The 141,680-nt window shown below is 49.7% G+C and overlaps 2 protein-coding genes and 5 long non-coding RNA genes across 7 annotated transcripts; 5 read left to right on the top strand and 2 right to left on the bottom strand.

Moving 5' to 3' along the window:
• Positions 1 to 2,660: 2,660 nt before the first annotated feature.
• Positions 2,661 to 3,663, bottom strand: LOC136019980 (uncharacterized). The gene is made up of 2 exons (XR_010615142.1): positions 3,605 to 3,663; positions 2,661 to 3,357 (listed from the first exon to the last, which is right to left on the bottom strand). It is a non-coding gene; the product is annotated as an uncharacterized LOC136019980 (long non-coding RNA).
• Positions 3,664 to 3,784: 121 nt separating this feature from the next.
• LOC136019902 (uncharacterized) lies at positions 3,785 to 7,665 on the top strand. The gene is made up of 2 exons (XR_010615110.1): positions 3,785 to 3,978; positions 6,102 to 7,665. It is a non-coding gene; the product is annotated as an uncharacterized LOC136019902 (long non-coding RNA).
• Positions 7,666 to 20,371: 12,706 nt separating this feature from the next.
• LOC136020087 (S-adenosyl-L-methionine-dependent tRNA 4-demethylwyosine synthase TYW1-like) lies at positions 20,372 to 33,693 on the top strand. The gene is given in 9 exon segments (XM_065690814.1): positions 20,372 to 20,485; positions 27,004 to 27,105; positions 27,895 to 27,964; positions 27,967 to 28,073; positions 29,242 to 29,523; positions 30,447 to 30,569; positions 31,347 to 31,461; positions 33,398 to 33,453; positions 33,688 to 33,693. Coding segments are annotated over 9 exon segments (975 nt in total).
• Positions 33,694 to 85,049: 51,356 nt separating this feature from the next.
• Positions 85,050 to 86,052, top strand: LOC136019984 (uncharacterized). Its single transcript, XR_010615143.1, has 2 exons — positions 85,050 to 85,108; positions 85,356 to 86,052. It is a non-coding gene; the product is annotated as an uncharacterized LOC136019984 (long non-coding RNA).
• Positions 86,053 to 104,977: 18,925 nt separating this feature from the next.
• LOC136019890 (uncharacterized) lies at positions 104,978 to 115,279 on the top strand. Its single transcript, XR_010615106.1, has 2 exons — positions 104,978 to 105,053; positions 112,962 to 115,279. It is a non-coding gene; the product is annotated as an uncharacterized LOC136019890 (long non-coding RNA).
• LOC136019963 (uncharacterized) lies at positions 110,275 to 111,277 on the bottom strand. Its single transcript, XR_010615135.1, has 2 exons — positions 111,219 to 111,277; positions 110,275 to 110,971 (listed from the first exon to the last, which is right to left on the bottom strand). It is a non-coding gene; the product is annotated as an uncharacterized LOC136019963 (long non-coding RNA).
• Positions 115,280 to 127,985: 12,706 nt separating the features above from the next.
• Positions 127,986 to 141,307, top strand: LOC136020086 (S-adenosyl-L-methionine-dependent tRNA 4-demethylwyosine synthase TYW1-like). Its single transcript, XM_065690813.1, is given in 9 exon segments — positions 127,986 to 128,099; positions 134,618 to 134,719; positions 135,509 to 135,578; positions 135,581 to 135,687; positions 136,856 to 137,137; positions 138,061 to 138,183; positions 138,961 to 139,075; positions 141,012 to 141,067; positions 141,302 to 141,307. Coding segments are annotated over 9 exon segments (975 nt in total).
• The last annotated feature ends 373 nt before the right edge of the window (positions 141,308 to 141,680 follow it).

The following is a 141,680-nucleotide window of genomic DNA, read 5'->3' as shown; positions in this document are numbered from 1 at the left end:
CAGCATCTCTAAGGAGTTTCGTGGGCTTCACAGCAGTGTTTGGTCTCTTCTCACAAAGGAACAAGTGACAGGACATGAGGAAACAGCTTCAGTTTGCACCAGGGCAGGTTTAGACTGGAGATGAGGAGCAGTTTGTTCACTGAAGGGGTTGTCAAGCGTGGAACAGGCTGCCCAGGGCAGTGGTGGAGTCACCATCCCTGCAGGGGTTGAACAGATGTGTAGACGTGGCGCTTGGGGACGGGGTTTAGCGGTGGCCTCGGCAGCGCCGGGTTAATGTTGGACTCGATGATCTCAAAGGTCCATGTCTGTGACGTGGTGGCTGATTCCTGCAGCTGCCAGGAGCCGGGGTTGCATTTTGGTGGCTGCAGATCTGGCACTTCCAAGTTGGAATCTTTGTGCAGTGCTGAAGCTGCTGGTGACTTGAGGCCAGGAACCTCGTGAGCCTTTGCTGAAGGGGCACGTCCCCACCTCAGACCGTGTTCTGTTAGGAAACTGTTTCCAGGCTTTTCCCCCAGAGCTGCCTCTGGTTTAGTTTGTTCCTGCCCGGCGAGTTGTTGTCTGAGAGCATGGAATAGCTGATTTTATTGTTAGTGTTAGAAAAAGGGGCGAATTTTTTACGATAACTATATAAATAGTAGAAATGATTATATTTGAACAATTTATAAATCAATAGTGTGGCTTTGGAAATACTGTAATTTTGCAGTATTGTTTGTAGTTTCGTACCATAGTTATTCAGTAGCCAATGTTAACAATGGTAGGCTTGGTGGCAAGAGCCAACATAACCATATATGGTGAAGGGTATATGGGTGGATTTAAGAAAGTATTGTGAAAGTCTGTCGAAGCAGAAATTATGGACACACCAAGGGTAGTCAAGTGAGAATAAGAGAATGCTGGCGTCCACACAATGGTTGGTGTATATGCAAAGAGCAGAAAGGTGCTGCACATGTATTAGTTAATGATGTAATCCGTGTTGCATGTGTATTAGTGACCAAATTTTTAGTGTATAAATTGCGAACACGATGTGACGAGGTCGAAGCCAGATTTGGGCGAGTGCCCCTGGTTTCCCAGCGCTGCAATAAAGCACCTCATATAACCATTCCGGTGGTTATGTATTTATTCTTATGCTAACATTAGTGCCAACTTCGAGAGCTCTGCAATCTTCAGCCCTGGAGTGGAGAAGCAGGTTGGGCAGCCATAGCTGCAGTGTTGAGAGAGCATGGCGGAAAATCACAAGTCTTCGATAAGCAAAGCTCGCCGAGTCTGTGTCTCCCCAGTGGTGCCACATTTCTGTGCATTTGAGACCAAAGTGCTGTTAAATCCTGCTGGGTTGAGAGCTGCCCTCCAGGAATGGATAACCAGGACAGGGTGCTCTGTGTGGCTTCACATCTTAATGCTTGGAAGGTTTTGCCCTTGCATTGAGGAGCTGTTACAGATCTCCCTCTGAGAAATGGTCCCATGATCTCCAGGCTAAGATTTAACCCTGGCTGGATTCTCTTCCGTGCTGGTGGTGTCCTTCAGAAGCAGCAGAGATCCCCCTCATCCTCCTCCTCAGTGTTTTGATGCTCTTCTAGAACTGACCTAATGCCTGGATTCCTCCACTCCCTGTGCCTCTACCCAGGGTCACTTTTCTCTCTGTCCCATAGCTCTGTAGTTCTGCCCAGGAATGGGGTATTCAAAGTGGGGAGGCCAGAGAGAGGCCGAAACCTGCAGCAGATGAGGCTTTGGCAGCACGTTGTGGTCCCTTCTGGAATTGCTTTGTTGTGGTCCCTTCTGGAATTGCTTTGCCTGATAAATCCTGGGTGCTCATTGGTTTCCCAGGACTGTTTTCTGCTGGGAGTCACAAAGCAGGAGACGCCCTGTGTCTGCTGCTGCTGCAGCTGCTGCATTGGATGGGCTGAGGTTGGTTAGAAATCTCCCCGAGCCCCTGACGGTTCCTTGCTGTCCGTGAGTGATGGGCAGGAGCTGGGGGCAGGCAGGGCTCACGTGCAGCTCCAGCCTCCCTCCCGGTCCTCTCCTGCCCTTATCCCAGAAACGGGGGGAGGCCAACAAGAGAGAAGAGGCTGAAAATGGGCCTCCCAGCCCTCTTCGGCCTTTCCTTTGATCCCACCCACTTCTCCCCTCCTCAGTGCATGAGCTCTCTCTCACCTCTTGTGTCCATCAGTGATGACTGTGGGGATGCGTCCAGCTTTCCCAGAGTGCTGCCAGTGCCTGGCATGGGGATGTGGGGCTGGGCAGCAGCAGCAACTCCTGCGTGTGTGTCCCTGTGTGTGTGTCACCAGTGTCACCAGTTCTGTCCCGTCTCTCCCAGCAGCTCAGGCTATGGTGCTCTGGCTGTGTGGCAGCTCCAGCCCGGCCTTGCTGTGGCTGCCCGGTGACACCAGGCCCGTCCTCGCTGCTGCCACTCGCTGCCACCACACGGTGCCGGAGTCCCTCAAGTGTGCCTGGCAGTTACACCGCGGCCAGCTCGGTATGTGCTGGCTCCTGTGTCCCTGCTCCCAGCCAGTCCTGACCCTGGTCCCTGGAAGTGATTTCAGTTACCTGTGTTCTTCTGAAATGGTTTCCCCAGGACCTCTTTGGTCTGGTCTGGCGTCTGTCTGCTGAGGCCAGTTAGATGTTGGTACTTGGGTTGATACGCGGATTGACTCCACAACTCGTTAAAGTTGTAAAGTAGGTATGCTTTATTCAGCGCTGAGGTGCATGGGGATCGTTCCTCCAAAGCATGCACACCCAGGGTCGTTTTTCCTTTACATTTATTCCCTTAAGGCATACATATGCATTAGATTACTGATACGCCTATACGTATTTAGTATGTGTCCCCGCTTCGTATTATAATGAGCTAGAAGGTCCTTTGCGCCTGCGCAGTGCCCCCTCTGGTCATGGGCAGGGGTCTCAAGATGAAGTAAATGAGTCTTCCTCCTGTGGGCAGGGATCCTCAAGATGAAGTAAACGAGTCTTCCTCTTCTTAAACTTTTCACCTTTTAATCTTCGCGCATGGCTTTAGGGTTTAGTCGGTACCTCATCCATAAATCATCAGCTTCTCCCCCTTATCAATAGACCCAGACATTCGCATTTCCTTGTCAATAGTTGCTTATCAGTAGAATCAGGCCTCTGTCTCCTCCCCTTATCAGTAGTTTGTGCCTTGTTCTGTTTAGTAAGCATGATAGGTGTTTACAACAGACAATACTTTTGTTTAAGCAAGGAATTCTTCTAACTCTCTTATACAATCCCCTGTATTGTTCCCATGTACATTTATTAACCCTGTATCACTGCAGGACGCAGTGGGCGTCTTGTACAAAAGGTTTTGCATTTTATCGGTGTATACGCACAAGAAGCAGAGGGCATCTCGTGGTTGGGGTCCTGCAAGAAAGATTTTGGTTTTACCCATATGCAATCTGTCGTGGTTTAAACCGATCCACACAGCTCATCCACTCGCCCCTCCCCCCCCGACCCTCCCCACTCCCGGTGGGATAGGGAGGAGAATCAGGAGAATGTAACTCCCACGGGTTGAGATAAGAACAGCCCAGCAACCAAGGTACAACACAAATCACTACTGCTACCACCAATGATAATATTGATAAGAGAAAATAACAAGAGAATACGATACCACCGCCGAACGAGTTCGACCCCCCCGAAGAGAGAGAGTGCCCTTCCGGGTAACTCCCAGTTACCTCCCTGGGCATGACGTGCTGTGGTACGGAATACCTCTTTGGCTAGTTTGGGTCAGGTGTCCTGTCTCTGCTTCCTCCCGGCCTCCCCTCGTCCCCAGCACAGCATGAGACTCACAAAGTCCTTGGCCAGAATAAACATTACTTAACAACAGTTAAAACCAATCGGTGTTATCAGCTGTCTGCCCAGGCTGGAAGTCAAAACACAGAGCTTGAACCAGTTACTAAGAAGGAGCAAAACGGCTCCTGGTAAACCCAGGACACAATCGCAAGAAGCAGAGGGCATCTTGTGGTTGAGGTCCTGCAAGACGAGGTGGGCGTCTTGTAGAAAAGGTTTTGGATTTTACTGGTATTTGACTTACGTTGTGGCTTGTTATAGTTATGATTTTGGTCTTGTGATTTTGGTATTGGTGACAGACTGTTATAAATGTATTATTAATTGTTATCTCTGTTTCAAGTGTTGTAACTGTGGAGTGTCTATTTTGTGGCTCATTATAGTGATGATTTTGGTCTTGTGATTTTGGTATCGGTGGCAGGTTGTTATAACTGTTGTTAGTTTGATACAATTTTAGTCTCTGTCTCAAGTGTTGTAACTGTGTGGAGTGTGTCTGTGGGATCCCGTGTGTGTGTGTGTGTGTGTGAGAACGTGAGATTGATAATGGGAAATCAGCAGAGGGGAGAGATCTTGAAAAAGAGTCCTTTAGGGTGCATTTTGGCACGTTTGAAAGAACTGGGAGGGTTTCCTGGGGGCTCGGTAAATGAGAAAAGGTTGATAAAAATATTGTAACGGATGGTGGCCTTTGTATAGTTTGGAAGATCAGGAAAAATATCCTAAAAATGGAACTTGGAATTATGATACATTGTTGCAATTAATGTTGTTTTGAGGTGGCAAGGAAAATGGGATAAGTAATGTATGCAGATATGTTTTTCACTTTAAGAAACGACCCCAAGTGACAGACGGAATGTGAAATTAATATACCTCTGCCAGATCCCTTAATTTTGGCTTTGGAAAAGGGCAGGGAAAAACTGAAAGCTAAGCTGGAGAGATGTTGTTCAGATTGTGATACTGGGGAAAGATGCTAAGGAAAACCAAGAGGGCAAGGAGGGGAGCTCGGGCAGTTCCTGTGTTTGAGCGTGGGATGAGTGCTGGGGAGGCAGAGGTGGAGGGATGTCGGGCGGAGGTGGGGGAGTGGGTTCGTCTCCTATGAGACCAGATCTGTGTGTGCTGTGGGGAGTTTGGACGTTGGAAGAGAGATTGCCCTGGGGGGAGTGCCATGGGGTGGCTCCGGTGGCTGAATTGGAACTAGACTGATGGGGACCTGGGGAATCTACCCTAGCAGATCCACCTGTTAAATTAAAACTAGGGACTAGAGGAAATAAAGTGGAATTTTAGTGGATACAGGAGCAACTTATGCGGCATTAAATCAGAGGGAAAAGAATTTGTTACAGATTTGGGAGCTACTGGTCACCAAGAAAAAGAGGAAAAAAAAAAAAAAGGAGGCGTTCTTTCTGAAACCCTTAAACTACAAATTGGGAAAACAAATGGGAAAGCATAAATTTTATGCATGCTAAATTCTCCGAAATGTTTAGGATGAGACGCAACATTTAAAGAAGGCAAAATGGAATTAAGAGTTAAAAATGATCAATTAAATGCAGTTTTGAGTTTCTCTTTAATTCAACAGAAAAGCAAACAGGAGGACCTCCCTGAAATAGAAGAAATCCTTAATCAGGTATATCTGGGAGTATGGGCGTGTGAAGTTCCAGGTAAGGCAAAAAATGCTTTGCCTGTTGAAGTAGGAATAAAAAGGGTGGTGGGGGCTGCCCAATTAGAATAAAACAATATCCCCCTAAAATTGCAGGGAAAGGGAATTAAAAATCATTGATAAATTTTAAAATATAAATTATTAATTGAATGTGAATTGGAATATAATACTCCTGTCTTGCCGGTAAAGAAATAAAGTTGCAGATTGGTTCAAGATCTCAGAGCAATCGACAAATTTGTAGAGGATATTAATTCAGTAATAGCTAATCCGTATACCTTATTGACTAAATTGAATAATAATCAGAAATGGTTTGCCGTCTTGGATTTAAAGGACTCTTTGTTTACCATTGGCCAAAGAAAACCAGAATTTATTTGCTTTTGAATGGGAAAATCCTGACACAGTAAGGAAAACCCGATTAACTTGGACAGTATTACCTCAAAGGTTTAAAAACAGTCCAGCGAGTTTTCAAAATCAGCACTGGCACTAGAATCATGGAAACCACCCACTCAGACGGGGACTCTGTTACAAGATGTGGATGACCTATTAATTGCCATAGAAACAAAGGAAGAACGTGTCCAGTGAATGGTGGGATTATTGAGTTTTCTGGGACTGAGTGGTTATTGGGTATCCAGACAAAAGGCCCAACTAATCCAAACCTGAGTTTCCTACCTAGGATATGAAATAACAGGAGAACAGAGAGAACTTGGAACTGCTCGAAAAGAAGCCATTTGTCAAACTCCACGACCATCGACCACCAAGTTGCTCCGGACATTCCTGGTAATGACTGGACGATGCAGGCTTTGGATGCATGATTCTAGTGTTCTGGTAAGACCCCTATGTGAACTGTTAAAAGAAACCCCTCTCTCTTTGGAATGGACTGTTTCAGCAGAGGAGGGCTTTAGAAATTTAAAAGACAAAGCTAATGAGAACTGCAGCTCTGTGTCTGGATGTGACTGAATCCTTTTGGCTATATTCCTATGAAGAGCAGTGAATAGCTTTGGTGGTCCTTACTCAGAAACCCAGGACCCTATAAGAGGGCAGTGGTGTATTTTTCAAAACAGCTGGATGAAGCGAGCAAAGGATGGCCTGGATGCCTAAGGGCTGTGGCAGCAGTTGTCATGAATACTGAAGAGGCTCACAAATTTACCTTGGGACAAAAGGTTACTGTGCTAGTGTCCCATGTTGTATCAGCAGTCCTGGAACAGAAAGAAGCCCACCGGTTATCTCCGTCATGTTTTTTTAAAATACCAGGCCACCCTTGTGGAACACAATGATATAGAAATCGTGGTCACTAATGTTGTCAATCCAGCATCCTTTTGCAGGAACAACCAACAGGAACTATTAACACACAACTGCTTGGCCACTATAGAGACTGTGTATTCAAGCTGACCTGATTTGAAAGAAACCTCTGGAACATACTGAACGAGAGCCCTGGAACTGGCTAAAGACAAAAGGATAAATATTTGGACTGATTCTAAATATGCATTTGGCATGGTCCGTGCGCATGGTGCCACCTGGAAAGAACGAGGACTTTTGAACACGAAACAGATTAAACATGCTACAGAAATTCTACGACTACTGGAAGCTGTTCAGCTACCTGAGGAAGGAGCTATTATGTGTTGAGAGAAGGAGGCACAAAAGCACAATGTAATCAGTTCTAAGTAAGGTTAAGTTTGATGGCTTTGTAATGGAAAATAACTGCGGTGCTTGAAGGTAGCCGACATAGTTTCAGGACCTTAGGACCTTAGTACAAAAAGTGTATGGAAAGCAGAATAGAAAAACCTTACCTGGGGATGGGGAGTATCTGGGACTAGCAGATGCCCAGGATGGGAGCAGTTAAACTAACTGATAAGTAGGAGGACAGGCTGATTGTTATGTTTGTGGTGTTAATGAACCCATTAAGCTGGTGTAAACATCTACTGGGCAGTATCACAAGTCTAGCAGATGTCCAGGATGGGAGCAGTTAAACTAACTGATAAGTAGAAGGACGGGATGATTGCTATGTCTGTGATGTTAATTAAGCTGGTGCTTCAAAGACTGCCAGGAGTTATGAGGATTGTTGGGAGAAGTAAAGGACCCTTAAAAACCACCATCACAGTTTTTGTATGCTTGTGGGAAACTTTTCAGAAAATGATGTAATTCATGTGCAGCCTCATATATAAGGATGGCCTGTATAGCAATACGGGGACTATCCCCCGTATCTCCCGGCGCCGCAATAAAGAATACCTGCTTGTCAACTTGAAACTCTGTTGGTGAGTTTGTTCCTGGAGTTTTCTCCGAACCAAGGCAAAGGTACCATTGTTATCTTTGATTGCTGGCTGTTTCCAGGCTGAAAGTAAAAGGAAGGGACTTCACTCTTTCCAGTTTGTCCTTCCCCAAAACTGGGTGTTTTTTGAGACCTCCAGCTTTCCCTGAGCAGGGAAAATCCTATGGAGCCATAGAGGTGTCCAGGGGTTGTTCTGCCCACCCTGAGCTGCAAGTCTGCATCATGAGAGAGAAAGATAGCTGGTGCTGGCTCCCAGCTCCTTCCTGGGCCCTGCAGAGGTTTGTGACCAGCAGCTTCCACCCTTGTGACCGTGCCCTGGGCCAGGAGAAGCAGGCACTTCCCACGGGGATGGCCACTTGCTGCATCCCACTCCTCCCCAGTACGTCCCGGAGGGTCCGAGCACAGGGCTGGGGACCAAAGGGTGCTGAGAAGAGGGTGTTCAAAGAGGCCTCTCTGCAGCACCCATGCCCTGGAGCTTGGGGGCTATTCCTGGGTGCGTGAAAGGAGGCATGGGACTCCTTTGGGAGGCATGGGACTTCCTGCTGGGAAGAGTTCTCTTGTGCTGTGCGTTCATGAAAGCAAGCACCTCACTGGCTGTTTGCCTTTAGGTATTAGAGAAGTGAGTGGTTTCCCTGGGCTGGAGGAAAGATGGATTGATTTTGGCCACGCAAAGCTCTTCCCTGAGAACACGTCCCTGCTGCTGCTCACAGACAGCGTCACCTTCAGGTGCAAACCCAGACAGGACACATCACCCAGCCAAGTGCAGGCGATGTGAGTGGAGGCAGCAGTAATTGGGCTGACGGCGATGGCCCTGGCCATGCTCATGGGCGGGAAGGATGGAGTGAGAGCTGGGACGTGTTGCGTTCCCCTGTAGGTGATGGGCTCTGCTATGAAGGTTGGTGGTTCACGGTGTCATGGGCATTGCTTATAGAGTTGCATTTTACCATTTGCGCACTTTTAATCCCTGTGTTTTTACTCTTGGTGCTTTGCAAATCCTTATCACAGTTCTCTTAGGGCTTCTCAAGCCCTGCTGGAGCTGGAGGAATGCTTAAATCCTTCATCTCCTACTTCCTAATGAGCCTTGTCCTGCCTTTGCTGCCGGTGCTCAAGGTCCCCACCTCAGAGCCGGGGGGAGGCTTCCCCTGCTGATGATGGGTGATGCTGCTTTAGCAGTGCTGAGCCCTGGTGCTCTCACCTCCTGCCCTGGCATCACTCGGGGCTCTGAAATAGGCTCATAGAAGGGTCACAGACACTCCCTCTCTTCCCCAGGTCCCACCACCAGCAGTTGTAGCAGCCCGTGAGCTGAGGCAGGAAGAAAAGCTGGCCCCAAAACGAACCCCCGTGCTGCACCGGGGCCCGAGGAAGAGTTGTCGGCTTCCTCCCTGGCTGAGCTGACAGCCCTGGCACCGTTCAGAGGCGTGGTGGCCATCAGCCTGAGCTTCAGTTCCTGCCGGGAGCAGCCCAGCAGAGGGGTGATGCTGGTGGGGCTCCTTGGCTGGGTGACAGCGCCAGCTCGATGGTGACCCCAAGACTGCCATTCCCATGACATGTGCCCTTGGGGACCTGCCTTGGCTTCAGTCCTAGCAGGGTCATGGTGGCAGCGGCTGCTCCATCGGCTGGTAGATGAAGAGCAGGAGCGGGGTTTGCTTTTGCCTTTCCACTTCCTGTCAGAGCACAAGGACTGAGAGCTCCTTCGCGTGTAGGTGGCCAGAGGGGCAAACCTGGCTGTGAAATGGTGCGGTGCAGTACAGTGCCAGGGGACAGATAACACTGAGAGTGTTGAGTGGTGAGAGCTCGTCTCTCAGCCCTCTCTGGGGCACTGCCGTGGTTGACAGCCAGCTCCCTGCAAGCCCTGGAGAGGCAGACCCCTTTGCTGCCAGAGCTTGGGTCCCCTATAAAGCATTGAACCACAGGGTGATTTGTGTCGGAAGGGACCGTAAAGCCCACCCAGTTGTAACCCCTGGCACGGGCAGGGACCCCTTCTACTGGAGCAGCTTGCTCCAAGGCCCTGTGTCCTACCTGGCCTTGAGCAACAGCCACAGCTTCTCTGGGCACCCTGTGCCTGCGCCTCAGCACCCTCACAGGGAAGAGCTTCTGCCTAAGAGCTCATCTCAGTCTCCCCTCTGGCAGGTTAAAGCCATTCCCCTTGTCCTGTCCCTACAGCCCCTTGTCCAAAGCCCCTCTCCAGATTTCTTGCAGAATAATACAAGAAATTTCTTGCAGGCTTCCTACAGCAGAAGCACAGCACAATGCAATGCTGCTGCAATGATTTTCTGGAGAACTTTTAGCTCGAAGACCAGCATCAAGATGCTGCCATGTATCTAGGCTGTAAAAGTGCAATTTCATGGACTCTGAAATGCGCCCTCTAAGTGTGGCCATGACTGTTCTGCTGCAGTTCCCTTAAACCTCCAGCTGCAGAGAGGACCCTGGGGGGTTTCCACTTCAAAACAAGGCAACAAGATGTGTGTCTCCATAGCTTCCACCAGGGATGTCTTCAGACCCTTCACCCCTGAGGGTGCCTGTTTCAGGTAACAAAGTCATTTGTTCCCAGGGGAAGATTTCACTCAAACTTAGAGAAGTAGTTACAGAAATCCCCATCTTAAAGGCAAAATCTATGTCACCCCCTGGTGAAAGTGCCATAGAAGCAGCCCTGGTGTCCCGTGCTGGCAGGCAGGAAGGTGCAGACCCGCAGTGTGGCTGCCGAAGAATAACACTCTCTCTTTTCCCAGGTGCAGCTCAGCAGCAGAAGGGGAGAGTCAGTGACCAGCAGGAGGTACAGGGGGAAACGTGGCAGCTCGTGGGCACAGGCAGCTGGGACATGCCCACTGCTGGCTTGAGGAAGATGCACTAAGCTCGAAAAACTGGGTGCTGGGTATAAAAGCAGGAAGTTGATCCATTTTTGTAAGCGAAGGCTGCGAAGGCTGCAAAGTGCCTGCACTTTTCCGGCTGCACACATACTTCCCCTCCACCTCCCTCCTAGTCAGAGCCAAAGGCAGCCTGACCCTGCAGGGCTGTGCAGCCCTGGGACAGTTTGGGGCAGCAGCAGCAGCAGCAAAGAGGCTACAGAGAACCGTGCAGATAGTCACAGAATCCCAGCCTGGTTTGGGTTGGAAGGGACCTGAGAGCTCCTCCAGTTCCAGCCCCTTCCATGGGCAGGAACACCTTCCACTGGAGCAGCTTGCTCCAAGCCCCTGTGTCCAACCTGGTCTTGAACACTGCCAGGCATGGGGCAGCCACAGCTTCTCTGGGTACCCTGTGCCAGCGCCTCAGCACCCTCACAGGGAAGAACTTGTGCCTCAGAGCTCATCCCCCCCTGCTTCCTGGTCTCATGAATTCGTGTGAAGCACTCCCTCAGGGCTGGGTGTACCTGATGGGCTGAGCCAGTTTTGCATCCATGGGGTGCTGGGACCAATGTTCCCCCGCCACTATGGTGGGTAAAGCCATCTGGGCTTTACGCAGCTGCTGCCTCTGCCAGCTCTTTGTTGCGTGCAGACGGTCAGCAGCTCGGCACCCCTCCTGATCCCAAAATGACCTCTGGAGAAGTCCCACCTTTGGTGTTTTCTTTGGCCTTCTCTAGGCCTTGCATGTGGAGGAGTCTCGCGTGGAAAGCGCGGAGGTGGAGGATGTGATGAGCATTTACGTCTAAACTGGAGGCAGCATTGACCAGCCGCAGCTGAGGGTGACACCAGATGTCATGTATGCACCCATCAAGGCATCCTGATCCACCAGGACCAGGCACTGGACCTCCCACCTCCTGCCGTGACTGTGGAAGCTGCCTCGAGCAGGAGCCTTGCAGAACGTCGTTGTGCCTCCAAGCAGAGAAGATGTCTTTGTTGCTGATGCTTCATCCCCAGGGCTCCCCCTCCAGCAGCTATGCATGCTGAGCCTTGGCTGGAAAGGATTTGGAGCATCAGGAATGCATTAGTTTGCCTGGAAAGTTCCTCTTGAATTGGAAGGACGAGCTGGTTTCAGCTTCTCCTTGAGACTTCCTGTGAATACAGAGTCACCCGAAGGAAAAGAAAGATGCTGAAGGCAAATCAGTGGGAGCTTGCTGCCAGACTCCCCTCAGTTACAGGGTAACAGAGAGCATTACATGGATTTTAATCATGAGTCCCATGTTCACTACCCCAAGTCTTGTCATTAAAAGAATATATGAAGTTCCTTTGTCCTGAGAAGTTGTCTGTACGTTTGCAAGTGTGTGAGTAATTGCTGAGTAATGCAGTTTGCTTGAGCCCACAATCCCAGGGCAACAGTTCCTCTGTTCTGAAATGTCCCCACTGTAGCACAAGGGGAAGGGGCTTTCTGTGCAGTGCTGTTCCTGGCACAAAATGCCACTTGCTCAGAAGGGTGGGATGCACGTGTGGAAGGCAGCTGAGCCATGTCATTCCAGTTTAAAGGGCCGTGTCTCCCTCAGCAGCACCAGGCATCTTTAAAAATGCAGGGAGGGCACACATGGAGTTTTGTTTCCCTCTGGCTTTCAGGGAAAGCCAGGCACCCTGTACCCTGCATGCTATGGAGGGGTGAGAGCCTTGGGCATCTTCTGACCACAGCTGCTCTTGGCACATGCTGTGATGGAGAGGGGTGATGGGCACAGGTTACTCCTGGGGAGATCCCAACTGGACACAAGAAGAACATGTTTCACCATGAGAACTATCAGCCACTGAATCATCTCCCCAGGGAAGTGGTGAAATTCCCAGGGGAATTGGACCCTGTTGAGATCCTGCTGGACAGGGTGCTGGGCCAACTTGTGCTCCTGGTAGCAGAGTTGGTAGCATCATGCTCTCGGAATGCTGCACTTGGGGCTGTAGTTCAGCCTGGGGAGGAGCAGCTCTCACGCATCTGAGGCCGGGAAGCGCCCTCAGGGAGCCGCAGGGCTGCAGCCGGGCTCTCACCTCACTGTGCACGGAGCAGGGAGGAACCTGCAGGACTTAATCTGGATGGAAGAGGTGAGAGGAGCTGAGGCTGGCCCCATGTGCTCCATAGTGCTCTCTGGTCCCTCCTGCTTCCACCTTCTCTCCCTCACTTCTCTGCTCTGCCCCGCCCCCCACCCCGGGCTCCCACCACAGAAGATGTCACCTTCACCTACACTGTGCCCCCCACCTCTCTGTTTAACCCATCCTGCAGCCATACCAGCTGCCTCTGCTCTGTCACTTCCTTCTCTGAGCAGCTCCTTGCAGAGCTTGCCCCCCACCGGCCCTTCTTTGCTCTTTGGAGCTCTTAAAAGTCGGTGTGGCTTTCCCTGTGGCTGCAAATGGCTCAGTACTGCTGGGCCCTCTCTGGCTGCCCTTCAGAGCAGTCTCTCTCTCTGGATAAGTGTAGCTTTGTATCTGAGACCTCAAGTGTCACCCTGGTTCTCTTCATGGCCTTGCTGCTTGTCATTGTTTATTCCTCCACATTTTCATCCATCCCAGGTGGCTGAACATCATCCTTTGAAGCTAGTGCTGAATGGGGGGGAGACCCGGTGACAAAGGACGTGGTCAAGGCACCCAATGCCTTCACGTCGGATTTTACCAGCAAGACTGGCCTTCAGAGAGCACCCACAGCATGGAGAGCTCCCTCAGTGGGATGGGCTCAGGTCGGGATCAGCACAGGACATGCCAGTTGACCCTGAGGGGATGTGCCCCTTTGTGCTGAGGGAGCTGAGAGCACCATGAGACTGCTCCTGGAAACCTCTGAAAAGAGGTAGGAGACACTCAGGGGCTGCAGCAGTGTGGGAGGCGGAAGAGAGAAGGGCTCATGCTCCTCAGCTTCACGTCTGCTGATGGTCACCTGCTCCTCTCACCTCTCCCCAACCACAAGAAGCCGCTGGCCCCAAGCAGCAGGTGAGCAAACACTTCCTGGCAGCTGCTGTGAGCAGGATGGTGCTGCTTTATCTGTTGTTTGGGCTCTCCCGGCCCCTCAGAAGGTGCAGCACAAGAGCCAGAAAAGCTTTTAATATACTTGTGAGAGGAGTTAACCACGAGCAGGAACCTGCACTGGTCTGGCTTGTAGCTCTTCTGAGGTTAAGAGAGAACAATGGTTTTAAAGTTTCCTTCCAGCAATCTGGAAGGATTAACATGACCGGAGTGGCCTGACAGATACAACTGCTCCTTGGAGCAGTTAAAGAGGGGGACATGGGTGATGGCGACATGGTGGGTGGGCAGCACTCATCTACGCCAGCTCCTCCTGCCTGCAAGCAAGTGAACTATGAGCCTGTGTCGTGGTTTAAGTGCAGTCAGTAACTCAGACCCACACAGCCTGCTCGCTCAATGACACCTGCAACTGTTCAGGACGTGGAGGCTCCCTTGGATGCAGAGCCTGGGGCAGAGCCCAGCACAGCCCCTCTCATCCCAGCAGCAGGTGAGGCTGGAGAAGACATGGTGTCTCCCACGTCTATAGAAGAGCAGAAAGAGGCCATGACAGTAGACGTCTCTCCGGCTGCTGAGGAAGAGCAGCGCCGGTACCAGCTTCCTCTGTCTTTGTTGAGCAGGAGGCAGAAATGGAGGCAGAAGCAGAGGCAGAGAGAGGCAGGCCTTTGCCCTGCTCAGCCCCACAGCAGCGGAGCTGGTTCTTCAGGAAACAGCCAGGCGCCCACTACAGGAGAGTCATTGAGGTGCTGCAGTGGGGCCAGAGAAGGGCAATGGGGCTGGTGAAGGGTCTGGAGCACATATGTGATGAGGAATGGCTGAACGACCTGGGGGCATTTAGTCTGGAGAAGAGAAGGTTTAGGGGGAACCTTCTTGCCCTCTGCAGCTACCTGACAGTACCTCAGTCCAGAGGAGCAGCCTCCCTCAGGAGGCAGCAATTCCCCTGGAAGCCCCCGGCAGTTCAGCCGTGGAAGATGCCCATGGGTAAAGAGGGGAAAGCCCATTGCCAGCCTGCTGAGGGCAGGCCAAGCGAGCAGAGAAGGCGAGAGGTGAGGGCCGGGGCAGGAGGGAGAGGCCAGTGGTGGGAAGGGGCTGCTCGGAGCTGCCTCGGTGACAAGGCCAGGCTTGCCCACACTGCTTGGGCCGCTGTGCCAAGGCAGCCGCCTCCATCACACACCTTTTCCTCCTCCTCCTGCATGCAGGTGACCCACAGGCAGCCCAGAGAAGTGCCTCAGGGCAGCCCGAGCCAGGCGTCATCCCACCATGGGATCACGCTCCAACGGCTGCGCTACCCAGAGAGGATTCAGGCTGTCGACATCCGCCAGAGCGCAGGTAGGCAGCCCCAGGGAGACGGGGCCAAATGTCTTCCCGACCCCAGGAAATGCTGACGGGCAGGCGGGAATTGCAGGAGGGAGCAAGCTGAACCCCCGTGCCGTGCCCCCCGCAGGATGCCCGGGCATGCGGGGTTGCTGTGGGAAGTGCCCATGGACTGCGGGTGGCCAGCCCTCTCCCCAGCCGGCTCTGGGAGCAGGAGGCAGCCGCCTGCGGGACTGAGCCCAGCCCTGCGGTTGGCAGGGGAGCCCAACAGCCTGAGCTCGGCCAGCTGGGACGTGGGCACAACGGACACCGTCACACAGCCTCTCTCCTCGGCTTCTTTTGCAGATGGGCAGCCTGGAGCGCCGAGTGGTGCTGCCCAGCACCAGCGGGTCGAAACAGGAGCAGACCCTCCGTCTGCCACCGCTGGTGACAATGGCACCCCGGCCACCGCCTCGCTCAGCGAGAGCAGTCAGCAGCTGCTGCAGGCTGCCACCTGTAACACCAGCAGCCTCTGAAGCTTCCGGCAGCGTGAGCGACTCGGCCATTGCCACTTCAAGCAGCAACCCACAGCAGCTTCTAACAGCTTCTGCCCAGCTGCGCCGCGTCCCCAGTTACGGCAGCAGAGATACATGGCTGGAGACCTGTCAGCCTGCTCTACGCAGGTCCACAGGCTCTGCTCCCACAACAAAGAACTCTGGGAGCACGAGCACAGTGCTGCGCAAGCACACCACTGGGAGCCAGGGACCCTGCCAGCAGTCAACAGCCGCAGGGACACAAATGAGAAGAGACATGTTCCTGGCAGCCAACAGCAGCAAGGCCCCAGCCACTCAGCCCACACTGAGGAGCACTGGGCAAGCGGCACAGCCCCTGCCAGCAATGTGGGCAGCGGGCAGCAAGGGCAGCCTCAACAGCAGCGTGCTGTGGCGGCACCAGAAGGTGTTTCCCCAGCATCTGCCCACGCTGCCCCACATCAAGACTTCAGAGCAGCCAAAGAGGAGCTGCCTTCCTGCCGCAGAGGAGGAGAGACAGTGTGTTGAGGACATCGAGAACATACTGTCCCGAGTAAAAGTCCTAAAATTACGAAACATCTGGGTCAACCCCCTCGTCCCAGAACTCTACCAAGACCCGCGAGTGGATATCCAGCCTAGATCCAGCAGCCAAAGCAGCGTAGGCATGGGTGAAGAAGGAGAGGCAACCGGAGACCTGCAGAGCGTGTCTCCTGCCCCAGCCATTCCCATGCACAGCGAACCAGCACCTGCTACCCTGGCTGGAGCTGCTGAGGAAGAGCGGCACCGCGCACCTGTCGCTGCCGTGTCAGAAGTGGAGGAGGAAGCACCGGTACCAGCTTCCCCTACGTTTGTCGAGCAGGAGGCAGAAATGGAGGCAGAAGCAGAGGCACAGAGGAATGCCTTTGCCCTGCTCAGCCCCACTGCGGCGGAGCTGGTTCTTCAGGAAACAGCCAGGTCCGTCGTCAGTGATGTCCTGCACAAGGCTTTGGCTGCGTTCCAGGCCACATCCATTGCCCAAAGCCATGTGGATGTGTCCATGGCAGCAATGACAGCTACAGCTGTTCCGGGTGTGGAGTCTCCTTTGGATGCAGAGCATCAGGCAGAACCCAGCACAGCCCCTCTCATCCCAGCCGCAGACAAGGCTGGAGAAGACATGGTGCCTCCCATGTCTATGGAAGAGCAGGAAGAGGTCATGACAATAGAGGTCGCCCTGGCTGCTGAGGAAGAGCAGCGCCACCCACCTCTTGCTGCCATGGAACAAGAGGAGGAGGAAGCACCGGTACCAGCTTCCCCCGGCTTTGTCAAGCAGGAGGCAGAAATGGAGGCAGAAGCAGAGGCACAGAGGAATGCCTTTGCCCTGCTCAGCCCCACTGCGGCGGAGCTGGTTCTTCAGGAAACAGCCAGGTGCGTCGTCAGTGATGTCTTGCAGAAGGCTTTGGCTGCTTTTCAGGCCACATCCGTTGCCCAAAGCCATGTGGATGTGTCCATGGCGGCAATGACACCTGCAACTGTTCAGGGCATGGAGCCTCCCTTGGATGCAGAACTTCGGGCAGAGCCCAGCACCGCCCCTCTCATCCCAGCAGCAGGCGAGGCTGGAGAAGACATGGTGTCTACCACGTCTATAGAAGTGCAGGAAAAGCCCTTGACAGTAGACATCTCCCTGGCTGCTGAGGAAGAGCAGCGCCGTACACCTCTTGCTGCCACGGAACAAGAGGAAGTGGAAGCACCGCTACCAGCTTCCCCTGGCTTTGTCGAGCAGGAAGCAGAAGCAGAGGCACAGAGGAATGCCTTTGCCCTGCTCAGCCCCACTGCGGCGGAGCTGGTTTTTCAGGAAACAGCCAGGTGCCTCGTGAGTGATGCCCTGCACAAGGCTTTGGCTGTGATCCAGGAAAGAGACAGGCAGCCCCAGGAGCAGCAGGACATTGATGAAAGCCGTGTGGGTGTGTGGAACGGAGCAAGGAGGCCTGCAGTAGATGAGGACACTGAGACTCCTGTACGACCTGCTCAGAGGCGACTCACACTTATTGAGAGAGTTGTGCAGGTCTCCTTCAGGCACAAAGTGAGGAGAGCACCTGGAAAGCATCAGGGAGAGGCCAGCACAGCTGTTGCCTCCCCACCATTACACAAGGATGAACCGGCAGCGTCTCCTGCAGCCGTTCAGGACACCAAGGCTGAGCCAGGTATGCCTCTGAGTCAAGCGGCACCGAGACAAGGGCGGCACCAGCGTGTGCACGATTTCGGCTGTGCCCTGTCTTCCCCTCCCTGGGCGAGGGCTGAAAGCCGTTCGTGGAAAGCCCCCGAGGGAGAACCTCGGTGGCGGGTGCCAGCAGGAGCTTGTGCGGCGCCCGCCCAACCCCGTGCCTACAGCTCTCCTTTCCCCACAGGCATCGCCACCCTCCCAGATGCTGGAGCATCCCAACAGCGACGACCAACCCGCTTCAGAAGGGCGCTGAAAGCTCTGCGCAGGGCTTTCCGCTTCTCCTGTGTCAGCTCAAAAGTGGAGGAGTAGTGCCCCACTGCCAGCTCCAGACCCGAGGGAGCTGCGCCGAGGACATCGTGCTATAGCCTGTGTTTGCTGCGGACACTTTCTCAGGCCAATAAATCATATCCCTTTGTCCCCAGTGCTTGCCTCTGCCTTCTCCAGCTTTTCTCTTGTTTCAGTAGCACAGAAGCCTGCAGAGCGACCTCTTTCCTTGCAGAACTTCTCAGCTGCTGACCTTGCATGCCTGCTGGCTCTTGTGCAAGCACTGGAGCAATGCAGTGAGAAGCTGGCAGTGTTTCCGGAAGCAGACCTGTAAATGGGCAGCAGATGGGTGACCCCGCTCAATCCCTCACTTCCCCATCCTAGAGCTTCCAACCAACCGAGCACAGGGGGTCTCGCAGCTGCCCCGAGCCGTGGCCTTGTGTCCCCGCGATTGCAGCAGAAGAAGGACAGGGAGGTGGCCCTGAGGCTGCAGATGTACTTGTGCAGGAATGCGCGCACAGCTCTTGGTTTGTGTTTGAGGTTGGGAAACCGCCTCGTACTCCTGGCCGCCCTGTGCGCAGCTGGCATGCGAAGCTCCACAGTGCAACTGGAGCAAGCGAAGAACAGCTTTATCTTGCTGGAAACCAGCTCTAAAGACTGTGTCTGGGAAGCTGCAGTGTAGCCTAACCCCTCGCATGGCCTTCGCTTCCCTCCTTGACCTCATGTGCCCAGCTATTTCCCCACTCGGGGCCTGTGCCCATGAAGGCAGAGACAGAATGCCTCAACAGGAGGTCCCAGAAGTCAGGTAGGGAAGTCATGGGGAGGGGCCTGGAGCAGCTTCTCTTGACTGACTGCTGTGTCAGTCGGTCCAGGAACCAGGCGAGAAAAGCTTCCACAAGTGCAGGAACCGGGGCCAATAAACAGGGACATGTGTGAGCCTCTGGGGCCCTCTCTCCACACCAAACACCCGCATTGGCAGACCACTGATCTCTCAATTTCTCTGCCTCCCCGACAACCTCGCATGGCCTTCGCTTCCCTCCTTGACCTCATGTGCCCAGCTATTTCCTCACTCGGGGTCTGCGGAAGATAAACGGATAGCACGCTGAATAATGTAATCAGAATCTGATGTTTATTCACTTTAGAGCACTGCCTTTTATAGCTTCCATTCTTGGTCACGCGCTTAAGCTTTACAATGATTGGTTTCTACACATAATGCAAAAACAGCTGATTGGTTCCTTCTTCAGCATCCAGGAATTGTTTCCCTCCTGCAGAACTTCCACGTACGTGGCCATAATTTTGCCCTGAAGTAACCTGTGAACTAGGCCGTTAATCCTTACTACGAACTCTAACCAATGGCAAGAGTCCTGGATCGCTAACATGCCCATTGTTTGTTAAAAAGCTCTCAACAAATCCCCCTTCTTTATTTTGAGTGATCCAGACCCCTTTAGTCATTTGCGATACTACAGACATTAAGCAATGCCATACTATACTACTAATAATAACAAAGACTATAATGCTTAATAATATCATAATGCCTGATTTAAACACATTAGCAAACCATCCAGTAATACCTAAACTTCGGAGGCAACCACCCAAGCCATGATTGATTGTTAATTTTTTCATGTTATCTTTTAATTGGGATGTTGATGAATTGAACTAGAATGATCAGATAGATTCATACAACACATTCCTTCAAAATCTTCACAACCATGGCCCTTTGCTAAAAGCAAAAAATCAATGGCTGCATGATTTTGTAAAACTGCATGCCTAACACTGCCTAAATCTTCTAATAATTCTGATAAGACATTAGATGTGATATTAATCTGCTTTGCAGTCCAGCAAGCTAAATAAAAATGGACATAAAAACTCTTCTGACTTCACCTAACATATTAACATTATCATCACAGTTTGGTCCTAGTTGTTCTACTGATCTTCTTTTTCGTTGCTCGGTTTTACTTTTATAAAATGATATCATATCCCTCTTGCTGGGAACAAACATCATCAGCTTCCCTATATAACACGGCCCTCCATGAACATTTTTTAGTACCCCTTGCCAAGCTCTATGTCCACAGATTAAAAAAAAAAAATCCTTTAGGAAATTGTTTTGATGAATTATCATTCCAAATAGAAAGTTTACTACCTAGGGTCTCAGCACCTATTGCTCCATTGCAAAATGCATTTTTTCTATAATTTTTATAGTCATAATTACTCAACATATTGGTCCATTGTGTCCAAATATATTTCTTATAAAAATTTAGCTCTGTAGATGCCAATCCTCCAAAATAAAAACATGACCCATTGCCTGCTAAGGATCCCCAGAGATCTAACTCCTGAGCGTCCCAAGGCATTGTGGCGTTTAAGGTGTTAATGATCATTGTTCCAGCCATCCCTGTTTGATTCACTTCCCCAAAACAGCAAGCTGGTTTGTTTTCTGGAACAGTACAATCATAAATTCTATGACATGTCTGATTAATGAAAGAGCTATTTAAAACCATCCTGTTATTTATCCAATTGGTCCAGTCTGCCAGGCGCAGGTAAGGGATGCCGACTAAACAAGTAGGAAAAGGGTCCCCAGGAGTGGCCATGGAGAGACAGACGGATGACTGGTTCGTTTGGTTTGCCCAGTTGATCCACATGTTCTCTTGTGGTTCTATGGTATGTAATGCTTGACCTATAGTCATAGCCATCATCCACCAACTTATAATTGAGGCTATTCTGAGGTTCCCTCAATCGGTGATTTCCAAGGTTTTACTCATAGCGCTGGAATCCAACGAGGGCCTTCTCCTGTAATCAAACACATATAGCCACGACCAGTCATACAAACCTCAACTGGCCCCTTCCATTCTCCCATTTTGAGATCTTTGCATTGAACAAAAATCTTTTCCTTTTTTGTTAACCCTGATTTTAAGGCACTACCACGAATTCCCACGGGAGGTTCTTCCCTTTCTCCGGCCAGGCATAAATAATTTAACACATATAATGCTTTTGCCAAGCGTTCGCTAGGTCCTACACTGCTCTCCCCCATTTTTTGTTTAAGTAACAGGTTTTTAAGGGGTTGGTGAGCCCGCTCAACAATTGCTTGTCCAGCAGGTGAATTGGGGAGTCCGGTGAGATGTTTCACTCCCCAAAGTGAGCAAAAGCGGTGAAACCTAGAAGAAGTATAGGCTGGAGCATTGTCTGTTTTAAGTGATAGGGGTACACCTAAGACGGCAAAAAAGGCATGAAGGTGTTTCACGACATGGTGAGAAGTTTCTCCAGTTTGAGCGGTAGCCCGAATTGCCATGGAAAAGGTGTTGTCCGAGACATGAAGGTATTTTTGGAATCCAAATTCTGGAACATGAGTGACATCCGTTTGCCAAAGTTGTAGTGGTAAAATGCCTCGAGGATTTACTCCAATACAAAGGCCAAAGCCTGTTTGTTGACATGCAGGACAAGAGTTTACAATTCCTTCGGCATCAGTTCGAGTGAGAGAAAATTGGCGTGCCAAGACTTTAGCACTCTGGTAAAAAAAGTCATGCGAAAGACGAGCTTGTTCAAAATTATTTACCAGAGGTCCTGTCCAAGCAGGAGTTACAAGTTGATCTGCATGGTTGTTACCGATAGACAAGCCCGCTATGCCTTGATGACTGCGGATATGAGTAATAAAATATGGTTGTTGCCGCGAATTTAGGCTTTGTAAAAGGTGGATTAATAAAGTATACAATTTAGTGTTAGACACTTCCTTTATCATTGATCGTTCAATACGTTTAACAACACCTACGGCATATAGAGGGTCTGAAACTATATTAAGTGGAGTTTGACACCAGTTTTGCAGGGCCCATAGCACCACAGTCAGCTCAAGGGTTTGTAACGAATCATCCCTCGATCCTTCTAGAATTTTTTCATGCCAAACATTAGACTGTTGCCAAGTTATGGCAGCCTTTTTTGATTTTTTCCCTGCATCCGTAAAGACTGTAGGTCCTTTAACAGGAGTTTCAGAGTTATAAGGTCTAGATTCAATCTGCTGATTGTGAAAGATAGTGACTAACTTGTGTGCCAGATATTTGTTGGAAATTATGCCAGGAAATCCTGCTAGAGCTGTTTGCAGTTCTAATGAGACCTGCATCAACCATTCCAAGTGTTCTTGTACAACTGGTATAAAAATTGTGCTTGGTTCATTTCCAGAAAGCTCTACAATTCTGTTACGGCCTTTAATAATTAATTGAGAGAATAATTCCACTCTGGTTGTAATAGTTTTCCTGGGTCGAATGGACAAAAATACCCATTCCAAAATTTTTAATGGATTTTGATGATCTGTTATCCATTGTATGATTAATGCAAAAGGATGCCTTTGCTGTTGTCCTGAATTGGTAATCATAAGCATGAGTGGGTGGTGTGAAATTACTCGACTAGCATGATTATCTGTGATCTTTTGAATTATTTTACAGAGGCCGATTTCTTGTTCTTTTCCTAAGTGACGCGTGTTATCTGCCTGGGTGGATGTTCCTAAGAGCTGGATCAAAGGGGTTAAATCATCATTAGTGATTCCACAGATGGTTCTCACCCATTCAATATCCCCAACTAGTTTCTGTACGTCATTAAGGTTGTGAATTTTCATTGTTAAAGTCAATTTTTGTGGTTTGACAGTGCTACCTGTAATAATCCAACCCAGGTAGCGCCATGGGGAGTCTGTTTGAATTTTTTCTGGGGCAATTTGTAGTCCTCTAGATTCCAGTATGTTGCTTAGTTCTGTCAGAATTTTTTTCTTATCCATCTGATGTCCAGCTATTAGGATATCGCACATAGAGTGATAAATTAACAAGTTCTCATAAGGTTTTCTCAATGGTTCTAGTGCCCAGGCGACAAATATCTGACACATTGTCAGTGAATATTTCATGCCTTGTGGTAAGACCACCCAGTGGTATCTTTTTGCCGGCTCTGCTTTGTTTACAGAGGGAACTGTGAAGGCAAAACTTTCTGCATCTGTTGGATGCAAGGGAATCGTGAAAAAGCAATCCTTCAAATCAATTATTAATAGGTCCCATTGCTCTGGCAACATTACAGGGGAGGTTAACCCAGGTTGAAGGGTTCTCATATCATTCATAGCTTCATTGATAGCTCGCAAATCATGCAATAGTCGCCCTTTTCCACTTTTCTTAGGAATGGTGAAAATGGGCATATTCCATGGACTGGTAGAGGGTACTATATGGCCTGCATCCAATTGTTCCTGAACTAATTCTTGAATTGGCTGCAGCCGATCTTGTTTTAGCGGCCACTGATTGATCCAAATTAGTTTATCACTTTTCCACAAAATTTTTAACACTGGCTGCCCTGAATCAATGGCCGCTCCTAAAAAGGTTGTGTAATAATTTTGGCACTCATTTGACTAAGTACATCTCTGCCAATAAGGGCAACTGGTACGTGTTAACACGTATGGGCGGGTGACGTCCGCAACGATGCCACCAGCATTGCCCTTGCTCCTTGCTTTTCCACCTTAAATTCCCAGTCACAGAGTATCAGCCCCAGAGTCCCAGCCCCACAGTCTCAGCCCCAGAGTCTCAGCCCCTGTCTCTGCTCAGAGTATGAACCCTGGAGTATAAGCCACAGAGCCTGAGCCACAGAGTCTCAGCTACAGTGTCAGCCCCAATGTCAGAATCCCATAGTCTTGGTCACACTCTCAGCTCCAAAGTCCGAGCCACAGACTTTCAGCCACAGTCTCAGCCACAGAGTTTCAGCCACAGCCTCAGCCATAGTATTAGCCACACAGACTGAGTCTCAGAGTCTCAGCCCGTGTGTCAGACACAGAATCTCAGCCCCAGAGTATAAATTACAGTCTCAGTCACAGAGTCTAAGCCACAGAGTCTAAGCCACAGAGTCTGAGTCTCAAAGTCTCAGCCCCAGGATCTCAGACATACAGTCTCAGCCCCAGTCTCAACCGTAGTCACAGCCCCACACTCTTAGCCCCACAGTCTCAGCCCAACAGTCTCAGTCACAGTCTCAGACTATCAGCTCCAGTGTCTGAGGCCCAGTCTCAGCCACAGAGTCTCAGCCACAGAGTCGCAGCCCCAGAATCTCAGCCATAGAGTCTCAGCTATAGAGTCTGTGTCTGAGACCCTCAGCCAGAGTAGCAACTCCAAAATTTGAGCATCAGTCTGAGCCCCAGAGTCTCAGTCCCAGAGTCTCAGCCCCAGAGTCTCAGCCCCAGAGTCCCAGCCCCACAGTCTATGTCTGAGTCTCATCCAGAGAATCAGGTCCAAAACCTGAGCACCATAGTCTCAGCCCCATTCTCAGCCCCAAAGTCTCAGCCTCACGGTCTGCGTCTGAGAGTCTCATCCAGAGAATAAGATCCAAAACCTGAGCACCAGAGTCTCAGCCCCAGTCTCAGTCCCAGAGTCTCAGCCACAGAGTCTCAGGTCCACAATCTCCGCCACAGTCTGTGTCTGAGTGTCTCACCCAGAGTATCAGCTCCAAACTCTGAGCACCAGTCTCAGCCCCAGAGTCTTAGCCCCACAGTATTAGCCCCAGTCTCAGCCCCACAGTCTCAGTTACAGAGTCTGTCCCTGAGAGTATCAGCTCCAAAGTCTGAGGCCCAGGGTCTCCGCCACTGTCAGAGCCACAGAACCTCAGTCCCACAACCTCAGCCCCACAGTCTCAGTCACAGAGTCTGAGCCTGAGAGTACCTTGTGGTTTAAACTCCATCAGCCATAGAGTCCCACTCGCTCACTCCCCCCCTCCCTTTCTTCCCTCCCACGCTCCCGGAAGGATGGGGAGGAGAATCAAAAGAATGTAACTCCCACGGTGTTGTGGTTTAAACTGATCCACACAGCTCACTCACTCCCCCATTTTTTTTCTCCCTCTTTCTTTCTAAACCCAGCCCCCACCCCCCACCAGCCCCCCTGGAGGGATGGGGAGGAGAATTGAGAGAATGTAACTCCCACGGGTTGAGGTAAGAACAGCCCAGTAACTAAGGTATAACATAAATTACTACTGCTGCCACTAATGATAATATTGATAAGAGAAAATAATAAGAGAAGAGAATACAATACCACCGCCGAACGAGTTCGACCCCCCCGAAGAGAGCCCGTGCCCTTCCGGGTAACTCCCAGTTACCTCCCTGGGCATGTCGTGCTGTGGTACGAAATACCTCTTTGACTAGCTTGGGTCAGGTGTCCTATCTCTGCTTCCTCTCAGCCTTCCCTCGTCCCTGGCAGAGCATGAGACTCACAAAGACCTTAGCCAGAATAAACATTACTTAGCAACAATTAAAAACAGCCAGTGTTATCAGCTCTGTTCCCAGGCTGGATCAAAACACAGAGCTTGCACCAGCTACTAAGGAGAAAAATGGTTACTGGTGAACCCAGGACACACAGGCTGAGATAAGAACAGTCCAGTAACTAAGGTATAACACAAACCACTACTGCTACCACCAATAATAATAATGCTAAGGGAAATAACAACGGAAGAGAAAACAATACCACCTGCTGATACCCCGCCTTACCGAGCAGTGAACTATCCCTTCTGGTTAACTGCAGTTTACATCCTGGGCATGACGTGCTGGGTTATGGAATACCTCTTTGGCTAGTTTGGGTCAGGTGTCCTGTCCCTGTTTCCTCTCAGCTTCCACTCCTACCTGGCAGAGCATGAGACTCACAAAGTCCTTGGTCAGACTAAGCATTTGAGCAGTAACTAAGAACACTGGTGTTACCAGCGCTGTTGATACGTGGATAGACTCTACAACTCATTAAAGTTGCAAAGTAAGTATGCTTTATTCAGTGCTGAGGCACATGGGGGATCATTCCTCCAAAGGCATGCCCGCCGCAACCTCATTTCTCCCCTTATTTATTCTCTAAAATTACACATATTCATTATGTTACACAACACGCCTATACATATTCATGTCCTATCCCTGCTTCGTATTATAATGAGCTAAAATGTCCTTTACGCCTGCGCAGTAACTCCTGGTGGTCGTGGGCAAGGGTCTCAAGATGAAGTAAATAAGTCTTCCTCGGCTTAAACTTTTTACCTCTAATAGTTGTGCATGTTCCCTGGTGACTTGGTCATTGTCCAAACCACAAAGCTGGTTTTAGCCGGTTTCAGGGCCCAGAAAGCAGGAGCCAGCTTACTGTTCCTTACTCTTATCTGTAGCCTTGTCTCCCATCCTGTTCTAGCATAACATAATGAGCATGAAAAAGGCTTGTTGAGTATGAGCAAGCAATAATATTGTTAAGCAAGCGGCTTAACCCTAACCCCCCCTGTACATTGGTTAATTCTTCGCATCAGTCTCCCCTTTTCTTTAAAATTAGTAAATTCTTTTACTTATCATACAAGTTCTTCTTTTGACCAACTCCTGCGAAAGGTATCTTCAGTGCTTTACCATACGTTTGATAGAGGTCAAAATCATTATGCGCTGTAACATCCTCCAATTCCAAACAAATAATCCAATAGACAACACAAAGCTAATACTAATACTAGAAGAACAACAATGGGGTGATATAATGTATTTAGAATGCCAGTTGCAGTGGGTGACCATCCAAAAAGAACGTCCCACCAGTAGTGACTTGCATCTTGTCTTATCCTTAGCAAGATTATGCTTACTTCTTCCGTGTCATGATGAACGGTAATCAAAGTTTTATTTTCATTTTCCTGGACTCCTTTTAAAATGTTAATTAGGTTTTGATGTTTTATCAGTTGCCTTAATGTAAGGTCCATCCCGATGGGTATAGGTGATAATTTGTGGTACATTTTATAATTAGAATTTATCAACTGGTGGGATACAACTTGTGCTAAATACGTGAAGTCACATCTAATAATCATAGAATCATAGAATCATAGAATAGTTAGGGTTGGAAAGGACCTCAAGATCATCGAGTTCCAACCCCACTGCCATTGGCAGGGACACCTCACACTAAACCATCCCACACAAGGCTTCATCCGACCTGGCCTTGAACACCGCCAGGGATGGAGCACTCCCAACCTCCCTGGGCAACCCATTCCAGTGTCTCACCACCCTCACAGGAAAGAATTTCCTCCTTATATCCAATCTAAACTTCCCCTGTTTAAGTTTGAACCCGTTACCCCTTGTCCTGTCACTACAGTCCCTGACAAAGTCTTGTCTCTGGGCACAGCAGGGCTTGTTTGACCTTTCAGGTACCTGGGTTGTAGCACTTGGTCACTTCCTATGTTTCTTTTTTCAGAGATTTGCCAGAGCTCTTGCTGAGGCGGTTATTTCCCTTAATGTGCCATTGGAAGTCATTAGCATGAGAGACTATGATCCAGACGATTGTTTATTAGGGGAGGTAGGTATGTTGTAAATGGGAATAATAAATCCAAGCTTTTCCGGGTGTTGTGAAGGCTGTTGTCTTGTATTTCTCTACAGTTCTCCTGGAAATCCCCAAAGCTTTGTGTTGAAATTTGCTTTCCTTCCATGGAAGCAAGTGCAGTCCATCAGTCCTTGGCAACAAATAGCTAAATGCTGAACGTGCTGAGGAAAGGCTCGTGTAAGACATATGATGCTGAGTGTGGCTTTGTAGAAGCCAGTTCTGTAACTCAGCTGTGAGTAATGGACAGTATCTGCACAAGGGCCCCTGTACTGTCTATGACAGTGTCCACCTGGGAAGGGTTCAAAACTGGAGTAAGTAGGTGGTGATCCTTCTGCAACTTTTAGACTTAAAAATTTCTTGTGAGCAGTATTTCTGCTGGGGAATCCTTGATGGGTTTTTCTTCTGTCAATATTGATAGTTGCTTTTTTAATCTATGGGAGACGTTATTGCTGCCAAGAGTCTGTTCTGGAAGGTGTTGATTTGGGGTGGGGAAGGCAGGTGTCCCATTCTGTTTTACCACTCCATTAAACAAGGGAAAGAGAGCTTGTTCTCTTTTGATTGATTTAAAATGGCTTTACAGGGAGGATGGCCATCCATCACTGTTGGGATTATCACCTGCAGCATCCCACACCAAAAACTATTCAGCCAGTCAGCAAAAATCTCATCTTTTGACTTCTTTCAGGTGCCTGCATGTTCCAACTCTCTTCCTGAAGTGTTCATTAAAATGGAGTTATCTTTTCTCTTGTGTTCTGTTTCATTTCTTAGACAACCAGCAGGAACATCTGTGTGTTCTTGGTGGCTACATACACAGATGGGCAGCCAACCGAGAGTGCAACAGAGAAGAGGCTGCGAATGAGTTTCGCTTTGGGAAAGCCTATCTGAAGGGCCTGAGATATGCTGTGTTTGGCTTGGGAAACTCTGGAATGATCAACATACACAACACAGTATCTCCTGTGCACCTTTCTTTGATTTCTGCTCCTCTGGAAGGCTGAGCTATCTTAAATGCTACATACCTGCCTGTTACTGGTAGTTTGCGTGAGAATTGGCCCAGAAAGCCAATGGCATCCTGGGCTGCATCCAAAAGAGCGTGGCCAGCAGGTTGAGGGAGGCGGGTCTCTTCCTCTACTCTGTTTTGGTGAGACCACCCACTCTGTTGCATCAAGTTTTGGGGCAACAACACGTGGGATGTGGAGCTGTTGGATCGAGCCACAGAGATGCTGCCTGGGCTGGAGCAGCTCTGCTCTGGAGCCAGGCTGGGAGAGCTGGTCTGCTTCAGCCTGGAGAAGAGAAGGCTCGGCAGAGACGTTAGACCAGCTCCCAGTACCTTATGGGTCTGATGAGAAACGTGGAGAGGGGCTTTGGATAAGGGCTGTAGCGATAGGACAAGGGGGAATGGCTTTAACCTGACAAACAGGAGACTGAGAATGGCCGTTAAGGAAAAAATTCTTCCCTGTGAGTGTGGTGAGACACTGGCACAGGTTGCCCATAGAAGTGGGCATACGGCAATATCTGAGCTTTGTAATGAGTTTTGGTCAGAAAAATCATAGAATCATAGAATAGTTAGGGTTGGAATGACTTGTCACCTGGTTGTTATGTTTAAGTGGTGCCACAGGAAATGTGTTAGGCATGTGGCCATTTTGACCAAGCATAGCATAAATGAGCTTGTTTCCAGAGCTCAGCTATTATGGGTTTGATAGCAGAGGTGTTTTCAAATCATAGAATGCTTTGGGTTGGAAGGGACCTTAAAGCTCTTCCAGTTCCAACACCCTGCCTCGGGCAGGCACAACTTCTTCTAGAGCAGTTTGCTCCAAGCCCCTGTGTCCAGCCTGGCCTTGAGCACTGCCAGGGATGGGGCAGCCACAGCTTTTCTGGGCACCCTGTGCCAGCGCCTCAGCACCCTCACAGGGAAGCATTTTTTTATAATGTCTAATTCAGGTGTGGTGGTGTTCAGACTGTGTGTGCTCTGAGCCAGCAGGCGAGGGAGAGCGCAGAAGTGCCTGTCCTGCAGTCCTCTGCAGCCCTCTTTCCAGGCTTGGTCCTTGCATTCTTAGTTGCCATCTTTGTTTAACTTGGGCTTCATTTAATTTCCCTTTAACTTCAATCTTATCCCAGGTTGGAAGAAATATTGACAGGTGGCTGTGGATGCTGAGCACCAGCCGGATCATGACTCGTGGTGACAGGGACTGTAAGGTGGCCCAGAGCAAGCATGGCACCATTGAGGCCGACTTTGAAGCCTGGAAAGCCAAGTTCCTCAGTCAGTTTCAGGCCCTCTGCGGAGGAGAAAAGAAGCCCTGCATTGGGAAGTGCAAGAAAGGGAAGTGCGAATCTCCAGGGAAGCAGAGAAAGGAGAGTTCAGATCATGAACATGGGGCATCGGAATATGAGAATATTAAGGTAAAGCCCAAATCTGTGGGACCTTATTTTTTGTTTAGTGCCCCTTGTAGCACTGTTTGACTTCTCTCTTCTGCAGCCCAGAGGGGTGCCGTTGGGAGCTTGATACTTCTTTTTTCTGGAGCAGAGGGGGAAGAGGAAAGCGATCCCATGGCAGATAGCAAGTAGAATGAGCCACCCAAAAAGGACCAAAGAATTAGCGATGGCTGATGGACCTAGGCTAGATGGCATGTGTATGATGAGGGAGCCTTCCTCTTGAGGAGGGGGAGGTATGCGTTGTGATACATGCTCCAGAGAGCCAGTCTGTGTTCTCTTCAGAGCCTTTGCTTTGTCTCATGGCCAAGTTCACTTCATGTTTAATTCTCAGGTCTCTTCTGTTTGAGTGGTTTTGAGGGTGCTGCAGGAACAAGAGGAATAAACACGCTGTTCCGCAAGTGCTCTTCTGCTGTACCTTGCCTGTGTACAGAAAGGGAGATGATGTTTCTGCTCTGTGAAGGGTTTGACTTGGAAAGCAGATCTCTTACTCCCTGCTCATCAGACACCAAGGGGCACTTGGAAGAATTGAAGGGCTTTAGGCTTCCAGATGATCACAGTACACAGCGGGAGTCTGACTTCTCTGGTTGCCTGTCGTGAAATCAACATGTCGTGTCGTGGGCGCATGAGGGAGAGGAAGTCATCTAGAGGCAAGAAAGCTGGGCTGAGATTCGGGCAGTCTGTGCTACTGGACTTTTAAATGCACACCGAAGAAAGCTCCAGGTTTAAATGCATCTGGTACACATTATACAGGTTATTGGTAGGCTGCTCCTTGTTTTTCAGTATCTTTGCTGAGTGTGAGAACTGATTTCACTGGTTAGCATAGATAAAGATCTAATGTTTAACATTCAGATACGTTTCTCACTTGGGTTTTTCTCCGATCTCTTACACAGGCAGAGGAGTTGTTTGAAAGCAGTAGTGAGGAGGAGGCTGATGCTGAGGAAGCTGGAGGGGCAAATTGTGTCCTTGATGTTGAAGATCTTGGCAATATCACGAGGCACATGAAGGAAGCAAAGGTACCACTGTTACAGTGAGTGTGGAACTATCAGGTCTTTGTCAGTGATCAGCTGAATAGATTAAAATACACTTGCTGGATTTGAATTGGTTGGATCTAGTTAAAGGGAGAGTAAAATAGGAGCTATTGGAGAACCTGTCCCCAGGCAAGACTATACTTGTATGTGTGTTGGATATACTTCCTTGCTAACTGGGACTTGTTCACTGAGCAAATACTGCAGTGGTAACCTTTTGTTGTGAGTCGGAGAGAAAATGACTTCCACTGTTCAGACCTGAATATCCATCTCTGTTGCTGTGATTCACAGTCCAGTGTCTAAACAGCAATCTTGTTACTGGATCTGCCCGTGGGAGCTTGATGTGACCTGTGCTGAGCCTGGCAAAGACAACCATAATCCTTTGTTATGCCAGGGTGTTGCTGTCTCCCTTCCTGTGTGGGTCTGTTCATGTTTCATTTTCTGTGTGCAGTCTGCCAACAGAATACATCAGACAACTTTATCTGTTTAGCACAGAGAAAGGAGTGAGAATACACATAGGTACGAGGCTAAACCTTCCTGTGTTCCCCACACTTTTTGGTGGCTGAGCAGCGGGCACTTGGGAGGGGAAGGGTGTGCCCAGGAGGGACCTGGGATGACTATGTTGCCAGCTGCTGACTATTTCCCCCTTAGCAATCTTTCTGTGGTGGGGTCTTTCTCTGTGCATCCTTGAGCTGCTCTCCACCCCTTCCTCAACAAACCTACCTCTGTCTGTAACTGCACCTTCCCTCTCTTGCATGGCTCTAGACTGTGGACTTCTCACAACTTTTTCCTGAAACTCCAGGCCTTGGATCACAGGAGGCTGCGTGCTCTGGAAGAGAGTACGAGATCTCTGTTCCTGACCTTAGAGAGGGGAAAGGAGGTAAAATCCTGCCCACTGCTTGTAATAAGCTCTGTGAGGAGAGTAGCTCCAGTGACGTGGGGCAAGGCAGGCTGCTGTGTGAGAGCTCCTGCCCCTGAGCTTGTATGGATCTGGTGCACTACAGCTTGAACGAGAGGATGAACCGATTGGAGGGAGAAGGGCTCAATTTCTCCCTGTGTGGCTGTGCTGTGGTCCTTTCTCTTCTCCTGCCTGTGTGTACTCGCCACCAGCGGTCAGTGAGAAGTGCTGCCACACAAAGACACTCATCTGCAGCGATGAGCTGTGGTTTCTGATCTGATGACAAGCGGTTGTTCTGCCGTGACGCTGCCCTCTTGCCTCTGCAAATGTGAAATCCTGAGAAGCTTTAAATGAAATAGTTCTCGTTCCTGGCCTTTCTATTCCTGTTCTGCATGGCTGATGAGTCTAGCTGTAATCTACATTGCTGGTTTCATGCTTCTGTAAGCAGAGCAGGTAGAGGTGAAAGGGCTTCCAGCGGTGACTTCATGTAAGTCCTCAGCTCTCTTGAGTGGGGTAATGGCAAGAGATAGGTCTGTACATATATCCTGAGGAGCCCGAGCTGCTGGCTGTCCTTCATTAGCTGGAGGAGTAATGACTGTGTCTGGGTGTTGAGTCTCCCAGGGAATGTGCCCGTTGACCCGCAGCAGGTTTATGCAAACACTCGAACTGTAGAACAGTCCCATAGGGGCAGTTATTTACCCTAATTAAAATAAATGCTGAAGACTTGGTATGAAAGAGCAGGATGATCTGCATTTACGAAAGTAATTTATCATGATCAGCCTCTCCTGCTCCCAGGCAAGGAGGTTTAGTTGTTTAAATCTCAGTTTAAGTCACATCCTCACTTTAGTGGCTCTGAGTTTGTGCAACAAGAAGTTTTCTTTTCCGTGTGAGATGCCTAGTCCCTTGAGCTGTTTTTCCTCTTGCAGAATGCTGAACTATTTAAAATGAGTCTGACGCTTGTTTTACACTGACATCACCTGTTGTCTTGCAGTAATTCCGCCCAGCACAGGCAATGCTTTGGGTTTTTGTAGCTGAACTACCCACACACAAGCTAACAAGTTTAAAGAGAACTGGTGCACTTCAGGGTTCTATCAGGTGCTTCTTCATACACAAAGTTACTTGGGTTTGAAATGTTCCTAAACAGTTTTGAGCACAGATTTTGTGGTAGGTGTTCTGCCTGTGCAATATGGTTAATTTGCAGCAGCTTAGGGTCCAGCTTTGATCTCTTCTGCAGGCAAGTAGTGCCTCTAGTGATAATCACTAGTGGATAAGGGAGATGTACAGTCACAGATGGTCAGAATTCTTTGTTGTTCTGCTTTTTATGGGCTGTCAGAGTGAAGCTCTGGAGTTTTATCTAATAAATGTTTCCTCACATCTCTGCAGGTGATCTTAATTTAATTTTGCATCCATCTCCTGTTGCCTGAACTGATGGAAGTCAAGGCTGAATTCTGTTCTACTGCTTTTTTCCTTATGCTTCACTGCACTTCACAGTTATCATCAAAGGGCTTGAGACAGATGCTGGGTTCTTGCAGTCATTTGGGTCAGGCAGATGACTTCAGTAGTTCAAGGTGAATGCCAGAATCTCTTTTCCTGTCAGTCATCGCTGTTCTACTTAGGAACTACTCTCAGGGAGCTACTCTGTCTCGGGAAAGAGGTGGAGTTTCAAAGAGCTTCTGAAGGTGTAGGTGCACAGTTGAAGGTGCTGGTGCCTTTTGCACACTGAGCGAGCACAAAAATTGGCAGGAGGTTGGGTGGAACAGGAAATCGTTCAAATATATAAAATGGTGGCTGATACAAAAGTAAATCCCACCCTCGGTTTACCAAATCACACATGTACTGTGTGGTGGGGACTGCTTCAGAGCTGCTAAAAGCCAGCCCTTTGTTTGCCGACTAATTCAACTTTTGGAACTTGCTGCAGGGGATATAGTTGCAGATGATGCTGGTCAGGGTCCTGAGCTGGACCCAGACTTTGATGTGAGTGCAGATAATGCCTGTGGTTTCATTAGGGGGAATAGCTGGGGGTGGAAGTTCACCAGTGGGTAATAGGACTGTGGCCTGAAATAGGTCTGGAGAGGTCTGGGGCTGCTTCTGTTGGATGCCTGGTGACCCAAGGCTGTGGTGCCAGGGAGAGATGGATGATGCAGGAGTAGGTGGGTGAAGGTCTGGGCTTTCTCTGCATTTACCCCCCTTCCAGCTGCTTATTTCTAGGCCTAGAACCTGTTCTCCAAATGGCTTTTATGCACCAGGAGAAGGCAGTGGTGGTTCTTAGTGAATTTAGTAACTAAGTGGACTTCTACAGTTGTGGCACGTTTTCCCTGTCCTCCAAAGTTACTCCCCTGAAATGTATTTATCAGATCAAATATGAAATCTAATTGGTGTGTCTTTGGCCTGCAGGACTGCTGTTAATCACAGGGATACCATTTCTTCAGGTGGATTATCTCCCACAGCTGGGAGACTGATGGACTGGAACGACAGATCAATCTAGACTTGTTCCCAGGGAATGAAATGGCTTTATTAACCTTTGTATTTCTAAACTGCAGGCATGAGTAATAGTGATGATAATACCCAAATTTTCTGTTGATGGGCTGGGAAGTAATCAAATGGGCATATTCTCTTTACACAGTTTTGAGATTAATGTTCTTGGTTTCCCAAACAAAAAGTTTAGTGATGCTGAGAGTCACATTTGCAATGTAAATAAAAAAGGGGGGGGTGTGTCTGTGAGTGAGAGAGAGCAAGAATGAGATGGGGTTTACAGGAAACAATATATGGTCAAGACGTTTGTTTCCTTTGTGCATTTGCCACGGGGGATGTTTCCTGATCCCCTTTGGCTCTCTTGCCTGAAAAGCCTTTGAATGGGAAACTCTTCACCAGCACTGGGAGTGTCCATCACCCCCTTTGTGAGCATGTGAGGGCTGTGGAAGATCAAACCTTGCTGACACTGGATGACGAAACTTCTGGTGAAGTTCTATTTGACATGAGGCAGTGAGTGTTAATATATAAGGTGCTTAAGGTATAAGGCTTACAGAAAAAGGGTTGTCTACTACTTTGAGTTGCAGGCAGAAACTTCTTGGAGTCTCCAAGAATTGTTAGCTGTATTTTAAGCTACCTGCATGAGGCTGGGGTACTTAACCGTCAGATTTAAAATCAACTTAACTGATGTAGAGGTTTAGAGCTCTCCAAAAACTTCCTGGAACTTTTAATGTGTGAAGGATTCCTATAGAAACACTGCTTTCATCTGCAACAGCTCATTTGGCTGGACTGGGCTTTGACCTCTGCTGCTGTGGCTCAGAATTCAGTGTGAGCCTACATTTTAAAACAAGCTTTGATAAATATCCTTTAACTGCTTGGCAATTAGTTCTAGCATTAAAATCTGGATTTGTCACAGGGACACTTCACCCTTTCCTTCAAATCTTTCTTCTCTAAATCTTGTCTATTGAAAAGGATTATAATTCATAAATAATATTACAAGAGCTCTTGAGACTTGCCTTATCTGGGTAGGACTTGGGAATCCCTGATATATAAGGGTGGAAAAAGGAAAAGTTACTTTAAAGGTAAGCTCAGGCTGGACCTTGTGTTTGGCTGCGCTCGTGTTCTGTCGGACAAGACCCACAGGCTGGGCCTGCAGCTGCAGCAGCTCTCCATGTTCTTGCTTGCAGTGGTTAGTGCAGTTTGTAGGTGGCTCTCAAGTGCCAACACATCCTCACCTTGTCCAGTGTCCCCCTGCTCTGTGTGAAGAGCAGCTTTGGATAGTGGGAGCTGCTTTTTCTTTCCAGTTACAAGGTGAGCCACAGTTTTGCTTCCTTTGCTGATACTTGCGTTGCGAAAGCAGGCACAGTTTAGAACCATAGAATCATAAAATAATTAGAATTTCTTCCTTATAATTAGAATTTCTTCCTTATATCCAATTTAAACTTCCCCTGTTTATGTTTTAACCCATTACCCCTTGTCCTGTCACTACAGTCCCTGACAAAGAGTCCCTCCCCAGCATCCCTGTAGGCCCCCTTCAGGTACTGGAAGGCTGCTATTAGGTCTCCGCACAGCCTTCTCTTCTCCAGGCTGAACAGCCCCAACTTCCTCAACCTGTCTTCATACGGGAGGTGCTCCAGTCCCCTGATCGTCCTCGTGGCCCTCCTCTGGACTTGTTCCAGCAGTTCCATGTCCTTTTTATGTTGAGGACACCAGAACTGCACACAATACTCCAGGTGAGGTCTCACAAGAGCAGAGTAGAGGGGCAAGATCACCTCCTTCGACCTGCTGGTCACGCTCCTTTTGATGCAGCCCAGGATACGGTTGGCTTTCTGGGCTGCGAGCGCACACTGCCGGCTCATGTTCATTTTCTCATTGACCAGCACCCCCAAGTCCTTCTCTGCAGGGCCGCTCTGAATCTCTTCTTTGCCCAGTCTGTAGCTGTGCCTGGGATTGCTCCGACCCAGGAATAAGACCTTGCACTTGTCGTGGTTGAACTTCATAAGGTTGGCATCAGCCCACCTCACAAGCGTGTCAAGGTCCCTCTGGATGGCATCCCTTCCCTCCAGCGTATCAACCGGACCACACAGCTTGGTGTCATCGGCAAACTTGCTGAGGGCACACTCAATCCCACTGTCCATGTCAGCAACGAAGATGTTAAACAAGACCGGCCCCAACACTGATCCCTGAGGGACACCACTCGTTACCGGTCTCTAGCCGGACATTGAGCCATTGACCACAACTCTGTGTGTGGCCCTCCAGCCAGTTCTTTATCCACCGAGTGGTCCATCCATCAAATTGATATCTCTCCAATTTAGAGAGAAGGATGTCGTGTGGGACAGTGTCAAACGCTTTGCACAAGTCCAGGTAGATGACGTCAACTGCTTTACCCTTATCCATCAATTCTGTAGCCCCATCATAGAAGGCCACCAAATTGGTCAGGCAGGATTTGCCCTTAGTGAAGCCATGCTGGCTGTCACCAAGCACCTTGTTGTTTTTCATGTGCCTTAGCATGCCTTCCAAGAGAATGTGCTCCAAGATTTTACCAGACACAGAGGTGAGACTGACTGGTCTGTAATTCCCCGGGTCTTCCATTTTCCCCTTCTTGAAAATGAGGGTTATATTTCCCTTTTCCAGTCGTCGGGAACTTCACCTGACTGCCATGATTTTTCAAATATGATGGCCAGTGGCTTAGCAACTTCATTCGCCAGCTCCTTCAGGACCCGTGGATGGATTTCATCAGGTCCCATGGACTTGTGCGCGTTCAGATTTTGAAGATGGTGTCGAACCAGATCCTGGCTAGGTTTAATTCTAACTGGGCCTTAGCCTTCCTAACCTGGTCCCTAGCTTCCCGGACAACATCCCTGTACTCTACCCAGGCCACCTGTCCTTGCTTCCATTTTTTGTAAGCCTCTTTTTACCTTTGAATTTTCCTCAGCAGCTCCTTATCCATCCAAGGAGGTCTCCTGGCCCTCCTGCTGCACTTCCTTCTAGTTGGGATGCAGCACTCCTGATCTTGTAGCAGGTGATCCTTGAATATTAACCAACAGTCTTGGGCCCCCCTGCCCTCCAGGGCTATATCCCATGGAACCTTACTAAGCAGGCTCCTGAAGAGGCCAAAGTCTGCTCCTTTGAAGTCCAGGGCAGTGAGCTTGCTACATGCTCTTCTCACTCTCCTGGGGATCGCTGCATCCAAGGCTGCCCTGGAGTACCACATTCTCAACAAGCTCTTCCCTGTTGGTGAGCACAAGGTCAAGCATGGCACCTCTCCTTGTCGGCTCCTCTATTACTTGCAAAAGGAAGTTGTCTTCCACACAATCGAGGAACCTCCTGGATTGCTTGTGCCGTGCAGTGCCATCGTTCCAACAGATGTCAGGGTGTTTGAAATCCCCCATGAGAAAAAGGGCCTGCGAGCGTGAGGCTTTTCCTATCTGTCTGTAGAGTGCTTCATCCACAGATTCTCCTTGATCAGGCGGCCTGTAACAGATTCCCACAGTAATGTCTCCCACAGCTGTTTTCTCTTTAACCCTGACCCACAAACTCTCTGTAAACTGCTCACCTGCCCTCAGACAGAGTTCCATACTCTCCAGCCTATCCTTAACATAAAGGGCAACTCCCCCTCCCCGCCTGCCAGCCTGTCCTTTCTAAAGAGCCTAATTCCCCTAAAGAGCAGTATTCCCCTGTCCTTGTTCATGTGTCAGAGGTGCTCTTCTGACATCCCTCTCTTGCTGTTGGGTTGCAGAGGCTTGGCATGAGATGGGGATTGCATTTTGGTAGGTGCCGTGGATATGCAGATGAGATGCAATCTTTCCAAGAAGCTTTCTCAACAGAAGAGAGTGGCACTAAGAGAACAGAAGTAGCATTCTCTCAGCTCTACAGGAGGTGGATGCTATAACACGGCATTGAACTGTTTCTGTGTTGCATGGAGTACTAACGTGTTCCAAACCATTTGGGTTTTTTCAATGTAATTGTGAAAAACATTTTCTTGTAATAATGCAGTGAAGCTTTTGCACAATGAAATGCTGTTCCTCTTTGCCACTGTCAGAGCCTTTGCCAGTGTCTGGTGGCAGCTTGCGGCTGGATCTGTGCTCCCTGTGTAGGGGTCAGTCCGACCCATCTCAGTTGGGCTGGTCCCAGTGACCCATCAGCAGTGCCCAAACAAGGATGGGTTGGTAGGTTTTAAAGGAAGAGGAGTGTTATGTATCATCTGCTGTGAACAAACATGCAGGAGAAGCCTAGGTGTGAAGCACAAGGCTTTGCTGGTAAAGCAGCTGGTGTGGTTGTGTGCATGGAACTGGGCTGTGTCCCCTGAATTACTCCAGACTTTCTGACCTGTGATTTTGGCAAGTGGGGCTTTGGTTCGCTGCTTAAATCACATTTACCTGAATTTTAGTTCTGGTTACTGTAGCACAGAAGAAGGGAGTAAAAGTGTGACTGTACGGCCCAATTTTCTACTCTAAAGGGGTGACTTTTGGCTGGAGACAGGCACATTGTTAGTTTTCTTTTGTTTCCTTTGGGACTCAATCTTTATTAATTTAAGAAAGTTTCCCAAATCAAACAATCGTTGGCAGAACTGTGCAGCAGATGGAGTTGTGGTTTAATGAGCTGCTGTAAAGTTTTCCCTCCAGCACAGCAGGGATGTTATAGCTCAGGGAAGCAACCTTCAAGCCCTCTGGAGCCCTGCGGATGTATTTTTAGAGTTGTGATCTGGGAATTATTTTATCTATGAGGATTCTGGCTGATGTTGAACTACACGAAAATGGGATGTTGGTAGGATCATTTAGCCACTTGTATTTCACAGATGTGCAGTACCCTCGCAGACTGAGGTGGCTGGATAGCAGCAGAAGTCTTCCCTTATTACGTGTCTGCATGCATTTGGGTTTTCAGATGCTGTTATATATGTCCAAATCCCTCCGCATTGAATTTTCAAAGGATAGAAAGTGCAAGATTCGCCCTGTGGAGGCTGAGCTGCAGGTCTGCTTGAAGAGCATCCTTCCTTTGGCTGGCAGCTAGTACCTGCTGCCTCAGCATAACGCGAGGGACCTTCTGTTACTCTGCCACGCGGGGAGATACGTGTGCATGGAGACTTCCTTCCATCTGATTATGGCATAGTCACAAAGGTTTCTGTACCAGGAATAAAAGTATCACTTCCGAGAGAGCTTCTCTGGGGCCTTCCCCATTTCAGGGCCGCTTCCTGAAAATACACGCCATGAGATTTGCTCTTGATCAGGACACTTCCTCTGGCAGTCCCGGGGGGGATTGCCAAGATCCCCATCTCTCAGCTGTCGTGCTTCAACCGTTGTCTGCTTTTTGCTTCAGGCTTTTGTGCTTAACTGGAGTGGGTATGGAGCGTGTGTTCTGTTGACTCTAGCAGTTACTTCTAACGAGGTTTTCTTGCTGTTGGGGTGTTTGCTTGTTCACAGATTACTCAGTCGAAGGTTCCAGTATTCATCTTTGTGCTCACTTGCAAATGCTCAAAGCTGTTCTCGCTGTGGCTGAGGGAGTACTCTTACTGTGGAGTAAGTACTCTTGCTTAGTGAAGCTATGCTGGCTTGTCATCAAGCACCCTGTTGTTTTTCATGTGCCTTAGTGTGCTTTCCAGGAGAATCTTCTCCAAGATTTTGCCAGCCACACAGGGGAGACTGACTGGTCTGTAATGCCCTGAGTCATTCATTTTCCCATTCTTGAAAATGGGGGTTATATTACCCTTTTTCCAGTTGTCTGGAACTTCACTTGACTGCCATGATTTTTCAAACAACTCCTTCCTTTATTTTGTTTTGGTCAGGAACAATGTATAAGAATGGAAAACCTGGATTTGAATATTCATGTTCAGCTCTTAATATTGGACTTTTTTCATCAAGGAGTACCCTCAAGGTACCCCTTACATTCAAAAGGTAAAACAGAGTTCCTCATGTCTTGAAGCTGGTCTAAAGAAACAATACCAGAGTTAGGGAAAGGGTCTTATCCCTTAATTAAGCATTCGGGACATACTGGTTTGTTTCTTCTGTGCATTGCTTGTTGTAGACCTCTTTGGTAGCTCAGATGTTATATGATAATTTTTCAAGATGAAATAATTTGTTCAGAAGGTCACAGGAAGTAGAAGGAGAAAGGGGGACTGTGAGTTTACTGGAAAGACAAACCTTGTCTTCCCTTGTGTGTGTTATATATGGGATCAAAGATTCCTGACTAATATTCACCTAACCTGGTTCTTAAAGAGGTTTTAAGATATATTTTCTGCTAATATATTTGGCAAATTATTCCAAAGTTTGGCTGTATTTACTGCTACATCTCACCTTAATTGTTAAACTAAGGGCTGTGGTAGATTTGCCTCAGCAGAAAAATCAAATAGATGAAGCTGTTAAAATGCTGAATTGTTTGTCTCTTCCTCTGTCTGTCAATGCAGGGATGCGTGATACCACAAGTAATCAACCTCTGTCTTACCACAGCATTCAGTCCACTATATTAAGGTAAATGGAAATTAGATGTCTGATTTTAATCTTCTGCCATGCACCTGTCAGACTTCTAAATACCATTTGCTGCAAAGCAAATAAGACTGTTTCTTCTTCTGTTGGTGTCCTCAACATAAAAAGGACATGGAACTGCTGGAACAAGTCCAGAGGAGGGCCACGAGGACGATCGGGGACTGGAGCACCTCCCGTATGAAGACAGGTTGAGGAAGTTGGGGCTGTTCAGCCTGGAGAAGAGAAGGCTGTGCGGAGACCTCATAGCAGCCTTCCAGTATCTGAAGGGGGCCTACAGGGATGCTGGGGAGGGTCTCTTCATCAGGGACTGTAGTGACAGGACAAGGGGTAATGGGTTCAAACTTAAACAGGGGAAGTTTAGACTGGATATAAGGAGGAAATTCTTTCCTGTGAGGGTGGTGAGACACTGGAATCTGTTGCCTGATTGGAAGGTTGTGAGTGCTCCATCCCTGGCAGTGTTCAAGTACAGGCTGGATGAAGCCTTGTGTGGGATGGTTTAGTGTGATGTGTCCCTGCCCATGGCAGGGGGGTTGGAACTAGATGGTCTCAAGGTCCTTTCCAACCCTAACTATTCTATTCTATTCTATTTGTGGAGTCCACTGAGAGGCAGACGCGACAGGTAGCTGACACTTTTTTTGTGTGTGTGTAAAAATGTGTCTTTGGGTTAGACAATTTTAGCATAGATGGTGGATTTTTCCTCACACGATTATCATGAGCCCCTTTAACACAACACCAGATTGTATGATTTGTCTTAGTGATACAACGCTTTTTGAATGAGTCATCTTAGTGCCAGATTTGAAGATATCTTGGTGCTTTTATTATGTCTGACTAGGACACAAGAGAGGCTGGAATATTTACCTAAGGCACAAAGGAGTGCAGTGAGCAAAGCTAGAAATAGAAAAACCTGAGAATAAGGGAAGCTGCAATGCTTGTTTAGCTGTCCTTCCTTAAAAAGTAAAACTACTGAGGAAGAAAGAAAATGATGACAATATATCAGAAACAGAGCTAAATTAGTAAAGGGAAATCAGAGTGGATGTCCATGCCATTTACCTGCTGCACAGCAGTAGGAGGCCATACCAAAGATCTGAGAGAATCTCTCACAATTAAGCATAGCATTTGTCACCTCATAAGTTTGATTTCTCTGAGTTGGCTTTTTCTCACTGTTAATCAGAATGTACTGTTCACTTGGCTATCTCTGTTTTCTAGATTGTTAAGGAAAAGTTTGTTTCAAGAACGTATGTGTTACTGAAAGGCATTCACCATGGATATCAGCCTAAGAAGTGTTGTTTAACTATAATTCACAGGAGGACTATGCAAGCAGAAGCAATGAGTGGGCAGTGTTTGGGGATTTATTAATTCAGAAAAATATAACCTCTTCTGGTAACTGCTATGATATCAGTCATAAATACATATGTTTTGCCTTTTCAGGTACTGCTGTAAATTAGGGATAGAACTAAACCAAGTGTATTTCACAAGTGCATATTGTTTTGTTTGCTGTGCAGCCAGATAGGATGTGGAAGACATTGCGGTCTATGTATGCCTGCAGAGACTAGAAATGGGAAATGGACTAGACCAGAACAGCTCACATCAGTTGCTGTGGGCATATTGTTATGGCTGCTGAGGAGGCCCTAGCTCAGGGTAAGTGGTTGAGCAGAAGGTGGAAATCTGCTGAACAAGACACCAGAAACTTCTGAACGTAACAAGTAGCTGCGTGGGAAGCCAGCAAAAGTTACAGTTGTGAGGGTTGGCTGAATCTCACAGGTGGTTAAGCAGGAGGTGTTTGAGAAAACATCATACTCCACAGATAATTGGAGGGGAGTATTGTGAACCTCTGGGGGAGTAGAATATTGTAAGGCAAACACCACCAGGTAACCATCAGTAATACCATATAATGGCAAAATTGCTTAGGTAACAGGATCAGAAATCACATATTTGGGAATGGGTGAAGCAAAACTAGGAGCAGGTGGGAAAAAAAGTTATGGTTTGAGTTGTTTACATGGGGGGAAATTGGGAGGAGAAAGGTTGATGCCAATGAAGCTTGCAGAATACCCCAATCCACCTTAAATGAGGCACTGAGGATGGAGTTATTGTGCCAAAATGTAGATATTTAGCGTCATTTTAAATGTTAGATGGAGGGGAAACCAGCAGCCTCTAAGGAAACTGCTTTTCCTTAGGGTTCAGGTCTGTGACAGATCACACCTTCTGCTCCCAGACACTTATCCCTGATGTGCTTGCATGCTTCAGATGTTACTAGACAATTCTGAAGCAGCCAATTCCCACTCTTAGTGCCTGGTAAACTCATTTGCGAATGACCTGTAATGGCTAATGATCACTGACTACATTGGGAGCTTAGGAAACCAGTTAACATGTATTATATACAAAAAGACCCTTAAAATATGATGTTTTAGTTTTGAACTGCAACCCAAAGGAAAACCAGATTGGTCCAAAACTGGAATTCAGTTTGTATAAATTCCTTCATTTCGTCTCAGGAACCAAAGCAATCTTCTCCTTTAGCACCTGTGAAAGAGCAGAAAAGTTAAAAAATTGGTATGACTTTTTTGGTTTGGAGCTTACTAATTCCTCTCTAGGCTTATTTTTGCTCACGTAATCTACTCAGAAGTCCTCATTAAGTGATGAAGGATGGAAGACCAGAAAGACTAAAAACAGCAAGCATCTACTACCAACATAAAAAACATCCCAGTGAAAAATCTGACTATGAAGAAGAAAATAGAATTACATTAGGCTGAAGATTTCTTTCCAACACAGGTTTTTATTGTGGTTTACTGAACAGATGAAGCTAAGAGAATTACAGCAGTCATCTGATTTTACTGCTGTCTTGCTCGCCATTAGTCTATTATCATACCTCTTATGCAGGCATAGAAAACCACATTTTTTTGGTCAGGGCTTGACTTGACCGTTATTTTATTTGATTAACTTTGGTAAGCTACAGAGTCCATAAATTCATTTTTAAGATGGCATTTTTTAAATGGGATCACAAATTGCATACTTGTTTTTGTTAGTATACCCCAAAAGACACTTTCAGACAGCTCAGTATTAAATCAGAGTTAGAAAAAAAAAGAAAGATGAGTGGGAAAACATGAGTGTTTGGAGAGGATGAGGAAGAAAAAGACATGTTTCACTGAAGATTTCAGTGTAATGTACTCCAGCTTTTACAGCTTTTCTAGTATTATTGCAGTGTAACAAGTTCCAGAGCCTTCAAAACTTCACTCAGATGGCTAATTTCTGCACAAAGTGTGATATGAAATGGAGTGAATGGCTGTTGTGTTTATTGGGTAATTGCAAAAGGAGAAAAATAGGGGGTTTTTCTTAATAATTAATGCATAAAAATGCATTTTATATTCTTTTTTGCTCGAGAAAGTCACACAGTAATGTTTAATGAGGGCCTGTTTCTTCTCACAACTAAGGAAACCTATTGATTTTCATGCTCAGCAGCAACAGAAACAGACTCATTTGTCTAGGTTCTTCTTCCCCAGAGGAATAACAGATGTGTAGAGACATTAAAAAAAAACAGTTTTTCTGCTAAAGAGAAACTTTTGATTCTTTATTCACAAATATGCACACACTCATCCACGCTCCCAGGAAACTGAGTTTATAATTTACTTATCAATGTCGGGATATGGGAATTTAAATCTTTATCAGAAAAGTCTCATGTAGTAGTTCTGGGCTTTTTTCTTTCCTTAAAAAATTCATTTGCATCTTTTACAACAGCAAAAGGCATAGGAAAATCCTCTTGTCTAAATCAGCAAGTGAACAGAAGCAAGGTTCTGTTCTGACTGGCAGGGTTCAGCCCCAGAGGTGGGGAAGTGATTTGATCTCAGTAGCACCTGAGCAAGCAGGTGCTTGCAAGGGCAGCTACAAGAAAAGATAACTCCTTGTGGTGTTCGATGGTTTTTCTTGGCTGCTCATGTTCACACCTGCCTGCCAGAGCTGTTGTGTTTTGGTTTGGCTTTTTTTTTTTCTCTTCTCTGTTTAAGTCATCTGGCTCACTATATCTCAGTGAGAAGAAAGTAATAGTGCTGTGTTTTAGGCAAATGTAAATTGATCTTAATTGGCATGTGCAGCACAACATTTTTACCTTGTATTTCTAGGTGAAGTTAAGCAGGGCTAGTGTTCAATAGGCTTATAAAGAGATTTAGATACCATATGTTTGAAAGTGTTTGTATACTGAAACCTGGGCATGCAATTACATTGTACCTTAAAAAGAAAAACCCAAGGTGAAGTGAATGTTCCTTTTCTTTTTCTTTTTTTCACTGTACTTTCCCAGTGTAAGTGTTGATTTTCATATGGAAGGGCCAGCTCAGGGAAATAAAAGGTTAGCTAGGGAACCAATCTTGAGACACTGAAGTATTCAGAAAGCAAGAGGTTAAACAGGGGCAGGTTGGTTTAGGCAGCTGGCTCTTCATCTCATTCCTTCTGGTGTATGGTGTTAGAGGATGTGTAGATATGGATTCGAATAGTGCTGAGAAAAAGGGGATTTTATCTAACACAGAGACAGGAACTTTTACAGAACACTAAACCAGCCCTGCTGCAGCTTGATCTGCAGTTCGAACGTGTTATAAAAACTTGCCACAGACGTGAATTTGTCTGATTAATTTTATTTACCATTGATTAGTATTGAGAGGCAATAAGCAAGCAGCGCTGGGTGCGCCGGGGTGTCTCCGCTCCACCTACGACGCACACCTATTCCCAAAGATTCTGTCTTTTTATACTCTTTTGTATCTGGTATACGTGTCCTTTCACATATTGTAAAGTGTCCTTTTATGGTATGATCCGAGTCTGCGCCAGTCTGCTGCTAGAGGTCTTTATCTTCCTTCCTTGAAGATTGCTGAATCGAAGGTCTCAAATCTTCCTGTTTTGTGACTTCTACACAATAGGTGTCAAGCCTTGTTTACATTACCGGATATCTGCAGTTAGCATCAGGCTTAGCATCAGCATATCTATACGTCCGTGCCTGAGGTTACAACCTTGCATAAGCATGTGTTTAAAGTTTATCTTGGTTAATACAGTTAAATGCAAAAATAAATTCAATAGTTTTCTAAGTTACTGACACGAATCACACCCACATTCCTCACAAACGCAGCTAGCAGTCATGCTGGGGAAGGCTTCTTCATTTGCTTAGCCAGATGGGGCATGTCATTCATAAAGTAGTGTGCTTGCACATATTTTAAGGCTACTTACTTGCAAATGATTAACCAACTATAATTCAGAGTCTGATAGCTAGATAGTCTTGATGAATGCCCTTTATTTGTAGCAGAACATGTTAAATGGTTTTGTTATTTACCAAATTCATGGACCATAATATTATATAACATTCTTTATTCCTAGTAACAGTGCAGATTCTCACTTCCCCATGCATTAATAATGCTCATCTCTTTGTTTAGGATTGTTAGCAGTATGTACCAGATTTTTACAGAAATATGAGTACTGGATGGATGTTAGCTATTCAATGCCACTTCCACTGGCATTAGTACGAGCATTTGTTGACAGTCTTGGATTTGCTTATTGCTTTTATTTTTGTAGCAAAATTACAACTTTTAGAAATTATAGCTTTGGAAATTGCACATACACACATTGACACAGAGAAACATCTACATAAAAGATAATAATGAATGGAGGAGGATATGGTATTTTCTAGCAGTCAGGTTTTCAGATGAGGAATGAGTAAAAGTTTGTCCTGACAATAACCAACATTTAGTTGTGTGACTCAGGTTGCCTGAGCCACGTGTCTAGTCAGCAACATGTCAAGTAGCCTATCACGAGATCCCTAACTATAGGTTTACCAGGTATTATGTGCAGTACTGCTGGCAATAACCATGCGGGTAAGAGTTATCATGTCAAAAAACATGGGTTTTAACTAATTTTGCTTTCAGACTTCCATGTGCACGCTTCATCATTAGATGCCTCCTCAGAGTTTTTCCAGCACAAAAATATTGTGCAACAAATCTAAGTAAATAATATTCCAAATAATGGTAGCAAATTCCCTTGGTGATTTTACAGTATGCCGCAACTGGATGTTGTTGCCACTGCTTGCTGGGCAATATTTTGGATTACATTCTGATGATGTGGTGTATCACGGGTCTTGGAGCCTCTACAAGTTTCATTGGTGTGTTCTCATTACTATGACAAATATTAAATGATATGAATATTTTTTTGTATACATGGAAAATACAATCATTAACAGGGGTTCAATGAGTATTTAAAGATTCATCCTGTTTGTTAAAATTCCAGATATGAATTTACCTAATTTTCAGAAATAACTTCCTCTTGCATTGCACGCATTTCTGAACTTCTATCTAACGTCAAGGCTATTCTACTAATTATTTTGAAGACATTACTAATTTCAGGACCAACTCATTGGCTTGAACTCCTAGTAAGAAAAGTAGAAGTGAAGGATGTGTAAAATTGAAATACTCAGAGAAAAAAAATATGGTGACAGGCATAAATATTTTGGTTTAGGCTAGACAGATGACTGATAAATGTAGTATTGTAAGAATATTAACCTGAGTTACAGATTTCTGAATTCAGGATCTGTATTTGACAATTGCTTTTTAGATTCCTGTGACCAGGCTATTTTGAAGTAGATAAATTGAATCTTTGTAATATCATATGTGTGTCAATTGCTTATTCCCAGTCTCTGATAACATAACCTTAAATTTGACAAATTAGCTATGGAGGCATTGTAAAGGGCTACAATAAATAACAGTTAGGAAGAAGAGACCTTGTTCATTAAACAGGCTATTAGCAGTAATGAACAATGAAAGTGATCATAAGAAAACACAGTGTCCTCTGGAAGAGGTCACAGCTATGTCATTTCAATGAGTCATGGGTCATAAATTCAAAGAGGTAAACTTACAGGTCATCTTACATGAGAAAAATATGTCCATTTTATTCTATCTTGCTAGCCAACACAGAAATAACCTCTTATTGCAATAAATAATACTAATAAAAAAGTTAAGCATGACTAGTAAACGCTTTACTTTTAAAACACAGGAAACTGAACAATTTACTATGCTATGCAGCTGAAATACAAACTTTGTATGGAGTCTGGAAACCGTGCATATACAAGTTATATAAAAAAATAATGAGGAAACTTGTACTTTCACTTCATCTAGAACTGAAAATCAAGTATACACAAGAGAGGGGAGGAGAAATATTAGTTTATTTAACCTCTCTAGTATAAGTATTTATTTTGACATACACAGTTCTTTCCTAAACAAAAGGCCAAACTTCAGTTTAAGTTGTCAGCAAAGTGCAACATTATGAAAGAAAAGTCCTTAAAACTCTTAAGAAAAATGTCTAATAAAAAACATGTAAAATATAAAGCATTAATGCAGTCAATTGAGATTTTGCTGTATGAATGAAAAAATATCTTTAGACGCGGGCTAACATTATTTTATGAGGAAATACCTTGAAAGTAAGCTTGATGGACAAGATTTGAAGATGACATCAAAAAAATACTGAAATCTCACTCAAAATGTGCAGAGACACCAGTAAATTCCATTTAATAGTCAAACCCAAGCAGATACCTATTAGTCATGTCAGCATGTTGCATATAACATGATTTATTATGCTTCATCTATGCAGTTACGTTTTTCACTTTATTCAACTTGTTAGGGCATTCCGAGATTTTATAGGAAAGCCTAGGTCAACACAGTATAGATAAAATTGTTATTTACTCTGTTGCATCACATTTGAACTCTACTCCCACATCCAAAGAGCCAGAAGTAAAAGATGTTGCTGGGCATGTTCACCACACAGTGAGCTTTCCAAGGGTGACACGCGCATTGCTGTCACTTCTCACTTTCCAAACTCAAAGCGCTTTTGAATCCAACATCTCCGGTGCCTGGTGCCAGCTGAGTACAGTACAGTAAAGCACGAACATTTGAACTCTGCTCCCACAGGAAAAGAGCTAGGAGTGAATCATTCTGCTGGGCATTTTCAGCACACAGAGAGCTTTCCAAGGCTGACACACACTTTGCTGTCTCTCCTCGCCTAAGAGAGGGTGCGTTTTCCGCTCTCGCGGCAAGGGCAGGAGCCAGGAGAAGCCTCTGCAGCCGTGCCAGGGCTGAGTCACCCTGGCTGGGAGGAGAGGAGTGTGCATGTGTGTGGAATTAAACAGTCAATCATGCTTTCAGGAAGCCTGACATCATGGCTGATATTTTTATTTCCGGATTCCCAGCTTCGACTCTTGTGGCACGCTTGTTCCTGACATCCTGACCGCAGTGACGCCACGCTGGTGCCAGCTCCATCCCACCTCCATCCGAGAGCCCCAGCTCATCCCTGCCCAACATGCGAGGGGGACATTTTGGCAGTTGATTTGCTTTGCAGCCCCTCGATCACCCAGGGGCAGGTGGGTGCCTTGTCCCCTTGGCTGCTGGGTTCCCCTCGTCATCCGTGCACAGGCCCAGTGGCTGCAGTACTGCAGAGGTTCCCAGGAGCAACCTGCCATGGCAGGGAATTGTGTGCAGATAAGAACTGTTGTGTGGGAAAACTCAGGAATGGAGGGAGCCTGCTGGAATGGAGTGACTACATGAGCCTCTGTCCTTGGGCAAGAGAGAAAACGAGAGCAAAGTCGAGCTGCACCTTTATAAAAATGATATGAAAAGAAATAAAAGGAAGCAGATGGCCCATGGTTTGGGAAGGATGAGAAGTGGTGTTTCCCCTTGGTGAACCCTCAGTGGCTTAGCATGAGGTTTGGGGTCAGCGGGGGGGCTGGGCCACTGCCAGCAGAAGTGTCCCCAGCGGTGGTGGCCCTGGCTGGGGACCCAGGAAGGACCCACACAAACATGACTGGGATGTGGCTCGCATTGTGGGAAGCTGGAGAGTCCCCCCTGAGCTCTCCCAGGGTTATCCCAGCTGGGTTCCAGGCACTGAGGGAAAAAGACCATTGCTCAAGATGTTAGTGTACACATCAGGAATGTGTTTGCTCCTGAAGCCCCAGCCCCTGGAGCCACGGGAAGAGGAGAATTGCAAAGGCATGTGGGGGGAGGGGGTGGGGGGTGTGTGCTGTTTGTTTTAGTTTTGCCTCCTTAGCCCCTGGTTTCTGGATCCAAGCCCAGTGACAATGTAACACCTACTAAAGCCACTTGAGAAACCTGGTCTAGTGGAAGGTGTGCCTGCCCATGGCAGGGGCATTCACCAGGGTTTCTGGCTCAGCATCCAAACCGAAAGGAACTGAGCAATTGCACGCGTTCCTCCTTGGTGGAGCCAAGAGCTGTTCCTGTCATGCTTTGTATTTGCTCTCTGATTAATGTAGGATAGATTCTCTTTTCAGGGAAGAGACTCGGAGAAACCAACAGCAGCGGGTGAAGTATTTGGCAAACAATTCCTTCGATGTGGCGCGTAGGTAGCGCTTGATGTATTTGCGAGTTATGCATAGCTAAATACATATATCTCACTCCACGTAATGTTTCCACTCCTTTGCAGGCTACCTGCAAAACACAGACACTAGCAGAAGCTGTAAATACAGTGATGACACCACTGAATGAGCCTATTCTCTAAAGCTTTTTGATGCAAAACATTTTTGTGTTTTCCAGGGAAAGACAATGAGATTTCGGTCCTGGCTGGCCCATCCTGCGGGCAGGGATGTGGTCCACATGGTTTGGGGTATTGATACACCCAGAAGAATAAGGTGTCCTGGCACTGTAGGTGTGTGTTGGTAATTGATGGCAAAGTTTTAGATCTTTGAGGGGGTTTTTGGTGCTGGCATCAAATTGGGAGTTGTGGCTTGGCTGCTTCTTTCAAGACAACAAGATAGAGTGATTCTGGGAAAGAAAGCTACAACAAACAAAACTTTTTGTCATTTTGAGTTCCTCTCTTTCTTAAATGGAACTAAATCCGTCTTTCTTGAAATGGGGATATTCCCTTTTTTCTTGTTTAGGAAGTGTTGGAACAAGAGCCTGGGACTTTTGGAAAGAAAAATCCTGCTGCTTTTTCTGTTCCCCTGTCCCTTCCAGCTTGACTCCCCTGTCAGACCAGTCCCTTTTGTCCTTGGTTGCATTTCTCTTGCTAGAAAAGCCTCAGCAGGGTCACTGCTGTATCCTCCCACTTCACAGAGACATTCCCAACCCAATCCATCCATCCCAACACTGCACAGAAATGTGCTGGGTTCTTCTTCTTTTTTTTTCTCCTGGGCCTCCCTGCCTCAGAGTGGAGGTTTGTGGAGGTTTCTCTAGTTTTCCTTTGCTCAGCGCTCAGGAGAGAGAAAGAGGAAGGAAACCTGCCACTCCTCGGCTCAATGCTCAGTTAAAAATAGCCGGGCCGGCGTTCCCATTCTCACTTCCCCCAGCCCCGATACTCCAAATACGTCACCAACTATCCCTTTTTGGCACATTTCTGTTTGGCCCCTCCCCGTGTTTGGGTGCTCTGGAGCCACCTGGGGAGTCCAGAGCGGATGGGGATCCTCCCCACATCCAAATTGTTTTCCATCTGAGGCCCATCCCCACCCGTTTGGGGTTTACCAGCTCCCAGGAGCTGCGGTGCTGTCTCTCCTGGGGCCATTCAGTGGGAGAGGGGCAGAGGCTGCCAGAGCCAGGGGTCACACACACAGAATCACACACACAGAATCCCAAGGATTGGAAGGGACCTCAAAAGATCATCTAGTCCAACCCCCCTGCAAGAGCAGGGTAACCTACAGTACATCACACAGGAACTTGTCCAGGCGGGCCTTGAATATCTCCAGTGTAGGAGACTCCACAACCCCCTGGGCAACCTGTTCCAGTTCTCTGTCACTCTTACAGTAAAGAAGTTCTTCCTGATGTTAACGTGGAACTTCCTATGCTCCAGTTTACACCCATTGCCCCTTGTCCTATCACTGGATATCACTGAAAAAAGCCTAGCTCCATCATCCTGACACCCACCCTTTACATATTTGTAAACATTGATGAGGTCACCCCCCAGTCTCCTCTTCTCCAAGCTAAAGAGACCCAGCTCCCTCAGCCTCTCCTCATAAGGGAGATGTTCCACTCCCTTAATCGTCTTTGTGGCTCTGCGCTGGACTCCTTCAAGCAATTCCCTGTCCTTCTTGAACAGAGGGGCCCAGAACTGGACGCAGTATTCCAGATGCGGCCTCACCAAGGCTGAGTAGAGGGAGAGGAGAACCTCTCTTGACCTACTAACCACACCCTTTCTAATGCACCCTAAGATGCCATTTGCCTTCTTGGCCGCAAGAGCACATTGCTGGCTCACGGTCATCCTCCTATCTACCAGGACCCCCAGGTCCCTTTCCCCTTCGCTACTTTCCAGCAGGTCACCCCCCAACCTGTACTGGTACATGGGGTTGTTCTTCCCCAGATGCAAGACTCTACACTTGCCCTTGTTAAATTTCATCAAGTTTCTCCCCGCCTAACTCTCCAGCCTGTCCAGGTCTCGCTGAATGGCAGCACAGCCTTCTGGTGTGTCAGCCACTCCTCCCAGTTTTGTGTCATCAGCGAACTTGCTGAGGGTGCACTCAGTTCCCTCATCCAGGTCATTGATGAAAATATGAAACAGCACCGGTCCCAGCACCGACCCCTGAGGGACTCCACTAGTCACAGACCTCCAGCTAGATTCTGCGCCATTGACCACAACTCTCTGCCTTCTTCCTTTCAACCAGTTCTCGATCCACATCACTACTTGATCGTCGAGCCCACACTTCCTTAGCTTATCTATGAGGGTGCTGTGGGAGACAGTATCAAATGCCTTACTGAAATCAAGAAGAAATACATCTACCGCTCTACCATCATCCCTCCACCTAGTCACTTCCTCATAGAAGGCTATAAGGTTGGTCATACATGACTTCCCCCTCATAAAACCATGTTGGCTGTTCTTAATGACCCCCTCATCCTTGATATGCCTAGTGATGGAGTCAAGAATAACTTGTTCCATCACCTTTCCAGGGATGGAGGTAAGGCTGACCGGTCTATAATTACCCGGGTCCTCCTTCTTGCCTTTCTTATAGATTGGTGTGACCTTTGCCATCCGCCAATCCTCAGGCACCTCGCCCGTTTCCCATGACTTACCAAAGATGATGGAGAGTGGCCTAGCAATGACCTCCGCCAGCTCCCTCAGCACCCGTGGGTGCATTCCATCCGGACCCATCGATCTACAGATGTCCAGATTGCATAGCTGATCCCTAACCCAATCCTCATCTACCAAAGCAAACTCCTTTGTCCTGACTCCTTCTGGGGCTATAGAAATCCGGGGCCCTCGGGGAGAGTCTGCAGGAGTAAAGACAGAGGCAAAGAAGGCATTCAGCACCTCTGCCTTCTTTATATCCTCTGTCTCCAGGGCACCCACTTCGTTCACCAGTGGGCCTATATTGCCTCTTGTGTTAGTTTTAGTTGCTATGTATTTGAAGAAGCCCTTTCTATTGTCTTTAACCCGACTAGCAAGATTGAGTTCCAAGGAGGCCTTAGCTGTCCTAATTGCCTCCCTACATCCTCTAACCACTGTCCTATATTCCTCCCAAGTGGCCAGCCCCTCCTTACATAATCCATAGATTCTCCTTTTCCACTTGAGTTTGCCCAGCAGCTCCTTGTTTAACCACGCCGGTCTCCTAGATCCCTTACTTGATTTCCTACTCATTGGGACGCTCCGATCCTGAGCTTGGAAGAAGCGGTCCTTGAATGCTAACCAACTATCTTGAGCCCCTTTACCGCCTAGTACACTTTCCCATGAGACTTCCCTTAGCAGTTGACTGAAGAGGCCAAAGTTGGCCCTTCGGAAATCCAGAACTGTGGCTTTGCTAGGTATTCTATTCCTCCCACACAGGATCCTAAACTCCACCATCTCATGGTCACTGCAGCCAAGGCTGCCATTGACCGTCACCGCTTCGACCAAACCCTCTTTGTTGGCGAGTACTAAATCTAGCAGCGCTGCTCTCCTAGTTGGTGCGTCCACCATTTGCATTAAGAAATTATCATCAGTGCACTCGAGGAACCTCCTAGACTGTGAATGACTGGCTGTGTGAGTCTTCCAGCAAATATCGAGGTAGTTAAAATCCCCCACGACGACTAAGGCATGTAGTCGCGAGGCTACTTCCAGTTGCCTGTAGAAAGCCTCATCAACTCCTTCGTCCTGATCAGGAGGTCTGTAATAGACCCCCACAACTGTATCACCCGTGCCAGTCTGTCCCTTAATTCGTACCCACAGACATTCCACTTGCTCCTCATCCGACCCCGGACAGAACTCAATACATTCTGGTTGCTCTCTCACGTAAAGCGCAACTCCACCACCTCGCTTCGCTGACCTATCTTTCCTAAAAAGGACATAGACATCCATGACTACATTCCAGTCATGTGAACTGTCCCACCATGTCTCTGTAATTGCCACTAGATCATAACCTTTAGCCCGCACACAGACTTCTAACTCCTCCTGTTTATTCCCCATGCTGCGTGTATTGGTGTACAGGCGTTTCAGGGAGCCAGTCCTAGTAACCTTTTTCCCCTGCGGGACAGGGTCTAAAAAGCTATCCTTTCCCACAAATGGAACAAGAGATTGATAGTCCTCCTTAGCCCGCCATCCTTCAATCCCTAGCATGCTCCTCTTGGGCTTGTCCCCAACAGGCCCAGTTAAATCCCCTCCCCCCTTCATAACTAGTTTAAAGCCCTGTCAATAAGCCCTGCTAACTCCTGCCCCAAAACCCTTTATCTTCTCTGGGACTCTTGTATCCCGCCTGTCACCAGCAAACCAGGTGTCCGATACAGCAGCCCGTGACTGAAAAACCACGAATGTTTGAACTCTGCTCCCTCAGCCAAAGAGCCAGGAGTGAATAATTCTGCTGGGCCTCTTCAGCACCCAGCTTTGAAGGGTGACACACACATTGCTGTCTCTCCTCACTTTCCTACCTCAAAGTGCATTGAATCCAACATCTTTGGTGCCTCCTCTTGGCTGAGCACAGCAGAGTAAAGCACGAACGTTTGAACTCTAATCCCACAGCCAAAGAGCCTGGAGTGAAAGATCTCTCTCGTCATCTTCAGCACACAGTAAGCTTTGCAAGGGTGACACACACTTTGCTGTCTCTCCTCACTTTCCTACCTCAAAGTGCATTTGATTCCAACATCGCCGCCGCCTGCTCTCAGCTGAGCACAGCAGAGTAAAGCACTAATGTTTGAACTCTGCTCCCTCAGGAAAAGAGCCAGGTTTGAAAGTTGTTGCTGGGCATCTTCAGCACACAGTGAGCTTTGAAAGGTGACATGCACATTGCTGTCTCTCCTCACTTTCCTACCTCAAAGTGCATTTGAATCCAACTTCTCCGGTGCCTGCTCTAGGCTGAGCACAGCAGAGTAAAGCACGAACAAAGCTACATATGACACGGACTTCTGGAGTCACCTCTTAAATTCTAGCCCTGCTGCATGCATTCCAGTGGCCTTATCCGAAAAGTGAAGGTTTCCCAGGGATATACACTGGTTTCAGTGCCTGCTTTTACTTTTGCATCTGAAACACGCATCTCAGGCCCCAAGTGTCTCCTTGTAAAGCTGAGATTTGTCTTGGTACCTACTGATTCTAACTAGTAGTGTTTATCAGTGAAGGTGCTTGTGCCTGCCAACTCTAGTATCTCAGTGTAGAAGCTTATTTACCTTGGGTTTGGCTTGAGGAAAGGGTTGTTCAGGGAAGTGTGAGCGAGTTGATGTCTTTCTGTATTTACGTACGGCTGGAAGTTGTTTCCAGTGGTTCCGCCTGCTCAGGGAATGGTTAATTGGGTAATTTGAGTAAATACAAACAGTATGGTTGTGAAGCTGTGGGAGAGTGGGGAGCATTCCCTGTGGCAGCTTCATTTGAGGCTTCAGCACAGTGGTAAATCTAAGGCATTCAGGTGAATCTGCTGTTAAATTTAGTGTGGTCCCAGGCACTGGGATGTAAGGGAGGTCACAACCATCATGTTTGTGAAACACTGTTTTTTCAGCACAAGTTAATTAAAAGTGTTTTTCTTCCAAGAGGTCCAAATGAGGCTTCTATGTCCCATTAGGTCAAGACCTGCCCTCTTCAGCATCTTAAACCTGCAGTGACTATCTGCAAATACATGAAGGTGCCCCGCTATAAACTATGGGCACATTGGAGCAGAGGAAGGCTCTGATTCAGTACTTTGCTTTTTTAATGATGAATGTGGTTTCTTGCAACCAGAAGTGACTTGTGTTGGATATCAGCTGGGGAAACCAGCAGCACAAGCAGCCTACCCCGTTTCCAGGGGACAAACAACAGCCACAGCGATGGGAGCCTATGAAAAGAATGACCTGGACTTTAGGCAAAGCTACTAGAGTGTTGGAAAACAAATTAGTATATGTAAAAGGGGACACTTTTCAATACTTCAGGAGATCAGGCTGGATAATAACTATGAATGTGCATTGGTAAAATGGCCTGGAAAAACAGGAACTGTGCTGAGCTTTGTATGGGAAACAGCAATCTGGCCCACCTCTGAATTTCAAAGAAGTCAATTCTGATTCAAGTGAATAAGAGAGAAACCCACTATGAATAGGGAAGGAATTAAGTAAGAGGTAAAGGAAGTAAGATTAAAGCTCATTCTTTCCGTGATGGTTAGGTCTAATTGAATCGGGTCTATTCTGCAGTAATCGTGCCTGATTTTTACCTCATAAATAATAATCATAAAAAATCATAAAAAGTTGATGCGCAGCTGCAACAGTGTGGTGGGGCTCATAAATGAGTATGCAGTCTAAGGAAGAAGAAACCCCTAAACCCCCCCCCCCCCGAAAAAAAACCCTTATTTCCTCCAAGTGGAAACATCAACAAGCATTGCTGATAAACAGACGGAAATCTCAGGTTTGGAGAGGTCCTTAGCATTTAGAGAGTCATTCTTTTTACATTCAAGGGCCGAGAATGCTTGTTTAGATTTAGGGAAGAGGGGAGAATTGGAGAAAGGAAAACAGGACTGTCTTGGAGACAGAGATCTTTCCACCTAAGTGTTACAGAGTTTGCTGTGGAGTTTCTCCTTACAAATGCTTTCCTGACAATTTTAATTGGTTTTATTCTCTTTTTTTAAAGCTGGTTTCTTGCTTCCATTCCCCACTTCACTGCCTGACTTCCCATAAATATTACTGCATTTTTGTTGTTGTTAACATTTGCAGTGCAAATAACAAATATTTAAGCTTGTCTTGCAGGGAAAAAGTCAATTTTTTAAAACCAAATGAATATCAAATTAAAGTGCTTGCAAATACTTCTCAGCGATACCTTCTCTCAGGCTTATTTCCAAAGCACTTTGTTAGCATCTCTTAGCACCTGTAGCATCAAACATGCTTACTCCAAGCCACTTTGAGACCTGCATTTGCACGTGGGTGACTGCTAGATGAGATGCTTCATTTTGTAGGCACGGTGTGGACCACGTCCGGCAGTGAGTGTCCCTCTCTTCACCATCACTGCTGGGGCTGGGGAGTGTTCTCCATATCTGGAGATAACTGCTCCAGCTACCAGCAGGCTGCTCCGGGCAGCACTTGGCCGGGTCGCGGTGTCCCAGGGACCGGCTGCTTCCCCTGGGGCCGCCGGCGCTGTGGCAGCCACAGAGGCGTTTGCTTGCTGCCATCTCTGAAGCGGGGTTTGCTTTTAGAGGGGAGCAGGGAGCAGGATGGAGCGGTCCCAGCACCCTGTCCAGGTGAATCTTAACAATATCCAGTGCTGGGGAATCCACCATTTCCCTGGGGAGATTATTCCAAAGGCTGACTGTTCTCATTGTGAAAAATTTCCCTCCTGTGTCCAATTGGAACGTCCCCAGGAGTAACTTGTACCCAGCGTGGAGCCTATTTTCCCTAAAGGGCTCTTGCACATAAGCTTTTCCTGGAGGGGAAAAAAAGGTAACAGTAATTGGAGTAAAAAAATAAATTAATTGGAGTCATAAACCAGGGGGTGCCCTTGGGGATGAGCCTCAGTTAACCTCAGCACACCCCTGACTGCAGCTCTGTATGGCTGGGGTTTTTAATGTAGTGCAGGTAAGACAGAGCAATGGTTTGGCTCAGGGCAGCCTGGCTGTGCCTGGGGTCAGGTCCATGGTGAGCTGGGAGAGAGGGACCTTACTCATGCAGTCACTAGCAGCTCGTTTAGGGCTTTTATTTCTTTATTGGTGATTAGTGGTAGTGTTTTTTTTTTTTTCTAATGGAAGGAAATAGGGAGGAAATGGTTCCTTGCCTTCATTTATCAGGGATTTGTTTAAAGGGGTGCTCACGTTCCCTGGAAATAGGTCAGGGTTCTGTATTTTCAGGGACGAGAACCTGGCTGGGCTGGATGTCAGATGTTTGGAGCACTCGCAGACTTCCCTGTGCGAGGCCATTCCTCATCCCCATCCTCTCGGCCCGGTTCCGGGGCTGCCCTGTGTCCTGTTGCTGGTGCCTGGAACGGGATGGTGTCAGGTCCCAGACAAAGCAGCCTCTGGCTGCTCTTCCCAGGCTGTGCATGGGATCGGTGGTCAATGAAGTGGAAATGAATGTTCCTGGCACGTTCCAGGCAGCGTGGGGTTGCGCGAGGAGGGCACGTTCAAGGCCAGGTTGGACGGGGCTTGGAGCAAGCTGCTCTAGTGGAAGGTGTCCCTGGCCGTGGCAGGGGGTTGGAACTGGATGAGCTCTAAGGTTCTTTCTAAGCCATTCCATGATTCTATGATCACCTCTCAGAGATGTGTGCCTCCCACCAAACAGTTTTGGAGCTGGTAGTCATTGGGCACAGAGCTTTTAAGAAAGAAATGCCAGTTTCCAGTGGGGTGATAGTGCTGCCCGCAACAACAAATGAGGACTGGAATGAGGCTGGTTCAGGCTCCCAAAAGCCACAGACCTCCTGTGGATCCTGTGCAGGTGCTATACCTCTTGTACTACTGCAAGCCTGGGGCAGGCAGGGCAACGCAGGAAGCTGCTGGAGCATTTGCCTTGTGCCATGTCTCCTGTGTTGGCATTGCGGTGGGATGAGACGTGAGGGGGTCTAAGGGAGCTTCGCTGCTCGTTGCTGCAGTTGTGTCCAGTGTGGCACTGAAGGAGTGTTTCAGGGGTAAATAGGGATGTCGGGTGTCTGATATATAACAATTTCTGGTGGTTTTGTGCATCGAGGTTGAGATGTTTCTGTGAGTTCAGAGCTCGGGGTGGCTCTTGTCACCATCCCCCAAATTCACAGCAGGCACAGGCTCTGATGTTCTTGAAGCCCAAAGGAGCAAGAAACATTGCTGATACCTGAAATCTGATTCAAAAAATGCCTTTGTGCACTGAAAGGACTCAGCCTCTAGGAAAGTTACTCATCTTCCTCTTCAGCTGAGATAACACCATTCCTCGCGGCTGTCCTTCCCCAGCCCTGTCACACACTCTCAGCTTGGCCAGGCAGCCGGAGCCCGAAAATCCTAGCAACAATGACATTGTTTTCTCTACTTGCACCTCTTCAGGCTGAGCAGAACCGATGACACACCGTGGAGTCGGCAGCAGAACTGGTATTGATGCCATCTGCAGAGCCGCCTCCTCACCGTCTTCAAATGAAATCTACTGAACTGATTGGTTGGTTCTTCTCGGGGTGCAGGGTGCTCGTGGTGGGCACCATGGTGCCCAGGCAGGAGCCCAGGGTCCCCCCAGCCTGGGGGATGCTCTTTGTGTCTCACACCAAGTGTGGGTGAGGAGATAGCACATCTTGTCCCTTTCCTTGGCACATGCTGTGTGCCACAGGCTCCTTCCAGACATCGCGTCCTCCCCATGAGCAGTTTCCAGCAGCAAATGTTCTTGTGACTTCCCTTTTTTTCCACTCTTTTTATCACAGGCTGCTTCTGATGTGGGAGACAAAGGCTCAGCTCTGCTCTGTCTTCAGAGAGATGCAGGCTGGGTGTCTTGCAAACCCTCTTAGGCTTTATGCTCCTTGGGATGCTTGTTTCAAAAGTCAGTTTGGCTCTTTGTATTTAGCTTAAAGTGCTTCTTGGGATTTATGTTCTTGCGTGCCCAGGTTGACCCTGGCGGGGGAGAGAACTTCTGGCCTCATAGGGAAGTTAGAAGATAGGCCAGTGTCATTTTACAGCATGGAAAAAGCAAAGGGAAACACCACAGCTTTTGCTTTCCAGTTTTGGGGGGGTGTTGTTGTGCAGAGCCACAGGGCTTTGGATGCCTGTGGTGAGCAGGGTGGTCTGGTCAGGGGTGATGAAGGAAGCCAAGTCCTACAGCCACATCCCACCGGTAACAGGAAATGCCCTGTGTGGTTCTCCCTCCAGAGCCCTGAGTTTGGGCCTGAGAGCAGTGAATTTGGGCTTTTAAAGTAAATGATGGATTCTAAATGTATAAATTCTGGGGTTTGCATTTGGAAGAGGACTCGCTGCATGTCTACAGCTAGAAACTTGGGGAGTAAAACTAGTGTAAAAGCCAAGATTGGCGTGAGAGACTTCCAGAAGAGGTAGGCAGGCAGGCAGTCACGCAGCACACCAACTCCCATGAAACCACTCGTCCCACACACAGGGGACACAGCACAGCCCCAGAACGCTGTTGGGGTTGTAGCACACTGGTGGGCATCCTGCACTGCCAGCCACAGCACAGGAGGACATGCACAAGGTGACACACGTGGGAAGCATGGTGCCTCTGGCCTCCTCCTGCAGAAACAGCCTTGCAAAATTACAGCTGGGAGGTGGAAATGAAACAGGGGAGGGATGAGTCTGGGGGCAGCTCGGTTTAAGCACAGTGCTGTGCTCAGCAGCCTCGAAGCCAATGACAAAAGGTGAACTTTAGAATCACTGAGTGCTTCTGCTGCTGGGAAGGGAAACTGGGCCAGTTGAAGGGTTATGTTCCCAGCTGTAGTGGGCTACTTTTGCTTAGTAAATGATTAAGACCTGCAAATACTAAAACCAGTTAAAATAAACCAAAAGCAACCCGGCCCAAATGGCCCCATGAGCAGGCAGCTCTGCTTCAAGCCAGCCCCAGAGGAGCCCATTTTCTTCTGAGAGTATTTTTCTAATTCCCTCGTGTGGGATTGATGCTTTCAAATTGTTGGCTCAATTTTCGCATTTGCAGCTTTGCACTTGACTAAAAGAAATGGCTCTAGGAGATGGGTTATCCCAAGGAGCTTATCTTCTTCCCTCAAGCTATGGATTTATTTTCCTCTGCATGCATGGTCCTGCCAAGCACTAAGGCCAGTGCAGGCATGGGCTGATGGGAAGCATGCCCCATGGCCATGGAAGCAGAAGCCATCGCACAGCAGCAGTGCTCTGGCTTGGTAGCATTTTAAGCATCACAGCTTTGGCTTTCCCACCCCAGGAGGTCCCTTGCCTCGTATGCCCAGCATCCTCATCCCTTGGGCTGGTGGTTTGGGGTTCAGCAGCATGCCAGGGCAATGGAGAGTGGTTTCTCAGCAGCGGGTGCCTCTGCTGCCCCGGCTGAGTGTGGGAGAGTGCTTCCAGCTCTGTTTGAGCTGGCAGCAGTCAACCAGCCCTGTGAGTGCTGGCCATGATTATTGCTGCCGCCGCTTAAGAGAGGGTGCGTTTTCCGCTCTCGCGGCAAGGGCAGGAGCCAGGAGAAGCCTCTGCAGCCGTGCCAGGGCTGAGTCACCCTGGCTGGGAGGAGAGGAGTGTGCATGTGTGTGGAATTAAACAGTCAATCATGCTTTCAGGAAGCCTGACATCATGGCTGATATTTTTATTTCCGGATTCCCAGCTTCGACTCTTGTGGCACGCTTGTTCCTGACATCCTGACCGCAGTGACGCCACGCTGGTGCCAGCTCCATCCCACCTCCATCCGAGAGCCCCAGCTCATCCCTGCCCAACATGCGAGGGGGACATTTTGGCAGTTGATTTGCTTTGCAGCCCCTCGATCACCCAGGGGCAGGTGGGTGCCTTGTCCCCTTGGCTGCTGGGTTCCCCTCGTCATCCGTGCACAGGCCCAGTGGCTGCAGTACTGCAGAGGTTCCCAGGAGCAACCTGCCATGGCAGGGAATTGTGTGCAGATAAGAACTGTTGTGTGGGAAAACTCAGGAATGGAGGGAGCCTGCTGGAATGGAGTGACTACATGAGCCTCTGTCCTTGGGCAAGAGAGAAAACGAGAGCAAAGTCGAGCTGCACCTTTATAAAAATGATATGAAAAGAAGTAAAAGGAAGCAGATGGCCCATGGTTTGGGAAGGATGAGAAGTGGTGTTTCCCCTTGGTGAACCCTCAGTGGCTTAGCATGAGGTTTGGGGTCAGCCGGGGGGCTGGGCCACTGCCAGCAGAAGTGTCCCCAGCGGTGGTAGCCCTGGCTGGGGACCCAGGAGGGACCCACACAAACATGACTGGGATGTGGCTCGCATTGTGGGAAGCTGGAGAGTCCCCCCTGAGCTCTCCCAGGGTTATCCCAGCTGGGTTCCAGGCACTGAGGGAAAAAGACCATTGCTCAAGATGTTAGTGTACACATCAGGAATGTGTTTGCTCCTGAAGCCCCAGCCCCTGGAGCCACGGGAAGAGGAGAATTGCAAAGGCATGTGGGGGGAGGGGGTGGGGGGTGTGTGCTGTTTGTTTTAGTTTTGCCTCCTTAGCCCCTGGTTTCTGGATCCAAGCCCAGTGACAATGTAACACCTACTAAAGCCACTTGAGAAACCTGGTCTAGTGGAAGGTGTGCCTGCCCATGGCAGGGGCATTCACCAGGGTTTCTGGCTCAGCATCCAAACCGAAAGGAACTGAGCAATTGCACGCGTTCCTCCTTGGTGGAGCCAAGAGCTGTTCCTGTCATGCTTTGTATTTGCTCTCTGATTAATGTAGGATAGATTCTCTTTTCAGGGAAGAGACTCGGAGAAACCAACAGCAGCGGGTGAAGTATTTGGCAAACAATTCCTTCGATGTGGCGCGTAGGTAGCGCTTGATGTATTTGCGAGTTATGCATAGCTAAATACATATATCTCACTCCACGTAATGTTTCCACTCCTTTGCAGGCTACCTGCAAAACACAGACACTAGCAGAAGCTGTAAATACAGTGATGACACCACTGAATGAGCCTATTCTCTAAAGCTTTTTGATGCAAAACATTTTTGTGTTTTCCAGGGAAAGACAATGAGATTTCGGTCCTGGCTGGCCCATCCTGCGGGCAGGGATGTGGTCCACATGGTTTGGGGTATTGATACACCCAGAAGAATAAGGTGTCCTGGCACTGTAGGTGTGTGTTGGTAATTGATGGCAAAGTTTTAGATCTTTGAGGGGGTTTTTGGTGCTGGCATCAAATTGGGAGTTGTGGCTTGGCTGCTTCTTTCAAGACAACAAGATAGAGTGATTCTGGGAAAGAAAGCTACAACAAACAAAACTTTTTGTCATTTTGAGTTCCTCTCTTTCTTAAATGGAACTAAATCCGTCTTTCTTGAAATGGGGATATTCCCTTTTTTCTTGTTTAGGAAGTGTTGGAACAAGAGCCTGGGACTTTTGGAAAGAAAAATCCTGCTGCTTTTTCTGTTCCCCTGTCCCTTCCAGCTTGACTCCCCTGTCAGACCAGTCCCTTTTGTCCTTGGTTGCATTTCTCTTGCTAGAAAAGCCTCAGCAGGGTCACTGCTGTATCCTCCCACTTCACAGAGACATTCCCAACCCAATCCATCCATCCCAACACTGCACAGAAATGTGCTGGGTTCTTCTTCTTTTTTTTTCTCCTGGGCCTCCCTGCCTCAGAGTGGAGGTTTGTGGAGGTTTCTCTAGTTTTCCTTTGCTCAGCGCTCAGGAGAGAGAAAGAGGAAGGAAACCTGCCACTGCTCGGCTCAATGCTCAGTTAAAAATAGCCGGGCCGGCGTTCCCATCCTCACTTCCCCCAGCCCCGATACTCCAAATACGTCACCAACTATCCCTTTTTGGCACATTTCTGTTTGGCCCCTCCCCGTGTTTGGGTGCTCTGGAGCCACCTGGGGAGTCCAGAGCGGATGGGGATCCTCCCCATATCCAAATTGTTTTCCATCTGAGGCCCATCCCCACCCGTTTGGGGTTTACCAGCTCCCAGGAGCTGCGGTGCTGTCTCTCCTGGGGCCATTCAGTGGGAGAGGGGCAGAGGCTGCCAGAGCCAGGGGTCACACACACAGAATCACACACACAGAATCCCAAGGATTGGAAGGGACCTCAAAAGATCATCTAGTCCAACCCCCCTGCAAGAGCAGGGTAACCTACAGTACATCACACAGGAACTTGTCCAGGCGGGCCTTGAATATCTCCAGTGTAGGAGACTCCACAACCCCCTGGGCAACCTGTTCCAGTTCTCTGTCACTCTTACAGTAAAGAAGTTCTTCCTGATGTTAACGTGGAACTTCCTATGCTCCAGTTTACACCCATTGCCCCTTATCCTATCACTGGATATCACTGAAAAAAAGCCTAGCTCCATCATCCTGACACCCACCCTTTACATATTTGTAAACATTGATGAGGTCACCCCCCAGTCTCCTCTTCTCCAAGCTAAAGAGACCCAGCTCCCTCAGCCTCTCCTCATAAGGGAGATGTTCCACTCCCTTAATCGTCTTTGTGGCTCTGCGCTGGACTCCTTCAAGCAATTCCCTGTCCTTCTTGAACAGAGGGGCCCAGAACTGGACGCAGTATTCCAGATGCGGCCTCACCAAGGCTGAGTAGAGGGAGAGGAGAACCTCTCTTGACCTACTAACCACACCCTTTCTAATGCACCCTAAGATGCCATTTGCCTTCTTGGCCGCAAGAGCACATTGCTGGCTCACGGTCATCCTCCTATCCACCAGGACCCCCAGGTCCCTTTCCCCTTCGCTACTTTCCAGCAGGTCACCCCCCAACCTGTACTGGTACATGGGGTTGTTCTTCCCCAGATGCAAGACTCTACACTTGCCCTTGTTAAATTTCATCAAGTTTCTCCCCGCCTAACTCTCCAGCCTGTCCAGGTCTTGCTGAATGGCAGCACAGCCTTCTGGTGTGTCAGCCACTCCTCCCAGTTTTGTGTCATCAGCGAACTTGCTGAGGGTGCACTCAGTTCCCTCATCCAGGTCATTGATGAAAATATGAAACAGCACCGGTCCCAGCACCGACCCCTGAGGGACTCCACTAGTCACAGACCTCCAGCTAGATTCTGCGCCATTGACCACAACTCTCTGCCTTCTTCCTTTCAACCAGTTCTCGATCCACATCACTACTTGATCGTCGAGCCCACACTTCCTTAGCTTATCTATGAGGGTGCTGTGGGAGACAGTATCAAATGCCTTACTGAAATCAAGAAGAAATACATCTACCGCTCTACCATCATCCCTCCACCTAGTCACTTCCTCATAGAAGGCTATAAGGTTGGTCATACATGACTTCCCCCTCATAAAACCATGTTGGCTGTTCTTAATGACCCCCTCATCCTTGATATGCCTAGTGATGGAGTCAAGAATAACTTGTTCCATCACCTTTCCAGGGATGGAGGTAAGGCTGACCGGTCTATAATTACCCGGGTCCTCCTTCTTGCCTTTCTTATAGACTGGTGTGACCTTTGCCATCCGCCAATCCTCAGGCACCTCGCCCGTTTCCCATGACTTACCAAAGATGATGGAGAGTGGCCTAGCAATGACCTCCGCCAGCTCCCTCAGCACCCGTGGGTGCATTCCATCCGGACCCATCGATCTACAGATGTCCAGATTGCATAGCTGATCCCTAACCCAATCCTCATCTACCAAAGCAAACTCCTTTGTCCTGACTCCTTCTGGGGCTATAGAAATCCGGGGCCCTCGGGGAGAGTCTGCAGGAGTAAAGACAGAGGCAAAGAAGGCATTCAGCACCTCTGCCTTCTTTATATCCTCTGTCTCCAGGGCACCCACTTCGTTCACCAGTGGGCCTATATTGCCTCTTGTGTTAGTTTTAGTTGCTATGTATTTGAAGAAGCCCTTTCTATTGCCTTTAACCCGACTAGCAAGATTGAGTTCCAAGGAGGCCTTAGCTGTCCTAATTGCCTCCCTACATCCTCTAACCACTGTCCTATATTCCTCCCAAGCGGCCAGCCCCTCCTTACATAATCCATAGATTCTCCTTTTCCACTTGAGTTTGCCCAGCAGCTCCTTGTTTAACCACGCCGGTCTCCTAGATCCCTTACTTGATTTCCTACTCATTGGGACGCTCCGATCCTGAGCTTGGAAGAAGCGGTCCTTGAATGCTAACCAACTATCTTGAGCCCCTTTACCGCCTAGTACACTTTCCCATGAGACTTCCCTTAGCAGTTGACTGAAGAGGCCAAAGTTGGCCCTTCGGAAATCCAGAACTGTGGCTTTGCTAGGTATTCTATTCCTCCCACACAGGATCCTAAACTCCACCATCTCATGGTCACTGCAGCCAAGGCTGCCATTGACCGTCACCGCTTCGACCAAACCCTCTTTGTTGGCGAGTACTAAATCTAGCAGCGCTGCTCTCCTAGTTGGTGCGTCCACCATTTGCATTAAGAAATTATCATCAATGCATTCGAAGAACCTCCTAGACTGTGAATGACTGGCTGTGTGAGTCTTCCAGCAAATATCGGGGTAGTTAAAATCCCCCACGACGACTAAGGCATGTAGTCGCGAGGTTACTTCCAGTTGCCTGTAGAAAGCCTCATCAACTCCTTTATCCTGATCAGGAGGTCTGTAATAGACCCCCACAACTGTATCACCCGTGCCAGTCTGTCCCTTAATTCGTACCCACAGACATTCCACTTGCTCCTCATCCGACCCCGGACAGAACTCAATACATTCTGGTTGCTCTCTCACGTAAAGAGCAACTCCACCACCTCGCTTCGCTGACCTATCTTTCCTAAAAAGGACATAGCCATCCATGACCACATTCCAGTCATGTGAACTGTCCCACCATGTCTCTGTAATTGCCACTAGATCATAACCTTTAGCCCGCACACAGACTTCTAACTCCTCCTGTTTATTCCCCATGCTGCGTGCATTGGTGTACAGGCGTTTCAGGGAGCCAGTCCTAGTACCCTTTTTCCCCTGCGGGACAGGGTCTAAAAAGCTATCCTTTCCCACAAATGGAACAAGAGATTGATAGTCCTCCTTAGCCCGCCATCCTTCAATCCCTAGCATGCTCCTCTTGGGCTTGTCCCCAACAGGCCCAGTTAAATCCCCTCCCCCCTTCATAACTAGTTTAAAGCCCTGTCAATAAGCCCTGCTAACTCCTGCCCCAAAACCCTTTATCTTCTCTGGGACTCTTGTATCCCGCCTGTCACCAGCAAACCAGGTGTCCGATACAGCAGCCCGTGACTGAAAAACCACGAATGTTTGAACTCTGCTCCCTCAGCCAAAGAGCCAGGAGTGAATAATTCTGCTGGGCCTCTTCAGCACCCAGCTTTGAAGGGTGACACACACATTGCTGTCTCTCCTCACTTTCCTACCTCAAAGTGCATTGAATCCAACATCTTTGGTGCCTCCTCTTGGCTGAGCACAGCAGAGTAAAGCACGAACGTTTGAACTCTAATCCCACAGCCAAAGAGCCTGGAGTGAAAGATCTCTCTCGTCATCTTCAGCACACAGTAAGCTTTGCAAGGGTGACACACACTTTGCTGTCTCTCCTCACTTTCCTACCTCAAAGTGCATTTGATTCCAACATCGCCGCCGCCTGCTCTCAGCTGAGCACAGCAGAGTAAAGCACTAATGTTTGAACTCTGCTCCCTCAGGAAAAGAGCCAGGTTTGAAAGTTGTTGCTGGGCATCTTCAGCACACAGTGAGCTTTGAAAGGTGACATGCACATTGCTGTCTCTCCTCACTTTCCTACCTCAAAGTGCATTTGAATCCAACTTCTCCGGTGCCTGCTCTAGGCTGAGCACAGCAGAGTAAAGCACGAACAAAGCTACATATGACACGGACTTCTGGAGTCACCTCTTAAATTCTAGCCCTGCTGCATGCATTCCAGTGGCCTTATCCGAAAAGTGAAGGTTTCCCAGGGATATACACTGGTTTCAGTGCCTGCTTTTACTTTTGCATCTGAAACACGCATCTCAGGCCCCAAGTGTCTCCTTGTAAAGCTGAGATTTGTCTTGGTACCTACTGATTCTAACTAGTAGTGTTTATCAGTGAAGGTGCTTGTGCCTGCCAACTCTAGTATCTCAGTGTAGAAGCTTATTTACCTTGGGTTTGGCTTGAGGAAAGGGTTGTTCAGGGAAGTGTGAGCGAGTTGATGTCTTTCTGTATTTACGTACGGCTGGAAGTTGTTTCCAGTGGTTCCGCCTGCTCAGGGAATGGTTAATTGGGTAATTTGAGTAAATACAAACAGTATGGTTGTGAAGCTGTGGGAGAGTGGGGAGCATTCCCTGTGGCAGCTTCATTTGAGGCTTCAGCACAGTGGTAAATCTAAGGCATTCAGGTGAATCTGCTGTTAAATTTAGTGTGGTCCCAGGCACTGGGATGTAAGGGAGGTCACAACCATCATGTTTGTGAAACACTGTTTTTTCAGCACAAGTTAATTAAAAGTGTTTTTCTTCCAAGAGGTCCAAATGAGGCTTCTATGTCCCATTAGGTCAAGACCTGCCCTCTTCAGCATCTTAAACCTGCAGTGACTATCTGCAAATACATGAAGGTGCCCCGCTATAAACTATGGGCACATTGGAGCAGAGGAAGGCTCTGATTCAGTACTTTGCTTTTTTAATGATGAATGTGGTTTCTTGCAACCAGAAGTGACTTGTGTTGGATATCAGCTGGGGAAACCAGCAGCACAAGCAGCCTACCCCGTTTCCAGGGGACAAACAACAGCCACAGCGATGGGAGCCTATGAAAAGAATGACCTGGACTTTAGGCAAAGCTACTAGAGTGTTGGAAAACAAATTAGTATATGTAAAAGGGGACACTTTTCAATACTTCAGGAGATCAGGCTGGATAATAACTATGAATGTGCATTGGTAAAATGGCCTGGAAAAACAGGAACTGTGCTGAGCTTTGTATGGGAAACAGCAATCTGGCCCACCTCTGAATTTCAAAGAAGTCAATTCTGATTCAAGTGAATAAGAGAGAAACCCACTATGAATAGGGAAGGAATTAAGTAAGAGGTAAAGGAAGTAAGATTAAAGCTCATTCTTTCCGTGATGGTTAGGTCTAATTGAATCGGGTCTATTCTGCAGTAATCGTGCCTGATTTTTACCTCATAAATAATAATCATAAAAAATCATAAAAAGTTGATGCGCAGCTGCAACAGTGTGGTGGGGCTCATAAATGAGTATGCAGTCTAAGGAAGAAGAAACCCCTAAACCCCCCCCCCCCCGAAAAAAAACCCTTATTTCCTCCAAGTGGAAACATCAACAAGCATTGCTGATAAACAGACGGAAATCTCAGGTTTGGAGAGGTCCTTAGCATTTAGAGAGTCATTCTTTTTACATTCAAGGGCCGAGAATGCTTGTTTAGATTTAGGGAAGAGGGGAGAATTGGAGAAAGGAAAACAGGACTGTCTTGGAGACAGAGATCTTTCCACCTAAGTGTTACAGAGTTTGCTGTGGAGTTTCTCCTTACAAATGCTTTCCTGACAATTTTAATTGGTTTTATTCTCTTTTTTTAAAGCTGGTTTCTTGCTTCCATTCCCCACTTCACTGCCTGACTTCCCATAAATATTACTGCATTTTTGTTGTTGTTAACATTTGCAGTGCAAATAACAAATATTTAAGCTTGTCTTGCAGGGAAAAAGTCAATTTTTTAAAACCAAATGAATATCAAATTAAAGTGCTTGCAAATACTTCTCAGCGATACCTTCTCTCAGGCTTATTTCCAAAGCACTTTGTTAGCATCTCTTAGCACCTGTAGCATCAAACATGCTTACTCCAAGCCACTTTGAGACCTGCATTTGCACGTGGGTGACTGCTAGATGAGATGCTTCATTTTGTAGGCACGGTGTGGACCACGTCCGGCAGTGAGTGTCCCTCTCTTCACCATCACTGCTGGGGCTGGGGAGTGTTCTCCATATCTGGAGATAACTGCTCCAGCTACCAGCAGGCTGCTCCGGGCAGCACTTGGCCGGGTCGCGGTGTCCCAGGGACCGGCTGCTTCCCCTGGGGCCGCCGGCGCTGTGGCAGCCACAGAGGCGTTTGCTTGCTGCCATCTCTGAAGCGGGGTTTGCTTTTAGAGGGGAGCAGGGAGCAGGATGGAGCGGTCCCAGCACCCTGTCCAGGTGAATCTTAACAATATCCAGTGCTGGGGAATCCACCATTTCCCTGGGGAGATTATTCCAAAGGCTGACTGTTCTCATTGTGAAAAATTTCCCTCCTGTGTCCAATTGGAACGTCCCCAGGAGTAACTTGTACCCAGCGTGGAGCCTATTTTCCCTAAAGGGCTCTTGCACATAAGCTTTTCCTGGAGGGGAAAAAAAGGTAACAGTAATTGGAGTAAAAAAATAAATTAATTGGAGTCATAAACCAGGGGGTGCCCTTGGGGATGAGCCTCAGTTAACCTCAGCACACCCCTGACTGCAGCTCTGTATGGCTGGGGTTTTTAATGTAGTGCAGGTAAGACAGAGCAATGGTTTGGCTCAGGGCAGCCTGGCTGTGCCTGGGGTCAGGTCCATGGTGAGCTGGGAGAGAGGGACCTTACTCATGCAGTCACTAGCAGCTCGTTTAGGGCTTTTATTTCTTTATTGGTGATTAGTGGTAGTGTTTTTTTTTTTTTCTAATGGAAGGAAATAGGGAGGAAATGGTTCCTTGCCTTCATTTATCAGGGATTTGTTTAAAGGGGTGCTCACGTTCCCTGGAAATAGGTCAGGGTTCTGTATTTTCAGGGACGAGAACCTGGCTGGGCTGGATGTCAGATGTTTGGAGCACTCGCAGACTTCCCTGTGCGAGGCCATTCCTCATCCCCATCCTCTCGGCCCGGTTCCGGGGCTGCCCTGTGTCCTGTTGCTGGTGCCTGGAACGGGATGGTGTCAGGTCCCAGACAAAGCAGCCTCTGGCTGCTCTTCCCAGGCTGTGCATGGGATCGGTGGTCAATGAAGTGGAAATGAATGTTCCTGGCACGTTCCAGGCAGCGTGGGGTTGCGCGAGGAGGGCACGTTCAAGGCCAGGTTGGACGGGGCTTGGAGCAAGCTGCTCTAGTGGAAGGTGTCCCTGGCCGTGGCAGGGGGTTGGAACTGGATGAGCTCTAAGGTTCTTTCTAAGCCATTCCATGATTCTATGATCACCTCTCAGAGATGTGTGCCTCCCACCAAACAGTTTTGGAGCTGGTAGTCATTGGGCACAGAGCTTTTAAGAAAGAAATGCCAGTTTCCAGTGGGGTGATAGTGCTGCCCGCAACAACAAATGAGGACTGGAATGAGGCTGGTTCAGGCTCCCAAAAGCCACAGACCTCCTGTGGATCCTGTGCAGGTGCTATACCTCTTGTACTACTGCAAGCCTGGGGCAGGCAGGGCAACGCAGGAAGCTGCTGGAGCATTTGCCTTGTGCCATGTCTCCTGTGTTGGCATTGCGGTGGGATGAGACGTGAGGGGGTCTAAGGGAGCTTCGCTGCTCGTTGCTGCAGTTGTGTCCAGTGTGGCACTGAAGGAGTGTTTCAGGGGTAAATAGGGATGTCGGGTGTCTGATATATAACAATTTCTGGTGGTTTTGTGCATCGAGGTTGAGATGTTTCTGTGAGTTCAGAGCTCGGGGTGGCTCTTGTCACCATCCCCCAAATTCACAGCAGGCACAGGCTCTGATGTTCTTGAAGCCCAAAGGAGCAAGAAACATTGCTGATACCTGAAATCTGATTCAAAAAATGCCTTTGTGCACTGAAAGGACTCAGCCTCTAGGAAAGTTACTCATCTTCCTCTTCAGCTGAGATAACACCATTCCTCGCGGCTGTCCTTCCCCAGCCCTGTCACACACTCTCAGCTTGGCCAGGCAGCCGGAGCCCGAAAATCCTAGCAACAATGACATTGTTTTCTCTACTTGCACCTCTTCAGGCTGAGCAGAACCGATGACACACCGTGGAGTCGGCAGCAGAACTGGTATTGATGCCATCTGCAGAGCCGCCTCCTCACCGTCTTCAAATGAAATCTACTGAACTGATTGGTTGGTTCTTCTCGGGGTGCAGGGTGCTCGTGGTGGGCACCATGGTGCCCAGGCAGGAGCCCAGGGTCCCCCCAGCCTGGGGGATGCTCTTTGTGTCTCACACCAAGTGTGGGTGAGGAGATAGCACATCTTGTCCCTTTCCTTGGCACATGCTGTGTGCCACAGGCTCCTTCCAGACATCGCGTCCTCCCCATGAGCAGTTTCCAGCAGCAAATGTTCTTGTGACTTCCCTTTTTTTCCACTCTTTTTATCACAGGCTGCTTCTGATGTGGGAGACAAAGGCTCAGCTCTGCTCTGTCTTCAGAGAGATGCAGGCTGGGTGTCTTGCAAACCCTCTTAGGCTTTATGCTCCTTGGGATGCTTGTTTCAAAAGTCAGTTTGGCTCTTTGTATTTAGCTTAAAGTGCTTCTTGGGATTTATGTTCTTGCGTGCCCAGGTTGACCCTGGCGGGGGAGAGAACTTCTGGCCTCATAGGGAAGTTAGAAGATAGGCCAGTGTCATTTTACAGCATGGAAAAAGCAAAGGGAAACACCACAGCTTTTGCTTTCCAGTTTTGGGGGGGTGTTGTTGTGCAGAGCCACAGGGCTTTGGATGCCTGTGGTGAGCAGGGTGGTCTGGTCAGGGGTGATGAAGGAAGCCAAGTCCTACAGCCACATCCCACCGGTAACAGGAAATGCCCTGTGTGGTTCTCCCTCCAGAGCCCTGAGTTTGGGCCTGAGAGCAGTGAATTTGGGCTTTTAAAGTAAATGATGGATTCTAAATGTATAAATTCTGGGGTTTGCATTTGGAAGAGGACTCGCTGCATGTCTACAGCTAGAAACTTGGGGAGTAAAACTAGTGTAAAAGCCAAGATTGGCGTGAGAGACTTCCAGAAGAGGTAGGCAGGCAGGCAGTCACGCAGCACACCAACTCCCATGAAACCACTCGTCCCACACACAGGGGACACAGCACAGCCCCAGAACGCTGTTGGGGTTGTAGCACACTGGTGGGCATCCTGCACTGCCAGCCACAGCACAGGAGGACATGCACAAGGTGACACACGTGGGAAGCATGGTGCCTCTGGCCTCCTCCTGCAGAAACAGCCTTGCAAAATTACAGCTGGGAGGTGGAAATGAAACAGGGGAGGGATGAGTCTGGGGGCAGCTCGGTTTAAGCACAGTGCTGTGCTCAGCAGCCTCGAAGCCAATGACAAAAGGTGAACTTTAGAATCACTGAGTGCTTCTGCTGCTGGGAAGGGAAACTGGGCCAGTTGAAGGGTTATGTTCCCAGCTGTAGTGGGCTACTTTTGCTTAGTAAATGATTAAGACCTGCAAATACTAAAACCAGTTAAAATAAACCAAAAGCAACCCGGCCCAAATGGCCCCATGAGCAGGCAGCTCTGCTTCAAGCCAGCCCCAGAGGAGCCCATTTTCTTCTGAGAGTATTTTTCTAATTCCCTCGTGTGGGATTGATGCTTTCAAATTGTTGGCTCAATTTTCGCATTTGCAGCTTTGCACTTGACTAAAAGAAATGGCTCTAGGAGATGGGTTATCCCAAGGAGCTTATCTTCTTCCCTCAAGCTATGGATTTATTTTCCTCTGCATGCATGGTCCTGCCAAGCACTAAGGCCAGTGCAGGCATGGGCTGATGGGAAGCATGCCCCATGGCCATGGAAGCAGAAGCCATCGCACAGCAGCAGTGCTCTGGCTTGGTAGCATTTTAAGCATCACAGCTTTGGCTTTCCCACCCCAGGAGGTCCCTTGCCTCGTATGCCCAGCATCCTCATCCCTTGGGCTGGTGGTTTGGGGTTCAGCAGCATGCCAGGGCAATGGAGAGTGGTTTCTCAGCAGCGGGTGCCTCTGCTGCCCCGGCTGAGTGTGGGAGAGTGCTTCCAGCTCTGTTTGAGCTGGCAGCAGTCAACCAGCCCTGTGAGTGCTGGCCATGATTATTGCTGCCGCCGCTTAAGAGAGGGTGCGTTTTCCGCTCTCGCGGCAAGGGCAGGAGCCAGGAGAAGCCTCTGCAGCCGTGCCAGGGCTGAGTCACCCTGGCTGGGAGGAGAGGAGTGTGCATGTGTGTGGAATTAAACAGTCAATCATGCTTTCAGGAAGCCTGACATCATGGCTGATATTTTTATTTCCGGATTCCCAGCTTCGACTCTTGTGGCACGCTTGTTCCTGACATCCTGACCGCAGTGACGCCACGCTGGTGCCAGCTCCATCCCACCTCCATCCGAGAGCCCCAGCTCATCCCTGCCCAACATGCGAGGGGGACATTTTGGCAGTTGATTTGCTTTGCAGCCCCTCGATCACCCAGGGGCAGGTGGGTGCCTTGTCCCCTTGGCTGCTGGGTTCCCCTCGTCATCCGTGCACAGGCCCAGTGGCTGCAGTACTGCAGAGGTTCCCAGGAGCAACCTGCCATGGCAGGGAATTGTGTGCAGATAAGAACTGTTGTGTGGGAAAACTCAGGAATGGAGGGAGCCTGCTGGAATGGAGTGACTACATGAGCCTCTGTCCTTGGGCAAGAGAGAAAACGAGAGCAAAGTCGAGCTGCACCTTTATAAAAATGATATGAAAAGAAGTAAAAGGAAGCAGATGGCCCATGGTTTGGGAAGGATGAGAAGTGGTGTTTCCCCTTGGTGAACCCTCAGTGGCTTAGCATGAGGTTTGGGGTCAGCCGGGGGGCTGGGCCACTGCCAGCAGAAGTGTCCCCAGCGGTGGTAGCCCTGGCTGGGGACCCAGGAGGGACCCACACAAACATGACTGGGATGTGGCTCGCATTGTGGGAAGCTGGAGAGTCCCCCCTGAGCTCTCCCAGGGTTATCCCAGCTGGGTTCCAGGCACTGAGGGAAAAAGACCATTGCTCAAGATGTTAGTGTACACATCAGGAATGTGTTTGCTCCTGAAGCCCCAGCCCCTGGAGCCACGGGAAGAGGAGAATTGCAAAGGCATGTGGGGGGAGGGGGTGGGGGGTGTGTGCTGTTTGTTTTAGTTTTGCCTCCTTAGCCCCTGGTTTCTGGATCCAAGCCCAGTGACAATGTAACACCTACTAAAGCCACTTGAGAAACCTGGTCTAGTGGAAGGTGTGCCTGCCCATGGCAGGGGCATTCACCAGGGTTTCTGGCTCAGCATCCAAACCGAAAGGAACTGAGCAATTGCACGCGTTCCTCCTTGGTGGAGCCAAGAGCTGTTCCTGTCATGCTTTGTATTTGCTCTCTGATTAATGTAGGATAGATTCTCTTTTCAGGGAAGAGACTCGGAGAAACCAACAGCAGCGGGTGAAGTATTTGGCAAACAATTCCTTCGATGTGGCGCGTAGGTAGCGCTTGATGTATTTGCGAGTTATGCATAGCTAAATACATATATCTCACTCCACGTAATGTTTCCACTCCTTTGCAGGCTACCTGCAAAACACAGACACTAGCAGAAGCTGTAAATACAGTGATGACACCACTGAATGAGCCTATTCTCTAAAGCTTTTTGATGCAAAACATTTTTGTGTTTTCCAGGGAAAGACAATGAGATTTCGGTCCTGGCTGGCCCATCCTGCGGGCAGGGATGTGGTCCACATGGTTTGGGGTATTGATACACCCAGAAGAATAAGGTGTCCTGGCACTGTAGGTGTGTGTTGGTAATTGATGGCAAAGTTTTAGATCTTTGAGGGGGTTTTTGGTGCTGGCATCAAATTGGGAGTTGTGGCTTGGCTGCTTCTTTCAAGACAACAAGATAGAGTGATTCTGGGGAAGAAAGCTACAACAAACAAAACTTTTTGTCATTTTGAGTTCCTCTCTTTCTTAAATGGAACTAAATCCGTCTTTCTTGAAATGGGGATATTCCCTTTTTTCTTGTTTAGGAAGTGTTGGAACAAGAGCCTGGGACTTTTGGAAAGAAAAATCCTGCTGCTTTTTCTGTTCCCCTGTCCCTTCCAGCTTGACTCCCCTGTCAGACCAGTCCCTTTTGTCCTTGGTTGCATTTCTCTTGCTAGAAAAGCCTCAGCAGGGTCACTGCTGTATCCTCCCACTTCACAGAGACATTCCCAACCCAATCCATCCATCCCAACACTGCACAGAAATGTGCTGGGTTCTTCTTCTTTTTTTTTCTCCTGGGCCTCCCTGCCTCAGAGTGGAGGTTTGTGGAGGTTTCTCTAGTTTTCCTTTGCTCAGCGCTCAGGAGAGAGAAAGAGGAAGGAAACCTGCCACTGCTCGGCTCAATGCTCAGTTAAAAATAGCCGGGCCGGCGTTCCCATCCTCACTTCCCCCAGCCCCGATACTCCAAATACGTCACCAACTATCCCTTTTTGGCACATTTCTGTTTGGCCCCTCCCCGTGTTTGGGTGCTCTGGAGCCACCTGGGGAGTCCAGAGCGGATGGGGATCCTCCCCATATCCAAATTGTTTTCCATCTGAGGCCCATCCCCACCCGTTTGGGGTTTACCAGCTCCCAGGAGCTGCGGTGCTGTCTCTCCTGGGGCCATTCAGTGGGAGAGGGGCAGAGGCTGCCAGAGCCAGGGGTCACACACACAGAATCACACACACAGAATCCCAAGGATTGGAAGGGACCTCAAAAGATCATCTAGTCCAACCCCCCTGCAAGAGCAGGGTAACCTACAGTACATCACACAGGAACTTGTCCAGGCGGGCCTTGAATATCTCCAGTGTAGGAGACTCCACAACCCCCTGGGCAACCTGTTCCAGTTCTCTGTCACTCTTACAGTAAAGAAGTTCTTCCTGATGTTAACGTGGAACTTCCTATGCTCCAGTTTACACCCATTGCCCCTTATCCTATCACTGGATATCACTGAAAAAAAGCCTAGCTCCATCATCCTGACACCCACCCTTTACATATTTGTAAACATTGATGAGGTCACCCCCCAGTCTCCTCTTCTCCAAGCTAAAGAGACCCAGCTCCCTCAGCCTCTCCTCATAAGGGAGATGTTCCACTCCCTTAATCGTCTTTGTGGCTCTGCGCTGGACTCCTTCAAGCAATTCCCTGTCCTTCTTGAACAGAGGGGCCCAGAACTGGACGCAGTATTCCAGATGCGGCCTCACCAAGGCTGAGTAGAGGGAGAGGAGAACCTCTCTTGACCTACTAACCACACCCTTTCTAATGCACCCTAAGATGCCATTTGCCTTCTTGGCCGCAAGAGCACATTGCTGGCTCATGGTCATCCTCCTATCCACCAGGACCCCCAGGTCCCTTTCCCCTTCGCTACTTTCCAGCAGGTCACCCCCCAACCTGTACTGGTACATGGGGTTGTTCTTCCCCAGATGCAAGACTCTACACTTGCCCTTGTTAAATTTCATCAAGTTTCTCCCCGCCTAACTCTCCAGCCTGTCCAGGTCTTGCTGAATGGCAGCACAGCCTTCTGGTGTGTCAGCCACTCCTCCCAGTTTTGTGTCATCAGCGAACTTGCTGAGGGTGCACTCAGTTCCCTCATCCAGGTCATTGATGAAAATATGAAACAGCACCGGTCCCAGCACCGACCCCTGAGGGACTCCACTAGTCACAGACCTCCAGCTAGATTCTGCGCCATTGACCACAACTCTCTGCCTTCTTCCTTTCAACCAGTTCTCGATCCACATCACTACTTGATCGTCGAGCCCACACTTCCTTAGCTTATCTATGAGGGTGCTGTGGGAGACAGTATCAAATGCCTTACTGAAATCAAGAAGAAATACATCTACCGCTCTACCATCATCCCTCCACCTAGTCACTTCCTCATAGAAGGCTATAAGGTTGGTCATACATGACTTCCCCCTCATAAAACCATGTTGGCTGTTCTTAATGACCCCCTCATCCTTGATATGCCTAGTGATGGAGTCAAGAATAACTTGTTCCATCACCTTTCCAGGGATGGAGGTAAGGCTGACCGGTCTATAATTACCCGGGTCCTCCTTCTTGCCTTTCTTATAGACTGGTGTGACCTTTGCCATCCGCCAATCCTCAGGCACCTCGCCCGTTTCCCATGACTTACCAAAGATGATGGAGAGTGGCCTAGCAATGACCTCCGCCAGCTCCCTCAGCACCCGTGGGTGCATTCCATCCGGACCCATCGATCTACAGATGTCCAGATTGCATAGCTGATCCCTAACCCAATCCTCATCTACCAAAGCAAACTCCTTTGTCCTGACTCCTTCTGGGGCTATAGAAATCCGGGGCCCTCGGGGAGAGTCTGCAGGAGTAAAGACAGAGGCAAAGAAGGCATTCAGCACCTCTGCCTTCTTTATATCCTCTGTCTCCAGGGCACCCACTTCGTTCACCAGTGGGCCTATATTGCCTCTTGTGTTAGTTTTAGTTGCTATGTATTTGAAGAAGCCCTTTCTATTGCCTTTAACCCGACTAGCAAGATTGAGTTCCAAGGAGGCCTTAGCTGTCCTAATTGCCTCCCTACATCCTCTAACCACTGTCCTATATTCCTCCCAAGCGGCCAGCCCCTCCTTACATAATCCATAGATTCTCCTTTTCCACTTGAGTTTGCCCAGCAGCTCCTTGTTTAACCACGCCGGTCTCCTAGATCCCTTACTTGATTTCCTACTCATTGGGACGCTCCGATCCTGAGCTTGGAAGAAGCGGTCCTTGAATGCTAACCAACTATCTTGAGCCCCTTTACCGCCTAGTACACTTTCCCATGAGACTTCCCTTAGCAGTTGACTGAAGAGGCCAAAGTTGGCCCTTCGGAAATCCAGAACTGTGGCTTTGCTAGGTATTCTATTCCTCCCACACAGGATCCTAAACTCCACCATCTCATGGTCACTGCAGCCAAGGCTGCCATTGACCGTCACCGCTTCGACCAAACCCTCTTTGTTGGTGAGTACTAAATCTAGCAGCGCTGCTCTCCTAGTTGGTGCGTCCACCATTTGCATTAAGAAATTATCATCAATGCATTCGAAGAACCTCCTAGACTGTGAATGACTGGCTGTGTGAGTCTTCCAGCAAATATCGGGGTAGTTAAAATCCCCCACGACGACTAAGGCATGTAGTCGCGAGGTTACTTCCAGTTGCCTGTAGAAAGCCTCATCAACTCCTTTATCCTGATCAGGAGGTCTGTAATAGACCCCCACAACTGTATCACCCGTGCCAGTCTGTCCCTTAATTCGTACCCACAGACATTCCACTTGCTCCTCATCCGACCCCGGACAGAACTCAATACATTCTGGTTGCTCTCTCACGTAAAGAGCAACTCCACCACCTCGCTTCGCTGACCTATCTTTCCTAAAAAGGACATAGCCATCCATGACCACATTCCAGTCATGTGAACTGTCCCACCATGTCTCTGTAATTGCCACTAGATCATAACCTTTAGCCCGCACACAGACTTCTAACTCCTCCTGTTTATTCCCCATGCTGCGTGCATTGGTGTACAGGCGTTTCAGGGAGCCAGTCCTAGTACCCTTTTTCCCCTGCGGGACAGGGTCTAAAAAGCTATCCTTTCCCACAAATGGAACAAGAGATTGATAGTCCTCCTTAGCCCGCCATCCTTCAATCCCTAGCATGCTCCTCTTGGGCTTGTCCCCAACAGGCCCAGTTAAATCCCCTCCCCCCTTCATAACTAGTTTAAAGCCCTGTCAATAAGCCCTGCTAACTCCTGCCCCAAAACCCTTTATCTTCTCTGGGACTCTTGTATCCCGCCTGTCACCAGCAAACCAGGTGTCCGATACAGCAGCCCGTGACTGAAAAACCACGAATGTTTGAACTCTGCTCCCTCAGCCAAAGAGCCAGGAGTGAATAATTCTGCTGGGCCTCTTCAGCACCCAGCTTTGAAGGGTGACACACACATTGCTGTCTCTCCTCACTTTCCTACCTCAAAGTGCATTGAATCCAACATCTTTGGTGCCTCCTCTTGGCTGAGCACAGCAGAGTAAAGCACGAACGTTTGAACTCTAATCCCACAGCCAAAGAGCCTGGAGTGAAAGATCTCTCTCGTCATCTTCAGCACACAGTAAGCTTTGCAAGGGTGACACACACTTTGCTGTCTCTCCTCACTTTCCTACCTCAAAGTGCATTTGATTCCAACATCGCCGCCGCCTGCTCTCAGCTGAGCACAGCAGAGTAAAGCACTAATGTTTGAACTCTGCTCCCTCAGGAAAAGAGCCAGGTTTGAAAGTTGTTGCTGGGCATCTTCAGCACACAGTGAGCTTTGAAAGGTGACATGCACATTGCTGTCTCTCCTCACTTTCCTACCTCAAAGTGCATTTGAATCCAACTTCTCCGGTGCCTGCTCTAGGCTGAGCACAGCAGAGTAAAGCACGAACAAAGCTACATATGACACGGACTTCTGGAGTCACCTCTTAAATTCTAGCCCTGCTGCATGCATTCCAGTGGCCTTATCCGAAAAGTGAAGGTTTCCCAGGGATATACACTGGTTTCAGTGCCTGCTTTTACTTTTGCATCTGAAACACGCATCTCAGGCCCCAAGTGTCTCCTTGTAAAGCTGAGATTTGTCTTGGTACCTACTGATTCTAACTAGTAGTGTTTATCAGTGAAGGTGCTTGTGCCTGCCAACTCTAGTATCTCAGTGTAGAAGCTTATTTACCTTGGGTTTGGCTTGAGGAAAGGGTTGTTCAGGGAAGTGTGAGCGAGTTGATGTCTTTCTGTATTTACGTACGGCTGGAAGTTGTTTCCAGTGGTTCCGCCTGCTCAGGGAATGGTTAATTGGGTAATTTGAGTAAATACAAACAGTATGGTTGTGAAGCTGTGGGAGAGTGGGGAGCATTCCCTGTGGCAGCTTCATTTGAGGCTTCAGCACAGTGGTAAATCTAAGGCATTCAGGTGAATCTGCTGTTAAATTTAGTGTGGTCCCAGGCACTGGGATGTAAGGGAGGTCACAACCATCATGTTTGTGAAACACTGTTTTTTCAGCACAAGTTAATTAAAAGTGTTTTTCTTCCAAGAGGTCCAAATGAGGCTTCTATGTCCCATTAGGTCAAGACCTGCCCTCTTCAGCATCTTAAACCTGCAGTGACTATCTGCAAATACATGAAGGTGCCCCGCTATAAACTATGGGCACATTGGAGCAGAGGAAGGCTCTGATTCAGTACTTTGCTTTTTTAATGATGAATGTGGTTTCTTGCAACCAGAAGTGACTTGTGTTGGATATCAGCTGGGGAAACCAGCAGCACAAGCAGCCTACCCCGTTTCCAGGGGACAAACAACAGCCACAGCGATGGGAGCCTATGAAAAGAATGACCTGGACTTTAGGCAAAGCTACTAGAGTGTTGGAAAACAAATTAGTATATGTAAAAGGGGACACTTTTCAATACTTCAGGAGATCAGGCTGGATAATAACTATGAATGTGCATTGGTAAAATGGCCTGGAAAAACAGGAACTGTGCTGAGCTTTGTATGGGAAACAGCAATCTGGCCCACCTCTGAATTTCAAAGAAGTCAATTCTGATTCAAGTGAATAAGAGAGAAACCCACTATGAATAGGGAAGGAATTAAGTAAGAGGTAAAGGAAGTAAGATTAAAGCTCATTCTTTCCGTGATGGTTAGGTCTAATTGAATCGGGTCTATTCTGCAGTAATCGTGCCTGATTTTTACCTCATAAATAATAATCATAAAAAATCATAAAAAGTTGATGCGCAGCTGCAACAGTGTGGTGGGGCTCATAAATGAGTATGCAGTCTAAGGAAGAAGAAACCCCTAAACCCCCCCCCCCCCCGAAAAAAAACCCTTATTTCCTCCAAGTGGAAACATCAACAAGCATTGCTGATAAACAGACGGAAATCTCAGGTTTGGAGTGGTCCTTAGCATTTAGAGAGCCATTCTTTTTACATTCAAGGGCCGAGAATGCTTGTTTAGATTTAGGGAAGAGGGGAGAATTGGAGAAAGGAAAACAGGACTGTCTTGGAGACAGAGATCTTTCCACCTAAGTGTTACAGAGTTTGCTGTGGAGTTTCTCCTTACAAATGCTTTCCTGACAATTTTAATTGGTTTTATTCTCTTTTTTTAAAGCTGGTTTCTTGCTTCCAATCCCCACTTCACTGCCTGACTTCCCATAAATATTACTGCATTTTTGTTGTTGTTAACATTTGCAGTGCAAATAACAAATATTTAAGCTTGTCTTGCAGGGAAAAAGTCAATTTTTTAAAACCAAATGAATATCAAATTAAAGTGCTTGCAAATACTTCTCAGCGATACCTTCTCTCAGGCTTATTTCCAAAGCACTTTGTTAGCATCTCTTAGCACCTGTAGCATCAAACAGGCTTACTCCAAGCCACTTTGAGACCTGCATTTGCACGTGGGTGACTGCTAGATGAGATGCTTCATTTTGTAGGCACGGTGTGGACCACGTCCGGCAGTGAGTGTCCCTCTCTTCACCATCACTGTTGGGGCTGGGGAGTGTTCTCCATATCTGGAGATAACTGCTCCAGCTACCAGCAGGCTGCTCCGGGCAGCACTTGGCCGGGTCGCGGTGTCCCAGGGACCGGCTGCTTCCCCTGGGGCCGCCGGCGCTGTGGCAGCCACAGAGGCGTTTGCTTGCTGCCATCTCAGAAGCGGGGTTTGCTTTTAGAGGGGAGCAGGGAGCAGGATGGAGCGGTCCCAGCACCCTGTCCAGGCGAATCTTAACAATATCCAGTGCTGGGGAATCCACCATTTCCCTGGGGAGATTATTCCAAAGGCTGACTGTTCTCATTGTGAAAAATTTCCCTCCTGTGTCCAATTGGAACGTCCCCAGGAGTAACTTGTACCCAGCGTGGAGCCTATTTTCCCTAAAGGGCTCTTGCACATAAGCTTTTCCTGGAGGGGAAAAAAAGGTAACAGTAATTGGAGTAAAAAAATAAATTAATTGGAGTCATAAACCAGGGGGTGCCCTTGGGGATGAGCCTCAGTTAACCTCAGCACACCCCTGACTGCAGCTCTGTATGGCTGGGGTTTTTAATGTAGTGCAGGTAAGACAGAGCAATGGTTTGGCTCAGGGCAGCCTGGCTGTGCCTGGGGTCAGGTCCATGGTGAGCTGGGAGAGAGGGACCTTACTCATGCAGTCACTAGGTTTCTGAGTAAGGACCACCAAAGCTATTCACTGCTCTTCATAGGAATATAGCCAAAAGGATTCAGTCACATCCAGACACAGAGCTGCAGTTCTCATTAGCTTTGTCTTTTAAATTTCTAAAGCCCTCCTCTGCTGAAACAGTCCATTCCAAAGAGAGAGGGGTTTCTTTTAACAGTTCACATAGGGGTCTTACCAGAACACTAGAATCATGCATCCAAAGCCTGCATCGTCCAGTCATTACCAGGAACGTCCGGAGCAACTTGGTGGTCGATGGTCGTGGAGTTTGACAAATGGCTTCTTTTCGAGCAGTTCCAAGTTCTCTCTGTTCTCCTGTTATTTCATATCCTAGGTAGGAAACTCAGGTTTGGATTAGTTGGGCCTTTTGTCTGGATACCCAATAACCACTCAGTCCCAGAAAACTCAATAATCCCACCATTCACTGGACACGTTCTTCCTTTGTTTCTATGGCAATTAATAGGTCATCCACATCTTGTAACAGAGTCCCCGTCTGAGTGGGTGGTTTCCATGATTCTAGTGCCAGTGCTGATTTTGAAAACTCGCTGGACTGTTTTTAAACCTTTGAGGTAATACTGTCCAAGTTAATCGGGTTTTCCTTACTGTGTCAGGATTTTCCCATTCAAAAGCAAATAAATTCTGGTTTTCTTTGGCCAATGGTAAACAAAGAGTCCTTTAAATCCAAGACGGCAAACCATTTCTGATTATTATTCAATTTAGTCAATAAGGTATACGGATTAGCTATTACTGAATTAATATCCTCTACAAATTTGTCGATTGCTCTGAGATCTTGAACCAATCTGCAACTTTATTTCTTTACCGGCAAGACAGGAGTATTATATTCCAATTCACATTCAATTAATAATTTATATTTTAAAATTTATCAATGATTTTTAATTCCCTTTCCCTGCAATTTTAGGGGGATATTGTTTTATTCTAATTGGGCAGCCCCCACCACCCTTTTTATTCCTACTTCAACAGGCAAAGCATTTTTCGCCTTACCTGGAACTTCACACGCCCATACTCCCAGATATACCTGATTAAGGATTTCTTCTATTTCAGGGAGGTCCTCCTGTTTGCTTTTCTGTTGAATTAAAGAGAAACTCAAAACTGCATTTAATTGATCATTTTTAACTCTTAATTCCATTTTGCCTTCTTTAAATGTTGCGTCTCATCCTAAACATTTCGGAGAATTTAGCATGCATAAAATTTATGCTTTCCCATTTGTTTTCCCAATTTGTAGTTTAAGGGTTTCAGAAAGAACGCCTCCTTTTTTTTTTTTTTCCTCTTTTTCTTGGTGACCAGTAGCTCCCAAATCTGTAACAAATTCTTTTCCCTCTGATTTAATGCCGCATAAGTTGCTCCTGTATCCACTAAAATTCCACTTTATTTCCTCTAGTCCCTAGTTTTAATTTAACAGGTGGATCTGCTAGGGTAGATTCCCCAGGTCCCCATCAGTCTAGTTCCAATTCAGCCACCGGAGCCACCCCATGGCACTCCCCCCAGGGCAATCTCTCTTCCAACGTCCAAACTCCCCACAGCACACACAGATCTGGTCTCATAGGAGACGAACCCACTCCCCCACCTCCGCCCGACATCCCTCCACCTCTGCCTCCCCAGCACTCATCCCACGCTCAAACACAGGAACTGCCCGAGCTCCCCTCCTTGCCCTCTTGGTTTTCCTTAGCATCTTTCCCCAGTATCACAATCTGAACAACATCTCTCCAGCTTAGCTTTCAGTTTTTCCCTGCCCTTTTCCAAAGCCAAAATTAAGGGATCTGGCAGAGGTATATTAATTTCACATTCCGTCTGTCACTTGGGGTCGTTTCTTAAAGTGAAAAACATATCTGCATACATTACTTATCCCATTTTCCTTGCCACCTCAAAACAACATTAATTGCAACAATGTATCATAATTCCAAGTTCCATTTTTAGGATATTTTTCCTGATCTTCCAAACTATACAAAGGCCACCATCCGTCACAATATTTTTATCAACCTTTTCTCATTTACCGAGCCCCCAGGAAACCCTCCCAGTTCTTTCAAACGTGCCAAAATGCACCCTAAAGGACTCTTTTTCAAGATCTCTCCCCTCTGCTGATTTCCCATTATCAATCTCACGTTCTCACACACACACACACACACGGGATCCCACAGACACACTCCACACAGTTACAACACTTGAGTCAGAGACTAAAATTGTATCAAACTAACAACAGTTATAACAACCTGCCACCGATACCAAAATCACAAGACCAAAATCATCACTATAATGAGCCACAAAATAGACACTCCACAGTTACAACACTTGAAACAGAGATAACAATTAATAATACATTTATAACAGTCTGTCACCAATACCAAAATCACAAGACCAAAATCATAACTATAACAAGCCACAACGTAAGTCAAATACCAGTAAAATCCAAAACCTTTTCTACAAGACGCCCACCTCGTCTTGCAGGACCTCAACCACAAGATGCCCTCTGCTTCTTGCGATTGTGTCCTGGGTTTACCAGGAGCCGTTTTGCTCCTTCTTAGTAACTGGTTCAAGCTCTGTGTTTTGACTTCCAGCCTGGGCAGACAGCTGATAACACCGATTGGTTTTAACTGTTGTTAAGTAATGTTTATTCTGGCCAAGGACTTTGTGAGTCTCATGCTGTGCTGGGGACGAGGGGAGGCCGGGAGGAAGCAGAGACAGGACACCTGACCCAAACTAGCCAAAGAGGTATTCCGTACCACAGCACGTCATGCCCAGGGAGGTAACTGGGAGTTACCCGGAAGGGCACTCTCTCTCTTCGGGGGGGTCGAACTCGTTCGGCGGTGGTATCGTATTCTCTTGTTATTTTCTCTTATCAATATTATCATTGGTGGTAGCAGTAGTGATTTGTGTTGTACCTTGGTTGCTGGGCTGTTCTTATCTCAACCCGTGGGAGTTACATTCTCCTGATTCTCCTCCCTATCCCACCGGGAGTGGGGAGGGTCGGGGGGGGAGGGGCGAGTGGATGAGCTGTGTGGATCGGTTTAAACCACGACAGATTGTATATGGGTAAAACCAAAATCTTTCTTGCAGGACCCCAACCACGAGATGCCCTCTGCTTCTTGTGCGTATACACCGATAAAATGCAAAACCTTTTGTACAAGACGCCCACTGCGTCCTGCAGTGATACAGGGTTAATAAATGTACATGGGAACAATACAGGGGATTGTATAAGAGAGTTAGAAGAATTCCTTGCTTAAACAAAAGTATTGTCTGTTGTAAACACCTATCATGCTTACTAAACAGAACAAGGCACAAACTACTGATAAGGGGAGGAGACAGAGGCCTGATTCTACTGATAAGCAACTATTGACAAGGAAATGCGAATGTCTGGGTCTATTGATAAGGGGGAGAAGCTGATGATTTATGGATGAGGTACCGACTAAACCCTAAAGCCATGCGCGAAGATTAAAAGGTGAAAAGTTTAAGAAGAGGAAGACTCGTTTACTTCATCTTGAGGATCCCTGCCCACAGGAGGAAGACTCATTTACTTCATCTTGAGACCCCTGCCCATGACCAGAGGGGGCACTGCGCAGGCGCAAAGGACCTTCTAGCTCATTATAATACGAAGCGGGGACACATACTAAATACGTATAGGCGTATCAGTAATCTAATGCATATGTATGCCTTAAGGGAATAAATGTAAAGGAAAAACGACCCTGGGTGTGCATGCTTTGGAGGAACGATCCCCATGCACCTCAGCGCTGAATAAAGCATACCTACTTTACAACTTTAACGAGTTGTGGAGTCAATCCGCGTATCAACCCAAGTACCAACATCTAACTGGCCTCAGCAGACAGACGCCAGACCAGACCAAAGAGGTCCTGGGGAAACCATTTCAGAAGAACACAGGTAACTGAAATCACTTCCAGGGACCAGGGTCAGGACTGGCTGGGAGCAGGGACACAGGAGCCAGCACATACCGAGCTGGCCGCGGTGTAACTGCCAGGCACACTTGAGGGACTCCGGCACCGTGTGGTGGCAGCGAGTGGCAGCAGCGAGGACGGGCCTGGTGTCACCGGGCAGCCACAGCAAGGCCGGGCTGGAGCTGCCACACAGCCGGAGCACCACAGCCTGAGCTGCTGGGAGAGACGGGACAGAACTGGTGACACTGGTGACACACACACAGGGACACACACGCAGGAGTTGCTGCTGCTGCCCAGCCCCACATCCCCATGCCAGGCACTGGCAGCACTCTGGGAAAGCTGGACGCATCCCCACAGTCATCACTGATGGACACAAGAGGTGAGAGAGAGCTCATGCACTGAGGAGGGGAGAAGTGGGTGGGATCAAAGGAAAGGCCGAAGAGGGCTGGGAGGCCCATTTTCAGCCTCTTCTCTCTTGTTGGCCTCCCCCCGTTTCTGGGATAAGGGCAGGAGAGGACCGGGAGGGAGGCTGGAGCTGCACGTGAGCCCTGCCTGCCCCCAGCTCCTGCCCATCACTCACGGACAGCAAGGAACCGTCAGGGGCTCAGGGAGATTTCTAACCAACCTCAGCCCATCCAATGCAGCAGCTGCAGCAGCAGCAGACACAGGGCGTCTCCTGCTTTGTGACTCCCAGCAGAAAACAGTCCTGGGAAACCAATGAGCACCCAGGATTTATCAGGCAAAGCAATTCCAGAAGGGACCACAACAAAGCAATTCCAGAAAGGACCACAACGTGCTGCCAAAGCCTCATCTGCTGCAGGTTTCGGCCTCTCTCTGGCCTCCCCACTTTGAATACCCCATTCCTGGGCAGAACTACAGAGCTATGGGACAGAGAGAAAAGTGACCCTGGGTAGAGGCACAGGGAGTGGAGGAATCCAGGCATTAGGTCAGTTCTAGAAGAGCATCAAAACACTGAGGAGGAGGATGAGGGGGATCTCTGCTGCTTCTGAAGGACACCACCAGCACGGAAGAGAATCCAGCCAGGGTTAAATCTTAGCCTGGAGATCATGGGACCATTTCTCAGAGGGAGATCTGTAACAGCTCCTCAATGCAAGGGCAAAACCTTCCAAGCATTAAGATGTGAAGCCACACAGAGCACCCTGTCCTGGTTATCCATTCCTGGAGGGCAGCTCTCAACCCAGCAGGATTTAACAGCACTTTGGTCTCAAATGCACAGAAATGTGGCACCACTGGGGAGACACAGACTCGGCGAGCTTTGCTTATCGAAGACTTGTGATTTTCCGCCATGCTCTTTCAACACTGCAGCTATGGCTGCCCAACCTGCTTCTCCACTCCAGGGCTGAAGATTGCAGAGCTCTCGAAGTTGGCACTAATGTTAGCATAAGAATAAATACATAACCACCGGAATGGTTATATGAGGTGCTTTATTGCAGCGCTGGGAAACCAGGGGCACTCGCCCAAATCTGGCTTCGACCTCGTCACATCGTGTTCGCAATTTATACACTAAAAATTTGGTCACTAATACACATGCAACACGGATTACATCATTAACTAATACATGTGCAGCACCTTTCTGCTCTTTGCATATACACCAACCATTGTGTGGACGCCAGCATTCTCTTATTCTCACTTGACTACCCTTGGTGTGTCCATAATTTCTGCTTCGACAGACTTTCACAATACTTTCTTAAATCCACCCATATACCCTTCACCATATATGGTTATGTTGGCTCTTGCCACCAAGCCTACCATTGTTAACATTGGCTACTGAATAACTATGGTACGAAACTACAAACAATACTGCAAAATTACAGTATTTCCAAAGCCACACTATTGATTTATAAATTGTTCAAATATAATCATTTCTACTATTTATATAGTTATCGTAAAAAATTCGCCCCTTTTTCTAACACTAACAATAAAATCAGCTATTCCATGCTCTCAGACAACAACTCGCCGGGCAGGAACAAACTAAACCAGAGGCAGCTCTGGGGGAAAAGCCTGGAAACAGTTTCCTAACAGAACACGGTCTGAGGTGGGGACGTGCCCCTTCAGCAAAGGCTCACGAGGTTCCTGGCCTCAAGTCACCAGCAGCTTCAGCACTGCACAAAGATTCCAACTTGGAAGTGCCAGATCTGCAGCCACCAAAATGCAACCCCGGCTCCTGGCAGCTGCAGGAATCAGCCACCACGTCACAGACATGGACCTTTGAGATCATCGAGTCCAACATTAACCCGGCGCTGCCGAGGCCACCGCTAAACCCCGTCCCCAAGCGCCACGTCTACACATCTGTTCAACCCCTGCAGGGATGGTGACTCCACCACTGCCCTGGGCAGCCTGTTCCACGCTTGACAACCCCTTCAGTGAACAAACTGCTCCTCATCTCCAGTCTAAACCTGCCCTGGTGCAAACTGAAGCTGTTTCCTCATGTCCTGTCACTTGTTCCTTTGTGAGAAGAGACCAAACACTGCTGTGAAGCCCACGAAACTCCTTAGAGATGCTGACTGAGCTGCAACACCCTGAAAGACTCCCGGATTCTCGCTACAGACTGAGGAACTGGGGCACCAGAGAGCTGACACAGCCCAAGCCAGAGTTACCAGGCACCTGAAGATACACCACAGCACTTGTTCGTCCCTTTGGTGGTCTCCAGCCAGGCAGAAGATGAGGTTTTGTAGAACAGCCAACGCTCAGTCCTGGAAGAACACTTTCCAGCGCACACACACTGAAAATTCAGTACAGGAAAAGGAACTCTCCACTTCTGATGTGCAAGCTCAAGCAAATGAAGAAAAGCCACAGCTAGGGAAAAGCAGGACTTGGCTAAGTTCCAAAGCCAATACGCATCATAAAGAAAGGACTTAAGTCCTTGAACCAAGCACTACGACTCACAAAGCATCAGCCTGTTCTTTAGGATGCACAGGAGAGGAGGCTCTGCCCAGGTTTTGCTATCAAGAAACCCCAACAGGGAAAGGAAAAGAGCAGCCACCTTGTTTGCCCACGCCTGGTGTCCTCAACACAGGACCCGGAGCTCACCTCCAAATCCCTTTCGCAAGTGGCCTCTGCCCGGGGCAGCTCAGCCCTGCTTCCATCTTTCTGCACATGTTCCTTTCATCTCATCTTCTGCCAGTATCAAAACTCACCAGAGAACACACAGAGGCAATGGTGAGTGACCCAGATACTGAACCTCATCACTGAGACCTCCTGCTCCTCTGCTGTCGTTGCTGGAAACAGACACCACCGACAGCACACAGAGAAGCCTCGAATGAAAGCTTCCCAAGAGATCCTAAACCTGAGAGGAGCTGCAGCAACCCCAGAGGCTTTACATTCTGGCTCTGGTTGACCATGAAGGCAACAGCTCTCCCACCAGGAATCAGGTCTGGGAACAGCCAGCTCTTCCCCTTACCTTTATGCTTTTATCACCTTTATCCTGCCCCAGAGCCCACCAGGCAGTGGATGAAAGCCAGGAGCAGGCTCAGATCCCCCACGAGCAGGAGGAAACACTCCAATGTGTTGTGAGCTGAGGAATTCCCTTGAGAGGGAGGCCAAGAGACAGGCTGCGAGGGGAAGAGTGTAATAAGCACATCAACGTATTGGCTTTCACAAATCATAGCCGTTGCTATGTGGCTATAACCGCTGTGAGTTCCCAAAGGTCGCTAAAGACACAAGATTAGACAAGAAGCTGAAAATGGCCAGAACTCTTGAGCAAAAGGGAGTCACATAGAAAAACAATTTATAAAGGTAAAAGAAAAGGGGGGGGGGGAGCTTGGTATAAGAAAAGCCAGTGCCTGAAAAACATAGGGTTAACGTACTTTTAGCCTAACTTAGGTCGAAAATAAAGAACAATGTTTGTGTTGTAAGTCTGTGGAATTTAGTGGCCCCACTGAACATGAATGAATGATTTCACACCATCCTTCTACTTATCAGTTAGTTTAGAGACAGTGCCTCCCAAACATCTGCTAGCTTGGGATACTCCTTATCTGCCCATCCTGCAATAAATTTTGCAGGAAGGTCACACTCTCCCAAATCTTTTCCAGCTATCAGAAGAATTACAGATATGGCTGCTTTCAGCTAGTTTTGTGATTACTGGGGCATCCAACCGTGCCAAAGGTGAAAAGTACACCGCGAGGAAGACTGCTTAGTCCATCCTCAAGACCCCTGCCCACAGTCACTGGAGAGCAGTGCATAGACGCCAAGAGGTGGAGACTAATAAGTTCCTGCAGCTAGTTATAACATTCCCCGCCTATACGCCTCCTGCTCGGAGCTTCTCCGCTGCCTCCAGCGAAGTCTTCGTGCGCACAACCGAAGGCGAGCAACCTCCGCGTCGTTCCGTGTCCCGCTAGGAGCCGGCTCTCGGGGCACCTCCCCCGGACACCTCCCGCAGCTCGCTCCTGCTCGCGGCCACTGCCCCCGCCCGGCCCGGCCCGGCCCGGCCCTGCCCCGCAGGGGTTGTCTTTGCTGCGGGCGGGAGCGCCCGGGCTCTGCCGGAACTGCCGCGGCCGAAAGCTCCGGTCCCTCCCCGGCAGGGGCTGAAGCCTCGACCCCCGCGTGCGCCCGGGGCATGGCCGTTACCTGCGCTGCGGCGGGGAGAGGTGGAGTGAGGCCGCGGCGGGGCCCGGGCGGCTGCAGCGGTCCCAGGGGCGCTCCGCGGCTCCTCCCGGACTCGGTCCCGGCGCCACTGGAGCGGACACGGGGCTCAGGAGCGTCTGCGCAGCGTCCGCGGGACGCCGGAGCCTGCGGAGCGGGTCCCGCCGGTCTCGAGCGGCGCAAAGCGCGGGACGAGCTACTACGACGCCGGGCCCCGAGCTCCGGCCCCCGCGGCGGCTGCGAGCCCGGCTATAGCACCTCTGGTACCATAAAGACGCAGGCCTGTGGCCAGAGCACCGCACATGTACCATGGAAAGGCAGCTAGAGCGCCCCTTCTACCACAGAGAGGAACGCCTGCGGCCAGAGCGTCGCACGTGTACCACAGAGAGCCGACCGCGGTGTCTCCGCTCGGGGCCGCTCTGGCACGCGTCGCCACTGCCCAGGGGGTGTTTCCATCTCGAGGCGCGCGGCTCCGTGCTCACCTGCGGGCGGCGCACGTGCACTGCGCCGAGCACGGGCCGGGCCGGGCCACGGTTCCGCGCTGCCGGCGCCCAGCTCGGGCGGAGCCGCAAGCCCCGCCCCGCCCCGCCCCGCCCCGCCCCGCCTCTTTGCTGTTCCTCCGCCTCGGCTGCGGTCTGCGCGCGGGGATGCCCGGAGCGGCCGTTGGGCCGTAACCGCTGGGTTCCTCCGGAGGCACCGGACCCGTTCGTGCCGCGGGGCTGAGGCGCGGCGCTCCCTGCCCCGGCCGGAACCCGCGGCGGTTCCCCTTCTGCTCCAGCAGCCTCGGGGCCCGTTGTCTTCGGGAGCGGGAGCGGTGGTGCTGGCCCGAGCTCGGCGCTGCCACCCCTTGGGGTGTGGAGCACGGTCTTAGAACGCCGGAGTGGTTCGGGTAGAAGGGACCTTAAATCTCCTCCAGCTCCAACCCCTGTCACGGGCAGGGACACCTTCCACTAGAGCAGGTCGTTCCAAGCCCCTCTGTCCAACCTGGCCTTGAGCACTCTCAAGTGCTGGGGGCATCTGCAGACTGGACAGCTTCGTGCTGTCACCCCCGCAAGCTGGGCATCGAGTACCAAAGCCTTTAGTGGGGTGGTGCCCGGGGCTGCGCAGAGCTGGCTCTGCCCCTTCCTGGGGTGCTGTGGCTGGTTGCTCCTTCCTTTTGGGGCACTCCAAGGAGCAGCCAGCAGAGGAGTCACCAGCCAAAAAGTGGCAGTGGGGGTGGTGCTGCTTAGCTACAGCCACGTCCCGGCAGCACGTGATCACATTGGCAACTTAATACGGAGCCTTTCATCCCTGCACACACACTCCAGTGAAAGTGACGTTGAAATGGGAACCCAAAGTGCCCATGGGGGGAGCTGACCCCTCCCCATCTGCCACCTCCATTCCCAGGGAATGCGTGATGCTCAGTGCACATGAGAGGGCTCGGTGGGGGCGGGAAGGTGGTACCCAGGCAAGGGAGGATGCTCGGGTCAGGTACATTTGTTGCTGGGGGCACGGACCGGCTGGTCTGTGGGGAGCTGAGGAGGAGAACACATGTGGTGGAGCTCAGGCTGGGACCTCTGGGAAGCCCAAGGAAGACCTGGAACAGCAGTTGGTGACTGCTCCCAGGAAAGATCAGGCTGGTGGAGAAGTATCTCAGGGAGCATGCAGTATGGAAGCCAGGGAGGGAGATGGTTCTGAGCGTCTGGGGACAGAAGAGAGTGGTGGGAGCATCCCATCCCCATCGAGCTGGGGATTGGAGGTGCTGTACAGACGAAGGCTGGATGAGAAGCTTGTGTCCTGTGGACTTAGGATCAGGCCTGGCAAGAGGGACAGGTGCTGCACAGGCTTTCTGGGAGTGCTCAGGCTCCAGAGGGTGCAAACCCTTTGTTACTTGGTTCCATGGTGGGTGCTGCAGTGGGGTTTGGGTGGGGAAATACACATCCCTACCCATGGCACCCCACACAGACCTCAGGCTTTGGCTCACCAAAGGCAGCCTGCTCCTAATGGGAACGAGAAGCTTTCAGCTCTGTGCCCTCGCCTCCCAAAGGAAGGACTCCAGGCAGCTGGACGGCTGTGATGGATCCAGTGCCAGAGCTGTCTGCCTGTTCAAGGCCAGGTTGGATGGGACCCGCAGCAACCTGCTCTAGTGGAAGGTGTCCCTGCCTGTGGCGGGGGGTTGGAACTGGATGAGCTTTAAGATCCCATCAACCCAAACCAGCCTGTAGTTCTGAGAAACACGTTAATGTGAGGCCCCCAGTGCCCCATCCAGCTTTCCCTCCCTGCTTTGGCTCCCCAGGAGCTCAGGACTGAGGTCTCTGCCTCGTGTTTGGAGCCACACTTGCTGCTCGAGTCACACCTTTGCTCTGGTTCCTCTGCTGGGACATTGATGTGGGTTTGGGGAGGGCATCTTGCAGGGATAAATGTGTTTTGTCAAAGAAGAGCTGCCGTAGGAGCACGGGGAGCCTGTGGGTGCACCTCAGCTTTGCCCGGTGTCTGGTGCTCACTGTACTCAATGGGACACGGAGAATGAAGTGAAACCTGGTTTGATGTGCCCCGTCCATCGTGTTCCCATGCCGGGGCAGCAGCTCAGCCCCTATGCTGGATGCTCTCCCCCTCCTGGCTCGCGTGGGGGCCAGAGCCATCTGCACCAATGAGTCAGCAGGACCCACTTAACACTTCTCCAGCAGGATCTCCTCCTCCTGACAGAATGGGCAGCTTCTGGCAAGCTCCATCAGCGTGTTACAATCTCAGCTCATTAAAGGGATGCATCCTGAGCTCTTTACTGATGTTTTATGCTGCCTGGCTCCATCTTCAGAGAAACAACTCACATTGCAGTCAATGACTACACCTCCGTGGTGCTGCAGGCTGAGTGAGGAGGTCAGGATTCGGCTCAGGGCTGGGCTCAGCTCCCGTTGCTGAAAGGCTGCACGGCTGCAAACTGTGGTGTTCTACACCAAAGCAGCCAAGAGACCCCAGGGCTGGGATCCCCTTTCCAGGCAAGGTTCAAAAAGAAAACACAAGGAAGGGGTGGCTTTCTTTTTTTCCTCCGTGCTTGCTTATCCCTCTTTCCTGGGCAAAGGAATTGCCTGGCACAGAAGGGAAATGATGTTTTCTTTCCCCTAGTGCTATTGCCTGTTCAGCTGGTACCCGCTGGGGTGGATGTATCTGGCCTCCTCTGTACCTGGGATATGCTGGGATTCACACATCCCTCTACCTTGGGAGAATCACAGTCTTTATAAGCTCCCCAGTGCTTGCTGTTGCTTCTAAGAAGCTGGTGGCACTGTCTGGCTTCAGGTGGCTTTTACATAATACAGATTGTTAGGCCAGACGAGCATCATGGTCCCCTCTGGCCCTCAAATCTGTGAACCTAAAAATTAGAGGGCACCAGCACCTCACTGCTTCTGGCTGATTGAATCCAGGGAATCACATGCTCTCTTTATCCTCTCCTTTTCTCTCTCCCCTCCCTGCATCATCTTTAACTGAAGGTGAATTTTCCTTCCCCTAGTGCCCGGGGCTGGCAAATAAACATCGGAAGGAGCAGACATCTCCAGCCTCGCGCTGGGATATTCTCCTCCCCATTCGCAGCGGTTCACTGGTGGGATCAGGGCTGCTCGGGCTTGGAGATGGCTGGAAAACAGTGCTGAGCTCTCCTGGTTGCTTAAAAAAGCAACTGAAGTTCTCCAGGCTCCAGAGTGAGCTCTTTTGGGTTTGTGAATGTGTGTGTGTATCTAGAGAAACACACGCTGAGGAGGGGAAGGAAGGTGATGACTCCCCAGATGGTTTCTGCAGTGTTGGGGATGTGCAGGAGGAGAGGAAGGAGCAGGGCAGGGAGGAATTGGTGGGGATTGCCAGGGATGAGGTTTCCCCAAGGCAGAGATCTGCAACAGGCAGATGGGAGATGTGCAACGAGACCTGGGAACACCAGGATGCTCTGCCCTCTCAGTGACTGTATCTCAGTGCTATCAGCAGCCCCAGGCAGACGTGCTGACAGCCCCTGAAGTAAGGGCAGAGAGTGGGACTCCTGGGAGCTGCTATGGATGGGATGCCAGGGGTGCTTGAGGGGTTAAGAAGTGGTGGGTTCAGACGTGGAAGAGGAGTGGAACCAGTTCAAAAGGCCAGTCCAGAGGAGCTGGCTCAGGTCGAGGTGGCTGGGAAGGGTCAGAGGGCAGCCTCTGTAGGAGAAGCATCTTGGCAGAGGCGAGCAGCTCCAGAGAGGATACTTCACCCCAGAGCGTGAGGACATGGCAGAGCCCAGACTCAATAGGGCTTCGACTCCTATCCAAACTTCAGGTTCGCTACAAGCCAGTTTTATGTATCTTAAAGCAGAAACTTGTCAAGTTGCAAATTTTGTTACTCTGGCTATCTTTTATTCCTTTTCTTTCTAAAGATACTCTTTGAACAAGAACGTCTTAAATATTAAGCTATGAATCTTATCTACTACAATTCTGCCTAGCAGCTGTAACTCCTCCAATTCTGCTTCACCATTCTAGCAACTTTGACTCCTACGGTTCTGCTTCACCAAGCACAGCGAATGCTTAAGCAAGCAGGCACAATGTTAACCCTTTATTTCCCGGTATCACTCACACTTAGACTCCACCTGAGCTCTGCGGCTTCATGAGAAGTCAAGGTGGGCCTTGTGTTACTTAGCAACTTCCAGAAAAGAGAGAGAGAGAGAAAGGGGGTGTTGGGGAGGCAGAGAAATTGAGAGTTCAGTGGTCTGCCAATGCGAGTGTTTGGTGTGGAGAGAGCGCCCCAGAGGCTCACACATGTCCCTGTTTATTGGCCCCGGTTCCTGCACTTGTGGAAGCTTTTCTCGCCTGGTTCCTGGGCCGACTGACACAGCAGTCAGTCAAGAGAAGCTGCTCCAGGCCCCTCCCCATGACTTCCCTACCTGACTTCTGGGACCTCCTGTTGAGGCATTCTGTCTCTGCCTTCATGGGCACGGGCCCCGAGTGGGGAAATAGCTGGGCACATGAGGTCAAGGAGGGAAGCGAAGGCCATGCGAGGGGTTAAGCTACACTGCAGCTTCCCAGACACAGTCTTTAGAGCTGGTTTCCAGCAAGATAAAGCTGTTCTTCGCTTGCTCCAGTTGCACTGTGGAGCTTCTCATGCCAGCGGCACACAGGGTGGCAAGGAGTACGAGGTGGTTTCCCATCCCAAACACAAACCAGGAGCCGTGTGTGCCTTCCTGCACAAGTACATCTGCAGCCTCAGGGCCACCTCCCTGTCCTTCTTCTGCTGCAGTCGCGGGGACACAAGGCCACGGCTCGGGGCAGCTGCGAGACCCCCTGTGCTCGGTTGGTTGGAAGCTCTAGGATGGGGAAGTGAGGGGGTTGAGCGGGGTCACCCATCTGCTGCCCACTTACAGGTCTGCTTCTGGAAACACTGCCAGCTTCTCACCGCATCGCTCCAGTGCTTCTGTGTGCAGGAGGAGCAGGACAATCACAGTGTCTCGTCCCTTATCTCTGGCCTTAGCAGCTCCAAGCCTCGCTCTTTATTCCTCCCATCCCTTCTACACCCCTCTCATTGCAGGCGCCGGGCTGCAGCATGCACCCGGCTCCAAAAGCCAGCTGACGGGGGAGCCACTGCATCACACACTGTTTCATCCCACCAGGAGGCGCTCTTCCTCCACGGGCAGCACGCACTGCCAAGAGCCAGCAGGCGTGCGAGGTCAGCAGCTGGGAAGTGCTGCAAGGAAAGAGGTCGCTCTGCAGGCTTCTGTGCTACTGAAACAAGGGAAAAGCTGGAGAAGGCAGAGGCAAGCACTGATTGCCTTATGATTTATTGGCCTGAGAAAGTGTCCGCAGCAAACGCAGGCTGTAGCACGATGTCCTCGGCGCAGCTCCCTCGGGTCTGGAGCTGGCAGTGGGGCACTACTCCTCCACTTTCGGGCTGATGCAGGAGAAGCGGAAAGCCCTGCGCAGAGCCTTCAGCGCCCTTCTGAAGCGGGATGGTCTTCGCTGTTGGGCTGCTCCGGCGTCTGGGAGGGTGGCGATGCCTGTGGGGAAAGGAGAGCTGTAGGCACGGGGCTGGGCGGGCGCCGCACAAGCTCCTGCTGGCACCCGCCACCGAGGTTCTCCCTCGGGGGCTTTCCACAAACGGCTTTCAGCCCTCGCCCAGGGAGGGGAAGCCAGGGCACGGCCAAAATCGTGCACACGCTGGTGCCGCCCTTGTCTCGGTGCCGCTTGACTCAGAGGCATACCTGGCTCAGCCTTGGTGTCCTGAACGGCTGCAGGAGACGCTGCCGGTTCATCCTTGCGTAATGGTGGGGAGGCAACAGCTGTGCTGGCCTCTCCCTGATGCTTTCCAGGTGCTCTCCTCACTTTGTGCCTGAAGGAGACCTGCACAACTCTCTCAATAAGTGTGCGTCGCCTCTGAGCAGGTCGTACAGGAGTCTCAGTGTCCTCATCTGCTGCAGGCCTCCTTGCTTCGTTCCACACGCCCACACGGCTTTCATCAATGTCCTGCTGCTCCTGGGGCTGCCTGTCTCTTTCCTGGAGCACAGCCAAAGCCTTGTGCAGGGCATCACTCACGAGGCACCTGGCTGTTTCTTGAAGAGCCAGCTCAGCCGCTGTGGGGCTGAGCAGGGCAAAGGCATTCCTCTGTGCCTCTGTTTCTGCCTCCATTTCTGCCTCCTGCTCAACAAAGCTGGGGGAAGCTGATACCGGTGCTTCCTCCTCCTCTTGCTCCATGGCAGCGAGAGGTGCAGGGTGCTGCTCTTCCTCAACAGCCGGAGAGACGTCTACTGTCATGGCCTCTTCCTGCTCTTCCATAGACATGGGAGACACCATGTCTTCTCCAGCCTTGCTTGCTGCTGGGTTGACAGGGGCTGCGCAGGGCTCTGCCTGATGCTCTGCATCCAAAGGAGACTCCACACCTGGAACAGCTGTAGCTGCCATTGCTGCCATGGACACATCCTCATGGTTTTGGGCATTGGATGTGGCCTGGAACGCAGCCAAAGCCTTGTGCAGGACATCACTGACGACGGACCTGGCTGTTTCCTGAAGAACCAGCTCCGCCGCAGTGGGGCTGAGCAGGGCAAAGGCATTCCTCTGTGCCTCTGCTTCTGCTTCCTGCTCGACAAAGCCAGGGGAAGCTGGTAGCGGTGCTTCCACTTCCTCTTGTTCCATGGCAGCAAGAGGTGTACGGCGCTGCTCTTCCTCAGCAGCCAGGGAGATGTCTACTGTCAAGGGCTTTTCCTGCACTTCTATAGACGTGGTAGACACCATGTCTTCTCCAGCCTCGCCTGCTGCTGGGATGAGAGGGGCGGTGCTGGGCTCTGCCCGAAGTTCTGCATCCAAGGGAGGCTCCATGCCCTGAACAGTTGCAGGTGTCATTGCCGCTATGGACACATCCACATGGCTTTGGGCAACGGATGTGGCCTGAAAAGCAGCCAAACCCTTCTGCAAGACATCACTGACGACGCACCTGGCTGTTTCCTGAAGAACCAGCTCCGCCGCAGTGGGGCTGAGCAGGGCAAAGGCATTCCTCTGTGCCTCTGCTTCTGCCTCCATTTCTGCCTCCTGCTTGACAAAGCCGGGGGAAGCTGGTACCGGTGCTTCCTCCTCCTCTTGTTCCATGGCAGCAAGAGGTGCGTGGCGCTGCTCTTCCTCAGCAGCCAGGGCGACCTCTATTGTCACGGCCTCTTCCTGCTCTTCCATAGACATGGGAGGCACCATGTCTTCTCCAGCCTTGTCTGTGGCTGGGATGAGAGGGGCTGTGCTGGGTTCTGCCTGATGCTCTGCATCCAAAGGAGACTCCACACCCGGAACAGCTGTAGCTGTCATTGCTGCCATGGACACATCCACATGGCTTTGGGCAATGGATGTGGCCTGGAACGCAGCCAAAGCCTTGTGCAGGACATCACTGACGACGGACCTGGCTGTTTCCTGAAGAACCAGCTCCGCTGCAGTGGGGCTGAGCAGGGCAAAGGCATTCCTCCGTGCCTCTGCTTCTGCCTCCATTTCTGCCTCCTGCTCGACAAACGTAGGGGAAGCTGGTACCGGTGCTTCCTCCTCCTCTTGTTCCATGGCAGCAAGAGGTGGGTGGCGCTGCTCTTCCTCAGCAGCCAGGGCGACCTCTATTGTCACGGCCTCTTCCTGCTCTTCCATAGACATGGGAGGCACCATGTCTTCTCCAGCCTTGTCTGCGGCTGGGATGAGAGGGGCTGTGCTGGGTTCTGCCTGATGCTCTGCATCCAAAGGAGACTCCACACCCGGAACAGCTGTAGCTGTCATTGCTGCCATGGACACATCCACATGGCTTTGGGCAATGGATGTGGCCTGGAACGCAGCCAAAGCCTTGTGCAGGACATCACTGACGACGGACCTGGCTGTTTCCTGAAGAACCAGCTCCGCCGCAGTGGGGCTGAGCAGGGCAAAGGCATTCCTCTGTGCCTCTGCTTCTGCCTCCATTTCTGCCTCCTGCTCGACAAACGTAGGGGAAGCTGGTACCGGTGCTTCCTCCTCCACTTCTGACACGGCAGCGACAGGTGCGCGGTGCTGCTCTTCCTCAGCAGCTCCAGCCAGGGTAGCAGGTGCTGGTTCGCTGTGCATGGGAATGGCTGGGGCAGGAGACACGCTCTGCAGGTCTCCGGTTGCCTCTCCTTCTTCACCCATGCCTACGCTGCTTTGGCTGCTGGATCTAGGCTGGATATCCACTCGCGGGTCTTGGTAGAGTTCTGGGACGAGGGGGTTGACCCAGATGTTTCGTAATTTTAGGACTTTTACTTGGGACAGTATGTTCTCGATGTCCTCAACACACTGTCTCTCCTCCTCTGTGGCAGGAAGGCAGCTCCTCTTTGGCTGCTCTGAAGTCTTGATGTGGGGCAGCGTGGGCAGATGCTGGGGAAACACCTTCTGGTGCCGCCACAGCACGCTGCTGTTGAGGCTGCCCTTGCTGCCCGCTGCCCACATTGCTGGCAGGGGCTGTGCCGCTTGCCCAGTGCTCCTCAGTGTGGGCTGAGTGGCTGGGGCCTTGCTGCTGTTGGCTGCCAGGAACATGTCTCTTCTCATTTGTGTCCCTGCGGCTGTTGACTGCTGGCAGGGTCCCTGGCTCCCAGTGGTGTGCTTGCGCAGCACTGTGCTCGTGCTCCCAGAGTTCTTTGTTGTGGGAGCAGAGCCTGTGGACCTGCGTAGAGCAGGCTGACAGGTCTCCAGCCATGTATCTCTGCTGCCGTAACTGGGGACGCGGCGCAGCTGGGCAGAAGCTGTTAGAAGCTGCTGTGGGTTGCTGCTTGAAGTGGCAATGGCCGAGTCGCTCACGCTGCCGGAAGCTTCAGAGGCTGCTGGTGTTACAGGTGGCAGCCTGCAGCAGCTGCTGACTGCTCTCGCTGAGCGAGGCGGTGGCCGGGGTGCCATTGTCACCAGCGGTGGCAGACGGAGGGTCTGCTCCTGTTTCGACCCGCTGGTGCTGGGCAGCACCACTCGGCGCTCCAGGCTGCCCATCTGCAAAAGAAGCCGAGGAGAGAGGCTGTGTGACGGTGTCCGTTGTGCCCACGTCCCAGCTGGCCGAGCTCAGGCTGTTGGGCTCCCCTGCCAACCGCAGGGCTGGGCTCAGTCCCGCAGGCGGCTGCCTCCTGCTCCCAGAGCCGGCTGGGGAGAGGGCTGGCCACCCGCAGTCCATGGGCACTTCCCACAGCAACCCCGCATGCCCGGGCATCCTGCGGGGGGCACGGCACGGGGGCTCAGCTTGCTCCCTCCTGCACCTCCCGCCTGCCCGTCAGCATTTCCTGGGGTCGGGAAGACATTTGGCCCCGTCTCCCTGGGGCTGCCTACCTGCGCTTGGCGGATGTCGACAGCCTGAATCCTCTCTGGGTAGCGCAGCCGTTGGAGCGTGATCCCATGGTGGGACGACGTGTGTCTCGGGCTGCCCTGAGGCACTTCTCTGGGCTGCCTGTGGGCCACCTGCATGCAGGAGGAGGAAGAAAAGGTGTGTGATGGAGGCGGCTGCCTTGGCACAGTGGCCCATGCAGTGTGGGCAAGCCTGGCCTTGTCACTGGGGCAGCTCCGAGCAGCCCCTTCCCGCCACCGGCCTCTCCCTCCTGCCCCGGCCCTCACCTCTCGCCTTCTCTGCTCGCTTGGCCTGCCCTCAGCAGGCTGGCAATGGGCTTTCGCCTCTTTACCCGCGGGCATCTTCCACGTCCTGGGACGCTGAACTGCCGGGGGCTTCCAGGGGAATTGCTGCCTCCTGAGGGAGGCTGCTCCTCTGGACTGAGGTACTCCAGGGCTCTCGCTCCTTATGTACCCCACGGTCAATGCGGTGTCACCCCCTGTCACAATGGCCTCTGGGCACAAGGACTCCCCTCTACATCACAAAGCCCTGGCAGTTGCCGTGGAGATGCCCCCTCCCATCACTGTTCCCACCAGCTCCCAAGCAGTGATGGGCATCTCCATAGTGACCACCAAGGCTTTGTGATGTTGGCGCCACTGTGCCCTTGGCTACTGAGCACACTAGGGCTGCTCTTGGCAGTCACAGAGTCAACCAGGTTGGAAAAGACCTTTAAGATCATCAAATCCGACTGCTCCCCAGTACTGCCAATGTCACCACTAACCCATGTCACTGAGGGCTTCGTCTACACGGCGTAAAAACACTTCCAGGGACGGTGACTTCACTGCTGCCCTGGACAACCTCTTCCAGTGCCTGACTACACCTGAAGTTAGGAAATGATTCCAAATATCTGGTCTATAGCTCCCCTGGCCCAGCTTGAGGCCGTTTCCTCTTGTTCTCTCCCTTGTTCTTAAGGACAGAGGCTGGAGCCTCATGGCTCTTCTACTCTCTCTCTTACTTTTGTCAGGTAGCTGCAGAGAGCAAGAAGGTTCCCCCTAAACCTTCTCTTCTCCAGACTAAATGCCCCCAGGTCCTTCAGCCGTTCCTCATCACATTTGTGCTCCAGGCCCTTCACCAGCCCCATTGCCCTTCTCTGGCCCCACTGCGGCACCTCAATGACTCTCCTGTAGTGGGAGCCCAGGTCTGAAGACAAGATTCGAGGCGTGGCCACACCAGTGCCCAGTACAGGGGGACAATCGCTGCCCTGGTTCTGCTGGACACCCTAGTGCTGATACAGGCCAGGATGCTCTCAAGTGCAGGACCCAGCACTTTGCCTTCTTGAGCCTCATACCACTGGCCACAGCCCATTGATCCAGCCTGTCCAGATCCCTCTGCAGAGCTTCCTGCCCTACAGCAGATCAACACTCCCACCCAACTTGGTGTCATCCACAAACTTACTGAGGGTGCACTTGAGCCCCTCGTCAATGATCTGGTTCTGTGATCCTGTGATTCTTATGAACATATTAAGCAACACTGGCCCCAGTACCCGGGGGATACTGGCAGTGACCAGTCGGTGACTAGATGTGATACTGTTCACAGTTGCTCTTGGGGCTCGGCCACAAAGGCAGTATCCAACCCAGGGAAGAATACACCTCTCCTGGCCATGAGCGGGCAGCTTCTTCTGTAGGTGAAGCTCCCTGGCAGAGGAGAGCTGCTCCAGAGAGGACATTTCAGTCCCAAAGTGTGTGGACATGGCAGAGCCCAGGAGCCTCATTGCTGAATGGCCAGAACACAGTTTTGAGTTGGAGTTGGAGGAAGGAGTTTGAGTTAGGAGTTGGAGGATAGGGTTTGGAGTTGGAGTTAGGAGTTGAAGCAAGGTGTTGGAGTTAGGGTTAGGGTTAGGTTTAGGGTTAGGTTTAGTGGTTGCGGTTAGCGTTAAGGCTTAGTGTTATGGTTCAGGCCTCTGGTTAGGCTTAGGTTTAATGTTGGGTTAGGGTTAGGGTTTGGGTTTAGCGTTAAGTTTCGAGTTTAGTTTTAGGGTTGGGTTAGAGTTTGTTTTAGGGTTAGGGTTGGGTGTTCAGGTTAGGGTTAGGTTTACTCTTAGGGTTAAGGCTTAGGTTTAGGGTTATGGTTAGTGTTAGAGTTAGGGTTTAGGTTTAGGGTTCAGCGTTAGGGGTTAGGGTTAGTGCTAGGGTTGGGTTTAGGTTTAGGGTTAGGGTTCACGTTAGGTTTAGGTTTAGGTTTTAGGCTTCGGGTTAGGATTATGGTTAGGGTTAGAGTTAGTGTTAGTTTTTGTAGTTGGAGGAAGGAACTGGTGTTGGTAAAAGGAGTTGGTTTTATAATCTGGGGGTTTGCGTTTGGAGTTTGATTTATTGGTTGGAGGTAGGATTTGGTGTTAGGAGGTGAAGGTTAGGGTCAGGGTTGAACGCCTTTACGTAAGGGTAGAAATTGTTGTAACAAAGTTCACGTACAGTACTGCACTCACATTTTTATAGTTACAGTGTAAGAAAGGCCCTTCCTGTTTGTTCCAGTTAGGGTTAGAATTAAGGCTTAGGGTTAGGGTTAGGTTTAAGGGTTAGGGTTAGGGATAGGGTTAGGATTATGGTTAGGGTTATGGTTTCATTAGGGTCAGTGTAGCATTAGGTTTAGGGTTAGTGTTAGGTTTATGGCTATGGTTAGGGTTAGAGTTTGGTTTAGGGTTAGGTTTAGGGGTTGGGGTTAGGTTTAAGCGGTTGGGGTATGGTAGGTTTAGGTTTAGGTTTGAGTTTAAGGTTAGGTTTAGCGGTTGGGGTTAGGGTTAAGCGGTATGGGTATAGAGGGGTTATGGGTAGAGTTAGGGTTAACTTTTGTGTGAGGTTTATAGGTAAGTTTAGGGTTATGGTTACGTTTAGGGTTAGGTTTAGTGTAGGGTTAGCCTTAAGGCTTAGTCTTTGTCTTAGTGTTTAGGGTTAGGGTTAGCGTTGTGTTAGGCTTATGGTTAGGGTTTGGATTTGGAGGAAGGAATTGGAGTTTTAGGAAGGATGTGGGGTTGGATGAAGGAGTTCGAGTTAGGAGCTGAAAGTTTGGGTTTGGAGCTGAAATTAGGATCTGCTTGGGGCCAGCGGCTTCTTGTGGTTGGGGAGAGGTGAGAGGAGCAGGTGACCAGCAGCAGATGTGAAGCTGAGTCCAGCCTCTCCCAGCGCCCACACTCAGTTGTCCAGCAACAGAGTAGAGCACGCATTTTTGGCCTCTGCTCCAAATGCCAAAGAGCCAGGACAGAAACAGGGTGCTGGGCCTCTTCTGCTGACAGTGAGCTTTGCAGTGGTGCCACCTGCATTGCTGTCGTTCCTCGCTTTCCCACATAAAGTCCAAATGTTTGCAACTTCTCCTCTGCATTGTGTCTCTGCCTTCACGGCCAAGGACCCCGAGTACGGAAACAGCTGGGCACATGTGGTCAAGGAGGGAAGCGAAGGCCATGCGAGGGGTTACGCTACATTGCAGCTTCCCAGAGGCAGTCTTTAGAGTTGGTTTCCAGCAAGATAAAGCTGTTCTCCGCTTGCTCCAGTTGCACTGTGGAGCTTCTCATGCCAGCGGCACACAGGGTGGCAAGGAGTACGAGGTGGTTTCCCATCCCAAACACAAACCAGGAGCCGTGTGTGCGTTCCTGCACAAGTACATCTGCAGCCTCAGGGCCACCTCCCTGTCCTTCTTCTGGAAGTGTGTGTGCAGGGATGAAAGGCTCCGTATTAAGTTGCCAATGTGATCACGTGCTGCCGGGACGTGGCTGTAGCTAAGCAGCACCACCCCCACTGCCACTTTTTGGCTGGTGACTCCTCTGCTGGCTGCTCCTTGGAGTGCCCCAAAAGGAAGGAGCAACCAGCCACAGCACCCCAGGAAGGGGCAGAGCCAGCTCTGCGCAGCCCCGGGCACCACCCCACTAAAGGCTTTGGTACTCGATGCCCAGCTTGCGGGGGTGACAGCACGAAGCTGTCCAGTCTGCAGATGCCCCCAGCACTTGAGAGTGCTCAAGGCCAGGTTGGACAGAGGGGCTTGGAACGACCTGCTCTAGTGGAAGGTGTCCCTGCCCGTGACAGGGGTTGGAGCTGGAGGAGATTTAAGGTCCCTTCTACCCGAACCACTCCGGCGTTCTAAGACCGTGCTCCACACCCCAAGGGGTGGCAGCGCCGAGCTCGGGCCAGCACCACCGCTCCCGCTCCCGAAGACAACGGGCCCCGAGGCTGCTGGAGCAGAAGGGGAACCGCCGCGGGTTCCGGCCGGGGCAGGGAGCGCCGCGCCTCAGCCCCGCGGCACGAACGGGTCCGGTGCCTCCGGAGGAACCCAGCGGTTACGGCCCAACGGCCGCTCCGGGCATCCCCGCGCGCAGACCGCAGCCGAGGCGGAGGAACAGCAAAGAGGCGGGGCGGGGCGGGGCGGGGCGGGGCGGGGCTTGCGGCTCCGCCCGAGCTGGGCGCCGGCAGCGCGGAACCGTGGCCCGGCCCGGCCCGTGCCCGGCGCAGTGCACGTGCGCCGCCCGCAGGTGAGCACGGAGCCGCGCGCCTCGAGATGGAAACACCCCCTGGGCAGTGGCGACGCGTGCCAGAGCGGCCCCGAGCGGAGACACCGCGGTCGGCTCTCTGTGGTACACGTGCGACGCTCTGGCCGCAGGCGTTCCTCTCTGTGGTAGAAGGGGCGCTCTAGCTGCCTTTCCATGGTACATGTGCGGTGCTCTGGCCACAGGCCTGCGTCTTTATGGTACCAGAGGTGCTATAGCCGGGCTCGCAGCCGCCGCGGGGGCCGGAGCTCGGGGCCCGGCGTCGTAGTAGCTCGTCCCGCGCTTTGCGCCGCTCGAGACCGGCGGGACCCGCTCCGCAGGCTCCGGCGTCCCGCGGACGCTGCGCAGACGCTCCTGAGCCCCGTGTCCGCTCCAGTGGCGCCGGGACCGAGTCCGGGAGGAGCCGCGGAGCGCCCCTGGGACCGCTGCAGCCGCCCGGGCCCCGCCGCGGCCTCACTCCACCTCTCCCCGCCGCAGCGCAGGTAACGGCCATGCCCCGGGCGCACGCGGGGGTCGAGGCTTCAGCCCCTGCCGGGGAGGGACCGGAGCTTTCGGCCGCGGCAGTTCCGGCAGAGCCCGGGCGCTCCCGCCCGCAGCAAAGACAACCCCTGCGGGGCAGGGCCGGGCCGGGCCGGGCCGGGCGGGGGCAGTGGCCGCGAGCAGGAGCGAGCTGCGGGAGGTGTCCGGGGGAGGTGCCCCGAGAGCCGGCTCCTAGCGGGACACGGAACGACGCGGAGGTTGCTCGCCTTCGGTTGTGCGCACGAAGACTTCGCTGGAGGCAGCGGAGAAGCTCCGAGCAGGAGGCGTATAGGCGGGGAATGTTATAACTAGCTGCAGGAACTTATTAGTCTCCACCTCTTGGCGTCTATGCACTGCTCTCCAGTGACTGTGGGCAGGGGTCTTGAGGATGGACTAAGCAGTCTTCCTCGCGGTGTACTTTTCACCTTTGGCACGGTTGGATGCCCCAGTAATCACAAAACTAGCTGAAAGCAGCCATATCTGTAATTCTTCTGATAGCTGGAAAAGATTTGGGAGAGTGTGACCTTCCTGCAAAATTTATTGCAGGATGGGCAGATAAGGAGTATCCCAAGCTAGCAGATGTTTGGGAGGCACTGTCTCTAAACTAACTGATAAGTAGAAGGATGGTGTGAAATCATTCATTCATGTTCAGTGGGGCCACTAAATTCCACAGACTTACAACACAAACATTGTTCTTTATTTTCGACCTAAGTTAGGCTAAAAGTACGTTAACCCTATGTTTTTCAGGCACTGGCTTTTCTTATACCAAGCTCCCCCCCCCCCCTTTTCTTTTACCTTTATAAATTGTTTTTCTATGTGACTCCCTTTTGCTCAAGAGTTCTGGCCATTTTCAGCTTCTTGTCTAATCTTGTGTCTTTAGCGACCTTTGGGAACTCACAGCGGTTATAGCCACATAGCAACGGCTATGATTTGTGAAAGCCAATACGTTGATGTGCTTATTACACTCTTCCCCTCGCAGCCTGTCTCTTGGCCTCCCTCTCAAGGGAATTCCTCAGCTCACAACACATTGGAGTGTTTCCTCCTGCTCGTGGGGGATCTGAGCCTGCTCCTGGCTTTCATCCACTGCCTGGTGGGCTCTGGGGCAGGATAAAGGTGATAAAAGCATAAAGGTAAGGGGAAGAGCTGGCTGTTCCCAGACCTGATTCCTGGTGGGAGAGCTGTTGCCTTCATGGTCAACCAGAGCCAGAATGTAAAGCCTCTGGGGTTGCTGCAGCTCCTCTCAGGTTTAGGATCTCTTGGGAAGCTTTCATTCGAGGCTTCTCTGTGTGCTGTCGGTGGTGTCTGTTTCCAGCAACGACAGCAGAGGAGCAGGAGGTCTCAGTGATGAGGTTCAGTATCTGGGTCACTCACCATTGCCTCTGTGTGTTCTCTGGTGAGTTTTGATACTGGCAGAAGATGAGATGAAAGGAACATGTGCAGAAAGATGGAAGCAGGGCTGAGCTGCCCCGGGCAGAGGCCACTTGCGAAAGGGATTTGGAGGTGAGCTCTGGGTCCTGTGTTGAGGACACCAGGCGTGGGCAAACAAGGTGGCTGCTCTTTTCCTTTCCCTGTTGGGGTTTCTTGATAGCAAAACCTGGGCAGAGCCTCCTCTCCTGTGCATCCTAAAGAACAGGCTGATGCTTTGTGAGTCGTAGTGCTTGGTTCAAGGACTTAAGTCCTTTCTTTATGATGCGTATTGGCTTTGGAACTTAGCCAAGTCCTGCTTTTCCCTAGCTGTGGCTTTTCTTCATTTGCTTGAGCTTGCACATCAGAAGTGGAGAGTTCCTTTTCCTGTACTGAATTTTCAGTGTGTGTGCGCTGGAAAGTGTTCTTCCAGGACTGAGCGTTGGCTGTTCTACAAAACCTCATCTTCTGCCTGGCTGGAGACCACCAAAGGGACGAACAAGTGCTGTGGTGTATCTTCAGGTGCCTGGTAACTCTGGCTTGGGCTGTGTCAGCTCTCTGGTGCCCCAGTTCCTCAGTCTGTAGCGAGAATCCGGGAGTCTTTCAGGGTGTTGCAGCTCAGTCAGCATCTCTAAGGAGTTTCGTGGGCTTCACAGCAGTGTTTGGTCTCTTCTCACAAAGGAACAAGTGACAGGACATGAGGAAACAGCTTCAGTTTGCACCAGGGCAGGTTTAGACTGGAGATGAGGAGCAGTTTGTTCACTGAAGGGGTTGTCAAGCGTGGAACAGGCTGCCCAGGGCAGTGGTGGAGTCACCATCCCTGCAGGGGTTGAACAGATGTGTAGACGTGGCGCTTGGGGACGGGGTTTAGCGGTGGCCTCGGCAGCGCCGGGTTAATGTTGGACTCGATGATCTCAAAGGTCCATGTCTGTGACGTGGTGGCTGATTCCTGCAGCTGCCAGGAGCCGGGGTTGCATTTTGGTGGCTGCAGATCTGGCACTTCCAAGTTGGAATCTTTGTGCAGTGCTGAAGCTGCTGGTGACTTGAGGCCAGGAACCTCGTGAGCCTTTGCTGAAGGGGCACGTCCCCACCTCAGACCGTGTTCTGTTAGGAAACTGTTTCCAGGCTTTTCCCCCAGAGCTGCCTCTGGTTTAGTTTGTTCCTGCCCGGCGAGTTGTTGTCTGAGAGCATGGAATAGCTGATTTTATTGTTAGTGTTAGAAAAAGGGGCGAATTTTTTACGATAACTATATAAATAGTAGAAATGATTATATTTGAACAATTTATAAATCAATAGTGTGGCTTTGGAAATACTGTAATTTTGCAGTATTGTTTGTAGTTTCGTACCATAGTTATTCAGTAGCCAATGTTAACAATGGTAGGCTTGGTGGCAAGAGCCAACATAACCATATATGGTGAAGGGTATATGGGTGGATTTAAGAAAGTATTGTGAAAGTCTGTCGAAGCAGAAATTATGGACACACCAAGGGTAGTCAAGTGAGAATAAGAGAATGCTGGCGTCCACACAATGGTTGGTGTATATGCAAAGAGCAGAAAGGTGCTGCACATGTATTAGTTAATGATGTAATCCGTGTTGCATGTGTATTAGTGACCAAATTTTTAGTGTATAAATTGCGAACACGATGTGACGAGGTCGAAGCCAGATTTGGGCGAGTGCCCCTGGTTTCCCAGCGCTGCAATAAAGCACCTCATATAACCATTCCGGTGGTTATGTATTTATTCTTATGCTAACATTAGTGCCAACTTCGAGAGCTCTGCAATCTTCAGCCCTGGAGTGGAGAAGCAGGTTGGGCAGCCATAGCTGCAGTGTTGAGAGAGCATGGCGGAAAATCACAAGTCTTCGATAAGCAAAGCTCGCCGAGTCTGTGTCTCCCCAGTGGTGCCACATTTCTGTGCATTTGAGACCAAAGTGCTGTTAAATCCTGCTGGGTTGAGAGCTGCCCTCCAGGAATGGATAACCAGGACAGGGTGCTCTGTGTGGCTTCACATCTTAATGCTTGGAAGGTTTTGCCCTTGCATTGAGGAGCTGTTACAGATCTCCCTCTGAGAAATGGTCCCATGATCTCCAGGCTAAGATTTAACCCTGGCTGGATTCTCTTCCGTGCTGGTGGTGTCCTTCAGAAGCAGCAGAGATCCCCCTCATCCTCCTCCTCAGTGTTTTGATGCTCTTCTAGAACTGACCTAATGCCTGGATTCCTCCACTCCCTGTGCCTCTACCCAGGGTCACTTTTCTCTCTGTCCCATAGCTCTGTAGTTCTGCCCAGGAATGGGGTATTCAAAGTGGGGAGGCCAGAGAGAGGCCGAAACCTGCAGCAGATGAGGCTTTGGCAGCACGTTGTGGTCCCTTCTGGAATTGCTTTGTTGTGGTCCCTTCTGGAATTGCTTTGCCTGATAAATCCTGGGTGCTCATTGGTTTCCCAGGACTGTTTTCTGCTGGGAGTCACAAAGCAGGAGACGCCCTGTGTCTGCTGCTGCTGCAGCTGCTGCATTGGATGGGCTGAGGTTGGTTAGAAATCTCCCCGAGCCCCTGACGGTTCCTTGCTGTCCGTGAGTGATGGGCAGGAGCTGGGGGCAGGCAGGGCTCACGTGCAGCTCCAGCCTCCCTCCCGGTCCTCTCCTGCCCTTATCCCAGAAACGGGGGGAGGCCAACAAGAGAGAAGAGGCTGAAAATGGGCCTCCCAGCCCTCTTCGGCCTTTCCTTTGATCCCACCCACTTCTCCCCTCCTCAGTGCATGAGCTCTCTCTCACCTCTTGTGTCCATCAGTGATGACTGTGGGGATGCGTCCAGCTTTCCCAGTGTGCTGCCAGTGCCTGGCATGGGGATGTGGGGCTGGGCAGCAGCAGCAACTCCTGCGTGTGTGTCCCTGTGTGTGTGTCACCAGTGTCACCAGTTCTGTCCCGTCTCTCCCAGCAGCTCAGGCTATGGTGCTCTGGCTGTGTGGCAGCTCCAGCCCGGCCTTGCTGTGGCTGCCCGGTGACACCAGGCCCGTCCTCGCTGCTGCCACTCGCTGCCACCACACGGTGCCGGAGTCCCTCAAGTGTGCCTGGCAGTTACACCGCGGCCAGCTCGGTATGTGCTGGCTCCTGTGTCCCTGCTCCCAGCCAGTCCTGACCCTGGTCCCTGGAAGTGATTTCAGTTACCTGTGTTCTTCTGAAATGGTTTCCCCAGGACCTCTTTGGTCTGGTCTGGCGTCTGTCTGCTGAGGCCAGTTAGATGTTGGTACTTGGGTTGATACGCGGATTGACTCCACAACTCGTTAAAGTTGTAAAGTAGGTATGCTTTATTCAGCGCTGAGGTGCATGGGGATCGTTCCTCCAAAGCATGCACACCCAGGGTCGTTTTTCCTTTACATTTATTCCCTTAAGGCATACATATGCATTAGATTACTGATACGCCTATACGTATTTAGTATGTGTCCCCGCTTCGTATTATAATGAGCTAGAAGGTCCTTTGCGCCTGCGCAGTGCCCCCTCTGGTCATGGGCAGGGGTCTCAAGATGAAGTAAATGAGTCTTCCTCCTGTGGGCAGGGATCCTCAAGATGAAGTAAACGAGTCTTCCTCTTCTTAAACTTTTCACCTTTTAATCTTCGCGCATGGCTTTAGGGTTTAGTCGGTACCTCATCCATAAATCATCAGCTTCTCCCCCTTATCAATAGACCCAGACATTCGCATTTCCTTGTCAATAGTTGCTTATCAGTAGAATCAGGCCTCTGTCTCCTCCCCTTATCAGTAGTTTGTGCCTTGTTCTGTTTAGTAAGCATGATAGGTGTTTACAACAGACAATACTTTTGTTTAAGCAAGGAATTCTTCTAACTCTCTTATACAATCCCCTGTATTGTTCCCATGTACATTTATTAACCCTGTATCACTGCAGGACGCAGTGGGCGTCTTGTACAAAAGGTTTTGCATTTTATCGGTGTATACGCACAAGAAGCAGAGGGCATCTCGTGGTTGGGGTCCTGCAAGAAAGATTTTGGTTTTACCCATATACAATCTGTCGTGGTTTAAACCGATCCACACAGCTCATCCACTCGCCCCTCCCCCCCCGACCCTCCCCACTCCCGGTGGGATAGGGAGGAGAATCAGGAGAATGTAACTCCCACGGGTTGAGATAAGAACAGCCCAGCAACCAAGGTACAACACAAATCACTACTGCTACCACCAATGATAATATTGATAAGAGAAAATAACAAGAGAATACGATACCACCGCCGAACGAGTTCGACCCCCCCGAAGAGAGAGAGTGCCCTTCCGGGTAACTCCCAGTTACCTCCCTGGGCATGACGTGCTGTGGTACGGAATACCTCTTTGGCTAGTTTGGGTCAGGTGTCCTGTCTCTGCTTCCTCCCGGCCTCCCCTCGTCCCCAGCACAGCATGAGACTCACAAAGTCCTTGGCCAGAATAAACATTACTTAACAACAGTTAAAACCAATCGGTGTTATCAGCTGTCTGCCCAGGCTGGAAGTCAAAACACAGAGCTTGAACCAGTTACTAAGAAGGAGCAAAACGGCTCCTGGTAAACCCAGGACACAATCGCAAGAAGCAGAGGGCATCTTGTGGTTGAGGTCCTGCAAGACGAGGTGGGCGTCTTGTAGAAAAGGTTTTGGATTTTACTGGTATTTGACTTACGTTGTGGCTTGTTATAGTTATGATTTTGGTCTTGTGATTTTGGTATTGGTGACAGACTGTTATAAATGTATTATTAATTGTTATCTCTGTTTCAAGTGTTGTAACTGTGGAGTGTCTATTTTGTGGCTCATTATAGTGATGATTTTGGTCTTGTGATTTTGGTATCGGTGGCAGGTTGTTATAACTGTTGTTAGTTTGATACAATTTTAGTCTCTGTCTCAAGTGTTGTAACTGTGTGGAGTGTGTCTGTGGGATCCCGTGTGTGTGTGTGTGTGTGTGAGAACGTGAGATTGATAATGGGAAATCAGCAGAGGGGAGAGATCTTGAAAAAGAGTCCTTTAGGGTGCATTTTGGCACGTTTGAAAGAACTGGGAGGGTTTCCTGGGGGCTCGGTAAATGAGAAAAGGTTGATAAAAATATTGTGACGGATGGTGGCCTTTGTATAGTTTGGAAGATCAGGAAAAATATCCTAAAAATGGAACTTGGAATTATGATACATTGTTGCAATTAATGTTGTTTTGAGGTGGCAAGGAAAATGGGATAAGTAATGTATGCAGATATGTTTTTCACTTTAAGAAACGACCCCAAGTGACAGACGGAATGTGAAATTAATATACCTCTGCCAGATCCCTTAATTTTGGCTTTGGAAAAGGGCAGGGAAAAACTGAAAGCTAAGCTGGAGAGATGTTGTTCAGATTGTGATACTGGGGAAAGATGCTAAGGAAAACCAAGAGGGCAAGGAGGGGAGCTCGGGCAGTTCCTGTGTTTGAGCGTGGGATGAGTGCTGGGGAGGCAGAGGTGGAGGGATGTCGGGCGGAGGTGGGGGAGTGGGTTCGTCTCCTATGAGACCAGATCTGTGTGTGCTGTGGGGAGTTTGGACGTTGGAAGAGAGATTGCCCTGGGGGGAGTGCCATGGGGTGGCTCCGGTGGCTGAATTGGAACTAGACTGATGGGGACCTGGGGAATCTACCCTAGCAGATCCACCTGTTAAATTAAAACTAGGGACTAGAGGAAATAAAGTGGAATTTTAGTGGATACAGGAGCAACTTATGCGGCATTAAATCAGAGGGAAAAGAATTTGTTACAGATTTGGGAGCTACTGGTCACCAAGAAAAAGAGGAAAAAAAAAAAAAAGGAGGCGTTCTTTCTGAAACCCTTAAACTACAAATTGGGAAAACAAATGGGAAAGCATAAATTTTATGCATGCTAAATTCTCCGAAATGTTTAGGATGAGACGCAACATTTAAAGAAGGCAAAATGGAATTAAGAGTTAAAAATGATCAATTAAATGCAGTTTTGAGTTTCTCTTTAATTCAACAGAAAAGCAAACAGGAGGACCTCCCTGAAATAGAAGAAATCCTTAATCAGGTATATCTGGGAGTATGGGCGTGTGAAGTTCCAGGTAAGGCGAAAAATGCTTTGCCTGTTGAAGTAGGAATAAAAAGGGTGGTGGGGGCTGCCCAATTAGAATAAAACAATATCCCCCTAAAATTGCAGGGAAAGGGAATTAAAAATCATTGATAAATTTTAAAATATAAATTATTAATTGAATGTGAATTGGAATATAATACTCCTGTCTTGCCGGTAAAGAAATAAAGTTGCAGATTGGTTCAAGATCTCAGAGCAATCGACAAATTTGTAGAGGATATTAATTCAGTAATAGCTAATCCGTATACCTTATTGACTAAATTGAATAATAATCAGAAATGGTTTGCCGTCTTGGATTTAAAGGACTCTTTGTTTACCATTGGCCAAAGAAAACCAGAATTTATTTGCTTTTGAATGGGAAAATCCTGACACAGTAAGGAAAACCCGATTAACTTGGACAGTATTACCTCAAAGGTTTAAAAACAGTCCAGCGAGTTTTCAAAATCAGCACTGGCACTAGAATCATGGAAACCACCCACTCAGACGGGGACTCTGTTACAAGATGTGGATGACCTATTAATTGCCATAGAAACAAAGGAAGAACGTGTCCAGTGAATGGTGGGATTATTGAGTTTTCTGGGACTGAGTGGTTATTGGGTATCCAGACAAAAGGCCCAACTAATCCAAACCTGAGTTTCCTACCTAGGATATGAAATAACAGGAGAACAGAGAGAACTTGGAACTGCTCGAAAAGAAGCCATTTGTCAAACTCCACGACCATCGACCACCAAGTTGCTCCGGACATTCCTGGTAATGACTGGACGATGCAGGCTTTGGATGCATGATTCTAGTGTTCTGGTAAGACCCCTATGTGAACTGTTAAAAGAAACCCCTCTCTCTTTGGAATGGACTGTTTCAGCAGAGGAGGGCTTTAGAAATTTAAAAGACAAAGCTAATGAGAACTGCAGCTCTGTGTCTGGATGTGACTGAATCCTTTTGGCTATATTCCTATGAAGAGCAGTGAATAGCTTTGGTGGTCCTTACTCAGAAACCCAGGACCCTATAAGAGGGCAGTGGTGTATTTTTCAAAACAGCTGGATGAAGCGAGCAAAGGATGGCCTGGATGCCTAAGGGCTGTGGCAGCAGTTGTCATGAATACTGAAGAGGCTCACAAATTTACCTTGGGACAAAAGGTTACTGTGCTAGTGTCCCATGTTGTATCAGCAGTCCTGGAACAGAAAGAAGCCCACCGGTTATCTCCGTCATGTTTTTTTAAAATACCAGGCCACCCTTGTGGAACACAATGATATAGAAATCGTGGTCACTAATGTTGTCAATCCAGCATCCTTTTGCAGGAACAACCAACAGGAACTATTAACACACAACTGCTTGGCCACTATAGAGACTGTGTATTCAAGCTGACCTGATTTGAAAGAAACCTCTGGAACATACTGAACGAGAGCCCTGGAACTGGCTAAAGACAAAAGGATAAATATTTGGACTGATTCTAAATATGCATTTGGCATGGTCCGTGCGCATGGTGCCACCTGGAAAGAACGAGGACTTTTGAACACGAAACAGATTAAACATGCTACAGAAATTCTACGACTACTGGAAGCTGTTCAGCTACCTGAGGAAGGAGCTATTATGTGTTGAGAGAAGGAGGCACAAAAGCACAATGTAATCAGTTCTAAGTAAGGTTAAGTTTGATGGCTTTGTAATGGAAAATAACTGCGGTGCTTGAAGGTAGCCGACATAGTTTCAGGACCTTAGGACCTTAGTACAAAAAGTGTATGGAAAGCAGAATAGAAAAACCTTACCTGGGGATGGGGAGTATCTGGGACTAGCAGATGCCCAGGATGGGAGCAGTTAAACTAACTGATAAGTAGGAGGACAGGCTGATTGTTATGTTTGTGGTGTTAATGAACCCATTAAGCTGGTGTAAACATCTACTGGGCAGTATCACAAGTCTAGCAGATGTCCAGGATGGGAGCAGTTAAACTAACTGATAAGTAGAAGGACGGGATGATTGCTATGTCTGTGATGTTAATTAAGCTGGTGCTTCAAAGACTGCCAGGAGTTATGAGGATTGTTGGGAGAAGTAAAGGACCCTTAAAAACCACCATCACAGTTTTTGTATGCTTGTGGGAAACTTTTCAGAAAATGATGTAATTCATGTGCAGCCTCATATATAAGGATGGCCTGTATAGCAATACGGGGACTATCCCCCGTATCTCCCGGCGCCGCAATAAAGAATACCTGCTTGTCAACTTGAAACTCTGTTGGTGAGTTTGTTCCTGGAGTTTTCTCCGAACCAAGGCAAAGGTACCATTGTTATCTTTGATTGCTGGCTGTTTCCAGGCTGAAAGTAAAAGGAAGGGACTTCACTCTTTCCAGTTTGTCCTTCCCCAAAACTGGGTGTTTTTTGAGACCTCCAGCTTTCCCTGAGCAGGGAAAATCCTATGGAGCCATAGAGGTGTCCAGGGGTTGTTCTGCCCACCCTGAGCTGCAAGTCTGCATCATGAGAGAGAAAGATAGCTGGTGCTGGCTCCCAGCTCCTTCCTGGGCCCTGCAGAGGTTTGTGACCAGCAGCTTCCACCCTTGTGACCGTGCCCTGGGCCAGGAGAAGCAGGCACTTCCCACGGGGATGGCCACTTGCTGCATCCCACTCCTCCCCAGTACGTCCCGGAGGGTCCGAGCACAGGGCTGGGGACCAAAGGGTGCTGAGAAGAGGGTGTTCAAAGAGGCCTCTCTGCAGCACCCATGCCCTGGAGCTTGGGGGCTATTCCTGGGTGCGTGAAAGGAGGCATGGGACTCCTTTGGGAGGCATGGGACTTCCTGCTGGGAAGAGTTCTCTTGTGCTGTGCGTTCATGAAAGCAAGCACCTCACTGGCTGTTTGCCTTTAGGTATTAGAGAAGTGAGTGGTTTCCCTGGGCTGGAGGAAAGATGGATTGATTTTGGCCACGCAAAGCTCTTCCCTGAGAACACGTCCCTGCTGCTGCTCACAGACAGCGTCACCTTCAGGTGCAAACCCAGACAGGACACATCACCCAGCCAAGTGCAGGCGATGTGAGTGGAGGCAGCAGTAATTGGGCTGACGGCGATGGCCCTGGCCATGCTCATGGGCGGGAAGGATGGAGTGAGAGCTGGGACGTGTTGCGTTCCCCTGTAGGTGATGGGCTCTGCTATGAAGGTTGGTGGTTCACGGTGTCATGGGCATTGCTTATAGAGTTGCATTTTACCATTTGCGCACTTTTAATCCCTGTGTTTTTACTCTTGGTGCTTTGCAAATCCTTATCACAGTTCTCTTAGGGCTTCTCAAGCCCTGCTGGAGCTGGAGGAATGCTTAAATCCTTCATCTCCTACTTCCTAATGAGCCTTGTCCTGCCTTTGCTGCCGGTGCTCAAGGTCCCCACCTCAGAGCCGGGGGGAGGCTTCCCCTGCTGATGATGGGTGATGCTGCTTTAGCAGTGCTGAGCCCTGGTGCTCTCACCTCCTGCCCTGGCATCACTCGGGGCTCTGAAATAGGCTCATAGAAGGGTCACAGACACTCCCTCTCTTCCCCAGGTCCCACCACCAGCAGTTGTAGCAGCCCGTGAGCTGAGGCAGGAAGAAAAGCTGGCCCCAAAACGAACCCCCGTGCTGCACCGGGGCCCGAGGAAGAGTTGTCGGCTTCCTCCCTGGCTGAGCTGACAGCCCTGGCACCGTTCAGAGGCGTGGTGGCCATCAGCCTGAGCTTCAGTTCCTGCCGGGAGCAGCCCAGCAGAGGGGTGATGCTGGTGGGGCTCCTTGGCTGGGTGACAGCGCCAGCTCGATGGTGACCCCAAGACTGCCATTCCCATGACATGTGCCCTTGGGGACCTGCCTTGGCTTCAGTCCTAGCAGGGTCATGGTGGCAGCGGCTGCTCCATCGGCTGGTAGATGAAGAGCAGGAGCGGGGTTTGCTTTTGCCTTTCCACTTCCTGTCAGAGCACAAGGACTGAGAGCTCCTTCGCGTGTAGGTGGCCAGAGGGGCAAACCTGGCTGTGAAATGGTGCGGTGCAGTACAGTGCCAGGGGACAGATAACACTGAGAGTGTTGAGTGGTGAGAGCTCGTCTCTCAGCCCTCTCTGGGGCACTGCCGTGGTTGACAGCCAGCTCCCTGCAAGCCCTGGAGAGGCAGACCCCTTTGCTGCCAGAGCTTGGGTCCCCTATAAAGCATTGAACCACAGGGTGATTTGTGTCGGAAGGGACCGTAAAGCCCACCCAGTTGTAACCCCTGGCACGGGCAGGGACCCCTTCTACTGGAGCAGCTTGCTCCAAGGCCCTGTGTCCTACCTGGCCTTGAGCAACAGCCACAGCTTCTCTGGGCACCCTGTGCCTGCGCCTCAGCACCCTCACAGGGAAGAGCTTCTGCCTAAGAGCTCATCTCAGTCTCCCCTCTGGCAGGTTAAAGCCATTCCCCTTGTCCTGTCCCTACAGCCCCTTGTCCAAAGCCCCTCTCCAGATTTCTTGCAGAATAATACAAGAAATTTCTTGCAGGCTTCCTACAGCAGAAGCACAGCACAATGCAATGCTGCTGCAATGATTTTCTGGAGAACTTTTAGCTCGAAGACCAGCATCAAGATGCTGCCATGTATCTAGGCTGTAAAAGTGCAATTTCATGGACTCTGAAATGCGCCCTCTAAGTGTGGCCATGACTGTTCTGCTGCAGTTCCCTTAAACCTCCAGCTGCAGAGAGGACCCTGGGGGGTTTCCACTTCAAAACAAGGCAACAAGATGTGTGTCTCCATAGCTTCCACCAGGGATGTCTTCAGACCCTTCACCCCTGAGGGTGCCTGTTTCAGGTAACAAAGTCATTTGTTCCCAGGGGAAGATTTCACTCAAACTTAGAGAAGTAGTTACAGAAATCCCCATCTTAAAGGCAAAATCTATGTCACCCCCTGGTGAAAGTGCCATAGAAGCAGCCCTGGTGTCCCGTGCTGGCAGGCAGGAAGGTGCAGACCCGCAGTGTGGCTGCCGAAGAATAACACTCTCTCTTTTCCCAGGTGCAGCTCAGCAGCAGAAGGGGAGAGTCAGTGACCAGCAGGAGGTACAGGGGGAAACGTGGCAGCTCGTGGGCACAGGCAGCTGGGACATGCCCACTGCTGGCTTGAGGAAGATGCACTAAGCTCGAAAAACTGGGTGCTGGGTATAAAAGCAGGAAGTTGATCCATTTTTGTAAGCGAAGGCTGCGAAGGCTGCAAAGTGCCTGCACTTTTCCGGCTGCACACATACTTCCCCTCCACCTCCCTCCTAGTCAGAGCCAAAGGCAGCCTGACCCTGCAGGGCTGTGCAGCCCTGGGACAGTTTGGGGCAGCAGCAGCAGCAGCAAAGAGGCTACAGAGAACCGTGCAGATAGTCACAGAATCCCAGCCTGGTTTGGGTTGGAAGGGACCTGAGAGCTCCTCCAGTTCCAGCCCCTTCCATGGGCAGGAACACCTTCCACTGGAGCAGCTTGCTCCAAGCCCCTGTGTCCAACCTGGTCTTGAACACTGCCAGGCATGGGGCAGCCACAGCTTCTCTGGGTACCCTGTGCCAGCGCCTCAGCACCCTCACAGGGAAGAACTTGTGCCTCAGAGCTCATCCCCCCCTGCTTCCTGGTCTCATGAATTCGTGTGAAGCACTCCCTCAGGGCTGGGTGTACCTGATGGGCTGAGCCAGTTTTGCATCCATGGGGTGCTGGGACCAATGTTCCCCCGCCACTATGGTGGGTAAAGCCATCTGGGCTTTACGCAGCTGCTGCCTCTGCCAGCTCTTTGTTGCGTGCAGACGGTCAGCAGCTCGGCACCCCTCCTGATCCCAAAATGACCTCTGGAGAAGTCCCACCTTTGGTGTTTTCTTTGGCCTTCTCTAGGCCTTGCATGTGGAGGAGTCTCGCGTGGAAAGCGCGGAGGTGGAGGATGTGATGAGCATTTACGTCTAAACTGGAGGCAGCATTGACCAGCCGCAGCTGAGGGTGACACCAGATGTCATGTATGCACCCATCAAGGCATCCTGATCCACCAGGACCAGGCACTGGACCTCCCACCTCCTGCCGTGACTGTGGAAGCTGCCTCGAGCAGGAGCCTTGCAGAACGTCGTTGTGCCTCCAAGCAGAGAAGATGTCTTTGTTGCTGATGCTTCATCCCCAGGGCTCCCCCTCCAGCAGCTATGCATGCTGAGCCTTGGCTGGAAAGGATTTGGAGCATCAGGAATGCATTAGTTTGCCTGGAAAGTTCCTCTTGAATTGGAAGGACGAGCTGGTTTCAGCTTCTCCTTGAGACTTCCTGTGAATACAGAGTCACCCGAAGGAAAAGAAAGATGCTGAAGGCAAATCAGTGGGAGCTTGCTGCCAGACTCCCCTCAGTTACAGGGTAACAGAGAGCATTACATGGATTTTAATCATGAGTCCCATGTTCACTACCCCAAGTCTTGTCATTAAAAGAATATATGAAGTTCCTTTGTCCTGAGAAGTTGTCTGTACGTTTGCAAGTGTGTGAGTAATTGCTGAGTAATGCAGTTTGCTTGAGCCCACAATCCCAGGGCAACAGTTCCTCTGTTCTGAAATGTCCCCACTGTAGCACAAGGGGAAGGGGCTTTCTGTGCAGTGCTGTTCCTGGCACAAAATGCCACTTGCTCAGAAGGGTGGGATGCACGTGTGGAAGGCAGCTGAGCCATGTCATTCCAGTTTAAAGGGCCGTGTCTCCCTCAGCAGCACCAGGCATCTTTAAAAATGCAGGGAGGGCACACATGGAGTTTTGTTTCCCTCTGGCTTTCAGGGAAAGCCAGGCACCCTGTACCCTGCATGCTATGGAGGGGTGAGAGCCTTGGGCATCTTCTGACCACAGCTGCTCTTGGCACATGCTGTGATGGAGAGGGGTGATGGGCACAGGTTACTCCTGGGGAGATCCCAACTGGACACAAGAAGAACATGTTTCACCATGAGAACTATCAGCCACTGAATCATCTCCCCAGGGAAGTGGTGAAATTCCCAGGGGAATTGGACCCTGTTGAGATCCTGCTGGACAGGGTGCTGGGCCAACTTGTGCTCCTGGTAGCAGAGTTGGTAGCATCATGCTCTCGGAATGCTGCACTTGGGGCTGTAGTTCAGCCTGGGGAGGAGCAGCTCTCACGCATCTGAGGCCGGGAAGCGCCCTCAGGGAGCCGCAGGGCTGCAGCCGGGCTCTCACCTCACTGTGCACGGAGCAGGGAGGAACCTGCAGGACTTAATCTGGATGGAAGAGGTGAGAGGAGCTGAGGCTGGCCCCATGTGCTCCATAGTGCTCTCTGGTCCCTCCTGCTTCCACCTTCTCTCCCTCACTTCTCTGCTCTGCCCCGCCCCCCACCCCGGGCTCCCACCACAGAAGATGTCACCTTCACCTACACTGTGCCCCCCACCTCTCTGTTTAACCCATCCTGCAGCCATACCAGCTGCCTCTGCTCTGTCACTTCCTTCTCTGAGCAGCTCCTTGCAGAGCTTGCCCCCCACCGGCCCTTCTTTGCTCTTTGGAGCTCTTAAAAGTCGGTGTGGCTTTCCCTGTGGCTGCAAATGGCTCAGTACTGCTGGGCCCTCTCTGGCTGCCCTTCAGAGCAGTCTCTCTCTCTGGATAAGTGTAGCTTTGTATCTGAGACCTCAAGTGTCACCCTGGTTCTCTTCATGGCCTTGCTGCTTGTCATTGTTTATTCCTCCACATTTTCATCCATCCCAGGTGGCTGAACATCATCCTTTGAAGCTAGTGCTGAATGGGGGGGAGACCCGGTGACAAAGGACGTGGTCAAGGCACCCAATGCCTTCACGTCGGATTTTACCAGCAAGACTGGCCTTCAGAGAGCACCCACAGCATGGAGAGCTCCCTCAGTGGGATGGGCTCAGGTCGGGATCAGCACAGGACATGCCAGTTGACCCTGAGGGGATGTGCCCCTTTGTGCTGAGGGAGCTGAGAGCACCATGAGACTGCTCCTGGAAACCTCTGAAAAGAGGTAGGAGACACTCAGGGGCTGCAGCAGTGTGGGAGGCGGAAGAGAGAAGGGCTCATGCTCCTCAGCTTCACGTCTGCTGATGGTCACCTGCTCCTCTCACCTCTCCCCAACCACAAGAAGCCGCTGGCCCCAAGCAGCAGGTGAGCAAACACTTCCTGGCAGCTGCTGTGAGCAGGATGGTGCTGCTTTATCTGTTGTTTGGGCTCTCCCGGCCCCTCAGAAGGTGCAGCACAAGAGCCAGAAAAGCTTTTAATATACTTGTGAGAGGAGTTAACCACGAGCAGGAACCTGCACTGGTCTGGCTTGTAGCTCTTCTGAGGTTAAGAGAGAACAATGGTTTTAAAGTTTCCTTCCAGCAATCTGGAAGGATTAACATGACCGGAGTGGCCTGACAGATACAACTGCTCCTTGGAGCAGTTAAAGAGGGGGACATGGGTGATGGCGACATGGTGGGTGGGCAGCACTCATCTACGCCAGCTCCTCCTGCCTGCAAGCAAGTGAACTATGAGCCTGTGTCGTGGTTTAAGTGCAGTCAGTAACTCAGACCCACACAGCCTGCTCGCTCAATGACACCTGCAACTGTTCAGGACGTGGAGGCTCCCTTGGATGCAGAGCCTGGGGCAGAGCCCAGCACAGCCCCTCTCATCCCAGCAGCAGGTGAGGCTGGAGAAGACATGGTGTCTCCCACGTCTATAGAAGAGCAGAAAGAGGCCATGACAGTAGACGTCTCTCCGGCTGCTGAGGAAGAGCAGCGCCGGTACCAGCTTCCTCTGTCTTTGTTGAGCAGGAGGCAGAAATGGAGGCAGAAGCAGAGGCAGAGAGAGGCAGGCCTTTGCCCTGCTCAGCCCCACAGCAGCGGAGCTGGTTCTTCAGGAAACAGCCAGGCGCCCACTACAGGAGAGTCATTGAGGTGCTGCAGTGGGGCCAGAGAAGGGCAATGGGGCTGGTGAAGGGTCTGGAGCACATATGTGATGAGGAATGGCTGAAGGACCTGGGGGCATTTAGTCTGGAGAAGAGAAGGTTTAGGGGGAACCTTCTTGCCCTCTGCAGCTACCTGACAGTACCTCAGTCCAGAGGAGCAGCCTCCCTCAGGAGGCAGCAATTCCCCTGGAAGCCCCCGGCAGTTCAGCCGTGGAAGATGCCCATGGGTAAAGAGGGGAAAGCCCATTGCCAGCCTGCTGAGGGCAGGCCAAGCGAGCAGAGAAGGCGAGAGGTGAGGGCCGGGGCAGGAGGGAGAGGCCAGTGGTGGGAAGGGGCTGCTCGGAGCTGCCTCGGTGACAAGGCCAGGCTTGCCCACACTGCTTGGGCCGCTGTGCCAAGGCAGCCGCCTCCATCACACACCTTATCCTCCTCCTCCTGCATGCAGGTGACCCACAGGCAGCCCAGAGAAGTGCCTCAGGGCAGCCCGAGCCAGGCGTCATCCCACCATGGGATCACGCTCCAACGGCTGCGCTACCCAGAGAGGATTCAGGCTGTCGACATCCGCCAGAGCGCAGGTAGGCAGCCCCAGGGAGACGGGGCCAAATGTCTTCCCGACCCCAGGAAATGCTGACGGGCAGGCGGGAATTGCAGGAGGGAGCAAGCTGAACCCCCGTGCCGTGCCCCCCGCAGGATGCCCGGGCATGCGGGGTTGCTGTGGGAAGTGCCCATGGACTGCGGGTGGCCAGCCCTCTCCCCAGCCGGCTCTGGGAGCAGGAGGCAGCCGCCTGCGGGACTGAGCCCAGCCCTGCGGTTGGCAGGGGAGCCCAACAGCCTGAGCTCGGCCAGCTGGGACGTGGGCACAACGGACACCGTCACACAGCCTCTCTCCTCGGCTTCTTTTGCAGATGGGCAGCCTGGAGCGCCGAGTGGTGCTGCCCAGCACCAGCGGGTCGAAACAGGAGCAGACCCTCCGTCTGCCACCGCTGGTGACAATGGCACCCCGGCCACCGCCTCGCTCAGCGAGAGCAGTCAGCAGCTGCTGCAGGCTGCCACCTGTAACACCAGCAGCCTCTGAAGCTTCCGGCAGCGTGAGCGACTCGGCCATTGCCACTTCAAGCAGCAACCCACAGCAGCTTCTAACAGCTTCTGCCCAGCTGCGCCGCGTCCCCAGTTACGGCAGCAGAGATACATGGCTGGAGACCTGTCAGCCTGCTCTACGCAGGTCCACAGGCTCTGCTCCCACAACAAAGAACTCTGGGAGCACGAGCACAGTGCTGCGCAAGCACACCACTGGGAGCCAGGGACCCTGCCAGCAGTCAACAGCCGCAGGGACACAAATGAGAAGAGACATGTTCCTGGCAGCCAACAGCAGCAAGGCCCCTGCCACTCAGCCCACACTGAGGAGCACTGGGCAAGCGGCACAGCCCCTGCCAGCAATGTGGGCAGCGGGCAGCAAGGGCAGCCTCAACAGCAGCGTGCTGTGGCGGCACCAGAAGGTGTTTCCCCAGCATCTGCCCACGCTGCCCCACATCAAGACTTCAGAGCAGCCAAAGAGGAGCTGCCTTCCTGCCGCAGAGGAGGAGAGACAGTGTGTTGAGGACATCGAGAACATACTGTCCCGAGTAAAAGTCCTAAAATTACGAAACATCTGGGTCAACCCCCTCGTCCCAGAACTCTACCAAGACCCGCGAGTGGATATCCAGCCTAGATCCAGCAGCCAAAGCAGCGTAGGCATGGGTGAAGAAGGAGAGGCAACCGGAGACCTGCAGAGCGTGTCTCCTGCCCCAGCCATTCCCATGCACAGCGAACCAGCACCTGCTACCCTGGCTGGAGCTGCTGAGGAAGAGCGGCACCGCGCACCTGTCGCTGCCGTGTCAGAAGTGGAGGAGGAAGCACCGGTACCAGCTTCCCCTACGTTTGTCGAGCAGGAGGCAGAAATGGAGGCAGAAGCAGAGGCACAGAGGAATGCCTTTGCCCTGCTCAGCCCCACTGCGGCGGAGCTGGTTCTTCAGGAAACAGCCAGGTCCGTCGTCAGTGATGTCCTGCACAAGGCTTTGGCTGCGTTCCAGGCCACATCCATTGCCCAAAGCCATGTGGATGTGTCCATGGCAGCAATGACAGCTACAGCTGTTCCGGGTGTGGAGTCTCCTTTGGATGCAGAGCATCAGGCAGAACCCAGCACAGCCCCTCTCATCCCAGCCGCAGACAAGGCTGGAGAAGACATGGTGCCTCCCATGTCTATGGAAGAGCAGGAAGAGGTCATGACAATAGAGGTCGCCCTGGCTGCTGAGGAAGAGCAGCGCCACCCACCTCTTGCTGCCATGGAACAAGAGGAGGAGGAAGCACCGGTACCAGCTTCCCCCGGCTTTGTCAAGCAGGAGGCAGAAATGGAGGCAGAAGCAGAGGCACAGAGGAATGCCTTTGCCCTGCTCAGCCCCACTGCGGCGGAGCTGGTTCTTCAGGAAACAGCCAGGTGCGTCGTCAGTGATGTCTTGCAGAAGGCTTTGGCTGCTTTTCAGGCCACATCCGTTGCCCAAAGCCATGTGGATGTGTCCATGGCGGCAATGACACCTGCAACTGTTCAGGGCATGGAGCCTCCCTTGGATGCAGAACTTCGGGCAGAGCCCAGCACCGCCCCTCTCATCCCAGCAGCAGGCGAGGCTGGAGAAGACATGGTGTCTACCACGTCTATAGAAGTGCAGGAAAAGCCCTTGACAGTAGACATCTCCCTGGCTGCTGAGGAAGAGCAGCGCCGTACACCTCTTGCTGCCACGGAACAAGAGGAAGTGGAAGCACCGCTACCAGCTTCCCCTGGCTTTGTCGAGCAGGAAGCAGAAGCAGAGGCACAGAGGAATGCCTTTGCCCTGCTCAGCCCCACTGCGGCGGAGCTGGTTTTTCAGGAAACAGCCAGGTGCCTCGTGAGTGATGCCCTGCACAAGGCTTTGGCTGTGATCCAGGAAAGAGACAGGCAGCCCCAGGAGCAGCAGGACATTGATGAAAGCCGTGTGGGTGTGTGGAACGGAGCAAGGAGGCCTGCAGTAGATGAGGACACTGAGACTCCTGTACGACCTGCTCAGAGGCGACTCACACTTATTGAGAGAGTTGTGCAGGTCTCCTTCAGGCACAAAGTGAGGAGAGCACCTGGAAAGCATCAGGGAGAGGCCAGCACAGCTGTTGCCTCCCCACCATTACACAAGGATGAACCGGCAGCGTCTCCTGCAGCCGTTCAGGACACCAAGGCTGAGCCAGGTATGCCTCTGAGTCAAGCGGCACCGAGACAAGGGCGGCACCAGCGTGTGCACGATTTCGGCTGTGCCCTGTCTTCCCCTCCCTGGGCGAGGGCTGAAAGCCGTTCGTGGAAAGCCCCCGAGGGAGAACCTCGGTGGCGGGTGCCAGCAGGAGCTTGTGCGGCGCCCGCCCAACCCCGTGCCTACAGCTCTCCTTTCCCCACAGGCATCGCCACCCTCCCAGATGCTGGAGCATCCCAACAGCGACGACCAACCCGCTTCAGAAGGGCGCTGAAAGCTCTGCGCAGGGCTTTCCGCTTCTCCTGTGTCAGCTCAAAAGTGGAGGAGTAGTGCCCCACTGCCAGCTCCAGACCCGAGGGAGCTGCGCCGAGGACATCGTGCTATAGCCTGTGTTTGCTGCGGACACTTTCTCAGGCCAATAAATCATATCCCTTTGTCCCCAGTGCTTGCCTCTGCCTTCTCCAGCTTTTCTCTTGTTTCAGTAGCACAGAAGCCTGCAGAGCGACCTCTTTCCTTGCAGAACTTCTCAGCTGCTGACCTTGCATGCCTGCTGGCTCTTGTGCAAGCACTGGAGCAATGCAGTGAGAAGCTGGCAGTGTTTCCGGAAGCAGACCTGTAAATGGGCAGCAGATGGGTGACCCCGCTCAATCCCTCACTTCCCCATCCTAGAGCTTCCAACCAACCGAGCACAGGGGGTCTCGCAGCTGCCCCGAGCCGTGGCCTTGTGTCCCCGCGATTGCAGCAGAAGAAGGACAGGGAGGTGGCCCTGAGGCTGCAGATGTACTTGTGCAGGAATGCGCGCACAGCTCTTGGTTTGTGTTTGAGGTTGGGAAACCGCCTCGTACTCCTGGCCGCCCTGTGCGCAGCTGGCATGCGAAGCTCCACAGTGCAACTGGAGCAAGCGAAGAACAGCTTTATCTTGCTGGAAACCAGCTCTAAGGACTGTGTCTGGGAAGCTGCAGTGTAGCCTAACCCCTCGCATGGCCTTCGCTTCCCTCCTTGACCTCATGTGCCCAGCTATTTCCCCACTCGGGGCCTGTGCCCATGAAGGCAGAGACAGAATGCCTCAACAGGAGGTCCCAGAAGTCAGGTAGGGAAGTCATGGGGAGGGGCCTGGAGCAGCTTCTCTTGACTGACTGCTGTGTCAGTCGGTCCAGGAACCAGGCGAGAAAAGCTTCCACAAGTGCAGGAACCGGGGCCAATAAACAGGGACATGTGTGAGCCTCTGGGGCCCTCTCTCCACACCAAACACCCGCATTGGCAGACCACTGATCTCTCAATTTCTCTGCCTCCCCGACAACCTCGCATGGCCTTCGCTTCCCTCCTTGACCTCATGTGCCCAGCTATTTCCTCACTCGGGGTCTGCGGAAGATAAACGGATAGCACGCTGAATAATGTAATCAGAATCTGATGTTTATTCACTTTAGAGCACTGCCTTTTATAGCTTCCATTCTTGGTCACGCGCTTAAGCTTTACAATGATTGGTTTCTACACATAATGCAAAAACAGCTGATTGGTTCCTTCTTCAGCATCCAGGAATTGTTTCCCTCCTGCAGAACTTCCACGTACGTGGCCATAATTTTGCCCTGAAGTAACCTGTGAACTAGGCCGTTAATCCTTACTACGAACTCTAACCAATGGCAAGAGTCCTGGATCGCTAACATGCCCATTGTTTGTTAAAAAGCTCTCAACAAATCCCCCTTCTTTATTTTGAGTGATCCAGACCCCTTTAGTCATTTGCGATACTACAGACATTAAGCAATGCCATACTATACTACTAATAATAACAAAGACTATAATGCTTAATAATATCATAATGCCTGATTTAAACACATTAGCAAACCATCCAGTAATACCTAAACTTCGGAGGCAACCACCCAAGCCATGATTGATTGTTAATTTTTTCATGTTATCTTTTAATTGGGATGTTGATGAATTGAACTAGAATGATCAGATAGATTCATACAACACATTCCTTCAAAATCTTCACAACCATGGCCCTTTGCTAAAAGCAAAAAATCAATGGCTGCATGATTTTGTAAAACTGCATGCCTAACACTGCCTAAATCTTCTAATAATTCTGATAAGACATTAGATGTGATATTAATCTGCTTTGCAGTCCAGCAAGCTAAATAAAAATGGACATAAAAACTCTTCTGACTTCACCTAACATATTAACATTATCATCACAGTTTGGTCCTAGTTGTTCTACTGATCTTCTTTTTCGTTGCTCGGTTTTACTTTTATAAAATGATATCATATCCCTCTTGCTGGGAACAAACATCATCAGCTTCCCTATATAACACGGCCCTCCATGAACATTTTTTAGTACCCCTTGCCAAGCTCTATGTCCACAGATTAAAAAAAAAAAATCCTTTAGGAAATTGTTTTGATGAATTATCATTCCAAATAGAAAGTTTACTACCTAGGGTCTCAGCACCTATTGCTCCATTGCAAAATGCATTTTTTCTATAATTTTTATAGTCATAATTACTCAACATATTGGTCCATTGTGTCCAAATATATTTCTTATAAAAATTTAGCTCTGTAGATGCCAATCCTCCAAAATAAAAACATGACCCATTGCCTGCTAAGGATCCCCAGAGATCTAACTCCTGAGCGTCCCAAGGCATTGTGGCGTTTAAGGTGTTAATGATCATTGTTCCAGCCATCCCTGTTTGATTCACTTCCCCAAAACAGCAAGCTGGTTTGTTTACTGGAACAGTACAATCATAAATTCTATGACATGTCTGATTAATGAAAGAGCTATTTAAAACCATCCTGTTATTTATCCAATTGGTCCAGTCTGCCAGGCGCAGGTAAGGGATGCCGACTAAACAAGTAGGAAAAGGGTCCCCAGGAGTGGCCATGGAGAGACAGACGGATGACTGGTTCGTTTGGTTTGCCCAGTTGATCCACATGTTCTCTTGTGGTTCTATGGTATGTAATGCTTGACCTATAGTCATAGCCATCATCCACCAACTTATAATTGAGGCTATTCTGAGGTTCCCTCAATCGGTGATTTCCAAGGTTTTACTCATAGCGCTGGAATCCAACGAGGGCCTTCTCCTGTAATCAAACACATATAGCCACGACCAGTCATACAAACCTCAACTGGCCCCTTCCATTCTCCCATTTTGAGATCTTTGCATTGAACAAAAATCTTTTCCTTTTTTGTTAACCCTGATTTTAAGGCACTACCACGAATTCCCACGGGAGGTTCTTCCCTTTCTCCGGCCAGGCATAAATAATTTAACACATATAATGCTTTTGCCAAGCGTTCGCTAGGTCCTACACTGCTCTCCCCCATTTTTTGTTTAAGTAACAGGTTTTTAAGGGGTTGGTGAGCCCGCTCAACAATTGCTTGTCCAGCAGGTGAATTGGGGAGTCCGGTGAGATGTTTCACTCCCCAAAGTGAGCAAAAGCGGTGAAACCTAGAAGAAGTATAGGCTGGAGCATTGTCTGTTTTAAGTGATAGGGGTACACCTAAGACGGCAAAAAAGGCATGAAGGTGTTTCACGACATGGTGAGAAGTTTCTCCAGTTTGAGCGGTAGCCCGAATTGCCATGGAAAAGGTGTTGTCCGAGACATGAAGGTATTTTTGGAATCCAAATTCTGGAACATGAGTGACATCCGTTTGCCAAAGTTGTAGTGGTAAAATGCCTCGAGGATTTACTCCAATACAAAGGCCAAAGCCTGTTTGTTGACATGCAGGACAAGAGTTTACAATTCCTTCGGCATCAGTTCGAGTGAGAGAAAATTGGCGTGCCAAGACTTTAGCACTCTGGTAAAAAAAGTCATGCGAAAGACGAGCTTGTTCAAAATTATTTACCAGAGGTCCTGTCCAAGCAGGAGTTACAAGTTGATCTGCATGGTTGTTACCGATAGACAAGCCCGCTATGCCTTGATGACTGCGGATATGAGTAATAAAATATGGTTGTTGCCGCGAATTTAGGCTTTGTAAAAGGTGGATTAATAAAGTATACAATTTAGTGTTAGACACTTCCTTTATCATTGATCGTTCAATACGTTTAACAACACCTACGGCATATAGAGGGTCTGAAACTATATTAAGTGGAGTTTGACACCAGTTTTGCAGGGCCCATAGCACCACAGTCAGCTCAAGGGTTTGTAACGAATCATCCCTCGATCCTTCTAGAATTTTTTCATGCCAAACATTAGACTGTTGCCAAGTTATGGCAGCCTTTTTTGATTTTTTCCCTGCATCCGTAAAGACTGTAGGTCCTTTAACAGGAGTTTCAGAGTTATAAGGTCTAGATTCAATCTGCTGATTGTGAAAGATAGTGACTAACTTGTGTGCCAGATATTTGTTGGAAATTATGCCAGGAAATCCTGCTAGAGCTGTTTGCAGTTCTAATGAGACCTGCATCAACCATTCCAAGTGTTCTTGTACAACTGGTATAAAAATTGTGCTTGGTTCATTTCCAGAAAGCTCTACAATTCTGTTACGGCCTTTAATAATTAATTGAGAGAATAATTCCACTCTGGTTGTAATAGTTTTCCTGGGTCGAATGGACAAAAATACCCATTCCAAAATTTTTAATGGATTTTGATGATCTGTTATCCATTGTATGATTAATGCAAAAGGATGCCTTTGCTGTTGTCCTGAATTGGTAATCATAAGCATGAGTGGGTGGTGTGAAATTACTCGACTAGCATGATTATCTGTGATCTTTTGAATTATTTTACAGAGGCCGATTTCTTGTTCTTTTCCTAAGTGACGCGTGTTATCTGCCTGGGTGGATGTTCCTAAGAGCTGGATCAAAGGGGTTAAATCATCATTAGTGATTCCACAGATGGTTCTCACCCATTCAATATCCCCAACTAGTTTCTGTACGTCATTAAGGTTGTGAATTTTCATTGTTAAAGTCAATTTTTGTGGTTTGACAGTGCTACCTGTAATAATCCAACCCAGGTAGCGCCATGGGGAGTCTGTTTGAATTTTTTCTGGGGCAATTTGTAGTCCTCTAGATTCCAGTATGTTGCTTAGTTCTGTCAGAATTTTTTTCTTATCCATCTGATGTCCAGCTATTAGGATATCGCACATAGAGTGATAAATTAACAAGTTCTCATAAGGTTTTCTCAATGGTTCTAGTGCCCAGGCGACAAATATCTGACACATTGTCAGTGAATATTTCATGCCTTGTGGTAAGACCACCCAGTGGTATCTTTTTGCCGGCTCTGCTTTGTTTACAGAGGGAACTGTGAAGGCAAAACTTTCTGCATCTGTTGGATGCAAGGGAATCGTGAAAAAGCAATCCTTCAAATCAATTATTAATAGGTCCCATTGCTCTGGCAACATTACAGGGGAGGTTAACCCAGGTTGAAGGGTTCTCATATCATTCATAGCTTCATTGATAGCTCGCAAATCATGCAATAGTCGCCCTTTTCCACTTTTCTTAGGAATGGTGAAAATGGGCATATTCCATGGACTGGTAGAGGGTACTATATGGCCTGCATCCAATTGTTCCTGAACTAATTCTTGAATTGGCTGCAGCCGATCTTGTTTTAGCGGCCACTGATTGATCCAAATTAGTTTATCACTTTTCCACAAAATTTTTAACACTGGCTGCCCTGAATCACTGGCCGCTCCTAAAAAGGTTGTGTAATAATTTTGGCACTCATTTGACTAAGTACATCTCTGCCAATAAGGGCAACTGGTACGTGTTAACACGTATGGGCGGGTGACGTCCGCAACGATGCCACCAGCATTGCCCTTGCTCCTTGCTTTTCCACCTTAAATTCCCAGTCACAGAGTATCAGCCCCAGAGTCCCAGCCCCACAGTCTCAGCCCCAGAGTCTCAGCCCCTGTCTCTGCTCAGAGTATGAACCCTGGAGTATAAGCCACAGAGCCTGAGCCACAGAGTCTCAGCTACAGTGTCAGCCCCAGTGTCAGAATCCCATAGTCTTGGTCACACTCTCAGCTCCAAAGTCCGAGCCACAGACTTTCAGCCACAGTCTCAGCCACAGAGTTTCAGCCACAGCCTCAGCCATAGTATTAGCCACACAGACTGAGTCTCAGAGTCTCAGCCCGTGTGTCAGACACAGAATCTCAGCCCCAGAGTATAAATTACAGTCTCAGTCACAGAGTCTAAGCCACAGAGTCTAAGCCACAGAGTCTGAGTCTCAAAGTCTCAGCCCCAGGATCTCAGACATACAGTCTCAGCCCCAGTCTCAACCGTAGTCACAGCCCCACACTCTTAGCCCCACAGTCTCAGCCCAACAGTCTCAGTCACAGTCTCAGACTATCAGCTCCAGTGTCTGAGGCCCAGTCTCAGCCACAGAGTCTCAGCCACAGAGTCGCAGCCCCAGAATCTCAGCCATAGAGTCTCAGCTATAGAGTCTGTGTCTGAGACCCTCAGCCAGAGTAGCAACTCCAAAATTTGAGCATCAGTCTGAGCCCCAGAGTCTCAGTCCCAGAGTCTCAGCCCCAGAGTCTCAGCCCCAGAGTCCCAGCCCCACAGTCTATGTCTGAGTCTCATCCAGAGAATCAGGTCCAAAACCTGAGCACCATAGTCTCAGCCCCATTCTCAGCCCCAAAGTCTCAGCCTCACGGTCTGCGTCTGAGAGTCTCATCCAGAGAATAAGATCCAAAACCTGAGCACCAGAGTCTCAGCCCCAGTCTCAGTCCCAGAGTCTCAGCCACAGAGTCTCAGGTCCACAATCTCCGCCACAGTCTGTGTCTGAGTGTCTCACCCAGAGTATCAGCTCCAAACTCTGAGCACCAGTCTCAGCCCCAGAGTCTTAGCCCCACAGTATTAGCCCCAGTCTCAGCCCCACAGTCTCAGTTACAGAGTCTGTCCCTGAGAGTATCAGCTCCAAAGTCTGAGGCCCAGGGTCTCCGCCACTGTCAGAGCCACAGAACCTCAGTCCCACAACCTCAGCCCCACAGTCTCAGTCACAGAGTCTGAGCCTGAGAGTACCTTGTGGTTTAAACTCCATCAGCCATAGAGTCCCACTCGCTCACTCCCCCCCTCCCTTTCTTCCCTCCCACGCTCCCGGAAGGATGGGGAGGAGAATCAAAAGAATGTAACTCCCACGGTGTTGTGGTTTAAACTGATCCACACAGCTCACTCACTCCCCCATTTTTTTTCTCCCTCTTTCTTTCTAAACCCAGCCCCCACCCCCCACCAGCCCCCCTGGAGGGATGGGGAGGAGAATTGAGAGAATGTAACTCCCACGGGTTGAGGTAAGAACAGCCCAGTAACTAAGGTATAACATAAATTACTACTGCTGCCACTAATGATAATATTGATAAGAGAAAATAATAAGAGAAGAGAATACAATACCACCGCCGAACGAGTTCGACCCCCCCGAAGAGAGCCCGTGCCCTTCCGGGTAACTCCCAGTTACCTCCCTGGGCATGTCGTGCTGTGGTACGAAATACCTCTTTGACTAGCTTGGGTCAGGTGTCCTATCTCTGCTTCCTCTCAGCCTTCCCTCGTCCCTGGCAGAGCATGAGACTCACAAAGACCTTAGCCAGAATAAACATTACTTAGCAACAATTAAAAACAGCCAGTGTTATCAGCTCTGTTCCCAGGCTGGATCAAAACACAGAGCTTGCACCAGCTACTAAGGAGAAAAATGGTTACTGGTGAACCCAGGACACACAGGCTGAGATAAGAACAGTCCAGTAACTAAGGTATAACACAAACCACTACTGCTACCACCAATAATAATAATGCTAAGGGAAATAACAACGGAAGAGAAAACAATACCACCTGCTGATACCCCGCCTTACCGAGCAGTGAACTATCCCTTCTGGTTAACTGCAGTTTACATCCTGGGCATGACGTGCTGGGTTATGGAATACCTCTTTGGCTAGTTTGGGTCAGGTGTCCTGTCCCTGTTTCCTCTCAGCTTCCACTCCTACCTGGCAGAGCATGAGACTCACAAAGTCCTTGGTCAGACTAAGCATTTGAGCAGTAACTAAGAACACTGGTGTTACCAGCGCTGTTGATACGTGGATAGACTCTACAACTCATTAAAGTTGCAAAGTAAGTATGCTTTATTCAGTGCTGAGGCACATGGGGGATCATTCCTCCAAAGGCATGCCCGCCGCAACCTCATTTCTCCCCTTATTTATTCTCTAAAATTACACATATTCATTATGTTACACAACACGCCTATACATATTCATGTCCTATCCCTGCTTCGTATTATAATGAGCTAAAATGTCCTTTACGCCTGCGCAGTAACTCCTGGTGGTCGTGGGCAAGGGTCTCAAGATGAAGTAAATAAGTCTTCCTCGGCTTAAACTTTTTACCTCTAATAGTTGTGCATGTTCCCTGGTGACTTGGTCATTGTCCAAACCACAAAGCTGGTTTTAGCCGGTTTCAGGGCCCAGAAAGCAGGAGCCAGCTTACTGTTCCTTACTCTTATCTGTAGCCTTGTCTCCCATCCTGTTCTAGCATAACATAATGAGCATGAAAAAGGCTTGTTGAGTATGAGCAAGCAATAATATTGTTAAGCAAGCGGCTTAACCCTAACCCCCCCTGTACATTGGTTAATTCTTCGCATCAGTCTCCCCTTTTCTTTAAAATTAGTAAATTCTTTTACTTATCATACAAGTTCTTCTTTTGACCAACTCCTGCGAAAGGTATCTTCAGTGCTTTACCATACGTTTGATAGAGGTCAAAATCATTATGCGCTGTAACATCCTCCAATTCCAAACAAATAATCCAATAGACAACACAAAGCTAATACTAATACTAGAAGAACAACAATGGGGTGATATAATGTATTTAGAATGCCAGTTGCAGTGGGTGACCATCCAAAAAGAACGTCCCACCAGTAGTGACTTGCATCTTGTCTTATCCTTAGCAAGATTATGCTTACTTCTTCCGTGTCATGATGAACGGTAATCAAAGTTTTATTTTCATTTTCCTGGACTCCTTTTAAAATGTTAATTAGGTTTTGATGTTTTATCAGTTGCCTTAATGTAAGGTCCATCCCGATGGGTATAGGTGATAATTTGTGGTACATTTTATAATTAGAATTTATCAACTGGTGGGATACAACTTGTGCTAAATACGTGAAGTCACATCTAATAATCATAGAATCATAGAATCATAGAATAGTTAGGGTTGGAAAGGACCTCAAGATCATCGAGTTCCAACCCCACTGCCATTGGCAGGGACACCTCACACTAAACCATCCCACACAAGGCTTCATCCGACCTGGCCTTGAACACCGCCAGGGATGGAGCACTCCCAACCTCCCTGGGCAACCCATTCCAGTGTCTCACCACCCTCACAGGAAAGAATTTCCTCCTTATATCCAATCTAAACTTCCCCTGTTTAAGTTTGAACCCGTTACCCCTTGTCCTGTCACTACAGTCCCTGACAAAGTCTTGTCTCTGGGCACAGCAGGGCTTGTTTGACCTTTCAGGTACCTGGGTTGTAGCACTTGGTCACTTCCTATGTTTCTTTTTTCAGAGATTTGCCAGAGCTCTTGCTGAGGCGGTTATTTCCCTTAATGTGCCATTGGAAGTCATTAGCATGAGAGACTATGATCCAGACGATTGTTTATTAGGGGAGGTAGGTATGTTGTAAATGGGAATAATAAATCCAAGCTTTTCCGGGTGTTGTGAAGGCTGTTGTCTTGTATTTCTCTACAGTTCTCCTGGAAATCCCCAAAGCTTTGTGTTGAAATTTGCTTTCCTTCCATGGAAGCAAGTGCAGTCCATCAGTCCTTGGCAACAAATAGCTAAATGCTGAACGTGCTGAGGAAAGGCTCGTGTAAGACATATGATGCTGAGTGTGGCTTTGTAGAAGCCAGTTCTGTAACTCAGCTGTGAGTAATGGACAGTATCTGCACAAGGGCCCCTGTACTGTCTATGACAGTGTCCACCTGGGAAGGGTTCAAAACTGGAGTAAGTAGGTGGTGATCCTTCTGCAACTTTTAGACTTAAAAATTTCTTGTGAGCAGTATTTCTGCTGGGGAATCCTTGATGGGTTTTTCTTCTGTCAATATTGATAGTTGCTTTTTTAATCTATGGGAGACGTTATTGCTGCCAAGAGTCTGTTCTGGAAGGTGTTGATTTGGGGTGGGGAAGGCAGGTGTCCCATTCTGTTTTACCACTCCATTAAACAAGGGAAAGAGAGCTTGTTCTCTTTTGATTGATTTAAAATGGCTTTACAGGGAGGATGGCCATCCATCACTGTTGGGATTATCACCTGCAGCATCCCACACCAAAAACTATTCAGCCAGTCAGCAAAAATCTCATCTTTTGACTTCTTTCAGGTGCCTGCATGTTCCAACTCTCTTCCTGAAGTGTTCATTAAAATGGAGTTATCTTTTCTCTTGTGTTCTGTTTCATTTCTTAGACAACCAGCAGGAACATCTGTGTGTTCTTGGTGGCTACATACACAGATGGGCAGCCAACCGAGAGTGCAACAGAGAAGAGGCTGCGAATGAGTTTCGCTTTGGGAAAGCCTATCTGAAGGGCCTGAGATATGCTGTGTTTGGCTTGGGAAACTCTGGAATGATCAACATACACAACACAGTATCTCCTGTGCACCTTTCTTTGATTTCTGCTCCTCTGGAAGGCTGAGCTATCTTAAATGCTACATACCTGCCTGTTACTGGTAGTTTGCGTGAGAATTGGCCCAGAAAGCCAATGGCATCCTGGGCTGCATCCAAAAGAGCGTGGCCAGCAGGTTGAGGGAGGCGGGTCTCTTCCTCTACTCTGTTTTGGTGAGACCACCCACTCTGTTGCATCAAGTTTTGGGGCAACAACACGTGGGATGTGGAGCTGTTGGATCGAGCCACAGAGATGCTGCCTGGGCTGGAGCAGCTCTGCTCTGGAGCCAGGCTGGGAGAGCTGGTCTGCTTCAGCCTGGAGAAGAGAAGGCTCGGCAGAGACGTTAGACCAGCTCCCAGTACCTTATGGGTCTGATGAGAAACGTGGAGAGGGGCTTTGGATAAGGGCTGTAGCGATAGGACAAGGGGGAATGGCTTTAACCTGACAAACAGGAGACTGAGAATGGCCGTTAAGGAAAAAATTCTTCCCTGTGAGTGTGGTGAGACACTGGCACAGGTTGCCCATAGAAGTGGGCATACGGCAATATCTGAGCTTTGTAATGAGTTTTGGTCAGAAAAATCATAGAATCATAGAATAGTTAGGGTTGGAATGACTTGTCACCTGGTTGTTATGTTTAAGTGGTGCCACAGGAAATGTGTTAGGCATGTGGCCATTTTGACCAAGCATAGCATAAATGAGCTTGTTTCCAGAGCTCAGCTATTATGGGTTTGATAGCAGAGGTGTTTTCAAATCATAGAATGCTTTGGGTTGGAAGGGACCTTAAAGCTCTTCCAGTTCCAACACCCTGCCTCGGGCAGGCACAACTTCTTCTAGAGCAGTTTGCTCCAAGCCCCTGTGTCCAGCCTGGCCTTGAGCACTGCCAGGGATGGGGCAGCCACAGCTTTTCTGGGCACCCTGTGCCAGCGCCTCAGCACCCTCACAGGGAAGCATTTTTTTATAATGTCTAATTCAGGTGTGGTGGTGTTCAGACTGTGTGTGCTCTGAGCCAGCAGGCGAGGGAGAGCGCAGAAGTGCCTGTCCTGCAGTCCTCTGCAGCCCTCTTTCCAGGCTTGGTCCTTGCATTCTTAGTTGCCATCTTTGTTTAACTTGGGCTTCATTTAATTTCCCTTTAACTTCAATCTTATCCCAGGTTGGAAGAAATATTGACAGGTGGCTGTGGATGCTGAGCACCAGCCGGATCATGACTCGTGGTGACAGGGACTGTAAGGTGGCCCAGAGCAAGCATGGCACCATTGAGGCCGACTTTGAAGCCTGGAAAGCCAAGTTCCTCAGTCAGTTTCAGGCCCTCTGCGGAGGAGAAAAGAAGCCCTGCATTGGGAAGTGCAAGAAAGGGAAGTGCGAATCTCCAGGGAAGCAGAGAAAGGAGAGTTCAGATCATGAACATGGGGCATCGGAATATGAGAATATTAAGGTAAAGCCCAAATCTGTGGGACCTTATTTTTTGTTTAGTGCCCCTTGTAGCACTGTTTGACTTCTCTCTTCTGCAGCCCAGAGGGGTGCCGTTGGGAGCTTGATACTTCTTTTTTCTGGAGCAGAGGGGGAAGAGGAAAGCGATCCCATGGCAGATAGCAAGTAGAATGAGCCACCCAAAAAGGACCAAAGAATTAGCGATGGCTGATGGACCTAGGCTAGATGGCATGTGTATGATGAGGGAGCCTTCCTCTTGAGGAGGGGGAGGTATGCGTTGTGATACATGCTCCAGAGAGCCAGTCTGTGTTCTCTTCAGAGCCTTTGCTTTGTCTCATGGCCAAGTTCACTTCATGTTTAATTCTCAGGTCTCTTCTGTTTGAGTGGTTTTGAGGGTGCTGCAGGAACAAGAGGAATAAACACGCTGTTCCGCAAGTGCTCTTCTGCTGTACCTTGCCTGTGTACAGAAAGGGAGATGATGTTTCTGCTCTGTGAAGGGTTTGACTTGGAAAGCAGATCTCTTACTCCCTGCTCATCAGACACCAAGGGGCACTTGGAAGAATTGAAGGGCTTTAGGCTTCCAGATGATCACAGTACACAGCGGGAGTCTGACTTCTCTGGTTGCCTGTCGTGAAATCAACATGTCGTGTCGTGGGCGCATGAGGGAGAGGAAGTCATCTAGAGGCAAGAAAGCTGGGCTGAGATTCGGGCAGTCTGTGCTACTGGACTTTTAAATGCACACCGAAGAAAGCTCCAGGTTTAAATGCATCTGGTACACATTATACAGGTTATTGGTAGGCTGCTCCTTGTTTTTCAGTATCTTTGCTGAGTGTGAGAACTGATTTCACTGGTTAGCATAGATGAAGATCTAATGTTTAACATTCAGATACGTTTCTCACTTGGGTTTTTCTCCGATCTCTTACACAGGCAGAGGAGTTGTTTGAAAGCAGTAGTGAGGAGGAGGCTGATGCTGAGGAAGCTGGAGGGGCAAATTGTGTCCTTGATGTTGAAGATCTTGGCAATATCACGAGGCACATGAAGGAAGCAAAGGTACCACTGTTACAGTGAGTGTGGAACTATCAGGTCTTTGTCAGTGATCAGCTGAATAGATTAAAATACACTTGCTGGATTTGAATTGGTTGGATCTAGTTAAAGGGAGAGTAAAATAGGAGCTATTGGAGAACCTGTCCCCAGGCAAGACTATACTTGTATGTGTGTTGGATATACTTCCTTGCTAACTGGGACTTGTTCACTGAGCAAATACTGCAGTGGTAACCTTTTGTTGTGAGTCGGAGAGAAAATGACTTCCACTGTTCAGACCTGAATATCCATCTCTGTTGCTGTGATTCACAGTCCAGTGTCTAAACAGCAATCTTGTTACTGGATCTGCCCGTGGGAGCTTGATGTGACCTGTGCTGAGCCTGGCAAAGACAACCATAATCCTTTGTTATGCCAGGGTGTTGCTGTCTCCCTTCCTGTGTGGGTCTGTTCATGTTTCATTTTCTGTGTGCAGTCTGCCAACAGAATACATCAGACAACTTTATCTGTTTAGCACAGAGAAAGGAGTGAGAATACACATAGGTACGAGGCTAAACCTTCCTGTGTTCCCCACACTTTTTGGTGGCTGAGCAGCGGGCACTTGGGAGGGGAAGGGTGTGCCCAGGAGGGACCTGGGATGACTATGTTGCCAGCTGCTGACTATTTCCCCCTTAGCAATCTTTCTGTGGTGGGGTCTTTCTCTGTGCATCCTTGAGCTGCTCTCCACCCCTTCCTCAACAAACCTACCTCTGTCTGTAACTGCACCTTCCCTCTCTTGCATGGCTCTAGACTGTGGACTTCTCACAACTTTTTTCTGAAACTCCAGGCCTTGGATCACAGGAGGCTGCGTGCTCTGGAAGAGAGTACGAGATCTCTGTTCCTGACCTTAGAGAGGGGAAAGGAGGTAAAATCCTGCCCACTGCTTGTAATAAGCTCTGTGAGGAGAGTAGCTCCAGTGACGTGGGGCAAGGCAGGCTGCTGTGTGAGAGCTCCTGCCCCTGAGCTTGTATGGATCTGGTGCACTACAGCTTGAACGAGAGGATGAACCGATTGGAGGGAGAAGGGCTCAATTTCTCCCTGTGTGGCTGTGCTGTGGTCCTTTCTCTTCTCCTGCCTGTGTGTACTCGCCACCAGCGGTCAGTGAGAAGTGCTGCCACACAAAGACACTCATCTGCAGCGATGAGCTGTGGTTTCTGATCTGATGACAAGCGGTTGTTCTGCCGTGACGCTGCCCTCTTGCCTCTGCAAATGTGAAATCCTGAGAAGCTTTAAATGAAATAGTTCTCGTTCCTGGCCTTTCTATTCCTGTTCTGCATGGCTGATGAGTCTAGCTGTAATCTACATTGCTGGTTTCATGCTTCTGTAAGCAGAGCAGGTAGAGGTGAAAGGGCTTCCAGCGGTGACTTCATGTAAGTCCTCAGCTCTCTTGAGTGGGGTAATGGCAAGAGATAGGTCTGTACATATATCCTGAGGAGCCCGAGCTGCTGGCTGTCCTTCATTAGCTGGAGGAGTAATGACTGTGTCTGGGTGTTGAGTCTCCCAGGGAATGTGCCCGTTGACCCGCAGCAGGTTTATGCAAACACTCGAACTGTAGAACAGTCCCATAGGGGCAGTTATTTACCCTAATTAAAATAAATGCTGAAGACTTGGTATGAAAGAGCAGGATGATCTGCATTTACGAAAGTAATTTATCATGATCAGCCTCTCCTGCTCCCAGGCAAGGAGGTTTAGTTGTTTAAATCTCAGTTTAAGTCACATCCTCACTTTAGTGGCTCTGAGTTTGTGCAACAAGAAGTTTTCTTTTCCGTGTGAGATGCCTAGTCCCTTGAGCTGTTTTTCCTCTTGCAGAATGCTGAACTATTTAAAATGAGTCTGACGCTTGTTTTACACTGACATCACCTGTTGTCTTGCAGTAATTCCGCCCAGCACAGGCAATGCTTTGGGTTTTTGTAGCTGAACTACCCACACACAAGCTAACAAGTTTAAAGAGAACTGGTGCACTTCAGGGTTCTATCAGGTGCTTCTTCATACACAAAGTTACTTGGGTTTGAAATGTTCCTAAACAGTTTTGAGCACAGATTTTGTGGTAGGTGTTCTGCCTGTGCAATATGGTTAATTTGCAGCAGCTTAGGGTCCAGCTTTGATCTCTTCTGCAGGCAAGTAGTGCCTCTAGTGATAATCACTAGTGGATAAGGGAGATGTACAGTCACAGATGGTCAGAATTCTTTGTTGTTCTGCTTTTTATGGGCTGTCAGAGTGAAGCTCTGGAGTTTTATCTAATAAATGTTTCCTCACATCTCTGCAGGTGATCTTAATTTAATTTTGCATCCATCTCCTGTTGCCTGAACTGATGGAAGTCAAGGCTGAATTCTGTTCTACTGCTTTTTTCCTTATGCTTCACTGCACTTCACAGTTATCATCAAAGGGCTTGAGACAGATGCTGGGTTCTTGCAGTCATTTGGGTCAGGCAGATGACTTCAGTAGTTCAAGGTGAATGCCAGAATCTCTTTTCCTGTCAGTCATCGCTGTTCTACTTAGGAACTACTCTCAGGGAGCTACTCTGTCTCGGGAAAGAGGTGGAGTTTCAAAGAGCTTCTGAAGGTGTAGGTGCACAGTTGAAGGTGCTGGTGCCTTTTGCACACTGAGCGAGCACAAAAATTGGCAGGAGGTTGGGTGGAACAGGAAATCGTTCAAATATATAAAATGGTGGCTGATACAAAAGTAAATCCCACCCTCGGTTTACCAAATCACACATGTACTGTGTGGTGGGGACTGCTTCAGAGCTGCTAAAAGCCAGCCCTTTGTTTGCCGACTAATTCAACTTTTGGAACTTGCTGCAGGGGATATAGTTGCAGATGATGCTGGTCAGGGTCCTGAGCTGGACCCAGACTTTGATGTGAGTGCAGATAATGCCTGTGGTTTCATTAGGGGGAATAGCTGGGGGTGGAAGTTCACCAGTGGGTAATAGGACTGTGGCCTGAAATAGGTCTGGAGAGGTCTGGGGCTGCTTCTGTTGGATGCCTGGTGACCCAAGGCTGTGGTGCCAGGGAGAGATGGATGATGCAGGAGTAGGTGGGTGAAGGTCTGGGCTTTCTCTGCATTTACCCCCCTTCCAGCTGCTTATTTCTAGGCCTAGAACCTGTTCTCCAAATGGCTTTTATGCACCAGGAGAAGGCAGTGGTGGTTCTTAGTGAATTTAGTAACTAAGTGGACTTCTACAGTTGTGGCACGTTTTCCCTGTCCTCCAAAGTTACTCCCCTGAAATGTATTTATCAGATCAAATATGAAATCTAATTGGTGTGTCTTTGGCCTGCAGGACTGCTGTTAATCACAGGGATACCATTTCTTCAGGTGGATTATCTCCCACAGCTGGGAGACTGATGGACTGGAACGACAGATCAATCTAGACTTGTTCCCAGGGAATGAAATGGCTTTATTAACCTTTGTATTTCTAAACTGCAGGCATGAGTAATAGTGATGATAATACCCAAATTTTCTGTTGATGGGCT

The sequence above is a fragment of the Lathamus discolor genome, chromosome 10 (genome assembly GCF_037157495.1).
Source record: "Lathamus discolor isolate bLatDis1 chromosome 10, bLatDis1.hap1, whole genome shotgun sequence".
In the NCBI taxonomy this organism is placed as follows: domain Eukaryota; kingdom Metazoa; phylum Chordata; class Aves; order Psittaciformes; family Psittacidae; genus Lathamus; species Lathamus discolor.
The sequence above is the reverse complement of the archived record's forward strand: the minus strand, read 5'-3'. Positions and strand labels throughout refer to the sequence as shown.